This window comes from Rutilus rutilus (genome assembly GCF_951802725.1).
Source record: "Rutilus rutilus genome assembly, chromosome: 22".
NCBI classification, from domain to species: domain Eukaryota; kingdom Metazoa; phylum Chordata; class Actinopteri; order Cypriniformes; family Leuciscidae; genus Rutilus; species Rutilus rutilus.
In genome coordinates this window covers 8,681,309-8,811,062 of record NC_140227.1, presented here as the reverse complement: position 1 = coordinate 8,811,062, position 129,754 = coordinate 8,681,309, and the positions used below count along the sequence as shown (strand labels likewise).

The following is a 129,754-nucleotide window of genomic DNA, read 5'->3' as shown; positions in this document are numbered from 1 at the left end:
GACTATAATCTAGATGTGCTGTGTTTGACAGAAACCTGGCTAAAACCAAACGATTACATGACTTTAAATGAGTCCACCCCGCAAGATTACTGTTATAAACATGAACCTTGTCTGAAAGGCAAAGGGGGAGGTATTGCTGTAATTTATAGTAATATTTTTAGAATTACTAAGAAGTCTAGTTTCAAATATAATTCTTTTGAAGTGTTGGTGCTTAATATAGCAATATATAGTGTAAATGATAAATCACGTTTGAGATTTGTGCTGGCTACTGTATACAGGCCACCAGGGCACCATACAGACTTTATCAAAGAATTTGCTGACTTTCTATCAGAGTTAGTACGGTTGCAGATGAAGTCATAATTGTTGGTGATTTTAATATACACATTGTAAAACCTAACAGTAATATGTACTAAATAAAAGTTCACAGCACTCAAATATTACCGAAACTTGAATGACTGAAACAGAACTCAAACTGAATGAATTATTGAACATTTCTAGATCCCAGAATGATAACTGTATAATTAAGTGATTAATTAAGTGATGATTGAGCATTAGTGATGAGCACCTGCTGTTAACAAGCAGAATCACTGAAGGAAAGAGAAACACAAGAACTACAACTGACTTCCAGCCACAGCAAAATCAACTGGAGATAAAAGAAGACATTAAATATCTCAAGATCTCAGCAGAGGAGGATTAAACAACTCCACAGCATTACAAGCTTCACTTATTATTAACCACTTTGCCTTTATTACTGCCATTCGTCTACAGAAGTTCCTATTAGAATTAACAAAGGTTTAGAAGTTGATGATTTGATTTTCATTTAAGGTCACCATGATGGAGATCAGCGTTTGCTTTAGTTGGGCTCTTGACCCTTGACTTTTGCACTTAAGATTTTCTTTGGCTGCTATAATTGAGTGTTTATAAAACATATTTGTTATGACACAAAAGCCAAGGAAAAGTCTGATCGGGTGTTGATGGTGAAGGACTGATGATGACAATCATCATTTAGTGACTTGATTCACTGATTTCATTCAGAGTCTGATCTCTGATTAAAAGGGCAACATATTAGTTTTACTCAAAACTGTGATTCTACAGCATAAGCGCTAGCCATGTTGTGACCATCAGATAATATGAAGGATTTTACAAATAGTTGTGCACAAAAAGTTTCACAGAAAAGATATTGCATTTCTAAGACTCACACAGACATCAAGAATCAGCATATGAATCTCAACAATGGTGACCATTAAAAAATTATTCATGCTGCAATATGCATGCTGGGTTCTAGCATAATACAAAACTTATCCATGGCTCCCAGCATGCATTGCGGCATAAATCATTTTTTAATGGTCACCATTGTTGAGATTCATATGCTGATTCTTGATTACTGTGTAAAGGCCCGTTCACACCAAGGACGATAACTATAAAGATAACGATAAAGATATAATTCTATTCCATATTAAAGAATAACAGAGTTCACACCACAACTATAACGATAAAGATATGAGGAACGATATCGTTGGGATCACTTTCAGAACGATTTTTTTCCAGCTGTCAAACGATAAAACACTGACAGTCAATCAGAATCCATTCTAATTTAAAGGTCTCGTGCATTTAAAATGGGGCGGGCGCGCGCGTGCTTAGAATAAAAAGACCGTTATCGTTTGTTGGTGTGGACGCATATATAGTTATCTTTATCGTTATCTTTATAGTTATCGTGCTTGGTGTGAACGGGCCTTAAGTCAGCATGATACCATAGAGGTTTTAAAAATCTGATTGTCACAACAATGGGCCTTACAGCAGGATCAGTTCTATTATAATGAATAATACAAGTAATACATCACCTGTCTAATCAGAGATTAGGCTCTGGAAAAGATCAGAGAATCAAGTCACTAAATGATGATTTTGATCATCTAAACACAACCACATGCTCATATTTTCTTTTGGTGTATGTGCCATAACAAATGTGTTTTATAAACACTCAGTTACAGCAGCCAGAGGAAAAACTGGTGTTTTAAAGTCAAGGGTCAAGAGCCCAACTAAAGCAAACACTGATCACTATCATGGTGTCTTTAAATGAAACTCAATAAATCATTAGCATCTAACCCTCTGTTCATTCTCAGTCACAACTTCTGTAGACGCATGACAAAAGTCAAACTGTTTAGTAATAAGTGAAGCTGGTAATGCTGTTTATGTAGTGGATTAATCCTCCTCTGCTGAGATCTTTAGAGATTTAAACATTTTATCTTGAGTTGATTTCATCTAAGGCTGTGGTTGGAAGTCAGTTGTAGTTCTTTTGTTTCTCTTTCCTTCATTGATTATGCTTGTTAACAGCAGGTGTTAATCACTAATGCTCAATAATCACTTAATTAATTGCTTAATTTCTTGACTGCAATGTATATCTACTTTTAGTAAACTCAACTGAAATAATTGCAGAGTACTCATAACTATTGGTTTTTAAAATTAAAAGAATTAAGGCAATCAGTGTCCTCAAATGTAATAAGTTAGCTTAACTTATTGAATTTGACTTTGTGTGTGACATTGTGAGCTAACAGTAACTGCAAGTGCTCTGAGTTCATTTAAAGTTTGTCATTTCACTGTTTTTACTCAAAGTGAAGTTTCAGCTATATAAAGTATTTAAATGCAGTGTAAAGTGTAATTGTGTATTAAGAAATATTATTGTTTTAGTGGACTCGATTAAAATAAGTTCAGAGTACTCATAACTATTGTTTTTATAAACTTAATTGAATTGAGGCAATCGGTTTCCTCAAATGAAATGAGTTAGCTTAACTTGTTGGGTTTTACAGTGCATGTAGATAACGAAAAAGATGCATTGGGACTGGCATTTAAAGACATTCTTAACTCTATTGGAGTTAGACAACATGTGTCAGGACCTACTCATTGTCGTAATCATACTCTAGATCTAATATTTTCACACGGAATCAATGTTGATGCTGTTGAAATTCTGCAGCAGAGCGATGACATCTCAGATCATTATCTAGTCTCATGTAAACTTAATTTAGCCAAGGCTGCAAAGCCGACTCCATGTTACAAATATGTTAGACCTATCACTTCTGCCACTAAAGATTTCTTTATTAATAAACTTCCTGATCAGTTTCATCATCTCAGCATCTCAGATAGCTTAGAAGAACTCAATATTGCGACAGAAACTTTTATCCGTTGCGCTTAAAGGGATAGTTCACTTTGAAATTAAATGTTGGTATGTTTTAGCTTACGTCAAGGGCATCCGAGATGTAGGTGTCTTTGTTTCCGCAGTAGTTTCAATTTTGATATTTTTAGGTCAAACCGTACTTGTCTGTCAGTCATATAATGCAGGTCTATGGTCACCACCTCAAAGAGCATGCACAGAGTAGTCCAAATTAAACAATTCCCCATCGTAAGTACACATTGATGGCCTAAGACACGAAACGAGCGGTTTGTGTGAGAAAACGAACAGTATTTATATCGTTTTTACCTCTTGTACACAACCACGTCCAAGTGATCTGAGGGCGCGCGCGCTTCCTGGTGTGTGACGTGTGCGCACGTTCTGGCTTAGTCTGCGCAAGCGCCGGAAAGATATGAGTGACGTACACGCTTTCCGTACAAGAGGTAAAAACGATATAAATACTGTTCGTTTTCTCACACAAACCGCTCGTTTCGTGTCTTAGGCCATCAATGTGTACTTACGATGGGGAATTGTTTAATTTGGACTTCTCTGTGCATGCTCTTTGAGGTGGTGACCATAGACCTGCATTATATGACTGACAGACAAGAACGGTTTGACCTAAAAATATCAAAATTGAAACTACTGCGGAAACAAAGACACCTACATCTTGGATGCCCTTGAGGTAAGCTAAAACATACCAACATTTTATTTCAAAGTGAACTATCCCTTTAAAGAAGATTAAAGAAAATAGTCCAGCGCCGTGGTACAACGAGCACACTCGGGCCCTTAAGAGAGCAGCCAGAAAAATGGAGCGCAACTGCGTTTACGCGCGCCAGCGTTTACGACGGAGAGGCAGCAGGCCTCCTCTACCTTCAATGATATTATGCAACGCAAGATCACTTCGAGCTAAAATAGACGAACTTCGGATTAATACCAGGACATGCTTTGAGTATCGCACCTCAAGTTTAATAATGATCACAGAAACGTGGTTACACAGGGATATCCAAAACTCTCTGGTTGACATCGATGGATTTTCACTTGTCAGGGCAGACAGGACTGAACAATCCGGAAAAACAAGAGGTGGCGGCATGGCTGTGTATGTAAGTAACAACTGGTGCAAACAGTACACAGTTAGGGAAACACTTTGCTGTCCGGATGTCGAGATTTTGCATTTGACTATGAGACCGTTTTACCTCCCAAGGGAGTTCGGAAGTGTGGCCGTGTGCGTTGTGTACATTCCCCCCAGCGGGAATGCAGCTAGGGCCGCAGCTCGCATTGCTGACTGTGTACACCAAGAACTGCAGCGCGCTCCGGGTGCCCCCGTGTTTGTAATGGGCGACTTCAACCACTGTAAACTTGAATTAGCACTCCCTGGGTTTGAACAATATATTAAGTGCAGCACACGGGAAAACAAGACTCTTGACAAATGTTATGGCAACGTCAAAAATGCCTATGTAGCCAAACCAAAAGCCCCATTGGCCAATTCAGACCACAATGTGATTCACTTAATTTCCACCTACAAAACCATGCTGAAACGCAGTAAGCCACTAGTGAAAACAGTTACTGTGTGGTCTGATGAGGGGATAGAAACACTAAAAGGATGCTTCCTGTGTACAGATTGGAGTGTGTTCCACGATACAGATATTGATGTTACAACAGACACAATCACAGACTATATAAATTATTGTATAGACAGCGTCCTTATAAAGAAAGAGGTTGTGGTTTATCCAAACAATAAGCCTTACGTAACTAAGGACATAAAAGACTGCATAAATCGAAAAAAGGCAGCTTTTAGAAATAAAGACAGAACTGAGCTAAAAGTGGTACAAAAGGAACTGAACCAACTGCTTAATAAAGCCAGAAAACAGAAAACAGAAGTAATTGAGAGCCACTTCACAACCATGAATTCGAAAAAAACTCTGGGACTCAATGAAAGCCATCACTAATATGGCACCAAGCAAGGTACATATAATCATTACAGACGACCGGATGAAAGCTAATGAATTTAATGATTTTTACCTCAGATTTCAAACTCAGGATTTTAACAATGAATGCATTAGTATCCTAAACTCCATCACCACGGATTTGAACATAGGGCATGAGATAGACTGGTTACAGATACAGTCACTGTTCCAGCATCAGTGTACTAGGAAGGCTAAGGGTCCAGATGGAATCTCTGCCCGCTTATTGAAAACATGTGCGGAGGAGCTTGTTCCAGCCTGGTGCCCTATCTTTCAGCGATCACTTGACTCCCACATCATCCCAGCCCTATGGAAAAAGACTGTTATCATTCCAGTCCCAAAGAAACCCTGTCCCAAGGAGAATAATGATTTTAGACCAGTAGCACTGACATCCATTGTAATGAAATGTTTTGAGAAATATATGGTGTCTCTTCTAAAAACTGAGGTCAACAAAAAGTTAGATCCCTGGCAGTTTGCCTATAAACGGGGTAGGAGTACAGATGACGCTATAAGTAGCATCACCCACCTAGTCCTAAAGCACTTGGAGGACCCGAAGGCCTACGCACGCTTACTTTTTATAGATTTTAGTTCGGCCTTCAACACGATTCAGCCAGTTATTTTACTTGAGACTCTTAAAAATATGGGTGTAAGCTCTTTTATTGTTAAATGGTATTACTCCTTTTTAACTAATAGGACACAATGTGTTAAAGTACATAAGGCAGTCTCAGACCCCAAATCCATCAGCACAGGGGCACCACAGGGTTGTGTGAGCTCCCCTGTTCTTTTTACTATCTCTATACCAACGAATGTGTGAGTAAACATCCACACAATTACATTGTTAAATTCTCTGATGACACTGCTATCCTTAGCTTATTGTATCGAGAACAAGACACAGTCTCCTACCATTCAGAAATAAAACAGTTTGTGGACTGGTGTGATGCTCACCATCTGATGGTTAACGTCACTAAAACAGAGGAGATGATATTTGACCCAAGATCAATCTGTGAACCTAATCCTGTACTTATTCACAACACACCATTACGTCAGGTTACGTCATATAAGTATCTGGGTGTTTTTATTGATTGTTCCCTTACCTGGCACATTCATGTTGAAAATCTTTGCACCAGGTTGCAACAAAGGATGTACTTTTTAAGAAGGCTAAGACTGTATGGTGTTAATAGGAAACTCCTGTTTCTGTTTTTCAAAATGATTTTAGAGAGTGTGATGGTATGGTAATCTTTCAGTTCAGTTTAAATCTAAGTTGGGGCGTCTGATCAATACAGCTTTTAGAATTGTAGGCTACCAAGAACAGTGCTACCTACAGTCACTGTACGGAAAATCTGTGCTCAGGGAGGCTCATAAGATTCTGGATGACCCAACCCACATTCTCAATAAGGAACTAGAGTTGTTACCCTCAGGTAAACGATTTAGAATGCCGAACTGCAGGTTAAAGAGGTATAAAAACTCATTCATCCCAGCTGCCATTAAGATGCTAAACAGTAATAAATGACTGTTACCTACTTGTACACTTTTTTATCCCCATTGTATTGTGCATAATTTATTTTATTATTATTATTTTTTTTTTTGGTGAGGCATGTTTGTATTGTCTATATTCGGTGTATATTTTATGTGGTACGTTGTAAGTGTGTGTCGCAGTGACTGCAGCCCAAGACAAATTTCCCCCCTGGGGGACATTAAAGTATATTTTATCTTATCTTTATTTATCTTAACTGGAAGAAAACAAAACTAGACGTTTTTAGAATTTCGTGGAGAGAGATTGCGTACAGAAAGACCTTACAAATTGCTAGATCTGCTTATTTTTCAACTCTCTTAGAAGAAAACAAACACAACCCTAAGTATTTATATGATACAGTGGCTAAATTAACAAGAAATAAAGCTTCTACTTCTTAAGTTTCCAAAGAGCATAGCAGTAATGACTTTATGAACTTCTTTACTTAAAAGATTGATAATTTTGGAGAGAAAATTATAACAATGCAACCGTCTACTACAGTATCGCATTAGGCAGTGCATTGTAGTGTCCCTGAGGAAAAATTCCATTCATTCATTGCAATAGGAGAGCAAGAGAATTGTCTAAACTCGTTAAATCATCGAAATCAACAACATGTATGTTAGACCCTACCGACTAAGCTACTGAAAGAGATGCTTCCAGAGGTCATAGATCCTCTCCTTAAAGGGGTGGTTTACTGCCTTTTTTCTTTGCTTGATTGTGTTTATGGGCTGCAATATAACATGTCTTCGTGTTTCGTTTGTTAAAAAACGCCTTATTTTTCATAAATTTCACCTTTATTGTAAGCCGCTTCCTCCTCTGTCATTTGAACGACCGGTTGACTTCCTGAGTCTATGAAACCACTCCCTCAGAAAGAGGCAATGAGCTCAGATTGGTTAGTTCGGCCGGTGTGTTGTAATTGGCTAAACTGCGTCCGGAATCTTCACGCCCATTACCTTTATGGGCGACAGTTACATGTGCTCCTGGCCCGGTCAAATGTAATGGTGTCAATATTGCCTCATCAGTTTGAGCCAGAATCAGACCCAGAGAGCGGTGATGAAGAGAGTCAAGCAGAACCTCCGCAAACACGGCTCTTACTAAACGTTTCTGAATGGTAATTTTTTTTAAATTATTATTATTTTCTCAAAGAATTTCCACACGCTGATACTTGAAAATGCTACTGCTGTTTGTTAGCTTTTGAGATACGCTTTCCCCCTGATTAAACATTTAATATAACTGAATACAGGACTGAGTAATACCGTTTTTTAAACATATTGTTTTATTGATAGAATGAACAACCGTTTAACTATTCACAAAACTTACCGGTAGTTTACTCAGTTTGTCGTTTTCTTTAGGTGTACATGTGATGATAACAGCAGCTGAAGTTCGCTGTTGCGATAATTTTTTTAAGTTTGCACACGTTTCTTATACACACAAAATAACATCGAACTAACTAGCTACTATAACCAAACAGCTTTGGCATTGGTTTGCGTTCTTGATCAAATAAAACAATTACGTCATAAAGTAGCTATACATGGAAAATACGTTTACAAAATTTGTACATATTACAAATTCGGGTCCAAAATGTTTATACGCATCTGTCATATACTAAAGCCAGCGCTGGCATTTTTTTACATCCTTGATAAAACTAAAACATTACGTCTTAAATTATACAGGCAAATACATTTAAAATGATTAAATCTTACTTGCAGGTTGTGGCCTCTGGTTTTAAAGCTGTAACTGCTTCATGTTGGAGTAATAGTTTCTTGTTGAATCCGACATTGAACTCGTGTAGATTCTGGAAGCTGTCTTCCGTAAAATGCGCAGCACAGAGAGCTAAACTACGATTGTAATTGTCAGGAACATAATCAAACTTAAATTTTAACCATTGTTGACGAACTACAGCGTCTGTAGGAAGCCTGAACACAGAAGACCTGACAGCTACAGCTCTCTCCACTAAAACTCCTCCTCTTCGACAGCAGAACATGTTCCGGAGGAAGGGTTGATGTAAATGTATGGGTTAGTTACGTATAAAACCCGGGAAGTATCTCGTTGTAGTCCCATTCGAGTCGTTTTTGTAGGCATTAAACTTCCTGATTTTTAAAAGACGATATCTCCGCTTACGTTGAACTTTCAGCGCAGCAACTTTGCAGATACTGTTCATGCACCAACAGCAACATTACACAGTATTTAAAATGAAAAAAGTGAAATAGCAATCACCCACCCCTTTAATATCATTAATTCATCTTTGTCATTAGGATACGTACCAAAAACTTTTAAGCTGGCTATGATTGAACCGCTTGTTAAAAAACCGCAACTTGATCGTACAGAATTAGTCAATTACAGGCCGATCTCGAATCTACCTTTTCTGTCAAAGATACTAGAAAAGGCGATATCCTCACAACTATGTTCCTTTTTTAGAAAGAAATGATATCTGCGAGGATTTTCAGTCAGTATTTAGACCGTACCATAGTACTGAGACTGCTCTCAGAGTTACAAATGATTTGCTCTTATCATCCGATCGTGGTTGTATCTCGATCTTAGTGCTGCATTTGATACTATTGACCACAGCATTCTTTTAAATAGACTTGAAAATTATGTTGGCATTAGTGGAATTGCATTAGCATGGTTTAAATCATACTTATCTGACCGTTATCAGTTTGTAGCAGTAAATTAAGAGATGTCTCATCGATCACAAGTTCAGTATGGTGTACCACAAGGCTCAGTACTAGGACCGTTGCTTTTCACTCTGTACATGCTACCCTTGGGAGATATCATTAGGAAGCATGGAATTAGTTTTCACTGTTATGCTTATGATACTCAGCTCTATATTTCTTCACGCCCTGACGAAACTTACCAGTTTACAAAATTAACGGAATGCATAGGTGATATAAAGAATTGGATGACTAGTAATTTCCTACTACTTAATTCTGAAAAAACAGAGATTCTAATTATGCACAAAAAACTTCCTCATGTAATAACCTAGAATACTGTCTAACACTTGATGGCTGCTCTGTCAAGTCTTCGTCGACAACCTGGGTGTGCTCTTTGATACCAATCTTTCATTTGAAAGTCATGTGTCTAGTATCTGTAAAACCGCATTTTCCATCTTAACAATATATCTAAATTACGTCATATGCTCTCATTGACAAATGTGGAACAATTAGTCCATACGTTCATGACATCAAGGCTAGATTATTGTAATGCTATTATGGGTGGTTGCCCTGCACGCTTAATAAACAAATTACAGCTGGTCCAAAACGCAGCAGCAACAGTTCTTACTAGAACCAGGAAGTATGAACATATTAGCCCAGTTCTGTCAACACTGCATTGGCTCCCTATTAAACATCGTATAAATTTTAAAATATTGCTGATTACTTACAAAGCACTAAATGGTTTAGCTCTGCAGTACTTGAGCGAGCTCTTAACGCATTATAGTCCTTCACGTCTATTGTGATCTCAAAATTCCGGCCAGTTGATAATACCTAGAATATCAAAATCGACTGCTGGCGGTATATTCTTTTCATATTTAGCACCAAAACTTTGGAACAGTCTTCCTAACATTGTCTGGGAAGCAGACACACTCTGTCAGTTCAAAGTTAGACTAAAAACACATCTCTTTGACCTAGCATACACATAACACATTATAGACTTTTATAATTCAATGTTAGGCTGCATAGATTAGGTCAGCTGGAACCGGGAACACTCTCCCATAAATCCTGATGTACTCGTTACATCATGAGAAGAATGGCATCTACGCTAATATTAGTCTCTCTGTTTATCCCGAGGTTTACTGCATACCGCCGGATCCTGGCTGTATCCAGATCTGATGAAGGACCTGCAGCTGGACACGACGATAGCGCAGTCCTGAAGTATCAACTAGTCTCTCCCCTCTGAAGGCCTCCCTCCCCTCCCTTTACCTCTCTACAGATAAAGCATTGTCGGTATAATTCCGGTTCGCGTGGCTACGGAAGACATTCATAGCGGAAGCGCTAAAAATTCTGTATTATAAATTTTAAGGCCAGACAAGTAGTTTGTTGAGGGTTGATTTGTAGGGAAGGACAACACGCCTGTGCACATATATTCAAACGCACATACCTATAGACTGAACTCGTAATGTGCAAGTGCACGCCATCAGCATTGTCACTGTTTCGCGTTTTTGAAGTTTGCGCAGAAAGAACTTAAGAGTTTTCTGTTAAAACGGTGTCGTGTTAGCGGCCCTAATGATCGTTGCAACGGAAGTGAATCAATCAAAACTAACTTTAGCTGGACAATAACTTTATTCTAGAGATGCTATAAAGCCAAAACAATCTCTGTTATTTTAATTTCCTATTATCAATGTAATTGTAGAATAGTACAATCTACATTGTTAAAAGCGCTATATAAATGAAGATGACTTGACTTGACTTGACTTGACTTGAGGGTAACTAAACCCCTGGTCAGAGCCTGACTCCACCCACTGGCAATATTTGAAAAATCCTAGAAAAGTGGGTAGACCCCAGCGGAGATAGAGGGGACGAACTGAGGGCAGGGCTGAGCGGGGGGGGGGCGTGCACCTGAGACCCGCTGTCAGACTCTAAAATGGAGAGTGACTCACAGGGTTGCAAGACGACGTAAAGTACATGCATCTGATGAGTTTTATCGAGTTGATGTCAATAGCACGCACTCTCTGTAGGCATATTCATAGTGATGGGGACGAGACCACCTATGCCGAGTCCGAGTCAAGACCGAGTCTTTGAAGGGTCGAGACTGAGTCGAGACCGAGTCCGTTGGTTTTCAAATACAGTCGAGTCCGAGTCAAGACCGAGTCTTTGAGGAAGCAAGTCCGAGTCGAGACCGAGTCTTTAGGAGTTGAGACCAAGACCATAAAAACATGTCAGTTTTCATATTCATGATTTAATATCACCCCAGTTAATAATCAACAGTTAGGGCTACAGACTAAGCTAGATTGGGAATTGTTTAGAGGAGCAGTCATAACGTCTTAATATGGACTATGCTGAAGTGAAGTCACTGACACTGACCTACTGACACTCACCGGGGCGGTTCAGCGCAAAGAGGAGGCATGTTCCGGCGCAAACGTTCCCTCATGCTATTTTACAGGTTTAGAAAACAATTGCGCCACTGACCGAAAAAAAACAGTTTAAAGTCAGTGGCGCGTTGCGCATGTTATTCATATGCTATTTTAAGGGCGCATGCTTGGCCTTAATCAATGTAGCGTGTGCACAACGCGCATACACTTTGATTCTCTCATCTACACACAGACGCAGCAGTTATAATTTTTGCAAATCATACATTATTACAATAGATAGATAGATAGATAGATAGATAGACATTTTATTATAAAAGCTTACATCTAGCTTACACATTTACCCAAATTAACATACGCCTGTTTAACCGAAGTTAATTTGGGTGTGTTTCTCCATCCCCAATGTCCCTGACGAGAACGTCGGTCTCCTCGGCTGTGAACCGCTCCTCGCGTGCGCCTGGCAAATCCACCGTTATAATAGGAATCCGCTTTAGGACAAGCGCGCCTGCTCTTAAAGGGAATGTGAGATGTCGCTCAGATTGGTTTATTTCACGTTACGCCCAAACCACACCTATGAATAATGAAGCTACTTCAGACCAACCCCTTTTAGATTTGCGCCGGGTGCAAGAGTCATTTATCCCGCCGGGAAAATAGCAACAGCGCCCAAGACCCGCCCACAAAGTTACTTGCGTTTTGCGCTTGACACTTGCGTTTCAGATCGTTAAAATAGGGCCCTACATGTCACGTCTGTCACGTGTCTTTACGGGATTTTTACGGGTTGTGTGTGAACGCACTCTCTGATTCCGGAAAATCACTGGCAGTGTGAATGAACCAAAATCAAACGAACCCGGGTCAAATCCTGTGTCACTTTATCGGTGTATTTTCCGGAATCTCTGTGTGAAAGGGGCTTATGAGTGTACACACACCGGCAGCGCCTTTCGGCAATATACATTTAGTTTTACATTAATTTACAGAAATCAGCTGCTTGAATGAAAATTGCTGATGTTATCGGATTTTCAGGTGATATTCTCAATTCATTCAGTTAAGGGACGCTCTGAGGTAAAGTGAATTCAGACTGCAGACTTAGCAACGATTGTATTTAATTGTACTGTACAATCATAACATAGTACAGGCATTATCTTAATTTCATAATGTCCTTAAACATAACAATATTGCTGGCCATAAACTGAGAAAGTGCGCGTCCGGTGTGCAATACCTCGAGTTCATGTCCTAGACGGTGTGCGACCCCCTATAGATATAAATAAACGGCTCTGACGGCAGTATCTTTGCATTGCACCATGGGATGTCATTTTCAAATAATGCCTGTCAACATTGCATTTTATTATTATTGTTGTTATGTGTTGTGTTTTTTTTTTTATATGAACATAAAAAAATGCGTTGGAAAAAAAAAATCTCGAGGACTCGGTCTGAAATTACGAGTCCTTCTCCCTCCTACTGTGGTCCGAGACCGAGTCTTTGAAGGAACAAGTCCAAGACGAGTCCGAGAAAGCAGAAATCGGTCTTGAGTCCGGTCTCGGACTACTACATATTCATATTTTGCCTTTATGTGAAAAATCAAGCAAAATGCACCGGCACATTTGTCGACCCCAGAGGATTAACTTTAGCCTAACCATAAATTGTGATTAAAATATATATGATCACTCACATCAAGACGCCGCTGCGGTGGTGGAGTCCATGCAGGAGGAGTAGCATTTGGCACTGCGTAGCCTTTCAGCGCGAGCTGTGTGGAGAAGCCCATTTCCACCTCTATTGCGTTGGAGAAGCAATCCCGCGTAAAATGCAGGTTGCACACTTGAGCTCTAGGCAGGAACTCACGGTCTTCCAGGCCAAGTGCATGCAACCACTGGCGCCTAAATTCCAAGTCTGCTGGAAAGCTATGCAGTGCTGTTGCAACCAGCAACACTACACCTATGTACCCTCCTGACCACTGTACTAAATACAGATAAATCTACGCTAGCTCGTACCAAGGGTGTGGTGAGCTCGTACCAAGAGCGTGGTGAGCTGGAACCTGCTTACGGCACGTAGTACCGCTTACGTCACGTAGTACCGCAAACATCCAATAGGAAAATTCAACTGCAGTAGCCACCATTCAACCTGAAGAGGGCAGCACTCAGACGTTTTTACACCAAATATTGTAGAATTAAAACACTTTATACCCAAATGTCAAAAAAAGTTACTTGAATCAATGAACAGCACTAACAAAGCCACATTCTTACAGATCATTAACTAAAAAAAGTTGGTTTAGTTACCCTTTAAAAAATATGCTAAACACAAGCATACTTTTAATACATTTCTAAAAAGTATACTTATAAGTACTTTGGTAATAAATATATGCTTAGTTACACTTTTAAGAAATATGCTAAACGCAAGCATACTTTTAACATATTTCTAAAAAGAACACTACAAGTACTTTGGTAATAAATATATGCTTAGTGTTGGAAACTTCTCCTTCGTCAAAGCAGAGAACAGGAGACGTTGGGATATCTTTCAACAGAAGTTACTCTTTATTGAAAACTCGCTGTGCGTTGCTGTAGTCATCCAACTCAAGTCTGACTAAGGAACGTTGCCTTGCAATTTATATACATTTAGGGGGAGGGATTTACATTGAGGTTGAACATAGCATGTAAATGAAGTAGCCTACATGAGTCAGCTCGTTTACAGAGATTTCCTGATCTCATCAGCATAACAGTGTCATTCACATGCATAAATGCTAATCCAATCAGCCTGACAGTATCACCCATGCTTTCACATTATCATAGCTTAACTTGGGACAATGACACTGTTCAGGAGGTGCATAAAGACAAAAGACAAAAGGTTAATGTCAGACACCTGGATTGCTTGACTTAATCTTCTTTGAATATCATCATCTATGCCTCAAATGCTAAATTCAATCTACTAAACTTTCTCAGTTTATATACTATTGTATTGGAAACCTAAATTAAACATTTAATAAATTTGTAATACAACAGTTCCCCCTTTGAGAGTACTAATAACTCTCACAAAATACAAATTTAGACACTTAAAAGTTCATTCTTGTAACTTGTGATCGTTACAGGCACATAGCACATGTTCTGTGTTGCTTATCCGTAATTGCATGCTGACACAGAAACAAACATGCAATTAGGGTCCGTGAAGTTCTTACGGGTAATAGTCTTTTCTGGTTGGAACTGTCATTTTCTCGTGAGAGACGTGAGTCCTTTGTTGAATGAAACACTTGATACTGTGGACGCATAGATAGTACACCAGTAGGAGAAACAACAGCAAAATTGCTGTTTCCTTGATCCACAGCCAGGGTTTACCTAACAAGTTTCCGAACCATGAAGAATTATCTTCAGTCATCTTTTGTAATTTTTTTGAAAGATCAAGAATGTCTTGTTGGATTTTGTTCAAGTTCTCTGTTGGATCAATTAACCCGGTGCAGCACTCAGGGCCGACAATGGTGCAGGCTCCCCCTTGCGTTGCAAAAATATAATCCAAGGCCGCTCTGTTCTGTAAGATCATCAGGGCCAAAGCCGTATCATTGGCCAATTTCTGTACAGAATTCGATAAGCTTCTGACTTGATCAAGGGCCTGCATGACACCATAAGACGGGATTAATGCTCCAAGAGTTCTTGATCACCATGTTTGTGCACAAGTGAGTCCTAGAATGCAGCCATCTTCTTTGTTCGTGGTAGAAGCTGAATTTTGTAGATGTGGAGAGCTTGGAGTGGAGTGTGTATTTTCTCTGATAGCCGGCAGAACATAAACCAGGGTGCACCTGCCGTTGAATTGGCTGGGCAGGATGTTGTAGACAGAAGTTCCACATAACCAAAAAGTGCCAGTCGGTGGAGGAATCATACACCACTGATTTATTGCAAAGAGTTTCAGGAGGGATGGTGTCCTGCGGAGACACTCTTCTAAGTCCTTTTCCTCTTTTCCTGCTGATGGAGTAATGTCCACATGGGATTCTGTTCTCATTTCGACCACAAAGCTGCAACGTTCACAAGGAATTTCACCCAAGGGAGTCGAGGCTGGAGCATAATTTTCCATGCACCAAGGAAAAGTCATTGGCAAGAGTAGATCTGTCATGATGGGAGTAGCTGAAGTTAGGTTGCAGGATGGTAATCCAGGAATGCAACACGGAGAAGCTGGGGGAGTTGTGATGTTGAGACATGTATTCTTGTTGGAGATGGGGTGTGCCACCCATGGGATTCCTGCTCATACTGAAGGCGGGTGTGGCATGCAAACGTTCTTTCCAGCAAACAAGGCGTTTCTTGACATATTCATCAGCTCTAAGAATATGTTGTTTCTGGAGACTACACTTTGTGTGATGTCCATGATGGTTAGTAGTACGACAATCTTGATCATGTTGATGGATGACTGAAGTTCCCGTATGTGAGTCTCTGCGTTGTGTATTTTTTTCTTTTTCTTTTGTGATAGTTGGCTTGGCAGTGGGTCTAGTTGTTTTCTTGAGGTTGTGGCTTCATTATGCAGGTGTGGAGGTCGGTGCATATGGGTCTCGGGACAGCCATCAAGTGGTATCTGCACAGAGGAAGAAAGAAAACAAAAGACAGATAGAGCAGTATTTGTTCAAACACTAGGGTTGTATCCTTTTCTGAGTCTGCTATTGTTGTTCCTTATTTCCCTATTTCTTAATTCCAGGGACACCTAAAGAACAGTGAGGTAAGGATGGACTAGTGGATGGGGAAGGCCTATGAGGGAGTCTTCACCACAGGGTTGGATTCGGTTGCATTCGGTTCTTCCCTGGGCTCCTCACTGGTCCGTGTCCTATCCTATCCCTGCAGGTGGGGGAACAACTTTACAGTGTGACACATGAGTCCAGGTTTTCTTTCCTTGTGCCACTTAGGCTCTAATGGCTTGTTTCTGAATGACTTTATCATGACCCATTGACCTGGGATGATTGTGTGTCCACCTTCTGGTGGAGTCTGCCAACCAGACTCAACTCTCTCTTTGGCACTCTGTACTGCCTTTGTGAGGTTTTCACAGTAAGCAATCAGGGCATCTGAGGCAATGTGTACATCAGCATTTCTAAGATCAATCACACCTGGCATCTGCATCGGGCGTCCAGTAATAATCTCATGAGGGCTCAGTCCTACTGATCTGTTAGGTGACGCTCTCATACTACACAGTACTGCTGGCAGCGCTTCGACCCATGATACTCCTTCCTGATGCATTTTGCTTAGCCTGGTTTTGATTGTTCTGTTCGATCGTTCAACCTGTCCTGATGCTTGTGGCCTATATGGGCAGTGAAGATTCCACTTAATCTTCAACATTCTAGACACTTCCTTGACTACCTGTCCTGCGAAGTGTGTACCTTGATCTGAGTCAATGCAATCTGGTAATCCCCATCTGGGAATGAAATCAGTGACAAGACATTTAGCAGTATGTGCAGCTGTAGCACGCCCTGTTGGATAAGCTTCTATCCATCTTGAGAACTTGTCTATTACTACCAAAACGTCAGTTTTTCCCTTACAACGAGGCAACGATATGTAATCAACTTGCAGGTGACGAAATGGTCCTGGTGGAGCTGGGATATGTGTTGCTGTTGTGGTTGCTGCTGGCACATCATTATTTTTCTTACATGTAACACATCTCTTGACTGTTTCGGTGTCTAACTTTCTGAATTTTGGATTCCACCATTGATTTGAGAACCTGTGATTCATTGTTGCTGGACCACTGTGACCCAAATTGTGTATTTGTTGAGCCAAATATGGCAGCAGTGATTCGGGAGCAACATACTTTCCCCCTTTGGTCCAGCAACCGGATGAATCCACAGTGGCTCCTTTGTTTAACCATGTCCATGCTTCATATAGAGGAACGTCTTTGTACAGATCAATGATTGATTCAGGAGGCAGAATTGTCTTCTGTGCTGTACTTCCTGAACACACTTGTACAGTTGCATAGGAACAAGCCTGTTTAGCCGCTACATCAGCAAGAGCATTACCTTTAGCTTCCGTAGTATTAGTTGTGAGATGTGCTTTCACTTTGATCACCGCTAATTTCTTTAGAAGTTTCATGGCAAACATTAGATCTTTCACTAATCCAGCATGCTTAATGGGGGATCCAGCAGAAGTTAAAAACTGTCTGCTTTGCCAAATGACACCAAAATCATGAATTACCCCAAAAGCATACCTGGAATCTGTGTAGATATTTGCAACTGATCCTGAAGCTAGCGTGCATTCTCTAGTTAAGGCTACTAGTTCTGTAGCTTGAGCTGAAAAATGATCTGGAAGACGACCTGAAGCTACCACTTCAGTGGTGGAAGTTACTACATAACCTGCTCGTCTGTTACCTTCAATGACTTGAGCTGAACCATCAACAAACAACTCAAATTCAGATTTCTCTAAGGGAGTTTCTTTTACTTCACTCGTAGGTGTGTATGTAAGCGTAACACAATCGTGAGTCATTTCTCCTTCATCCTCTAACACAACTTCAGTCATTGCAGACATCATACATGAGGATGGGTTTGTGACTGGTGCACGCTGTAAAACAATGTTCGGGGCTGTGAGGGTAGTTACATTTAGAGTGCATTTTACATTTACATTCTGACCTAACACCATTACTGATGTACCTGTACTGATACACCTGTACTGTAGCATAACATTTAAGGCTGTGAGTCTACTTAAGGCGAGACACGGCAGGCAAAAAGTTTATTTTTTTTTTTACTGGTCAATTTTGAGATTTTTGGATATTTGTCTTCAATAACATGTCTTCTTTCAGACTGTGGTAAAAAAAAGTCAGAAATACACATTTAGGTCTTTATTTTATTACACTTTGTCTGTTTGCGTCTGTAGATTTCGTGTGAATTCAACAAAAGTTGTCGTTGTAAATCATCCCGCCGATCCGCGATCTCTGTCTGCTCTCTGTCATCACAGGCACGGCTGGAAAGCTCTCTCTTCACTGTACAATGCTGTCGGATCCAAATATGGTCATTTCCTTTTTATCAGCAACCAATCGCGAAAGTAAAAGGGCTGAATGCGCAATCTCATTGGCTGATGATAAATCTTTAAAGCCTGTTTTCTCAAAATGACCTTTCTCTCATACTCCAAGTCCGAAATCTCCACTTCAGTAGCACCGATACACACCAAACCTTCCAGTCTTGTACCTAGTTATATTATGAAGACATTTACAGAGGGATTTGTAAATATATTATTCCTAGCCTGATTTATATAACATTTTATTACAAAACACATAGCGAAAAAAATTTTTTTAAGGCTATTGACAGTATATTCTGATTTACAGGATAACAAAAGTAGATATCCATAAATCCCTCTGTAATTTTTTCCCCATCTAATATGTGAACACAATGAAAAAATAATTTTTAATCTGGCTTTATCCAATACTCAGATTTCGTTTTTTAAAATATATACAAATTAGCACATATTTAATTAGATATTGCCTAATTTGCATATTTAAACATTAAATTACAGAAAACTTGTAATACATTTTTTTCTCATCTTAATGTAGGTAATCAACTGGGAAAGTTTCATGGTGATATCTGCTAGTTAAAATTTTTACCCTATTCACCTGTAGTGTCTCGCCTTAACCAGTGTCTCCCAAAGGAAGGCTGAAACAGTCACTTTCCTTTTGTTCTATTAAACAAAAATAAGTCTTTTATCTTTGTTGTAAGTTCCTAGGGAAATAAAGCACTCACAGCCTAAATGGTTAACACCTTATCAAGTTGCCCCACAAGTGTAATGACGAGGGGAGGGGCTGCTTCAGAGTAGCAAGCAGGCTGAGTAGAAGCTGAGTAACATTGTTAACTTCTCTAAAGTTCTTTTTGTTTTTCCTACACTCTTTTCTCCAATGTCCATGCTTACCACAGTAATAACAACTGCCCTCTCTCCCAACTTCCGGTGTGAGAACGCTAGGCGCGCTTGTGCTGCCGCTTCACGCTGGTACCTGTTTGTCTGCTGTTGTTACGTCTGTTTTTTGGATATGTTTTTTTCTTGGAATCGATCTTCTTGGATTATTCACCGGACTATTTTACACTCCTGAAACACGTTTTGGATTGTTCTCTGGACTATTTACACGCTCAAAAGTTCTTGGATAACTGACCTGGCTGTTTCCGTGATCCTGTCACACTGATCGGCTACGAGCCCTCTCCATTCCTATCCTCATATCCCTCGCGACATCTGATACTGTGAGTCTCCCCTCTCTTTATCATTTTGTGGTGTCAATCCTTGGTATGGTTGGGTAGCCTTCCCTTCTGTGGATTGTGTGGATTGTGGGTCTGATACGGACCGGTTCTGGCTAACGTAGTTAAACCGATAAATTGTTGTGTAGGTCGCGTTGGTCATCACTGGTCATGTCGTCACGTATCCACTTGCCGGTTTTGTTCTTTGGTCTTTTTTGGTTTTTGCTGTTTTTGAATGACATTAGTTTCCCTGAGGTGGCTCTACAATTTTCTGCAGCCCATCTCAGAACATTTAAAGGATCGTTCTGATTGGCTCCGGAAACTTATAAATGGTGTGAACAACTTGGAGTTTTACGCCGACAGCGCTACATTCACCAGTCGCGGAAGAAACTTCGGAATTATCATTACTCCTCTTCTAATAACATTCCAGTTGTCCGTACCAACACCCGTGCGTCGGATACAACACGGCTGGAAAATCGTTCCATTAACCTTGGAAATCTAAGATCATTGCGTTTTGATCCTGACCTCGGAACCTGCAGACGCGCATCTTCAGACCTGCAGTGTGCGCTGTTGAACACACGCTCTCTAACTGATAAAGCATCAGTGCTGAATGACATAATCACTGACATAAACCTGGACATGCTACTTCTGACGGAAACCTGGCAGGTTCCTAATGACCTTTTCAACCTAAACCTCTTAACTCCACCTGGGTACATCTATTTCTCTCAACCGCGTCTTCATCGTAGAGGTGGAGGGCTGGCTGTAGTTTGCCGTGAGACCATTAAAATTTCAAAGATCGAGTTTCATGATGTTTCAGCATTTGAATACCTTGCGCTGAAAATGACTGGCCAAACGCAACTGGCTGTAATCTTAATTTACAGACCTCCAAAATGTCCATCTGACTTTTTCTCTGAGATTAGTGCATTGCTTACTCTTGTCTGTGGTAATTATTCATCTGTAATTCTGCTTGGTGATTTTAATATACATGAAAACACTGCACAATGCAATGAATTGATGTCTGTACTGGACTGTTTCAACCTAACTCAACATGTAACTTTTGCTACTCACTCCAGGGGTCATATACTGGATCTCATATGTACATCTGGCTTAAATAATATCCTTGTAAATGGTTCTGACTTTGCTTTCTCAGATCATAAGCTCATTAGCTTCAGTTGTAGCTTTCCAATACCTATATCACCACTGAAGAAAATGCTGACTTATCGTAAAATTAACTCTGTGAATCCATCTTCCTTCTCTGCTTCAATAAGGGCTTCCACCTTGTCAGAATGTCTACTATCTAACTGTCCGTCAGAAATCTGCTGTATATACAATAACGCTTTGTGTCAAATACTTGAGAGCCATGCTCCTGTTAAAACGAGACTGGTTCCATCTACTCGTGCCTCACCCTGGTTCACTCCTGAACTACGAACAATAAAAACTGAGGGTCGCCGCCTAGAAAGACTATACAGGAAAACTGGACTTATCGTGCACTCTTTGGCTTTTAAAGAACACTTGCTTAAGTACCGTACAGCCCTTAACGATGCTAGATCCTCTTATTTCACCTCTACCATTAGGAATTCCAAGTGCAGGCCCAAATCACTCTTTGCAATGGTTAACAAACTCACAAACCCACCACAACATGTTATTGCGGGCTCTGTAAGGCTTGTAAATAGCTTTTCTCAATTCTTCTCCGATAAATTGAAGTCAATCACTGCATCCATTATCAAAAACACTCCTCATATAAGTGACTCAAATGTTCATTTAAAGTTAGCTGCTTCCGCTCACTCAACAAACTATCTCTCTGCTTTCACTCTAACTACTCCTGCTGCCATAAGTGACCTAATTGTGACATCAAATTCCACATCCTGCCAGCTTGATCCTACACCTACTGTTTTGCTTAAGTTGTGGGTGCCCGAGGTTGCACCCTTCTTAACACACATGATAAACTGTAGTTTGGCGTCTGGCATTGTTCCAGCAGAATTAAAAATGTCTGGGGTGACCCCCATTCTTAAAAAAACAGGCCTAGACCACCTAAATATGGACAATTACAGACCAATATCCAACTTAACATTTTTAAGCAAAGTCCTTGAAAGGGTTGTTGCTTCACAATTGCGATCACATTTGGATGGTAATGGTCTTTTTGAACCTTTTCAGTCTGGTTTTCGCCCATCACATAGCACTGAAACTGCCCTTCTTCAGGTGGTTAACGACATTCTTTTGTCCATGGATTCAGGGCTGATAAGCATCTTGATGCTCCTTGATTTAAGCGCTGCTTTTGACACAGTCTGCCATGAAATAATGATCTCTAGGCTTTCTGATATTGGCATCACTGGCTCTGCTCTTTCCTGGCTCATTTCCTACATTAGCGACAGAAAGTATTACATCACTATAGAGCAAGCAAGCGTTGTGTTGTTCCCTGCCCACGTTATATCACGGGTGGGGACACACACTTCAGCTTTAAGTTGCTTGTTTGGGAGTGGAGCATGCCAACAGTCAGTTCTCGAGGGGGCTGACTGAGCATTGCGAGAAGCTGTCCGTGAGGACGCTCCGCTCCCGCCGGCCGTTCTTCGAGGAGGACGGTTCGGTGCGCGCCCCTCGAGGCGCGGGTCCCGCTGCTGCCGAGGCACGGCATCGACGCGCATCTTGGGGATCGCAAAGGGTTCTAACAAACACCTGTTAGATCCAGTGCCTTATCTCGGGGAGAAGCACGATCTGCGGTTTCTCCTCCCCGGGATGAGGCACCAATGCTGCGATTTTCCAGTTCCGAGGAATTGGTATCGTTAGTGTTTTTGTTTAAAAAATAAATAAATAAATAAAAGAAAAATATCAAAATAAGGCAGATGTTTGTGAGTTTTCAATAAATAAATAAAGTCAGCTCATAACTCTGTTGAATAAAGAGGAGCTTATAAAAGGAGGTTTTATCTAGTGCTGTTGCTAAATTAAATATTACTGGCCAGCCGAACATATATGAGAGTGAAAATATAAGGAAAAACTCTATATCTCAGCCTCCTTGTCGGGGAGTGCCGTTTTTTCCCTATCTCCACACTGAGGTGTCGAGATCGTGGAATAAACCGGTTTCTATTTATGTGTTTTATCCCTAAACTTCTACTATAGTAATGTTATGGGTATTAAGTATCATGGTATGACAGTGCCTCGGGTTAAAGAGACGCTTGCGAGCTATCTCTCTCCCGGGTCGAGGACCATCATAACCCCGACGTTACCCACCAGCCATCATAAATAATAGATAAATATTATTAGGCAGCACTGGTAGGTAAAGTATATAAGGACATGGATGAATGTGAGGATGTAACAGCACTGACGCTATTCGAGAATTGCGTCGCGCAACAGATAAACTATACCGGGGAGTGACGGTTTCGAGAAATCGTTTCTCCTCGGCGTCCTCTGGGTGGCGACTCTCTGAGGAGGGTCACAGCGCTGCCAGTTCGGTTGTTTCCTGCTGGTGGCCACAGAGTGATATATATTTACATATATATGTATATATATATAGTTTTTCTGATGTAAAGAAAAATTAAGATAAAATATGTCTGTTCTTCTGGACGCTCCGCTTTCAAAAATTGAAGAAATAAACTCTTCAGCGGCGTTCCAGAGATTTCTTCCTCACCGATCTAATGTTCCTGAGACTGCTGGGCGGGAGCAGTCTCAGCCTACTTAAGCTCCTCGCAGCATAGAGTGCGGCTAAACAGAGATTCGCAATTCAGGCTCATCCACAATCGAGGGGGACCTGGGTGGCAGTCGCAGTCTAGCCAGTTAGAGATATGCAAGATCTGAGGACTGTTTTATCTCTAAAATAGCTTGGAAGAAGAAGCCCTGAGGCCGAGGCTGCAGGCTTCTGAGGGTGATCCCCTCCGGGGTAGGGACGGTTTTGAGAAATCGTTTCTCCTCGGCGCCCTCTGGGGTGTGACTCTCTGAGGAGGGTCGCAACGCTGGCAGTTCGGTTTTCCTGCCGGTTTGCCGTTTCAGGACACCGAGGTGTCAGCGTCCCCAAACGATCCTCCGAGGAGGGTCGTAGGAACAAAGCTAGTTAGAGGTAGGCAAGATCTGAGGACTGTCGTTATCTCTAATAAAACTTAGACAAGAAGTCCTGATGCTGAGGCTATCAGGCTTCTGAAGGTTCCTCTGGGGCAGGGACGGTTTTGAGAAATCGTTTCTCCTCGGCAACCTCTGGGGTGCGACTCTCTGAGGAGGGTCACAGCGCTGCCAGTTCGGTTGTTCCCTGCCGGTTCTCTGTTCAGGGCACCGAGGTGTCAGCGTCCCCATACGATCCTCCGAGGAGGGGCGTAGAACGGTCAGTTCGGTTGTTCCCTGCCGGTTCGCCGCTTCAGGGCACCAAAGTGACTGTTCAACCAAATCCAGAGGCCAGTCTCGAGAGACTGGTTCCCCTAGTAGAATTTCTGGCAGCGTGGAAACTACTGCCACATATTTCTCAGTGGGTCCTGCACACTATAGAAAAGGGTTTCAGAATTCAGTTCGCTTCTCGTCAGCCCAGATTTCTAGAGGTCCTCCCCACAGTGGTGGACCCCGAGCAGGCTCTGGTTATGGAGCAGGAAGTACTGACACTTCTACAAAAGGAGCTATAGAAGGGGTTCCTCCTCCCAGCAGACAGTCAGGGTTTTACAGCCGTTACTTCATTGTTCCGAAAGAGGATGAGGGGTTGCGTCCTATTCTAGACCTGCATCAATTAAACAGCAGGTTTCAGAATCTCAAGTTCAAAGTATGCTTACGCTAAAATGATTGTGTCACAGATTCAGTCCGAGGACTGGTTTGTCACAATAGACTTGAAGGACGCTTACTTATCTATCCATCCTCATCACAGGAGGTTCCTGAGGTTTGCTTTCAGAGGCGAAGCATACCAGTATCGGGTTCTTCCATTCTGCCTTTTTTATCACCCCGCACCTTTACAATATGCGTGGATGCAGCTCTGGCTCCTCTGAGACTCCAGGGCATTCGCATATTATACTTTATCGATGATCGGTTGATCCTAGCTCAATCTGAGCAGATGGCAGTTCGGCATCGAGATGTCGTTCTGTCTCATTTAAAGATGTTGGGGTAGCGGGTCTTTGGCAGGACCATCTTCCTTTTGGCACATAATTGGCTAGAAGTGATGGCGGTATTCCGAGAATCTCAATACTTCCTGTCAGACCCGAGAGGTCACCATGTGCTTGTCCTTCCGGACAACACACTGATGGTCTCGTATATCAGAGCATATATCCTGTTGAGGCAGGGGCTGAGGCCCGGGGAATGGAGACTTCATCCCGAGGTGGGGGAGCACCTTTGGGGGAACTTCGGTCAAAACTCAAGTCTACCTTTCGCATCATTTATACAATGCATTGCCCTATGTGGTTCTCCCTGACGCATCCAGCTCTGCTTGAAATGGATGCAACGTATTAGGTGTGGTTGCGGCTACACCTGTACGCATTTCCCGATATCTTTGCTTCCGGGAGTTACTCTCATCCGGAGTTATGGATACTGTGGGCTCGGTCTCTGAGGGGGCCCAGCTCATAGATTCAGGTCTCTCGACTGAGGTCATGGAGACCATACTCCAGTCTAGAGCTCCCTCCACGAGAAGACTGAATATGCATTGAAATGGACACTGTTCTCTGCCTGGTGCGGAGAACGCCTTCTGAATCTTGCTATCTACCCTATGGTACAGTTCTTGATTTCTGCAATGAATGTTTCTTTGCTGGGTTATCTCTGAGGAGAGATCCTTATTTCATCTTCTCCGTGGTACATGAGGCTGAGGCCTGCACGTACTTGGATTTGCACCTGGTATGGTGATAGTCTTTCTTCACCCCTTGCCGGTTTGTATTTCTAGGTCCCTACTAAATTTGTGGGTCATTTGTGCTGCAGGCCTTCTGTCCTCCACCTTAATACCCCAGATCAGGAAAAACTGAATCTGTTTTTGCCCTGTCCGGGCTTTGGATGCTTATGTCCACAGAGCTGCCCTGTGGCATATATATAAGAGCAGTTATTTGTCTGCTTCGGGTTACCTAAGATAGGTTGCCCTGCATCTAAACAGATAATGAGCAAGTGAGTAGTTGAGGCTATCTCACTTGCTTATGAAGCGTCCGGACAGCCTTCACCTTTGGCTGTCCCGGCCCATTCTACCAGGAGTATGGCTGCCTCTAAGGCTTTATTATCAGGAGTTTCACTCTATGACATCTGTAATGCGGCAGGCTGGTCCTCACCGCTTACATTTGTTAGATTTTATGACTTGGACCTAGGCTCCACTCCAGGGTCTAGGGTGCTTGTTTCCTAGTGTGCGCATGGTCTTCATACAGAACAGGCATTTGTCATATGGCGTCGTGGGTATAGGGTTCCCACCGCGTCTCGACGCAGCTCGAGTTCCCTTGAAAGGGAACGTCTCAGGTTACGTATGTAACCCTGGTTCCCTGAGAGGGAACGAGACGCTGCGTCGCCTTGCCATACTCCCTGCATGCCTGTGATCGACTTGCTTCGGCTTTTCAGAAGCTGTCGCGGTCTGTTTTCAGGGGTGCTTTATAGTTTCCTGGTCGATGACGTCACCCGCCTATGACGTCTCGTCTTTCCATTGGACTGATTATACATGTGCTTCACGACGCAATCACGCAGGGCGTTCCCACCGCGTCTCGACGCAGCGTCTCGACGCAGCGTCTCGTTCCCTCTCAGGGAACCAGGGTTACATACGTAACCTGAGACGTTTTTGATATGCGACGCGCCGATGCACGCAATACTATGCGTTGTCGGCGGGGGCGACATTGCAAGTATTGTACATTAATTCAAGTATATTATGTTTACAGAAGAAGGTTTGAATACAATGGCGGGCGAAGAGAAAAAAATATGCGAGCTTATGCGCATACATCTTGTCTACAATATGTGTGTGTGATTTTGGTAGGGTGACAGTTGTAGGTTACAGTTTGACAAAAGCACAATGTTGTGTTTTACATAAATATAAGTAGGCTAAACACTTTGCAGTTTTAATGATGTCCTATATGAACAAAATGCACACACACACACACACACACACACATTCCAGCATTGCAATCTTGACATCGGAGCCTGTTATTAAGCTGCGTCCAAAACGCGAATAGAGCGTCAAATTCGTGTCTATCGCGTCTAGTTCGACGCTTGAACATTTTGAATCCATTCGCGCGTCCAAAGCGAAAGCGAGCGTTTGAAGCGAAATAGACGTGCGTTCAGAACATAGGTTCAGAACTATGATTCTACTATGACTCTACTACCCCCTGTTGCGTGAGCGGTGTATTGCATTTCATATGGCAAGCCAAAGTATTCATAAACGCCTGGTCGGGCGTCTGATTGCACACTGACACGTCAAAAGCGTGCGTTTCGACCGGCAAACGCGCGTGCGATTTGCCATAAAAGCGCACGTTCTTAACGCGCGCTTTGTGGTCGCGGAAAACGCGCGTCACAAACGCGCGGTTTTTGCATCAAAACGCGCGTCCTCGACGTGTGATTTGCCATTTAAAACGCACGTTTGCAACGTGCGCTTTGGGGTCACCGAAAACGCGTTTTTTTGACGCGCGTTTATAATAACAAAAATGGCCGTTGAAAACGTGTGTTTTGACTAGGACAAAACGCATGCTTTTGAGTGTAAACAGTTAACCCAAACAGGCAGTACAAAGTGTGTGAAGTTTCCAACCAGGCGAAAAGGACGTGTGAAATACGAGTTAAAATCAGTTTGAACGGGTCAGTGTCATTGGCTGCTGAAGGCTTGGGTCTAACCATTTCTGTGGGCTTAGGGGGGTTTAGCTACTGTACATAGACTAGGCTACCACCATTTTACAATGCCATAGATCAGGTTATTCAGCCTATCTATTTTGTCCTTTTTTGTAGAACTTATAGAAATAATATATTTAAATTGCAGTTTTATAAAAATTGCCTTGTTTTTCTTCGCTCATGCCTTTTTGTAAATAAACACATTAGTGGTCATTCTAGCTCTAACATGAAATAATTAACATTTGTGTGGGAAAATCAGTTACGGTGGAGGTAAGCAATCAATGCAGGTTAATCAATATCTGTCTTTAGAGAACAACGTGGACTTTTGTTGTGCTTACATTTGAAGGTATCAAAGGTATGGAAACCTTTTTGTTCAAATATTGTGCGCTCAAAACAGTAATTAAGTACAGAGGTGATATTATCCATTTGATTTTTAATTTTTAAAGACTTAGTGTTTAAATAGGGTATTTTATACTTTATAGAAGTATTTAAGACTTACAGGATTAGAATGAGAGCTTGTGCTCAAGGCAGGACATATAAGAACTTAATTTGTCCCTATATTTTTTCCATTTTCTTTTTCTTGTGTAGGCCAAAGAAAATATCTAGATTGCAATTTTATGAAAACATTTTTTTTTTTACCAAGATAAGATTGCCTTCTTTTGCACATTAATACTATTCTAGCTGTTTATCTATATCTCAAGTTTTCAAACTTTAAAAGTTAACATTAGGGGAAAGTGTACAGATGTGGTTCTTGATCGATGCAGTTGTAATGAAAATTTGTTAAGCCACATAACCTTTTTTATATATATATATATATATATATGTAGTGATACATTTTATAGTCATTTTATATATATATATAAAATGTATCACTATTGCGAGCAGGGTCCTACTAAGATGCTTTACAGGGACCAAATTACAGAAACATCCGATAGTTCACTCAAAATTCAAAACATTCTGTCTACATTTATTCACCCTCATGTTATTTCAAACATGCACAAGTCATCCTAATTTTTTAGATTTAACATACTGTATGCTTTTTATTTCTTTTCTTAAATGTGAGCAATGGTAATTGCAACAACTCATGCAAACAACAACTCGTACAAGTTAAAAATAAAAAATAAAAGTTACAATATAAAAAATCATGATGAAGATAAATATACTTAAATACATCAAGTTAACTCCTTTGTTGTTGTCACTTAATTTGATTAAGGATACTAATGGCATTCGGAATAAAGGATTTTTTAAAAGTACTTTTAGCCAGAGGCACTCTGAAGCGCCTCCCGGACTTCAAAAGTTCAAACTCACTAGAGAGGGGGTGAGTACTATCTATTGTGATCTTTCTTGCTTTTTTACTCATTCTGTCAATGTATATTTGAGTCAATTGTTTTTGTGGTTTTCCTACTATCTTACTAGCCATTAACACTGTCCTGTTAAGCTTTTTCTTAAGCTTACAGTTTAAATGGCCAAACCAAGCAGAAAGATGAAAAGTTAAAACACTTTCAATGTGTGTGATATACACAAGCTCAATAATCTTAGTACTGACACCCAAACAGTTCAGTTTTCTTAGCAGACTTAGACGTTGTGTGCATTTCTCGTAAATAAAATCTGTATTTTCTATAAAACTCAGGTGATTATCAAGAAACCGTACCTAAGTACTTAAAAGTTCCCACTGTTTCAACTACTTGACCATTAAGTAACACTGGCTCTGTTATTATGTCTTGTTTTTTACAGAAAATTAGCTCATTTGTCTCATTTGTGACCCGTTCAAACTGATGATTACATGCAAGCATGTTTGATTTATGGACCAAGTTTTCGGACCCCGTTCCAGGGGGCGCTGTCGAGCCCCCCTGCCACGCCCGGGTACCAGCTTCAGCCCAGCCCTGATGGCCGCGGGTTCTGACCCGTGTGCAAAGTTTCAAGAGTTTTCGAGCATGTTAAGGGCCCCAAAAGTGCCTGAATAGTCGTAAGAAAAATAATAATAATAATAATAATAATAAATAATCCTAAGGAAAGGCTTTAGGGCTTGGGCCCTAAAAACATGGCACATAAAGTTAAACTAATGATTTTTGGGTGTGTGTATTGTAAGTTGTATACCATTTCAATTCGTTGGGTTCGTCTGCAGCATGCTGCAAAGCACACAGTACTCCTCTGCATTACCTATACATTTGTTAACATTAAAAAGTTAAATGTGAATTCTTTGGGCAATCATAGTGTGGCCTACTAAATGTCAACATACACGACATGAAAAATACTATCTCAGAACGGTTCTGAAATTACATTAAATCATTCTTGCATTACTTTTTGCAACCTTCAAGTTATTTTGATGTATATCTGGATTGTATTTCTGTATATTTGAATATTCTTACTTGATTAAATACATTTTTAGACTGAAGATAGCATCTAAAGAGGTGTAATATGACATACTGTACATTGAAATACTGTACATACATTACCATTACAGAATTAAAATTAAATTAAATTAAAAATGGAGAACCCCAAACAAGTAATTATCAAAATAAATGACAGCAGTAGATAAATACCAATAGATTCTTCATTTGTGATGTGGAGGCAAACTATAACTCGGGCTTTGATTCTTTCTGTACATTTTTATATGTGTTTTAGAGATTGAATTCAAATCAAATATTAACATTACTGCCCTAACTATTTCTGAATAGGATGTCTACTTCATACATATTTGGAATAGTATGGAAGGTTCAGATCACTAAAAACCATACATGGAAGTCGAAGATCTCATCGGTGGAGTCTGGATGTCATCTAGTGGAACATTTTGGTACTGCGCACAATACAATCTTTCCTAAAGCTCATTTATTGAGACATCAACCTAAAATCTGGCCCAGAACTTGTCCAGATATTTAACATTGATTTTCTTGAAGTTTTAGGGTTGAAAATGTTTTGTAAAAAAATAAAAATAAAAAACGTTATGTATTGTATACATTTAAAATGTTCATAAACTTAAACTACTTTAACAACTTTGTTTTACTTTACTAATCTGAGAAGTGTACCCTTTTAGTACCCTGTTAGTTCGCAGTGCATTAAGTAATGTTAACAACAACTTTTGATTTGAATAAATATTAGTAAAGGTTGAAATTAAATTTTAAATTAACATGTAGAAGTGCAGTTCATTATTAATTCATGTGAACTAATGTACTTAAATAATGTATGAAACCTTTTTGTAAAATGTTACCAAAATTACAATTGGAAAATAAAAAAACGGTGTTTTTTCTCTCTTTCTTTTTTTTTACTTCAATGATGACTATTGGATTATAATAACTCACCAATTATAATCCCCTCCTCTGTAAAATTTGCCATCGATAATTCCATGCTGTTTTGTTTGGGTTTAATGATAATACAAGAGACCTAAACCACATAGGGACAAAGGCATGAGCGAAGAAAAACAAGGCAATTTTATTTTTATCAAAATTTTGATAAAACTGCAATTTAAATATATTATTTCTATAAGTTCTACAAAAAAGGACAAAATAGATAGGCTGAATAACCTGGGGTCTCATTTATAAAACTGTGCGTAGGAACCTTACTAAAAGTGTACGTGCGCCCGAAAGCCAAAAATGGCGTACGCAAAATAATATTCGGATTTATAAAACCGTTCGTACGCCAGAACCTGCGCAGAATTCACTTTATAAATCCCACTCAGCGGAAGATTGTGCGCACATGCGTCTCCTCCCCGAAATAACCATATATGGAGCTTACAACGCCTAGTTTTACTATGCAGATCCTCATCTGCATATCATTTGCATATGATTATTCATCCACGTGATAACGTTTAAAGGTACAAGACACATTACATGAATAAAAATCAAGTAGTTGCCTATATCTTGCCTTGTTTTTGAATACATAAATCAAATAGTGTAAAACACATTTCAGAGAAAGTTTTTCTCAATCTTTTCCAGTGGCCGAACTGTATTTTTAATACTTTTAATGGAAACAGATAGTCCTTGGGCATTATTTGCACGAAACTATTTTCTCAGACAATCTGGTATTATCATGATAAGCAGTTATCTCTGTGGTTAATACATTAAAACAAAGCATGCCAGAGGAAAAGTGTTCAAAAACACCGCATTAACAACAAATATTTCTATTGACTGAATTTGAATATAAAAATGTTGTAACTTCTCAGTAATGATTTCATGTTTAAGTGCTTAACTCCATTAGTTTAAATCATTATTTTATTTATTTAAACTGTTATTTGCGTCAGTTTCACTAAACGGCCCAACGCGCTCGCTGGCGCGGACATTTAAGAAGGGATGGATATTTGCTTCAAGTGGCAGGCTTGGTGAGTGAAATTATATCTGTATTATCTTTCTGTATATGTTAAATTTTCTTTAGATTGTCTGTCTAAAAGTGACCAAAAAGACACTTAACTCCAGCTCACCATCGGTGTCGCCAATTCCCTTTGTCTCCAGAATGTGCGTACGCACGGCTCAAAGTTTGCTTAAAGGTGCGCACATTCTCCCGTCAAGTTTGTTTTTTATAGATCACAACCTTTGCGTGGGAACTGGCGTACGTATGTTTCCAGCCCCGTTTTGTGCGTACGCATGCTTTATAAATGAGACCCCTGATCTGGTAGCCTAGTCTATGAACAGTAGCTAAACCCCCCTAAGCCCACAGAAATGGTTAGACCCAAGCCTTCAGCAGCCAATGACACTGACCCGTTCAAACTGATTTTAAATCGTATTTCACGCGTCCTTGGGTGCTTCTCAATATCCCTCCTCTCCTCTCTCCTCCGTCCTCCATCCTATGACCCGGAAACCAATCGAGCACAGCCATCTTGAAGGACATCTCAATTCTCTAATTGCACCGAGGAGTCGAGGAGTGAGGAGGCTTCCAGAGGAGTCATGAGCGAGGATACACAGGTGTATCCTATGCTGAAGAGTTTTATCGACTAAAACGTGACGCACGTATAAATTCTCCTCCCCCTTCACATCGGTCACAATAATTTTGATTTATACTTTACTTTTGCAGTTTATATAAACCACACACCTCACATATTTCAACAGGGTATCTTTCTTTATTATTATTTATTATGAATTTCTTAAATAAACAAATTTCAACAACATGAGGGCAGATCCTCTGAGCGCTGCTGATGACGCGAGGAAGTGACGCTCGAGTGATCAAGGATTCCAATGTATAAAAAAAGCTTTCATTCGATCCCTCCGTCCTCGCGTCTTTTCCTTGCAGCCTTCCCTCGCATCCTACAGGATGGAAAGGAAGCGAGGAGAGGAAACGAGGATGCACAAATAAGAATTGAGAAGCACCCCTTTTCGCCTGGTTGGAAACTTCACACACGTTTGTACTGCCTGTTTGGGTTAACTGTTTACACGTCAAAAGCGTGCGTTTTGTCCTAGTCAAAACACACGTTTTCAACGCCCATTTTTGTTATTAGAAACGCGCGTAAAAAACGCGCGTTTTCGGTGACCCCAAAGCGCACGTTGCAAACGTGCGTTTTAAATGGCAGATCACACGTCGAGGACGCGCGTTTTGATGCAAAAACCGCGCGTTTGTGACGCGCGTTTTCCGTGACCACAAAGTGCGCGTTAAGAACGTGCGCTTTTATGGCAAATCGCGCGTCAGGGACGCCCGTTTGGCGGTCGAAACGCACGCTTTTGACGTGTCAGTGTGCAATCAGACGCCCGACCAGGCGTTTATGAATACTTTGGCTTGCCATAATTTCATGCATTGCCCGTGACGCTTGCGTCTGCTTGCGTCCACTGTTTTGACTATGAAAGGGAGCGCGTCGCTCGCGTTGACTATATTAACGGCCTGTTAAACTGTGCAGCTTTTTTGTTACTTCAACAACTGAATCCGTCCACAGCCTAAGCAAATGCTCCACTCTTCTCCACAATGGTAACCCACACTGTAATATAAATGGTTCTAATAATTCCAACGTAATTGACCATTAAACACTATCAAGTCTTCCCCTTTTCTCATTTTCTCAAAAACACATAAAATAACAGTTCATTTAAACATTCATTTTCTCTTGATTCGGCCATATGCAAAGGCCCAGCAATGGATGGATGTTTGGTTGTTTGAATGGATCACAGGGGACTGTTAGACCATTTACTGTACTAACATAACTAGCCCTAATTTTCCACTGCATATGCACTGTATGCACTGTATAAATTAAAGCAATTATTTACAGTGACGTCAATACACACATACATACACAGGAAATTACCCACTTCTGCTCTCACATGGAATAATGACCATAAGTGGGAGGTGTAGTCACATGGCTCTGATCAGGCTAGTATCACATGGTTTGTGTTTGCAGTGACTTCAGAGCACTGGACTAACTTCTGTTACACACAGTTATGATGAAAGTGTTTTATGCTTCCTTTGTGAAATACTGGAAACTACAGAGGCACTTTTAATCGAAAAGAGCCAGTGAAACAATGGAAATACCAGCCATAAGTCTCAAGGTAATTTATTCGTTTTTTATTTATGTGTGTTGTATAGTTTGTACATTGATTGTTAAATGATCCATCAAAAGCTGAAAGATCAAAAGGAAGAGGTTGTTGTTGTTTTATGTAAAAAGTATTTATACACTGAAAAAGTGTACTGAAGTTTTTATTTGATCTTTCCAATTTCAGGAAAGATCAAATAAAAACATCAATAAAATTGTTTTTACATAATTCATCATTCTAAAGCAACTTTTTGTCAGTTTTGTGTCTTACATTAATTATTTCCTCAGATGTGCTTCCCTGATTCTAGTTGCACATTTTACTATTTCTCTGTCAATGACTGTGTTTCAAAAACTAAACCGTTTACCTAAACCACATTTTCTGTGCATTCATCATATAGAGGCCTTCGTAAGTTTATCACAGTCAGGCCGGGCAACCAGGAACCCTTAAAATTATTAATTACAATTATTAATTACACTGCACTTTTGCTGATATACAGGTAATGTTAAAGACGGATGGTTAGGTTTAAATGCTGGTTAAGAGGTGGATGTAAAGGGTCAACAGTAATTATAGATGTAATTACATAAATTAATTACAGATGTAATTATATACAGGTTAAAATATAAGTACAATGTGAATATATGTGCTGTATTAATATTAATGTATCAAATTATTTATTTAAACCCTTAAGTCTTAAAGGCACATAAAGTGGGACACAGAATTGTCCATTTGTATTGGTTCATATCTTGATTCTTTTAGAAAAGCATTGCCTGTAACAAATTTTGTATTTTAGAGATACCCAAGATCATAGGTGCAGCATTTAGCCCAAAAATGCCCATGACTGAATGCTCACTAGGTTTTGAGCCACGGCCTGTTTCTAGGGAATAGATCTGTACATTTATGTGCTACACTGTGCGTGTGTTTTCTCTGCAGGCAATCGTGTTGGTTCACTGGATACTGACAGTCTGGTGAGAGTTATGGCGCATTTGCCTTTCTCCTTTCTGTTTTTTTATCACTAACCTGAGGAATTTCACCATTAGTGAAAGTTTATCATCCAGTTCTCAGTTCAGCAGAATTGGAAATACATTTCTTCTTCAAACTAAAGAAAAATGAAGCCTCCTAAGTGTGTGTGTATATATAACATTTGAAGCCATAGCTATAAAATTTAAAGCCCCTTTATATTTGTTATTAGTTTTTTTTATTTTTTTATTGGGATATATATATCATATATATATAATTGTGACTAGTCTGATTACGGGTAATTTACACACACGCGCACACACACACGCACACACACACACACACACACACACACACACATAGTGTCCCTGAAAATGTTTACAAATACAGCACATACACGCACACACACACACACACACACACACACATATATATATATGCGATATATATTTATCACCTGCACAGATCAAAGACCAATTAATTAATCGGTCAAAATCACTGCATATAACCGTATGCGCACACACATACGCTCAAATTGCTGTACACAGCAATAAAACTATTAAATCCAGTCCATCCATGCGTAAAACACTTCTAAGCATATTTCTAACACTCTTAACATAAATATATTTGAATATTATGTACTCAATCCAACTTCGGCCAACTTTTACACTTTATATTGAAAGAGAACCGCTAGCTGCTTACCTCTCCTTAGCGCGCTCAAAAAGCAGACTGAGGACGCAGCATGGGCTGAACAGAAATGACATCACAATGCCAGGAGTGAAGGTATGACGTCACTTTGTAGGTCAACCGGCAGTTAGCATCACACTGGTTGGTTACCTCGACAAAAAAAAACGATAGGATTTTCCCATAGGCTTTTGGATTCCCAGCATTTACGTTGTGGCAACGTCTGTGGCACGTTGCACTTCTGCTATGGCAACGTCGCTGTCTACGTGCTCGCAACATTGTAACAACGTAGAATTGTAAGACGCGACAGGGCTGTAGCAACGTTGTTGCGCGACATTCAGCAACTGAGAGACGACGTTCTGACAATTTTTTTTTTATGCTAGATAGGCCTATAGCATTTAGCATTTTATGTTTTGAGGTTTATTTTGAATTAGTCAGCTGTTAGAAATGTATATACTTTTTAAATATTGTTTATCCTTATTATTTAATGGGGCTATCAGTAAATTAGCCTAATTATAATATACACCTGCAAGTGTACACTTTGAAGAGTAAAAATGACAGAAGGTTATGTTAATTCAACTTTATTATATGGTAATCAAATTGCACTTCCAAAAGTCATACATTTGTGAATAAAGAAAAAAACTGAATAAACAAATATACAAATTTCTTTTAAGTATAATAAATAAACCATAAAAAGCAAAGATCAGAATATTTAATGAACACAACCGGGTTCTGTACATGGCAGACAGGGGAGTATAGTCGAAAGCCGTGCGATAAAGGTCGGTAACCGGAATCAGTCCAGGAAACATCCACAAATCCAGAGAAGCAAAGAAACGAATGAGACTAAATAGTAGACAAATCAAATGAAAAACTAAACAGTGCGAGCGAGGCTATTAGTCACATACGAAAATTAAGTTGTAGGTTGTGTGTTTGAATAATTACGTAACTTATTTAGCTGAGGTAAATTTGCAAAAAATGCAATACTCACGTATCCTTGCACGATGAAGAATGAGACAACACAATAAGCCCAATGGGTGGTAGAAATTTAAAAGGCTGATTTTCGCGCTTCAGGGCAGTGATGAGTACATATGTAGTCCACTGGTTGTCAAGACACCATAGGCACAACCTCAAGCTATGGCCCTGAATGGTGAATTAATATCAACATTGTGACAACGCTGTTACAACCTTCACTACACAACGTAATTATAGCAAACTTTTGGCCATGCTTTTAAAACGTTGTTAGAAGGTTGGCTACGTAGTGCCAACGTTCTGTGTTTGCTGGGTTATCACTAAAAACAAGCTCTGTGATCAACAAAAGTTCATGATACTTGCATGTTTTGACCATCAAGATAATTATCACTGATGATCACAACTTTTATGAATTTTGAAGCCTAAATGTAGTCGCCAGAAGTAAAAAGCTAAAGGTAGGCTATAAACAAACTACACCACGTTCCCACGAACTCAACGTCACCATCACTAAGCTTCCAACAGCTCTTTCAGTTTTATCTAAAACATTTTCCCAGAACGTTTAAGTTAGAATAGTTTGTAAGAGCACAACTGTAAGCATAACGAGGCTGTAAAGAGAACTGAGTTTATCTATTCAGCGTGATGACGTTTAATCTCCTCGAAAGCTTCTGTAGTCCCATTTAGCCACTTGTAAGCAACCGCCTTTTTCAAGACAGGTAACAGCTTAAAAAAATCACGAGTGGGGTAATATTGATGTACTTTATGTCGTAGAATAAAACGTGAAAGTGTCTTGAGCTTGTGTTCACCACATACCTTATTTCAGCCATTTAACCAAAACCCTTTTGAAAAAAACCATTGACTTCAGGACAATGGAACCAGAAGTGTTAAAACGCTAACTCACTTCTGCTTTTTGGCCTACAAAGTGATGTCATACCTACACCACTCTATATTAATCATAAAACTATTTTTCTCAAAATGACACTGATTAAGTTCAAAACATAATTATAATCTTTTCTTAATAAATACTATAAAAGTAAACAAATTAAAACTGACAGAAAGGATTATTAGTGAAACATTTTGAATATACACTGTGAATATAAACATCTGTCACACTAGGAAGATGGCAGTGAATAAATCAAAATGTATCGATTCTCACTAATTCTTCTTTTTTGTCTTTTAAATAGTCATTTCTAAAATAGCCTATTGCTTATGTATGTTCAGAAAGTCTTCCAGTTTTGAAGCCACACTGCATAACAAATAAAATATTTCATCTTTAATTGTTTTTTATTTTTATTTCATTTTGTTGATGACAAATTTTCAACTCACTTTTTTTTCTCTGCACTGTTATATTACTATTATACAGGACTTAAAGTAAGCTCAAAAGAAAAAAAGAAAATAGTCAGATTATATTACCTAAAGCGTGTAATGTAACAGATTGTTACAATTTTCAAAATGTAATTGTATTCAGTAATTTACAAAAAAATTAAGTAATTTACCTAGCAATGAACCATACTAAATTAAGTTAAATTGACAGCCCTAATGAAAATATTAGTCTTAACATTTAAATGTGTGTTTATGTGCAGGGCATGCTTGTATCCCTGGCTTCCTACTTCTTATGTGTTGGGGAACGTGAGTGTTCTTGCAGTGGGAGTGTGGGCCATAGCACAGAGAGACTCCATAGATGCTGTATTATTGGTAAGTGTGATTTTTATTTATTTTTTCATTCATGAAGAGCATGATTTTCAGATCATGAAGGCCTAGACATTCATTTTATTCAGTATTGATTACAGATGAGAAATCCACACTTTTATGACATTTGAGTATTTCATAGCCATACTTTTGACTGGCCAAAAGGTCTGGTTCACATTAGCCGCTTTTCAAATGCCGTGCCAGTGTGAGCCAGAGCTAACAACGTGCCGGGCAGGGCAAATACGGGATCTCGAGCACAGAGGCCAAAATCGAGTTGTGTTTCCACTGTGAGGCCAGTAGCCCTGCAGCGCAGCCCTAAAACCTTTAAAACTAGATCACAAAATGAGCATGACAGAAGCGAACGTTTGGCCTTTACTTAAAGACTTAAGATTCCAGCATCGATATTTGACCAATGTTTTACAATAAAAAATGTTTCAGTGACAGTTATGTGTCAGGAGTGCACATTAATCATGCTGAATCAAACTGGTACCATTTCACATACTGCTGCTTCGATTCATTTACGATGACAGGAATGCACAACACAACTCTTTTAAAGGCTTTTTCACCATTTCAACTTTAGTTAGTGTGTAATGTTGCTGTTTGAGCATAAAAAAAGATTTGCAAGGTTACAAAGGTCGACGTCCACTCCAAAGGGAGATATTTTATTTAACAGAATCCACTTTCCAAGAACTACAATGAACTAGTTCCTCGTTTAAATAATTCCCGCCCATGGAATGCGCATTCCAAAACTAATTTGTTTGACCTTCCTAAAGCTGACGAACTTAGAATGGGTCAAATTTATTTTAAACACTGTTCCTGAACAATATTCTCCCGATGTTTATCTGTGCGGTGTACATTTTATGAAGAACAGCTTCCAGAACCACGATGCAGGCTACGCACAAAAGCTTCTCCTGAAATGGAGCAGTTTCCACTTTGTCGAGACAATCTGTTGTTTGTGGATCACAACTTGTAAGTATGTCTTATTATTTGTAGTTGCGTTTTCTAATTATAAGTTTATGTTGTTGCTACGCTCGCCTGCTAGCCAACGTTAATGTTGATATAGTGTTGTTTACTATAGCTTTTTTTAAGGCTGTTCACTGCTCCTTAGGAAAATTAACCATGTTTTTGTGATCGATTACAGTTTGTATAACCATAGTTTTCCGACAAATACCATAAATATAAATGGTGGATAACATCGTACCTATAATATACAAGAAAAGCATACCACTCTGAAACATCCTGTGAAATCCGTGCTTGAAAGTCTGTGCATGAAATCCGTTCTGGATGCTCCTCTTGTTTGTTAACATTGTCAGGGTCTGAATCAGGTTTGAAATTGCCGCCATCCTTTATATTTACACTAGAGCAGAACTTTAGAGGTTTTGGAGGGGCCGGACATTTCCCGAAACACATGCTAAGCGCTGCCAATCACAACACACTGGGCCAGCTAACCAATCACAGCAGATTTCGGAAGGAGGGGCTTCATAGAAACCGGTACTAAACAACGCGCTTGGGCCAGACTGGGGAGAATGGAGCTGTAATAATGTAAAATATGTGAAAAATAATGTGTTTTTTTGAACAATCAAGCATGAAAGCGTATTCTAGTACACCCCAAAATCAAGACTTCTTAAAAGGGCATAATAGGACCCCTCGTTGAGCATGCTGAGACTTTCTTGTGTTTGTATATATTATATTTGTCATGCTAATGTTTGATCTCTGCTCTTCTTCATTCAGTTCTTGATCGGGTTGGCAGTGACCATCTTGACTGACATTGTTCATTTTGGTCTTTGCTATGAGGCGACTGCAAACATATCGGACTTGTTCCGTTTTAGTGCAGGCATGGCCATCCTGAGCCTGGTGCTAAAACCGGTTTCCTGTTTCTTCGTCTACCAGATGTACCGTGAGCGGGGTGGCGAATACAACATCAGCTTTGGTAAGTTGGTGACTGAAGAAAGGAAAAAGATGGGTGACTGATTGTAATGTAATGGGTGACTGATTCATTTTGGCGCTTTGTGATGCATGTGAAAGTCTTTCCATGAAGTTAAAATACCAGCATTGTTTGCTCTGGTTTGTTTAAAGCAGTATCTAGCCTATTTTTAAGCATTATAATTATGTGGACAAGCAGAGTATTTCCCTGAAAATGGCAAAATGAGTAAAAAGAGGAGTGGGTAATTGAGTTTTAGAGCTAGTCACAAGACACATGCCTGACAGAGTGGCCCACATAAAAGAAAAGAGACATACATCTTGGCTGATCTCTGTTTTTTGAGGAACAGTGCGTGGACCTAAATTGATTCGGCCAGTTATTATTATTAAGACCTTTATGATCCTTGATCTTAGCTGTTTTGTGAAGGTCTGAATCAACTTAAATGTGTTTTTTCACTAGGTCTATTCACCCTGTAAATCTTGATATAACAGTCAGAAATATATTTTTTTAATGGAAGAGGTCAAGAAAATTTTAGACAAAACCTTTGAACCTTGAAACCTTGAATCTGAAAAATATCTTGTAGATGTTTTTTTTTTTTTTTTTTTTTGAGTATCTGATACATCAGGCTTTTATAGGTAATGTAGTATGAAATAATAGGATAATATGGAGCTCATACTTGAGGAAAATAATTTAGTAAAAATGCTTATATTTATGGACAAAAGGTAAGATCACATTCTTATATTGTAAATCAGTGAGATCTTTGTAACAGTATAGCAGACTACTTGCATAAAATGATATACATATCATTTGTCACTGATATTGTCACACTATATTTCCAACTGATATAACTTAGATGATATTTAAACACTGTAAAAAATAATCTGTGAAATTTAAGGTAAAAAAACAAACAAAAAATGGCCAGCTGTGGTTGCCAGAAATTGACTGTAAAAATATGGTAGCAACATTTTAGGTATTAAAGATTTAACTTAAATTTACAGTATAAAATTTAATCAATTTCATTAACTGATAATATTAATATAGCAACCTATACTAATATCTGTTTTGTACCTTTGTTAAACACTGACAACCACCAAAAGCAGGTGATGATAAGATATGTCACATGATGAATAAAAGCTCATCATAAGCAGCTTTTCCACAAAATGAGAAGGAAAATTCTATTAAGAGGTGCACAGTGTCATTCACACAAATACTAAACACAATCATGGTAACACACATTACATTCCACTACGTGGAAGCGATAAAATTCTGTATTATTATTAATTTTAAGGCCAGACAAGTAGTATGTTGAGGGTTGATTTGTAGGGAAGGACTACACGCCTGCGCACATATATTCAAACGCACATACCTATAGACTGAACTCGTAATACGCATGTGCACACCATCGGCGTTCTCACTGGTTCGCGTTTTTGAAGTTTGCGCAGAAAGAACTTAAGAGTTTTCTGTTAAAACGGTGTCGTGTTAGCGGCCCCTAAGTTAATAACTAATGATCGTCGTTGCGACGGAAGTGAATCAATCAAACTAACTTTAGCTGGACAATAACTTTATTCTAGCTGCTATAAAGCCAAAACACTTTACTTAAATTTCCTATTATCAATGTAAAGCTGCTTTGGAACAATCTACATTGTTAAAAGCGCTATATAAATGAAGATGACTTGACTTGACATAAAAAAAATGCAGCAAACATTAATTTAACTTCAACTTCAACTTCAACTTTTATTTATTTATATAGCACGTTTACCCGCAACGTTGTTGCCCAAAGTGCTTCACAGTTACAGTAAAAAGACATACATATATAAAACAGAACATATCAAGCCTAGCGGATGAAGGCATATTTCACACTCTTAAACATCTCCCTCACCCACCAGCATAATGAGATCAGTGTGTATGAAGAAATAAAACTAAATAAAAGTGTATACCTACAGTGTACACCACCCTTAACTAAAGGCTAAATTAAAAAGGTAAGTTTTTAGCTGCGACTTAAATATTTCTATTGATTGAGCTAACCGGATATGAAGGGGGAGGCTGTTCCACAACTTAGGAGCCACAACTGAAAAAGCTCGGTCACCCTTTGACTTCTTTTTAGAAAAGGGGACCGCCAGCAAAGATTGGTTCGTGGATCTTAGTGTCCTGCCTGTTGTGTAAGAGTCTAAAAGATCCACAATGTATTTTGGGGACCTGTTGTGCAATGCTTTAAAAACCATTAATAAAATCTTATATTCAATCCTGTACTGAACCGGCAGCCAGTGAAGATAAGATAGTACTGGAGTAATGTGGTCCCTTTTTTTAGTGCCAGTCAGAAATCTTGCTGCGGCATTTTGTACCAACTGCAGACGACATAGTTGACGCTGGGGAATCCCTGCATAAAGAGAATTGCAGTAGTCCAGTCTGGAAGTAATAAAAGCATGAATAACAATCTCCAAGTCTTTATAACTGAGAAGGGGTTTTATCTTAGAAATCAATCTAAGCTGATAAAAACTGTTCTTTACAACAGAATTTATCTGTTTATCAAAGCTTAGAGATGAGTCAATTATTACCCCAAGGTTCCTCACGCTATCTTTCACCGTCATTTCTAATGGAGCCAGGGTGTCGGCTATCTTCTCTTTGAATTTTGGTGGGCCAAATATTGTAATTTCAGACTTTGTTTCATTAAGTTGAAGAAAACTGTTCGATAGCCAAACCTAACAATTTAACAATATACATGTAACATAAAACCCCATTGTACATAAATTATTTGAAAATACTAGAAAGAAACTTATATATCGTCACCTTCCCAAAATAAATGGCTAAGTCATTTTTTGACAAATTTCTTTTGCATAAGTCATCTCCTCATGATGCTGGCCACCTCTGGTAAAATCGCCCACATCCTCATTTGAACAGATTATGCAATTCTACCCCTGTAGTATAATGGCCTATGTCAATAGGCCTATTTCGGTTAAAAAAACTCTAAAATTACATTAAATGTAAGGTTAGATCTATCACAGTAATTCACCATAGGAAGGACACTGTCCTGAACCTTTTCATAGTTTCTAGGCAGTTCTCCTCTGACCAACGAACGAAGAGTGTATGATTATGATTCATGCAGCATTACAGGTCAGAAGTCAGATTGGATCAGAACATTCAGAATATTATCCAGTTCCATCTGGTTCAAGATCGGATTCATCATATCGGTATGAAGACGGGTTTGTTGAGGATCAGTGCCGATGGCTGTCGTGTCGATGAGGCCTTCACAGGGGAGAGTCTAATTGACACAATCTCTGCTGACACATCAGGGATGCGTTGTGGTCGTGTCTAGATGCAGGTCCTCCATCTGATCTGGATACGGCCTGGATCCGGCTGACTACATCATGCGTTGTGGTTGTGTCTAGGCACAGGTCCACCATCTGATCTGGATACGGCCCAGATCCGGCTGACTACAGTAATCCTCAGGATAAACAGAGAGACTAATATTAGCTTTAGTTGGGTTATTGACTCTTGACTCTTTATTATTAGTTTTCTATGGCTGCTGTAGCTGTGTGTTTATAAGAAAAATTTGTTATGGCAAGGATACGCCCAGAAGACATGGATCAGGTGTTTTTGGCATGATGTGATCATGCCATAATCTTAATGGACTCATCTGTTACACTGTCTTCATCTAGTGTCCAATCTTTGATTATGTGGTGCTTTATGAATTTGATATTTATCCAGCAATATCTCAGTAATCAATCATTTTGAAGGGTATTAAAATATATAGTGCAAGAAAACATTTTGAGCTCATGCATCACTTAGACACACATATGCATCATCAATCAGCATATGAATCTCAAGAATGGCGACAATCAAAAGTTTCATGTCGCAATGCATGCTGGGTGCCAAACTCCCAACAAGCACTGCAGCATGAATAAATTATCCAGCTGAATGGACTTACTAGATTCATTATTATATAGCATAAATGCTGCCTGAATCATAATCATACACTGTTCGTTCATTGGCCAGATAACCTTTTTTTTATTGCCACCATTGTTGAGATTATTATGCTGATTTTTGATGTGTGTGTTTCTAAATGATACTGTAGCTCTTTTCTCTGTTTTTTTATTTTATTTTTTAGCCATAACAAATGTTTCTTGCAAAAACATAGTTGAAGCAGCCAGAGAAAAACTTGATGTTAAAAAGTCAAGGATCAACTAAAGCAAACACTAATCTGAGTGGTGGGAAACTTGAACAAAGAAAACACAGGAAACAGGACGAATACAAACTAAAAGTCCATGAAAATGAACTAACTTAACATAATAGTGACAAAGGTATTACAGTAAAGTTTTTTACAGTTATGTAAAGCGGGATTTTGGACCAGTGAGATTTCAGTGTGGGCAAAATGTATACTCTAAAAAAAGCTGGGTTGTTTTAATCCATATTTGGGTCAAAATTTGGGTTTAATTTTTTAAATAAAAATGTTACACCTAATGTTGGGTTTGTCCATTTTTGACCCAAACATGGGTTGAAACAACCTAGTGTTTTTTTAGGATTAAGGATTAATGGCTTGTTAACATTAACATTCACAGTATAACATTCACAATGAAATTCCCAGTCCTTCTTAGTCCACCCAAATCTAGGCCATTCAGAAATCATCATGCCCATTACGTCTCAATCATAATCATAACAGAGGTCATTGTCATATTTAAGACTTAAGAGTGCAGTGACAAAAACATCCTGTTTAATTCTGAAGGTCATGAGAAGGCAGAAATGGAAAATGGAAAACTAGCTGTTTTTGGTGTGAGATAACTTGACTAACATTGTAGTCATAATCATAAGTGGACTAGCCTGGGTTTCCCCATGCTGCCTTGCGCACAGCGCAATTTTATTCACAAGCAAAGTCTTCGGCTCTATGGATTTATTAACGTGAAAAATATCGGCACTAACAATATTAGTAGATCTCATTGAAAGTGTTCTAAGTAGTTTAGAACGCAAGTTTATTTTGAAAAAAGAGCAACTTTTGGCGTTAAACCATTTCATAATGTTTTTTTCGATAAAAACATGTCTGTAGAGTGTCCATATATACCTTCTACCCTCATGTTTGTCTTGCACAAACGGCAATAGTCGCTGAACGCCATCGGGTACACATAAATCTCTGACCCATCATCTTCTTCCTCGTCGAATTTCTGTCGCTCTACATACGTCATCTGGTATAATTGAAACGATTGGCTATGAGCTACGTACAGGCGCATTTGATAGACATTCGTAGCGCCCAATAAACGGCTCTGGGCATTCGTAAACCACGCCTCAAATACGAGAAAATGAACATGTGGTTCCCAGACCACGTCTCAATGAGACGAGGTCTGACGTTAGCCAGGCTGTAAGTGGACTTTACAATGAGACAATAAAATGTAACAAAACATTGGAATATTGCCCCTTTAAAGACCTCAGAATAACAAAGTTGGACATTTGCCCATGTTTTTTAATAAAATATATATTTTTTTCTTCATACATGTATCATTTAGTGTGTGTTCCTTGGTAATCAAACCCAAAATAAACTTTTAGCAGATATATTCATTTACATCTTATCCTCAGGATTTTTTTTTTGGTAAGTCTGGTAAAATCCTCTTTAGAACTGTAATTTTCCCTCTTCCTAAATTATTAATTCCACCTGCCCCCTTGTCAGTTTGCCTAGGTAGGTTGTATTTATTTGTTGCAAAGAAAGAATGGAAGAACTTCTCTCTGTCTCTAATCACTTCACACTAACATAATCAAATAATTTCAACTCAAATCAATATTTAATCTACATTTATTTATGTGTAAGTAGCCATACTGTATAATAAACAGAATAATGTACAGTCAACTGGTGATTATTGAACACTGTATATACTGTAAATTATTTCTTGCATAATTCTTTTACTTTTTTGACTCAATGTTTTACTGACACTGATTATTTCAGTTCTAGATTCAGGCTTGTTTTTCATGTTCATTATTCATCTTTCTTCATTATTTTTGTTGTTCTAAATGCTCTGTCTGTGACTTCCTGTCTTTATTCACTGTCCTGCTTGCTGTCTCGTTGTATTCTGTATCTGTCTCTTAGACCTGGAAACATCTGTGGATAGTCGTTGCACCACAGACAGTGCTGACAGCACATTCCTCAGTCGTCGCTACTGAACCTTCCCTCCATTTCCTCCTGCAGTCCAGCTTTCTTTAAAACCGGAAATTTTCATGTCTGAGCTGTTGTGGTGATTTGTTTATGTGGACTTTTTCCTTGCTCTTCTTCAAACTATGTCTTGGTATTTATGTTTTGCAACACCTTATATTACTTTTTCTTGTTAATATTCATGCATTTGAATATCTAAGTCGACTTTCATTCTTTGTGCATTCCTTCTGCTTGATGTTTGTGAAATTCTTTTACTCTGTGTGTATGTACATGAGGTTTTAGAAAAATAATCAATTCTGTGTCAAGATTTTATTACACAATACTCAGAATACAACTTTTTCATGATAGTACTGTGCCATGAAGATACTACAAGTAAAAAAAAAATATATATATATATAGTATTTTCAGTTTTCAGAAAAATGCATGTCTACATTACAATTTAGAGTGATCTAATACAATCAGAGATGACTGTGTCCAAGTTATGCATTTCAGAAATATGCATAATAATTAGCATAGCTGCTGTTTATAACAATAAAGCAAAAACAATAAATAATAATAATACATTTTATTTGTAGGCGCCTTTAAAGACACTCAAGGTCACCTTACAAATCTTTCTAAAAATATCAGTATAACAACAACAGACAAAGCATATTATAATAATATCCATTAGACACTGAAGAATAAGATATTGCTCAATACATGTACAATCATAAATAAGCCTGTTTAATTAAATTAGTTTTAAGACAAGATTTATAAGTGTGAAGACTGTCGGTGTTATGAATTTCCAGGGGAAGGGAGTTCCACAAATGATGGCCAGCACAACTAAAAGCCCTAGACCCATACTGTTCAGGAGAATGCATGGCAAGACAAAATTAAAATGATGAAGAAGATCTGAGGGTACAGGCAGGAATTTAAATTTGAAGAAGATCAAACAGAAGAGAATTGCAATAATGGTTGCAATTAATAATACCGTTTATGTTTCATACCTGAAAATATGCAGAACTAATAATATTATTACGACACTCAGACTTTTAACCTGCATTGATGGAAAAACTATGGACTTGTCAATAGTGACAGAGAAGCTATCAGATTTAGTCAGATTAGATTTTGTACCTACTAAGAGAATTTCAGTTTTTACCACTATTGAGTTTAAGGAAATTTGATGAAAACCAGTTTTTTATTTCAGCTTAGCAGCTGGACAGAAAAAGTGTAGGAAAAACAGAAGTAAGCATGGAAGACTGTCACAACGATGTGTTGTAGAACATGATGATGAAGGCAAAGGTTAACTTTAATACATTCACAGTAAGATAAATCACACAAAGAGAACTGCTTATAACACCTACATCACAGAAGAGATCAGACAGCAAATGAATAGACACAGAGGACTTAAGTATAAAAGCAAATGAGGAAAATGAACTACACACACCTGAACTAAATGACAACTAATCAGAGACTATGACAACTAACGCAGTGGAAACTGTGCAAACTGAAAACCAAGTCAAGTCACCTTCATTTAAATAGCACTGTTTAACAATAGATTGTTTCAAAGCAGCTTTATAGTTATAATAGGAAATTAAAGTAACAGAGATTGTTTTGGCTTTACAGCAGCTCTAGAATAAAGTTATTGTCCAGCTAAAGTTAGTTTTTGATTGTTTATTTTATTTTATTATTATCCTTTATTTTTCCAGGAAGGTCCCACTGAGATTAAAAGAAATCTCTTCCTCCAGGGAGTCCTGGCCAAGATGGCCATACTACAAGTCACACACAAACATATAACACATATAAGACATTCTAGACAGTCAAAGCACAATATTCATCATAAATCAATAAATTAAGTAAAACAGCAACATGATTCATTCATTTTAGACTGCAGTAAATTTTTAAATATATTCAAAGGAGGAATTGTTTCTAGTGGAACAATAGCTTGAAATTCATTCCACAGCCATGGAGCATAGTAAGAGAAAGATGATTTTCCATGCTCTGAATGTACCCTATAGGTAGGCTACTACTAATTTAATCCCATTAGATCAGGGATGGGCAACTTCGGTCCTGGAGGGCCAGTGTCCTGCAGAGTTTAGCTCCAACCCTCCAACCCTGATAAAAACACATCTGCCTGTAGCTTTCTAGTAATCCCGAAGACCTTGATTAGCTTGTTCAGGTGTGTTTGATTAGGGCTGAAGCTAAACTCTGCAGGACAGTGGCCCTCCAGGACCGAAGTTGCCCATCCCAGCATTAGATGATCTGGTGCTATAGTTCTTTCTACATAAACATAGAAGACTTGTAATGTAATTTGGAAGCATACCCATCAATGTCTTTACAATAAATACTAACATATGTGATTTCCTTCTTTGATATAAAGAGGACCAACCCAAACAGTTGTACAGCAAACAATGATGAGTACGTGAACAAGAATTTGTTATAAAACGCAGTGCAGCATGATAAACACCATCCAGTCTTTTCAATAAATATGTAGAAGCATGCATATAAACAACATCACCATAATCTAAAATAGGTAAAAAAGTACTCTGTATAATTCTCTTTCTAGCTGTAAAGGAAAAAAAAAAGAATTTCCCGAAAAAGAAAACCCAATCTTGGTTTAAGCCTTTTCACCAAGTAATTAATATGAACATCAAAGGCTAACTTCTCATCAAGCCATATTCCTAAATATTTATAAGTTAGTACTCTTTCTATATGTAGGTCCTCAATAGTCAGAATAGGCGGGACAGTGGACATAGAACGGCTGCGTGTAAAAATAATATACTTATTTTTTCTTCTGTATACTGATTCACTTCCATTGCAGAGATCATTAGTTATTAACTTAACTTAACAAAGTCCAAACTAAGTGAGAGTGTGACAAAGACAGGTGAAGCTGGGTATCATCAGCATAGCAATGGAAATCAATACCATACTTTCTGAAAATGTGCCAAGGGGCAGTAAATAAATAATAAATAGAAGAGGGCCCAAGAATTTCATGAGTGAAATTATAAAATAACAGAATACTAATGTTAGAATAAGCAAGTAGTGTTTGGTTGGTCATGTTACACTAAAAAAATGGTAACCTAAAAATGTACTTTATGTGGTGATATCTAAATGTATTGGTTTTATTCAAATAAAATAAACATTTTATTTAACATTACTGAATCAAAATGAGTGCTGTCAATAGATTAAAAGAAAAAACATTAAAGTTTTAAATATATTTTCATAATGTGATACTTTTTACATTGAATCTCCAAAATAATGTACAAACAACATATAGTGTATATTTTGTATCGGGTTGGTTGAGGGTCTGGGTCTGTCTCTGTATATGTTGAAACCCTCCAAGAAGATCATTATAAACCACACCATGTGTAACACAAGGCTTTATTCTCTAGCTGTTGTATTTTCTGCCTGAGTGGTCGCAGAAGTGCTGATTTACTGCACTGTCTCAAGCAGTCAATATTTGCCTCTGTTTTTATTGCACAATATAAGAGAATTGTGTTATCTTAAATTATTTATTGACATTCTCAGGTTGTGTTTTAATAAATGGATGCAATAGCAAATTGATCCTTTTTTTTCTTAAATTATGTTTTTGTTTTTACAAAGTAGTTTCTCATGCCTAGGATATAATGCCTATAATGTAATTGAGAATAATTACCTCTGTGCCTGAATTGCCCACAGTGCATTAAAATAGTGAGAGGCCGCCTCCTCATTGGAATTCTGTTGATGTGCAATGGGATTTTTTCAGATAATCTGTCATAAGGGAATCTTCAGGCTGAATAAAGATATAGCATATTGCTCCAGTGCTCCCGGTGTAAATCACATATGTTGCAGTTTTACACTTTATTTCGATGGTCCACTTTATAATGGTCCATTCTACTAAGTAACTTTGCAACCTCGGTATGCAAGTTTACTGCAACAGTGGCCCTGTGAACTACACCTACTTTTGAAAATACAGCATGTAGTTGATCCTGGTAAGCTTGCAATGTCACAGTTGTAAACACGGTGGCTTTCCGCTTCCATGAGGGGGTTTGGAGTCACAATGGCTTTGTATCTCCCGGAAATCCAGTAGAATTCAACCAATCAGATGACGAGTTGAAAACTCCTGAAGTGTTTCCCATTTTGTGTGCCATATGCATCAGACGCTCAGCCAACGGTCCGTGGGCGTGACGTCTGCGGCTGAGACTAGTTGACATGTAGTTGAAAAGTTACTTATGGTTAATAGAATGTCTAAATTGGACCATTGAAATAAAGCAGACATCACACCCTGCAAAAACTCATTTTCAGGAGGAAGCCGTGTAACATGAGTTACTTCATTCAATAGTATTTGTGCGCTTAAAGTAAAAGTTACGAAATCAGAATGCAAGTGGTCATAGGAGACGCATAGGAGACACATTTGAAACGCATGCTAGTAACGTGTTAATGCTAATGTGTCTTGGCTGACCACTTTTGATCAAATCACTTCTCTCTCGCTCGCTCAAATTCTGGGATATTTTGAATAATTTGAGGGCATCAGGGAGCCGCTATCATAATGCAGGGAACCTGCAAGAACTTCCGGGAGAGTTGGGATATCTTATACCCAATTAACTCTTGTTTTTGTCTGAATATTTAACTTGATCTCACAGAAACAAGAATTTTACAAGGTGGCGATATCATATGAATTTGTATAATGTGAATGTATGATTTTTAGAAAATTTTAGAGACTGCTATTGAGTATACACAATTCCAGTAATTCCGAGTTTTTCTGATCTTATCTTTTACTTTCAGGGATCCCAACAATAGCTCGAAACAGAGATGCCTACCAGTCCATTGACCATCAGAATCAGTCTGCCAGCATTGCCAGCACCCCAGGACAAGCAGAAGATGGCAAAAATGGGCCACGTTCCTACTAAATAATAACCAAACACAAAATATAACCAACCAGCTTTCTTTGTAGTCAAGACCATGATGTATATGGAGTTTTTGTTTTAGAATATTATTTTGTAGGTCATGAATATACAGTGACACGCTCCAAAAGAATGAATGAACTTTTCAAAAGTTTTACATTTGGTTCTGCAGAGGATTTTTAGATGTTGTGGTCTAGTAATTTAGAGGTCCATTAAACATCCTAGTGTTTTTCAACCCGAGGTCCATGTTTTACTAACAGCATACTATCTCTTTGTGCAAGACGTTAACTGTTTCCAAAGGTTTGTAGTCTCCTGAAGCTGTGATTTTGGGGTGTTAAGAAGCTCCATCTGTTACTGTTGGTCCAAGATAGTTAGTTATACTCAACATAAAATAGTGTGGTTTTCTATGTATTCATCTTCATTTAATATTTTTGCAGCAGGACTCCAACATAATTTTGTGAGTCCTTCAAAGATTCAAAATATTCGTATTAATCCAAATGCTATGAAATCGGTTCTGTATTTATGTAGTACAATTTATTAGATTGGTCATGCACGCTGGATTATTTATTTGCTAAGTATGGTAATGCTTAGAGTGACTAATTTGATTTGGGGATGACAGAATTGTATTTAGATACAAATAATTATTTAAATTGGTGCACTTGCCAAACATTGAGATGAGTGTATTTTGAAGAATATTCTGATACCAGTATACACTCAACAGATTTGTAACAGAATTAATCAATCTTTTATGTATGTTTATGTATTATGGTTACTCTGGAAAATGAAGATTAGCACACCCCCAAAAATTTGAATTCTGTCAGTATGCATTTTGTGTTTCATGGCACAGTGAAAGTCATCCGAATTTGGAACGACACAATCATTTTATGTATGGGTGAACTATTTCTTAGCACAACCATGAGTGTTATTTTGACAGTGAAGAGAATATAAAATTTTAGGTCTGTGTATTCAGTATGTTTATATGAATAAACTGGATAACTAAATGGTCATATGTTCTGTGTGCATTGTAACAACTAAATACTTTTAAAATGTGATAGCTCTCCTATCCACCTTTTTCCTGAACGTGGAAGTTTTTTTTTTTTTAATGCTTAAAACAATACACAAGTAATAACAGATAACAACAGAATACAAAAAACAAACAAACAAACAAAAAAAACAATGGGGGAAATAATATAAATTAAACATTAACAAATTATGAGAATTACTTGACACTGAAAAAAGGAAAAGAGTTACAAACAGATAATGTTTTTAAGGCTTTTTTGTTCTCAGACAACTTAATTGAGAAGAAGTATTTTTCAAGTTCTTTCACAAATATAAGAAAGAGAGGTTTAGTATTAAGATATTTAGATTTATGAATATTGAATTTTGCTAGCAACAAGATCAGATTAATCACATAAAAATGACATTTTTTAGATTGGTCAAAATCAACAAAGCCTAGGACCATATTCTTCCAATACAACACACATTCATGATAGATTTCAGACCTAATAAATCCTAAAACATCGTGCCAAAACATTTTCGTAAATGGACATTGCCAAAAAAGATGAACTACAGTTTCGTCAGAGATGTCACAGAAAGAGCAACTGGAGGAAATATCCTTTTTAAACTTTTTCATGTATTGATTTGCAGGGTAGCATTTATGAATTATTTTAAAAGAGATCTCTTTTACTTTATTGGTTAAAAAAAAGAGATGTGGAAGCATCCACACTTTTTTCCAACAAATATTATCAACTATTATTCCAGTAAGCGGTCACAGGCGGTAAAGTAACAATGTCTTGCTGAAATAGTGAACGAACTGATCTATTATTGTTTTTATAAGGAAAAGCAAAGCACAATTTGCCAACATTAACCAAACTCAAAGAGATTGGAAGTAGAGATTGAGTTCCTCTCAGTAAAGCAAGAGCACCTGATGGGATTGAACCCATAACTATTGAAAATTCTTTGGGAGAAACAGGAAATTGAAAATGATCTAGAAATTCCTTATATGAAAACAACAATCCTTGAGAATTAATTAATTGACTAACTAACAAGATATTTTTATCAAACCAATTCTGAAAAAATATAGATTTATTCTTGCACAAAATATTACAGTTATTCCAAATAAAATATCTATGAGGTGAAAAGTTGTGCTTAAATATCAAAGACCAAGCCAAAAGAGACTGCCTATGAAAAGCAGATAAAATTGCTGGTAATTTTTCAATTTTGTAGTTACATAACAGAAGAAAATCCAGACCACCAAACTGAGAAAAAATATAATTAGGAATAAAGTTCCACAAAGACCCTGGGTTCTTTCTAAACTGTTTCAACCAATTAAATTTAAAGGTATAGTTTAAAGTACTAAAATCCAAAATATTAAGACCACCCTTTTCACTAATATTCATTACAACGGATTTTCTAATATAATGAATTGAGTTTTTCCACAAAAACTTAAAGAGTATCTGGTCAATATTTTTACCGAGCTTTGACTCCAAATGAACAGATTGAGCAGCATAAATAAGTCTTGAGAGGCCTTCAGCCTTCATAAGAAGTACCCTGCCTCTCAAAGAGAGATTTCTTTGTAGCCACTGGTTAAATCTCTTCTGAATTTTATCCGTAAGGGGTTGAAAATTAAAAATGCATCTTTCTTTTTGGTCCTTCACTATATAAACTCCTAAATAACAAACCTTTTCTTTCACAGGAATACCGTGAATAAAGGAGTCATTGCAGTTTTTTATGGCCAAAAGCTCACATTTTTGAACATTTAAACGCAGGCCAGAGGCTTTAGAGAAAGATTCAATAACACTTATTGCCAAAGGGATCTGCATAGCATCCCTAAGAAAGAGGGTCGTGTCATCAGCAAGCTGACTGATAATCACCTCTCGTTCAGCTATAGTTACTCCTTTCAGATTGCTGTTTTTTATGTGAGCACAGAGAAGCTGAGCAGCGAGAAGAAAAAGATAAGGTGAAATGGGGCAGCCCTGCCTAATTCCCCTTGAAATGTCAAAACGGTGGGTTGCACCATGATTTAGAATAACAGAACTACTGCCATTTGTGTATAAAGTTTTTATAGAAGAAATCTCCAAATCCAAATTTCTCAAGACACTGAAAAATAAAGCTATGCTCTAGAGTGTCGAAAGCTTTATAAAAGTCCAAAAGAAGAACAAAACTATCATCAGAAACTAGACTAGAATAATCTAAGATATCTAAAACTAAACGTATATTATTTGATATGTGTCTATTATTAATGAAACCAGATTGAGCCTCATCTATTATAGAATCGAGCACATATTTTATTCTTTTGGAAAGTATGTGAGCCAAAATCTTATAATCATTACTTAATAAACTTATTGGGCGCCAATTGCCAATAAAAAGCAAATCTTTGTTCTGTTTAGGAATGAGGGAAATTACTCCTTGAGTCATACTGGGAGGAAGTTTGTGGTTTTTAATACTTTCAATAAATACTTTCAAAAGAAAAGGGGAAAGAATATCTGAGAATAGTTGGTAGAATTCTGCTGTAATGGCTTCATTGCCAGGTGATTTGTTACATTTGAGATGTTTTATGGCACCAGCTACCTCTTCTAATAATATATCCTGATCACAAAAATCTTTTTCTATAGCACTAATTGAATTTACACTTTCTAAAGAGTCTAAGAAGGAAGTGGCAGTATCAGTACAATAGCTGGATTTGTAAAGATTGGCAAAAAAGTCATGACAGAAGTGAGAAATAGTTTGACAATCATCAGTAACATGACCATTGACGCTCAAGTGGTGAATTGTGTTATGCTTACCCCGCTGTCTCTCAAGATTGAAAAAATATGATGAGTTTTGTTCACCTTTTTCTAACCACTTAACTCTCGACCTGACAAAGGCCCCTTCTGCTTTGCGTTCATAGATCTCATCTAATTTATATTGTAGACTAGTCAATCGCAATCTCTCATCAGGTGAGATCCTATCAGGAGACACCATAGAAAGAGAGGTGATTTCAGACACAATTTTCTCCTCTGAAATTCTGTTTAGTTTGAAAAGCAAAGCACCATAGGACCTTAGATATTTACCAACTTCATATTTTAAAAGTTCCCAATATCTACCAAAGGCTCTTTCCTTTTGTGCCAAATCCCAATGTACAGAAATAAGTTTTATTCTTTTTTATTCTTTATTCTTTATTCTAAAGTTCTAATTTAACTGAATCATGCCTTAAGTGAGAAATGTTCATTTTCCAAAAGGAACTACAATGTGGCGCTACAAAAGAGGAAAATCTAATATTTATAAAAATTGCCTTGTGGTCTGTTAGGGGAGTAACAAGAATATTAACTAAAACATTCTCCTTTGGTATGTTACTCGTGACTAACCAAAAATCTATGCGAGACTGCCTTGTACCATTCTTATTACTCCAGGTATAAGTATTTTGATTTGGGTGCATCTCCTTCCAAACATCAACCAAATTGTGTTTTTGCATAAAAGGTTTTCAAAGCATTACTAGAAGATCCCGACTGCTTAGGAGGCCATCTGTCGACCAAGTCATTTAAAGTGATATTAAAATCACCACCCACCAGTAAGAACGCCTGTGGATACTTCTGAAACCAGAATGAAAATGTATCATCTAAAGACTCAAAAAGTTTGTCATTTTCTGTATTAAGGTTGTATCCATAAATATTAACCAATATAAAAAAATAAATTGTTCCAAGAAATAAGTAAACATAAAAAATTACCAAAAGGGTCTGGAAATGCCTCCAGAACATTTCCAGAAAAAGTGTTCTTTAACGATGTTACCCCTGCAGATCTCTCAGAACCGTGAGCAAACCACAAATCATTATTCCACTGTGATCTCCAGAATTTTGTGTCATTAGCAACAGAATGTGACTCTTGAAAAAAAACGAAATCAGTTTTAAGTTGTTTTGTGAATAAAAATAAAGCCTTCCTTTTAACAATGTCTCTCAACCCCCTAGTATTAAGAGAAACGAGTGATAAAGACATAAAAGAAGAACAAAACAAATAGTACAGAAGAATAAATTATCGTCCAGTAACTAGAAGAAAGTATATCACTTGTCCGAGCAACATCACTTGTAACGATAACTAAAAAAAGCCTTTGAAAAGTCCGTAACAGACTGTGCGCTGCAACCAGCAACTTCAAGTAAACAGCAACTTAAAACATTACTGTCAACAGTCTTTCTGTTTAAAGGGAAAAAACTCGAGAACCATCACTTGACTGAAAAAAAGGATGTTAAAAACAAACAGATTCATATCTTAATTTATCCTTCTCCGTGAATAAATGCACGAGCTCCCGCGAAGAAAGCCGTTTTCCCCGCATCCCGAGGCTGTTTCACCAATGGCCACAGCTTCGAGCGCCTCTCACGATCACCTTTTGAGAAATCTTCCTTGAAGAGAAGTCCATTAGCTTGGAGAAAGGTAGAAGTCTTAGCCTGCTTCCAGATTTCATTTCTTATCATTCGCAATGTAAACTGAAGAATAATGGGTCGGGGACGGGAGTCAGCTGCGCTCTTCTTGCCCAATCGATGTGCAATGTCAATCGTTTCCGAGAGCCGCCCTGAATGTTCAGGTAAAACAGCTTTGCAGATCTTGATGGCCTGCAGACGCACATTCTCATCCTTACCTTCTGAAACACCATATAGCCTTAGATTCCATCGTCTGGAGTAAGACTCCATCTCATCCATTCGCTGTTCAAACATTTTGACTGGCTTTTCCAAGGCAAGCATGCGACCCTCCATCTTGCACATCTTATTCTCCATCTCTTTAATTTCAGCAAAAGCAGTGTCAACTTTCTTACTCAGCTCATCAATTCTTTCAGTGTTGCCACTCACCAACTTTTCAATGCAATCGGACCTTTCGTTGATAAGTTGGGACAGTGTGCCGATGACATCAGCATTGGAGGAAACAGTCTTAACGGACTTCATTGTTTTCTTCTTCGCAGCAGGTGATTCGCTCGGGGTCACCGGTAACTTCGGAAATTCCTTCTCATCCATGATCATCTCTTCTAGCACTTTCCTTCAGTACTTTCAGCACTTTCCCTGTAGTCGTGATCACAGCCAAGCTGCATGCTGTCGCTAGTGCTGTCGCTAGTGCTGTCTTTTGAAGAATTATTTAAATGTCGGTTTCTTTTCTTCCCACCCATCCAAAGTGATGTTAAAATTCACTTAAGATGGAAAGCTAGCAAGACGATACTATAAATCAGAAAGTGTAGTCTCTAAAACCAAATTAGGCTAACATATAACTTTTGTGATGAAGAGCTCGACAAAAAGCGTCAGTTCAGGTGGCCATCTTGGTCACGCCCCAAACCTGAACGTGGAAGTCTCGCCCTTAAAGGATTAGTTCACCCCAAAATGAAAATTTCCTAATAATTTACTCACCCCAATGTCATCCAAGATATCCATGTCTTTCTTTCCTCAGTGGGAGAGAAATTATGTTTTTTGAGGAAAACATTTCTGGATTTTTCCTCTAACAACGGACTTCATTGGTTACCATCGTTTTTAAGTCCAAATCAATGCAGTTTCAAAAGTCTTTGAAGTGTTTAAACGGGCTGTATGCGATCACAGCTGAAGAAGAGGTTGTTATCTAGCGAAACGATAGGTCATTTTAAATTTTTTTAAATAATTTATAGACTTCTTACCTTCAATAGTTCAGATTGAGCTGATCAACAAACGGACAGGGAACTACGTCATCACGTTGAAAGGTCACGCCGGCGCCGGCAGAAGTACCGCCCCACTGTTTACAATGCGACCGTACATAGGAGGATAGTTCAAATAGTATTGTTTGCTATTATGTATATAGTAATAGTATTCAGTGAATATGAATATGAATAGTATATGAATAACATTCTGATGAATATGAATAGTAGTTCAAATAGTATTGCCGGCGCCGGCGTGACCTTTCAACGTGATGACGTAGTTCCCTGTCCGTTTGTAAAAAAAAGGTAAAAAGTCTATACTTTTTTTTTTTTTTTTTAAATGACCTATCGTTTCGCTAGATAACCTCTTCTTCAGCTGTGATCGCGTACAGCCCATTTAAACACTTCAAAGACTTTTGAAACTGCATTGATTTGGACATAAAAACGATGGTAACCAATGAAGTCCATTGTTAGAAGAAAAATCCAGAAATGTTTTCCTCAAAAAACATAATTTCTCTCCCACTGAGGAAAGAAAGACATGGATATCTTGGATGGCATTGGGGTGAGTAAATTATTAGGAAATTTTCATTTTGGGGTGAACTAATCCTTTAATAGCATAATTACCCTACATTTCCAGTCTCCAGTGTTTCTAGTAAAATTAGCATATTACCAAGTATACCAAGTTGATAATGTAATGTTAAACCAATGAAAATGGTTTAAAATGCACGTTTCCATAGTACCATTACTTTACATTGTCGCAATGACAGTGCTTCGCCCGTCAAAGTTTAATGAGTGTGTTGATAACATGAAGTTGCCTTAAAGGGGTGGTTCGGGATTTTTGACATTGGACCTCATTTTTAAGTCAGCCTGGTTGTTATTCATCAGTGGAGACATTTTTTTAAAAAAATGATCCAGTCCTTATATTTGGATAGTTAGCCGATGCTAGGCTAGCGCGAGTCAATGGTATATGCTAGCCAGCCATTAAAAACCGTTTTACCCACTCCACAGTGCATCAAACGCAAATCAATTATAACACTAGACTATCGATGTATATGTCCGTTGAGAGAATAATGTTAGAAATCAAACTTACCTTTCATCACATTGCATTAGTTATAATTTGTTCCCTGTAATCATAAGCCTTGTCTACAGCAGCAGCGGAGTGATATTGATTACCTAGGCAACCGAGTGAGCCGGTACACACATGACACAAGTGTATTTACCTGTGTTTACTTTTTGCCGCATTACTAACCGGAGCAAAGTAAAATTCCGCAGCTGTTGAGAAACTAGTTCCTTTGGGATCATTGAGATGAAAGGTAAGTTTGATTTCTAACATTATTCTCTCAACGGACATTTGCATCGATAGTCTAGTGTTATAATTGATTTGTGTTTGGTGCACTGTGGAGTGGGTAAAACGGTTTTTAATGGCTGGCTAACATATACCATTGACTCGCGCTAGCCTAGCATCGGCTAACTATCCAAATATAAGGACTGGATATTTTTTTTTTTAAAATGTCTCCACTGATGAATAACAACCAGGCTGACTTAAAAATGAGGTCCAATGTCAAAAATCCCGAACCACCCCTTTAAGTTAGCCTTCTATAATTTTCATTATAGAAGATGGCGCCGCTATGTTTGGCTTGCCACTTGCTTCTCTGTTTTTTCATGTTTGTTTTGGCTACCGTCTCGCCGATTATTGTTTATGATCGCACTACGCTGCTGGAATTGCGTTTTACAACTAATCGCCTTCTAAATGCCCAGTCCTTCAAACCACCACCGCCACTGTTGACATCAATTCCTTCTTACCTGAGACGCCCTGTCTGTCTGCTACCAGGCAGTAAGCGTCGCAGAAGACGCGGTCGGAGAAGGGGGTTACATGTCAGGCTGAGGACTCACCTGGATTCTCTGTCGCCGAGGACTGGAAATCAATCAGGACTAGGCAGTGCTAGAAGATCGTGGGAATGCTACCGATGGCTTCGGCCGGTTAATTCCAACACTGCCGTTCCACTTCCGTGTCCCCGCCGCGTCAAAACATCTACCCGGGGTTGCGTCCAAGGAAACCTCCGTCCAATTCCTCGTGTGACATCGCCGCCTGTCAACTTGACCACGTTTCGCATGGCATTATGTAACACCAGATCGCTCAAGATCGCTTACAATCTGGATTTGTTTTTCCTCACCGAAACCTGGCTTCCCCCAGGTGACGTCAGTGCCTTTTCGGAACTCGTCCCCTCTGGCTATCTTTTCCTAAACACCCCGCGGCAAACGGGTAGGGGCGGGGGGATAGCTACTACACACAGACAGTCCTTGATATGCCGCCAGCTGTCCACTAGAGGGTATTCCAGCTTTGAGTTACAAGCATTTGTGCTCACACTACCCTGTCCTATCTTATGTGCAGTAATCTACCGGCCACCAAAGCTAAACAAGGATTTTTTAAATGAGTTTTCAGAGTTTCTGACAGAGTTTCTGGTAAAGTTTGATAATATTCTAATCTGTGGTGATTTTAACATTCACGTTTGCTGCCCCTCTGATAAACCTGCTAATGATTTTAAGGCACTTTTAGATTCATTGGACCTTATCCAGTCCATATCCCGTCCCACTCATAGGTTAGGTCACACCCTTGACCTTATTATCTCTCGTGGGGTGATAGTGTCAACCTGTGAGGTCCTGGATTTTCCCATCTCTGACCACTCTCTCATACGGTTTGACATCTGTGCTGTTCCTCCTGCTCCCTCGTCCACTGCCCCCCATCGTCGTCGCATTATTACTCCATCTACAGTTGATAACTTTGTTGCTGCCTTCTCTGTTTCTGACATCGTCTCCACTGCTGAATTGGCAGTGTCTCTATGTCCTGACTTTCTCCTCTCCTCCTTCCACACCATCTGCTCCCAGATTATGGACTCCGTTGCGCCCTACAAGGTAAAGACGACCAAAGGTCCATTGAACCCCTGGCTCAATGATTCAACTTGGGCCCTCAGGCGCCAGTGTAGACAGGCTGAGCGAAAATGGAAGAAGGATAGGCTGCAGGTGTCACTGGAGGTGTTTAGAGACAGTCTTGCCACCTATCAGAGAGCAGTGAAGGAAGCTAAAGGACAGTACCTTTCTAATCTCATCAATAGCAATAGCCACCGTCCTGGAATCCTGTTCAGCACTATTAATTCTGTCATAAATCCGGTGTCTGTTGTTTTGAATGATGTATCAGAAAATACATGCAATGCATTCAAACAATACTTTTTGGACAAGGTTTCGTCTGTTAGGCAAACTATCACACAAGCTTCTGCTGTTGCCTTTTCCTCCCGAGCGACGCAATGTGTGCTGGAGAACTTTGATGCAGTTACTCTGGAGGACCTCAAAAAAGCTGTCCATGAGCTGAAGCCTACCACCTGCCCTCTAGACGCTGTTCCTGCCAGGATTTTGAAAGAGGCTATTGACATCGTAGGTCATTTTCTTGTCTCCTTCATAAACAGCTGTCTTAGTTTGGGGACTGTTCCCACTGCTCTCAAACACGCTATTGTTAGACCGCTGCTCAAGAAACCCAACCTAGATCCCACCATACTGTCCAATTTTCGACCAATATCTCACCTGTCACTTCTGTCTAAGTTGATGGAGAAGCTTGTTTCCTCCCAGCTACAGTCTCACCTACAACTGCACGTCATTAGTGATACATTTCAGTCCGGTTTCAGGTCTAGACATAGCACTGAATCAGCGTTACTGAGGGTCCATCATGACATTCTTGGAGCTCTGGATAGTAAAAGCTCTGTGGTTTTGGTACTACTGGACCTGACCGCTGCATTTGACACTGTGGATCATGCCATCCTCATCTCCCGTCTTCAACATTTTGTTGGTTTGCAGGGCGCAGTGCTCAATTGGTTCTCCTCATATCTCACTAACAGAACTTTTTCAGTAATGCTCGACGACTTTTCCTCCTCATCTGCCCCTCTGTCATCCGGTGTGCCTCAAGGATCCATTCTCGGTCCTGTTCTGTTCTCTCTCTATATGCTGCCACTTGGACAACTCATTTCCAATCATAACGTTCATTTTCATTTCTATGCAGACGACCTTCAGATCTACCTTCCTGTGATTCTGAACAATCGTTCTGCGCTTGACCCCCTTTATAACTGCCTTAAGGACATCAAGCAGTGGCTTTCCAAGAATTTCCTTCATTTGAATGAAGGAAAGACTGAGTACATCCTGTTCAGCCCTGATTCACCCAACAGTTCTTTCAGTTTTGGTCCTCTAACACCTCAGTTTGCCCCCACTGTGCGTAACTTGGGTGTTATTTTTGACAAAAATTTGCAGTATGACAAACAGATTAGTGCAGTTGTTAAGGCGAGCTTTTACCAGCTAAGGCTTCTCAGTAAGGTCAAACCATTCTTGTCCCAAGCTGACCTTGAAAAAGCCATTCATGCCTTTATCAGCTCGAGGATAGACTACTGCAATGCCCTCTACACTGGACTTAATCAATCACTCCTTAATCGGCTTCAACTGGTTCAAAATGCGGCAGCACGTCTCCTCACCAACACCTCCAAACGCTCACACATCACCCCAGTCCTCCGCTCGCTCCACTGGCTCCCGGTGCGGTGTAGAGTGGAGTATAAGGTCCTGCTGTTCGTGTTTAAGGCGAGACACGGCAGGCAAAAACATAGTTTTTTTTTTACTGGTCAATTTTGAGATTTGGGGATATTTGTCTTCAATAACATGTCTTCTTTCAGACTTGTGTTGAAAAAAAGTCCGAAATACACATTTAGGTCTTTATTTTATTACACTTTGTCTGTTTGCGTCTGTAGATTTCTCATAAATTCAACAAAAGTTCGCGTTCTTAATCAACGTGCTGCTCCGCGATCTCTGCCGTCAGCCTGTCATCAGAAGCACCGTTAGGAAGCTCTCTCTCTTGTGTACAATCCTGTCGGATCCAAATATGGTCATTTCCTTTTTATCAGCAACCAATCGTGAAAGTAAAAGGGCTGAATGCGCAATCTCATTGGCTGATGAAAAATCTTTAAAGCCCGTTTTCTCAAAATGACTTTTCTCTCATACTCCAAGTCCGAAATCTCCACTTCAGTAGCACATATATACACCAAACTTTCCAGTCTTGTACCTAGTTATATTATGAAGACATTTACAGAGGGATTTGTAAATATATTATTCCTAGCCTGATTTATATAATATTTTATTCCAAAAAACATGGCGAAAATCATTTTTTTAAGGCTATTGACAGTATTTTCTGATTTACAGGATAACAAAAGTAGATATCCATAAATCCCTCTGTAATTTTTTTCCCGTCTAATATGTGAACACAATGAAAAAATAATTTTTAACCTGGCTTTATCCAATACTTATTAGTGCATATTTGATTAGATATTGCCTGATTTGCATATTTAAACATTAAATTACTGAAAACTTGTAATACATTTTTTTCTCATCTTAATGTAGGTAATCAACTGGGAAAGTTTCATGGTGATATCTGCTAGTTAAAATTTTTACCCTATTCACCTGTAGTGTCTCGCCTTAAGGCCATCAATGGTCTGGCCCCGGCCTACCTCGCCGATTTAGTAACGGTTTATCAACCACCCAGAACTCTCCGCTCCTCTGAACACACCTCTCTGGTCACCCCCAAATTCAAATATAAAAAGTTTGGAGGCCGGTCATTTGCCGTCCAGGGCCCTAATCTGTGGAACGCTTTACCAACACTCCTACGAAGCATTACCGTGTTGAGTGTTTTTAAATCGCAGTTGATAACACATCTGTTCAGACAAGCTTTTAACACGTAACCTCTGACTCTGACTGATATTTGTGTTTTATTTTCTGTTGTCTATTGATGCTTTTACTGGAAAGCGCCTTGTGCACCTTTTGGCTGCTGTAAGGCGCTATAAAAATAAAATTTTATTGATTGATTGATTGATTAGCCACATTGAAAACAGATGGACGCTCATATCCTACATACAGCTCTCGATTGGGTGAAGATCAGGGGGTTTTGTGCTTAAAATGAAAAGAGCGCACATTTAGCTTTTGTGGGGAGTATTTTAACTTAAGTGTGGCAAGCCATGCTCATTTTCTCTTGTCAGTCTTCTTTGGCTTAAAATGCGAGACATCTGGCGCTGTATACGGACATTCTTCAGATTTGATGGTGCTCAAAACACATACTTTCCAGGAATTCCGTTTAGTTTGTTGCTGTTGTTGACTGCTAAGTAGAGTGGGTGATTTTTGCAACTGGGTGAAAGTGACCTTTCCAACGTGATGACGCAATGCGTGTCACATCTCAGAGATGGTACACGACGAGCATTTGTGGTTAAAAAGTATATATATATAGCGAAGCTAGATATATATATATATATATATATATATATATATATCTGGCTTCGCTAGATAAGACCCTTATTTCTCGACTGGGATCGTGTAGAGACTTTGAAGCTGCATTGAGACGGACATTTGAACCTTCTTTGAACATTGGTATAGTTGGTTGCCATTGAAGTCCATTCTGTGTAGAAAAATCCTGGAATGTTTTCCTCAAAAACCTTAATTTCTTTTCGACCGAAGAAAGAAAGACATGGATATCTTGGTTGACATCGGGGTGAGTAAATTATCAGCAAAAGTTTTTTTGAAAGTGAACTAATCCTTTAAGGGTGCTGAATGAACTGAAACCAGTAGAATGACTGATACAGCTGGAAGAGTGTTTCTCCTGCAGAGGGCGCACAGTGGCTTGTAATGCCCCATTCACACTATACTGAAGAGGGCTCCTGAGGGCCTGCAGGGTATGACATTCCCCCTCCTGTCCGTTGCAACTTCTTTAGGTGCTTCTCCATCCGGATCAGATTCTGGGTCAAACTGGAAAGCTTGAAGGACTGCATGTCTATGAGCCATTGCCATACATCCGCTGTAAACACTAGCGCATGGTACCGTGGCTGCAAGCTGGTCAAGGCCACACCCCCACCCTCCACCTTGCCCCGCCTCTCTCCTCCGCATTAGCATTTCAAGCTACAGATACAGAAATGGCAGGTCCTAAGGAAAGCTCATTGTGGGACTGGCTCGTAGTGGCTGTAATTCTGCACCAAGGCTGAATTTCGAGAAAGAGACTTCAGATACAGTATTATGGGACCACTAAGGCCTATATAAAAGCAGTGGCAGTTCTAGACAAATTTTACTAGGGGGGCCAAGGAGGGGCCAGTGTTTAACCAGAGGGGCACATTAAAAAATGGCAACAAATAATATTTAAAGATTATAAACTTTATTTTACTTTAAAATCATATAAACATTTATTTTGTACAAGAGTGAGTGCAGGTGCAAAAGAGGCAGGGCCATAAAAAATGAAAAATACAGTACAGGGTACAAATACAGGGTGTCAATTCAATGTGAACAAAGCGATACTCGGTTACTAACGTAACCTCGGTTCTCTCTAGAAGAGGGAACGAGTATTGCGTAAGTTAGCTTACGCTACGGGTAAAGTCATCTTTTCTCGAGATATGAAGCCAAAAAATGATCCTTAATTTTTATATATATTGTCAACGCAGTGCAGCAGCTAGCAGACCTAGAGCGGGCCATCTAGCGCGCTCATTGGCTGCTCCGCTGCAACTGCAGCAGCCTACCACTGAGCCTGGCGTGAAGTCACGCCCAATGAGGGCGCGCGCACGCGTCACAGCCCGCCAAAACGGGAGTGGCTTAGCGTATATAAGGAAGGGCTCGGGGGCTGCTAACCTGGTTTTTGTCGACTGAAGCGAAGTGATCTCGTGGCGCGAGCATGGCGGGTTACGCAATACTCGTTCCCTCTTCTAGAGAGAACCGAGGTTACGTTAGTAACCGAGTATCGTTCTCTTACGAGAGGTTCTCTCGTATTGCGTAAGTTAGCTTACGCTACGGGAACCCCTTGTCAACGCTGTGCGCGCCTAGCATCCACTACATGAGTCCCAGGGGAACCCCGGGGAACACAGAAAAGTGGGAATCAGGCGGCCAACAGAGTGGGCCAGCACATGTTCATAAGCACACAGTAGGGAGTGTAGAGCGGCTCGGCCGGTCTATACTGACTTAACACAACCCTTTTATAGTGCAGCTCAACCAGGAGATTTAAATCGAGTAAAGTGGCCCGCGCACGATGAATCTGGGCAGGGCACACACACGACTTAGACTGATAGAAGTTTAGCCTGCAGGGCGGGAACTTCCAGGTTGTAAAACCTAACAAATGTAGAGGGGGAGGCACAACCTGCCGCTGTACAAATGTCATGAATGGAAATCCCGCTGGACCAAGCCCACGATGAGGCCATGCCTCTGGTGGAATAAGCCCTGATGCCCAAAGGGCACTGCAGGTTTTTAGACGCATAAGCTGCCGCACTAGCGTCCACTATCCATCTGGACAGGCTGTGTTTCGAGGCGGCGAGACCTTTGGTGCGCCCTCCAAACGAAACGAAAAGCTGCTCCGAGCGAATGACTTTAGAGTCATTAAGTCTGAACTCGAGACACGGAGCGTTAACTGATGACTGTAAGTCACCCACACGTTTGACTGATGACAGGGCTGTCAGAAAAACGGTTTTGAGCGTGAGGTATTTCAAATCCACAGTTTCTAGAGGTTCGAAGGGATGAGCTTTCAGGGCCTCCAGGACCAGAGAAAGATCCCAAACAGGAATCGATGGGGGCCGTGGGAGATTCATCCTCCTGGCTCCTCTGAAGAAGCGGATGATGAACTCGTTCTTTCCTATTGCGCGGCCGCGCGCCGATTCGGCGAACGCTGCGATGGCCGCAACATATACTTTGAGCGTGGAGGGGGACCTGCCCATGTCCAGCAGCTCTTGAAGGAAGCAAAGCACCCACGAAACCCCACACGTTTGTGGGTCTCGATTTTTGACAGTGCACCATTTGTTAAACAAAGACCATTTAAACGCGTAGAGCCGTCTCGTAGAGGGAGCTCTAGACTGCGTGATCTTGTCCACGGCCCCTTCTGGCAAATCAACGGGTATCCGTTGATTATCCATGCATGCAGAGACCAACGCTCTGGATGAGGATGCCAGATCGAACCGCGGGCTTGAGAGAGGAGGTCTCTTCTCACCGGGATCGGCCATGGGGCTGAGTCTGCCAGCCGCATCAACTCTGGGAACCACGTTTGGTTCTCCCAGCGCGGGGCTATAAGGAGCACAGAGTGGCGTGTCTCCTTGATTCTCCCGATGACCTGTGGCAACAGTGAGATCAGGGGGAAGGCGTACAGCGGGTTGCTGGGCCAGGCTTGGGCCAGCGCATCCTCGCTCTTTGAAAAGAACCTTGGGCAGTGAGCGTTGTCTTTTGACGCAAAGAGGTCGACTTTCGCTTTGCCGAAAAGGCGCTACAGAAGCTGGACTGTCTGGGGATGCAGAGGCCACTCCCCCGGGGGAACATTGTCTCTGGACAGTCTGTCTGGACCATCGTTCAGGTGACCGGGCATGTGCGCTGCTCTCAGCGAGCGCAGTGAGTGCTGAGCCCAAACGAGGAGGCGTCCCGCCAGGGCGCAGAGAGTCTTGGATTTGACACCGCCCTGACGGTTCACATAGGACACCACTGACATATTGTCCGTGCGGACTAGTACATGGTGACCCCGCGGGTACGGGAGAAAGTGCTTCAACGCGTTCTCGACTGCCATCATCTCTAGACAGTTTATGTGAAGGCATTTCTCCCGGTCTGACCAGAGGCCATAGACCGGTCTGCCCTCAAAAAGAGCCCCCCAACCTAGGTTGGAGGCGTCTGTCGAGATCATTTTTCAGTGCGAGATCACTCCCATTGTCACTCCGCGTTGGTACCATTCGGCCGCCAGCCAGGGCTGCAGGGCTGAAACACTGCCCTGATCCACACTGACTCGCGAGCCGCCGGCAGTCCATGGTCTGTGAGGCACTCGCGCTTTCAGCCAGCGTTGAAGCGGGCGCATGCGCAGTAAGCCCAGCTGAGGCCATGTGACCCAGAATTTTCTAAAACGTTTTCAGAGGAACCCGACTGCCGTTCTGAAAAGACGCGGCGAGATGTCAAATACAGCGCGCACGCTGTTTCGACAATCTGGCCGTCATAGCCACCGAGTCCAGCTCTATTCCCAGGAAAGAGATTGACTGGCTGGGCATTAATGAGCTCTTGGTCCAGTTGACCGAGAGACCCAGGCTTTCCAGATGGCTGAGAAGCGCTGTTCTACGAGATATGAGCTCTATCTCTGACTGCGCCAGTATCAGCCAGTCGTCCAAATAGTTCAAAATTCGCATACCCTGTGTTCTCAGGGGAGCGAGGGCCGCGTCCATGCACTTCGTAAATGTACGGGGTGCTAACGAATGGCCTGTGACGGGGTATAATCTGAATCTGAAAGTATGCGTCTTTCAGATCGAGAGAAATAAACCAGTCCCTCGGGCGGATTTGCGCAAGGATTTGTCTGGTTATGAGCATTTTGAACAGTTGCCTCATGAGAGCTTTGTTCAAATATCTCAGATCTAAGATAGGTCTGAGAGCTCCCTCCTTCTTGGGCACGAGGAAGTAACGGCTGTAAAAGCCTGACTCACTCAGAGAAGGGTGTACCGGTTCTAGGCCCCTTTGCACAGCAGCTTTGCTATTTCTGCACGAAGTAGGTGTGCTACTTCCAAATTCACTCCCGTCTCGGCCCGTGCTCGAAAGCGCGGGGGACGGCGAGCGAACTATAGTGAATAGCCCTGCTTTACAGTATTCAGCACCCATTCTGACACGCCCGGAATCGCTTCCCATGCTTTTGCATGTATAGCTAGGGGTAGAATGGCCTCTGGGTTCCGATCGCCGCACTGCGTGGGGTCGAGAACCTGTATCAGAGGTATTGGTGTGGCGCGTGCGCTCTCGATGCCTGAATACGGCGGCTCGCTGACAGCGATGGCTGGCCGGTTTACACTCAATGACTCGATCACTTTGGACGGAGAACATTCTGTGGCGAGAAAAGCGTCCGCTTCTGACATCCCTTGTGAGCGGCGCAGTTTGCGCGGCTCGAACAGAGGGAGTGCGAGGAAGCTAGCCCTGTGACCGTCCGCTTCTGACACCCCTTCAGAACGGCGCAGTTTGCGCGGCTCGAACAGAGGGAGAGAGAGCGGGAAGTGAGTGGTGCGAGGCATTTGAAACAACGCCTCGTCCGCTTCTGACATCCCTTGTGAATGGCGCAGTTTGCGCGGCTCAAACAGAGGGAGAGAGAGAGCGGGAAGTGAGAGGTGCGAGGCATTTGAAACAACGCCTCGTAGGAAATTTCTCTTTTAGAAGAAGAGAGAGTGTGTGTCGCAGCGGCGAACACACACAGCAGAAAAAGGATATGACGCCGAATAGCGTAGCAGGCACGGATGGCTGAAGGCGGCGAAGACGACCGGCTTCCTCAGACGCTTTCCTCGGCTTGCTTGTCGCTTGCTTTGACGGCTTCTCTCAGAGTCCAGCGATGCGAAGAGCTTCGCTGAAGAGACGAAAAATCAGGTTAGCAGCCCCCGAGCCCTTCCTTATATACGCTAAGCCACTCCCGTTTTGGCGGGCTGTGACTCATTGGGCGTGACGTCACGCCAGGCTCAGTGGTAGGTTGCTGCAGTTGCCGCGGAGCAGCCAATGAGCGCGCTAGATGGCCCGCTCTAGGTCTGCTAGCTGCTGCACTGCGTTGACAATATATAAAAATTAAGGATCATTTTTTGGCTTCACATCTCGAGAAAAGATGACTTTACCCGTAGCGCAAGCTAACTTACGCAATACGAGAGAACCTCTTGTAAGAGAACTCCAGGGTACAACAAAGGGTACAACAATGTGCCATTTCCTATATATGTTTTTTGTGTTCTTTGTCAAGAAGATCTGCTAGTGTTGCATCAGTTTTAACAGCTCTTTGATAATCCCTCCATGCTATCATTGCACACTTGCGTCGTTCAGTCTTTGCATGTACTGAAACCCCTGCATCTCTCATAATTGCTTTTTTCCCAGTTTTTCAACCAGGTTTTGAAACAAAAACAGTGTCTGGGGCATTTGGTGTGCTAAAATGTCTACATGCATAGCAATATGTAGAGTCCATCATGACAGAATACTCAAGCCATGGATGAAGATTATACCAGTTTGGCCTGAAGCTCCGTCTTCTGTCACCCATCAAAGTGGTTGGGAATATATTCAAGTTGGGCTGTACTGGTACAACATTCTTGGACTTGCTGATATCTGTATAAAGATGTACAGTAAACATAGGTTACAATAACTACAATATTTATTTACTTGTGCATGTATATCTGCATGTATTTCAAAATGTATAGGCCAAGTAGGCTATTTACTAAAAAAAAAAAACACGAGAGCCATATTGACACAAAAAATAATTTACAGCTGAAAGCACCATTTTAAAGGACACACAGTAGGCCTACAATGAAATTATAATTGCACTGCTTTGAAAATATTAAGAACCTTCTTCATCACAAACCTGATGGTGCAGTAGCCTACTTCATCTACAGGGGTAAGTAATAACCACTGGTCTGTATAATGTATAGCCTAGATCAATGGTAGTAGCCTAACTATTTTATTAAAATGTCTTTATTTAATAATACTAATTTAACATTATGATTTAATGATATCATCAGCTTTGCATAGCGGTGTAATCACTGATCTATATAGAATGTGGGTGTAACAGATAAAACACAATATTTAAAAATTCATAACCAGAATTATCTATAAAACGATAAAAATCCTATCTTTATTAACCACGTAGCATTTCATGTCATGTGAATCGTGTTATCGAATCAGACCAATTAAATCCGTTTGAGACAGTTTACCCCACCCCCTTTGTGACTCGCTTTCTTATGTATTTCTCATACCGCTTTCATTTCCTTTTTGGTGTCACGTGTTAGTATTGTCTCGGTCTGTTTAGATTTGTAGACAAGTGATGTTTTTTATTTCTGTGTTTTAACCATAGACTGTAAAAAAATATGGACGTAGTGTCCGTGACGTCACCCGTAGGTTTCTGAAGAGCATTTTTGAAGCCTAAAGTGGGCGGAGCCGGCCGTCGCCATCTTGGCCTTGCGTCACTCCCGGATAACAGAAAATAGGCAAACAGGCGGGGCATGAGCGTTTATATACTGTCTATGGGCATGACATGAGTGGAGCTGAGGAGCCTGGCTATCTGAAATCACCTAGCTCGACGTGATCGAGTTAGCTGATGATGTAAAGCCAATTAAACGTTCCTATTTTTGCCCTTCGAAATATTATAATAGTTAAAAGACATGGCTACAAGTGAGACTGTGTATTACTTCGAGAGTGTTTGTGTGTGACAGTGATTTATGTGCATACATGTCCGTCACTCTTTCATGGTCCGTCAGCGCGGCATTGCTCAAGTTCGTAGAGAGCTTAACGTTATTCAGTCCATTTTAAATTCAGATTTTGGCCGTCTCTCAAATGGGTTAAACCATAGATATATTGCCTTTGAAGTGCAAGTAAATGCGCTAGAAAATCCGCGCTCATTCTTGTGCATTTATTGCATGAACGGAGAAAGCGCCGACGCCTGCAGGATTTCATCTGACGGTACATAAGCATATTATAATCCATCTGTTCCGTGAGCAGAACGAACAAGTATTTATTACGTTTTAAATTTGAAAACCCCAAAAAGCAACGAAATTGTCAGACATCCATTAGTGCAGGTTCACGGAGGAAAACAACTGAAATACAGCGCTGGTTGGTTGTTCTCTCGAACGATAACGACGGAATCCAAAGACGTGGGCTTTGTACCCAAGTATTAAATTGTATGAAATAATCCCGTAAAAAAGCACAAACACTGCAGAGATGGCAAGTTCAGCAGCAACATTTGCTGAGGTGAAGTGACGGCTAGTAACAGCAGACAAACGGCTAGCACTGACAGCGGCAATCCATCTGTCACTCAAGTGGCCACTGGCCACACCCTTAAATTTAAATATTAATCAACTAAACGGACGAGTTATAAAATAATTCACCCCCCTCACAGTTGTTATGAAGGGCAAAATTAGCTGTATAGACCAAAGCCACATAGAGATCCAGGCTGTAAACATTTTTTTCTGCTGTAAAGTTGGTAATTTTAACATGAGGGAGATATAGATTTGACTCACTTCTGCAGCCAGGCCAAGCGGCCAGTCAATGAATTGCAGTTTAACTCACTTCCGTGTTGGTTTCAAGAGAGAGACGGGGAGGTTGCCGCTCGGTTTTAACATATATTTTAGCATACAATGCAGATCTCTGTGTTTCTCCTCGCGCTGACTTTGTCCGCACAGGCGTGGTCCAACTTTTGTCCATGTGCACGAGAGGAACTCTGTCAACCCATTCGATCCCAACCGGCGTTTGAGGTGAGTGACAGTTCACTGGACCCATCCAGCGATCAGCTGATGGCGTTAAATACGGACACAAAATAGCAAACCAAGTGGCATTTGCAAACATATTATGCTAGATCATTAGTACGTTCATTTTGTGACATTCAGTGTCTAAATCTGTCCTTTGTTGAGGGTCACTGTTAGTAGAGCTTCTCTGTGGCAGTTCCAAGAAAGAAACTTAACTGCTTTATATCTTAACTTGTCCATATTTTTTTAGCTTATTCACTCACTATAATTCATCATCACCAATTACTGCTGCTGCATGCTGTTTTATGTATATATATATACAGTATATATGTAATGTAATGTAAAATATATGTGTGTGTGTGTGTGTGTGTATGGCAAGCCGTTTTAACATTTAATCATTTATACCGACTAGTCTCTATTTTCATGCTACTAGTACTTATTTTTTAGATACTAGTATCTATTCCATTAAGTACTAGTACTTATTCATTAGCTACTAGTGCTTATTCTTTAGGTACTAGTGCCTATTCTTTAGATACTAGTGCTTATTCTTTAGGTACTAGTACCTTTTTAAAGATACTAGTACTTATTCATTAGATACTAGTTCTTATTTACTAGTACTTATTCATTAGTTACTAGTACTTATTATTAGATACTAGTACTTATTCATTAGATACTAGTACCTATTAAATAGATACTAGTACTTATTCATTAGATACTAGTACTTATTCCAATAGTAACTAGTAATTATTCTTTTGTTACTAGTAACAAATATATTTTTTTTTTGCCATTGACTTCTATGGGGATCTGTCATTCAGATATCAACTATTCAGTTCTGACTAGTATGTATTCCAATTGTGACTAGTACGTATTTATTAGATACTAGTAGTTATTCATTAGGTACTAGTACTTATTTTTTAGAATCTAGTACCTATTACTAGATACTAGTATGTATTCAATAAATACTAGTACTAAGTCATTAGATACTAGTACCTATTAAATAGATACTAGTACCTATTAAATAGATACTAGTACTTATTCATTAGCTACTAGTACTTATTCAATAGATACTAGTACTTATTCTTTAGTACTTATTAGATACTAGTACCTATTAATTAGATACTAGTACTTATTAATTAGCTACTAGTACTTATTCAATAGATACTAGTACCTATTTATTAGACACTAGTATCTTTTGTAATTGCTACTAGTAACTATTCTTATTTTACTAGTCACAACTGCTTTTTTACTCGTCTTATGTTATGACTAGTCAGAACGGCCACTGGAGAGTTAAATTAAAAGTCTTACTAGTAAAATAAAAAATCTTACTAGTAACATTTGGAATAAATACTAGTATGTAATAAATAGGTACTAGTATCTATTGAATAAGTACTAGTAGCTAATTAATAAGTACTAGTAGCTAATTAATAGGTACTAGCATCAAATGAATAAGTACTAGTATCTAATGAATAAGTACTAGTATCTATTGAATAAGTACTAGTAGCTAATGAATAAGTACTAGTATCTATTTAATAGGTACTAGTATCTATTTAATAGGTACTACTATTTAATGACTTAGTACTAGTATTTATTGAATACATACTAGTATCTAGTAATAGGTACTAGTATCTAAAAAATAAGTACTAGTACCTAATGAATAACTACTAGTATCTAATAAATACGTACTAGTCACAATTGGAATACATACTAGTCAGAACTGAATAGTTGATATCTGAATGACAGATCCCCATAGAAGTCAATGGCAAAAAAATTAAATAATTGTTACTAGTAACAAAAGAATAATTACTAGTCACTATTGGAATAAGTACTAGTATCTAATGAATAAGTACTAGTCTCTAATAATAAGTACTAGTAACTAATGAATAAGTACTAGTATCTAATAAATAAGAACTAGTATCTAATGAATAAGTACTAGTACCTAATAAATAAGAACTAGTCGCTATTGGAATAAGTACTAGTATCTAATAAATAAGAACTAGTATCTAATGAATAAGTACTATCTTTAAAAAGGTACTAGTACCTAAAGAATAAGCACTAGTATCTAAAGAATAGGCACTAGTACCTAAAGAATAAGCACTAGTAGCTAATGAATAAGTACTAGTACTTAATGGAATAGATACTAGTATCTAAAAAATAAGTACTAGTAGCATGAAAATAGAGACTAGTCGGTTTAAATGATTAAATGTTAAAACGGCTTGCCATAGTGTGTGTGTGTTGGGGATATCTCATTCATTAGGTTCTCAGATATTTCTTTCTTTATTAAAAACACTTTTGAAAATTACACATCCTGTCCATGTCCTTGTCCTCAGCCAAATTGGAGCTACAGCTTTCATAGTTTTGTTATGCTAAAAACTGTTATTTAGAAAAAAACTCCACCAATAACAAGTTTAAGCTGTTATCATTCACATCAATTGATCAAAAACATGAAATTCTATATAAATTCTACAAATAAATATTATTTTACAACTGTCTCCATGTTTTCGGTCAGTCCTGTCATGTTTACATAAAACTAAATAAAATGTGTGAAATACGCCTTTAAGGGTGTGACTCAGAGAAAGTGACATAATTTGACCCAGGTGAAGCTGACATTGATCAAGGCTGAATTCTATGGAAGCCCTGAACCGCAATGTAAAAAAAAAAAAAAAATCTGAAAAAAAAAAGCTATAATTTCGAGATTAAAGTCGAAACGTTTCGAGATTAAAGTCGAACCGCAACGTAAAAAAAAAAAAAATCTGTAAAAAAAAAAAAAAAAAGTTCTGTAAAAAAAAAAAATGCTATCATTTCGAGATTAAAGTCGAAATGTTTCGAGAATAAAGTCGAAATGTTTCGAGATTAAAGTCGAAACGTGTCGAGATTAAAGTCGAAATGTTTCGAGAATAAAGTCGTAATATTTTTAAAGGTGCTAATCTAACATGGCATTACCATTTGTTTTAGGACGTTACAAAATATACTGCGCCGGAATAGACTTTACAGGCGAAAACACTTTTCAGACTGGATGGAGGTAGCCAGCTTTATATCTGAGGAAATAACGGGATCCGGCCAAATGATTGGATACAGAATGATGCACCTAAAATGTATCCAGAACGGTGAAGAGGGAATCAGCGCGGATACTGTTAAGTGTTCTCGACCCAGATAGTGTTGCCTATTATAGACGAGCACGAAAACACGTCAAAAACACTGCCACATACAGTTGCGATCAGATTGTGAACCTACTCCGGCGGAGTCTGTGCTCGTCTCTATAGGCGACGCCATGATAATGCATGTTGGTAGATTGGCACCTCGAATTTTCTTTTTGTTGAAAGCCCAGATAAAAGTAAAAAGCTACTATTTTCTGTAGATCCATGTCCGAGGCAGTTCGACTTCACAAGTGCATTTATTTACACAGACACACACACACAAAATTCAGAATTGGAAACACGCCCTATCCACCAGTGGACGCGCGCCGTTATGAATGCACACACACGCAACTTCTATAGAAGACTGTATTCTCTAAACGTTTCGACTTTATTCTCGAAACGTTTCGACTTTAATCTCGAAATACTATAATTTTTTTTTTTTTTTTTACGGATTTTTTTTTTTTTTTACGTAGGCCTACTAGAATTGTTTTTTTTTTGACGTTTTTTTGTAATTAAGTTTTTATCGTGAAAACGTGATAATTTAAGTTGAGAAAACTTAATTTCTTTAGGTGTTACCAATTGAAGTAATTCTTTTAAGTTGATCCAACTGTTCACTTTTTACAGTGTAGCCTATTTAATGCATGCCATAGTAAAACGTTATTTGAAAATAGACATTACACTTTAAATGTATTCTAATGAATTAAGTCCTTATTATACTCTATATTGACAAAAGTTTTGGGACGTTTGCCTTTACATGCACATTAACTTTAAAAAAGATAAGAGTTTTTTTTTAGTTTTTTTTTTTTAAAGATATTGTCTTTATCACGATATATTATTATAATCAGTGTATTTTACTCAGACAAAAAAAAAAAAAAAAAACTTAAATAAATGTAAAGGGGTCCTATTATGCCCTTTCACAAAGTTTTGATTTTGCTTTTGGAGTGTACTAGGATATGTTTTCATGATTGATTGGTCAAAAAATTAATTATTTTTTACATATTTTACATTATTACATTATTGGCCCAGTGTGTTGTGATTGGCAGTGCTTAGCACGTGTTCGGGGAATGTCCCGCCCTCCATAATTGCGAATTCTTATCCAGTGTAAATATTGAGGATGGCCTCAATTTCAAACCAATTCGAGCCTGATTCAGACCCCGACAATGTTAGAGGATCATGCAGAATGGATTTCATGCACAGACTTTGCAAGCACGGATTTCACAGAACATATCAGAGTGGTAGCCTATTTTATTTTATTTTTTTAAATATACATTATAGATACAATGTTATATCCACCATTTAATCATGACATTTGCTGGAAACTAAGGTAATACAAGGGACATTCTACCAGAAACATACATTTCCAAAAAAAAAAAAAAAAAATCGTATTCTTAAATCTGAATGTTGAGTCATATGGAGGATATGTTAAACTATGAGAAACACATATCATGCCATCTCAGCATGTTTTTATGATTGAATAAAATACATTTTTATATGCATTTCACCCCTAAAATGTCAGGCCCTGTCACAGACAAATTTGTATATGCTAGAATTGTTTCCTAATTAATTTCTTTGATACAAATAAATAGCATTTTCTTATTGATCACATGTCCCTGATTGTATCTAACATGGTTTTCTAATTCCTTTAAAAAATATAAGTAACTTTTCGGTCAACAAAATCACAGAATACCCGCCAGGCACTCATATAGTTGTAAAATAACTACCTTTACATAGGAGATTTTTACAAAACATAGAAGTGGATATATACCCCCACCTTCATCTACACAGTTAAATAGATTAATTCATCAATATTTCCTCAATTAGTACATTTTTGTGTCATAATTTCCTGCGAGACAGGACTGACCTTGCTGTGACAGGACTGAATTTATGGATTTTGATGATGCAGAAAAAGTTATGTTTTGTGTTCTTTATTTAAGTTTTGATAAGCATTCCTAATTTAAAATTATTATTATAATGTTAATGTAATATTGGACTATGGTAAAGTTCAGCCAAGGACATACACAATAAACAGCCCTCCAAATAATTGAATTCAGGTATTCCAATGACTTCCATGGCCACAGTTGTATAAAATCAAGCACCTGTGCCTCCATACTGCTTCTACACACATTTGTGAAAGAATGGGTCGCTTTCAGGAGCTCAGTGAATTTGGTACCGTGATAGGTTGCCGCCTGTGCAATAAGTTCATTCGTGAAATTTTCTCACTACTAAATATTCCATGGTCAACTCCCAACTTTGTGGGAACAGTTTGGGGATGTTCCTGTTTCAACATGACTGCACACCAGTGCACAAAGCAAGGTCCGTAAAGACATAGATGAGCGAGTTTGGTGTGGAGGAACTTGACTGGACTGCACAGTCCTGACCTCAACCCGATAGATTTTTTTTCATCATATGTTAAAAAATTATATACTTTTTAAATATTGTTTATCCCTGTTATTATTTATGGGCCTAACAAGTGTACACTTTGAAGAGTAAAAATGACATAGAAGGTTACCTAATTCAACTTTATTAAAACTGCATATGGTAATCAAATTGCACTTCCAAAAGTCATACATTTGTGAGAAAACAAAACAGGGAGTGGATTAACGTTAACTAGCATGAGCAGACATGAGAAAATTTTGCAAAGAAATGAATGAGATGACAAATGAAAGGAAAAAATAAACAGTTACAAAAATATTTTTTCTCTGTGCATTTCCAAAAAAAAAAAGGAAAAAGCATTAACGTGCAACAAGTAGGCTAGGCTATGTGCTGAAATCAATTACTCCTCATTAAAGTCATTTTGGCTTCATACTTTTGGCATAAAGTTATTAAATATTTACCTGACCAGAAGATGTTCAAATAAATGTCACATTAGACAAGGAAGTTGTAGGTTGTGTTTGAATTATTACGTATCTTATTTAGCTGAGGTAAATTAAACGCAATTCTCACGTATGGATTGCTCGATGAAGAATGAGAGACGGCCCAATGGTCAGTTGAAATTTAAAAGTTTTTTTTGCGCTTCAGGGCAGTGACAAGTACATATGTCGTCCAGTGGTTGTCCAGACACCCTAGGCACAACCTTAAGCGATGGCCCTGAACGGTGGTTCAATGTCAACATTGTGACAACGCTGTAACAACCTTCACCACACAACGTAGTTATAGAAACCTTTTGGCCATGTTGTTAAAAAGTTGTTAGAAGGTTGGGTACGTTGTGCCAACGTTCTGTGTTTGCTGGGAAGCCTTCCTAGAAGAGTTGGAGATGTTATAGCTGCAAAGGGTGGGCCAACTCCATATTAAACCTTACAGATTAAGAATGGGATGAATTAAGGAGGGGCGGGACATTCCCCGATCACGTGCTAAGCACTGCCAATCACAACACACTGGGCCAGCTAACCTATCGCAGCACATTTTGTATTTCGGAAGGAGGGGCTTCATTTTTTTTTTTTTTGGTTAGTAAAATACACTGATTATAATAATGTATCGTGATAAAGACAATAATCTCTTATAAAAAAACAAACAAAAAAACTCTTATCTTTATTCTAGAAAGCTGTCTAACACAAACAGTTAATGCATCTTTTCCAGGTTTTTGTATTTGATGTTGGGAAAAAGGCTTGGAGGTTTTATGACTGGACGAAAGTTACAACAGTTGCAGCTTTTGGGCAATATGATGCTGAACTCATGTGTTATGCTCACTCTAAAGGAGCTCGATTGGTCCTGAAAGGTAGGGTTTGACTGGACATAATAGCAAAGTCTTTTATAAGCATTTTGTAGCCTACACTGTAAAACCTTGCTGTAAAAAACGGCCAAATTCTGACAGTAACATACCATTTTCAATTAATACAGTAATATACCGTAGAAAATAATGCATTCTGGGCAATCTTTGTCATTTTCGAGAAAATAGCCTACAGGAATATACTGGGAATTAACAGCACTCAAAGTCGACACTCAGAGGCTGTTCCAAACCACACCCCTCATTCACCATTCCCTACAATAGATTACTAATATAGTCCACTTGACAGAGTGAATGAAAAGAAGTGAGTGAATTCAGACACTGATGAAACATCTGATAAGCAGAATCACTTAAGGAAATAGAAACAAGAGGAGAAAAAAGAGAAACACAAGAACTACAACTGACTTCCAGTTTACCATTAGGCTAAGTTCCTGTTGAGAATTAACAGGGATTTAGTTGTTGATGTTTTATTGAAAATAATAAAGTTTGTTTATTATTATGGTGATAAGTGTTTGCTTTAGTTGGGCTCATTTGTTTTTCTCTGGCTGCTGTAGTACAGTGAGTTTATTAAGCACATTTTTTTCAAAAGCCAAGAGGAAGTTGATCAGGTGTTTTTGGCTGTTGTGACGATGCCATAATCGTCTTGGACTTTCTGATTCACCGATCTCCTCCTGTGTCTAATCTTTGATTTTATGTGTATTTTAATTTTATATTTATTGATTATAGCATCTCTGTGATTCTACAGCATGAGATCCAGTAATGTTTCAATAATAGGTCATTTTGAAGAACAGTGAAATCAAAAATCAACTCACACAGACATCAACAATCAGCATAGGAATCTCAACAATGGTGACAATCAAGTTTCATGTCGCAATGCATGCCGGTTGCCAGCATAGAACAAAACTCTGAACATGCACTGCAGCATGATTAAATTATGCAGCTGAATGTTCTTTTTTATTGCCACCATTGTTGAGTTTCATGTGCTGATTTTGATATTTGTGTGTCTAAATTATACTGTAGCTAGTTATTTTTTTTATGATGTGTTTTAGAAAATTATTTTTTTTAAATTATAACTGATTGCTGTTGGAACTTATGCTGTAGTTTCACAGTGGTGGTAATGTAAAATTTACATGAGTTAATAATGTAATCCTTTTGATAAGGGATGAGATCTCTGGATGAGATCGTGAATCAAGAGACTATATGATGGTTATGTCATCATCAATACATAAATATCAGCATTCAATGATCATCATAATTTTGTTTTGCCATAAAAAATGTGCTTCGCAAAAACACAGTTTAAAGGAGAATTTTTACGGTCAATTTTAACATTGAGCTCATTTTTTTTGTAAATTTGGAGTGATGTCAGTACAGAGAACAACGACAAAAATCGGTGTTACCTACACCGTGTTATCCTCTTTTTAAAATTTGCACCCTGTTGACTTCAATGGGGCAACTTTTAAACCTGCTTTTAGTCTCTTAACATCCTTGATGTGTCATTACAAGTGCCCAGCCATGTGAGTGATACAAAAATACAAAAAAATGAGCTCAATGTTAAAATTGAACGGAGTTCTCCTTTAAGCAACCAAAAAAAAAAGAGAAAAGAAACCTGATGTTAAAAAGTCAAGGGTCAAGAGCCCAACTAAAGCAAACACTGTTACCCATAAAGGTCACATCAAAACAAACCTTTTCAATTAAACATCAACATCTAAACCTCTGTTAATTCTCAATAAGAGCTTCTGTATACATATGACAGAAATTAAGTCAAACTGGTTATTAATAAGTGTAATAATAGGTAATGGCTGGAAGTCAGTTGTAGTTCTTGTTTCTGTTCATCTCTTCTCTTTTTTTTCTGTTTTTGTTGTTCTTCTACTTCAGTGATTCTACTTATTAACAGCAGATGTTCATCACTAATGCTCAACAATCACTTACATATTCACTTAATTATCTCACTACAATACTACGTCAATGTTACTTTTTCTTTTTGTAGTGTAAGATAAAAAGACACACCCATGAAATGTATTTAACAGTAATACAATGTAAGTTAAAAAACATTATATATGCCAGTAGTTTACCGTAAAATTGAGTTTTGTGGGTTACCATTGTGCTGAAGAGTAGAGTCTGTGCTTCAGTCCAGGACAAGATCAAGAAACTGATAATATGCTGCATGTTGCTTTATTTAAAAGGCAGTGACCGTGTTGTTGCTGATCCAGTGACAATCACTTTATTTAAAGGAGTCATGACCTCGTGTTACCTTGGATACCCAACGCTCTATTATAGTCTTTCAGGCACTTCTAAAAAAAAAAAGTGGAAAAAAAATAAACACAGAGCTCCTCAGACCCTTATTTCTAAAGGCATTATTGTCTCGCGAGATCTGATGCGATGTTTTGGCTGTCGTGGACGGTCATTATAATAATGCAAATGAGGGGCGCGTTGATTGGTTGCAGGAAGGAGGGGGGTTGACAGCGCTTTAGCATATCATTACAAACTGACATCATGGCTCAAGTTGTCAATGAACCAGACCCTGCCGCGACCTATGGGATTCAACCGTACATGTTTGAGCCGGACTCCGAACCAGAGCTAGAAAGTAAAGATGTTGAGTTGTTGGATGGACGTCTACATCAAGATGTCTCTGAATGGCAAAGACAATAATTTTGACTGAGACGTACATTAACATCAGTAACGAGCTAAAACATTTGTTGCTATTTTCTCCCGCATAGGTTTACCTTTTATTTAAATGTAACGGAGATGTAGTGTAATTTTTTTATCAGCTTAACAGCGGTTATTGAGATAAACGTTTACTATCATGTGGTGTTTTTGCCTTGTTTCACGTTGTGGTTATTTAGACATTCAATATTTTCTTCTTTAGACATGTAACGAGATGTTTTTCTTTATGTTTATTATTACTTGACTGTTTGTTTTATTTATCTATCCTTATCTATTCTATAAAAAAAATATAATAATGATATGTTGTCATAGTTATTTAATATACAATTCTATGAAAATATAGCTGTATCATTTTCTTGTCTGTTTATCGTTGAGGGCAAACTTCATAATAACAATGCATCATATGTAAAACTATGTTTATGTACTTTTCAGTGAGTCACAGTGTATTAGATGACTCACTAATGTCCAGTGAAGTGGCTTATTTGCTAAAGTACCATCCTGACTCTGACACTGTAGTGGACATTATGCATCAAAGTGTCAATGTCACAATCTCCCTCTTGTCTACTCCTAGCAGTGTTTGTAATTTGACAGATATATCAAAATCATCTAGTCATTCGTTTGCATACAAGCATTGTTACCTACTTTTTTGTACACTTGTACACTTTTTGCTTCCTGCTGCGCTGTCCATATATGGCATATCCTCCACCGTCGTGACGTCAAGCCAGGGTAGAAATCAAAATCTCGTATTTGAGTGCGCGTGCACGTGGGATATTTTACAAACCCTGAGGTAAACAAACGCTTCACTTTTAAATATCAGCTTCCCGGCCAGTGTATAATCGTTAGGCAATCATAACATACATTGATTCTCGTGGAAAAATGCAAAATGTGGGTCATGACACCTTTAAAACATTTATTTTTATTTTTATGTGGACTCAAATGAAATAAGTTCACAGTAATAATATGCTCACAATATTAGCGCATTATAAATATTAATTTATAAAATGAATGGCAGTTGGCCAATTAAAGGCAGTTAGTTTTTGCAAATGAAATGAGTTAACTCGAGTTTTAATTTGGTAACATACTGTAAAGTAGATTACAGTAAAGAACTGTACAATTAAAAGTAAATTACTGGCAACATTTTAATTTACAGGTCAAAGTTTTACGGTGTACATTTCAAATCATACAATGTTTTTAAATTTTTTTTAACAACATGTGTTGCGCTTACCCTCGCAAAACCCACTACCATGTTGCTGGAGTATTGTGTGTTATAGCCAGGGATTTTCTATGTAGTTGTTATAGTGTAATAGGCTATTCCGTTTGATTGCTTATTGCCCCAATTCAAAACAGCCACCCACTATTATCTGTAATATTCTAGTCTTTAGATATGGCCTGGGTCCTTCCTCTATGGGATAAGTCTATGGGATAATTTTTTTTACTTGTTTTGTTGTTTTATGCCAAAATCAAACCCTTAGAAAGAATAACACACCTATTCTCAAGAAGCCACATTGGGGTATCATTCTTGCCTTTAGCAGAAAGGGTACTAGGGGAATAAATGTGCCAAAGTTCAATACTTAAGGTTGGGGGTTTCTTCAAATCACTAACCCAAAGTATGAGCCATAGTAAAAGTGACTTGATCACTGATCAAATTGACATGATTGATGAAATGTTCTTCACAGGAGATGTACCACTCACAGATATTGTGGATCCAGTAAATAGGACAGCTTGGATCCAGGCAAAGGTCAAGCTGGCAAAGAGTCAGTTTATGAATGGAATAAACCTAGACGTTGAGCAGGCAGTGCAGACCGGTTCCCCTGAATACTATGCTTTGACAGCCCTCGTCAAGGAAACCACTGAAAGTTTTCACACAGAGATCCCAGGCTCTCAGGTAAAACAGCACATCTGACAATGATGTCATATAAGCACTTTCAAAGCCCCTGACATACTGTCTTCTCATCTTGAATCATAGGTATCATTTGATGTGGCTTGGTCGCCCAAATGCATCGATAAGCGTTGCTATGATTACCTTGCCATTGCCGATTCATGTGATCTCTTGTTTGTTATGTCCTATGATGAGCAAAGCCAGATCTGGGGTGATTGTATAGCCATGGCCAATAGCCCCTTCAATCAGACATTGGCAGGTAAGTGATTTAAAAATAAAAAAATGAGTCTATTTGGTTTTTGAAAATTTGATCTCATGCAAATGTCTAGTTCCCTCCATCCGGGAATGGAGGTTATAATAGTAACCAAGATGTTGGTTTGACCATAACATTATAAATTATGTTTTATGTTTCCATTTCAAAATGCACACCTGAAGTTAAGACATATGTCTTTCAGCCTATGATCAATACATCAGCATGAACATAGAGTCAAAGAAACTTGTGATGGGTGTTCCATGGTATGGTTATGACTACAGCTGCCTACATTTTTCAGTGGTAAGCAATTTATTTTCATTATTTTCAGTACTTTATTGAAAATGACATGCAGTACTAGGGCTTTTCGATATAGCCAATGCGATGTAATGCAATAAACTAATAAACATGTCAAATCAATTGGTAGGTAAACACCAATCTGAAAAAGTCAGCTTTCTCAACAAAGTTGGCAAAGGACTTGCTTTGGGAAAAGGGTGAAATTATAATTCCTTTTTGAGTAGCCACTGTGATTTGCTTATCACTTCTCATTGAATGTAGCATTCATTTCTAAATACTCGTAAACAACCCTCCTTGTTTTGGCACCATATCATCTTCTGCACCTGCAGCGATTGTGATTTCTTTCACCACTGATGTCGAAATTGTACGAAACTTAGGTTGTACAAAAGTGTATGACTTTTATGTTTTTTTTTATGGTGAGGTTTAGATTGTAAGTTTTTTACAACCTAGATCATATGACAATTGTGCCATTTCGCAGGACTGATTAGGACTTCTGTTGAGACTGGATTGGGCCTAACATACAAACACATATAAGTATATTCTGAATTGTGATGAATAGTTGTGGTTGACCAATATTGTTTTTTTGATGCCAATGCCGATATCTTAGAGAGCAGGGTGGCTGATGGTCGATATAATGCCTATGTATAAATATTAATATATATCCAAATAAAGAAAGTGTATGAAAAAATATGAATAAAAAGGAAGTAAACACTGTAACCAACAGGATTTGTGTGCACTAGGAATTATTATTATGTTTTATTTTTTTTTCATATAAAGGTAACACTAATTTGACATATAGCACACACAGTGAAAATGACATGATTGTATGACAGAGTGGGTAATTGAGGGTAACCGTGCGTCTCCAGTGAAACTGAACTCTCCTGTCCGTATTTAATTAACATGGACCAACCATCACGCAACGAACACGTTCTTGCAGGCTACAAATGCGCACTTCAGAATATCTGACAGCTGGGTTCGACTAAGTCTGCAAGATTTGTGAAATTAAATGTTTATTACATATTCAAAAATGTATTTAAATAATATAAATGTGCATTTGCTGATGGTAAATGAGAAAGTATTATAGTGTTTGTCTTTCTGTTACTAATAATATAATAATGAATTAACACTTATAACTAATGAAGACGGAGAATGGGATCGCTGTACGCTCAAGTGCTGCTGTTCTCTGATCTCTGATAAAAGGCCACTCTTTAATGTGCAGTTTTATCACACAGCACAATGCCACAGATGTCGCAAGATTTGAGGGAGCGTGCAATTCACTGTACAGGGCAGATGGCAGACAGTGTGTAAGGCGTCGTGTAGGTGAGCGGTTTGCTGATGTCAACGTTGTGGATCGAGTGGCCCATGGTGGCGGTGGGGTTATGGTATGGGCAGGCACATGTTATGGACAACGAACACAGGTGCATTTTATTGATGGCATTTTGAATGCACAGAAATACCGTGATGAGATCCTGAGGCCCATTGTTGTGCCATTCATCCACAACCATCACCTCCTGTTGCAGCATAATAATGCACGGCCCCATGTTGCAAGGATCTGTACACAATTACTGGAAGCTGAAAACATCCCAGTTCTTGCATGGTCAGCATACTCACCGGACATGTCACTCATTGAGCATGTTTGGGATGCTCTGGATCGACGTATATGACAGCGTGTTCCAGGTCCTGCCAATATCCAGCAACTTCGCACAGCCATTGAAGAGGAGTGGACCAACATTCCACAAGCCACAATCAACAACCTGATATACTCTATGCAAAGGAGATGTGTTGCACTGCATGAGGCAAATGGTGGTCACACCAGATACTGACTGGTTTTCGGACCCCCCAATACAGTAAAACTGCACATTTTAGAGTGGCCTTTTATTGTGGCCAGCCTAAGGCACACCTGTGCGATAATCATGCTGTCTAATCAACATCTTGATATGCCACACCTGTGAGGTGGATGGATTATCTCGGTAAAGGAGAAGTGCTCACTAACACAGATTCAGACAGATTTGATAACAATATTTGAGAGAAATAGGCCTTTTGTGTACATAGAAAAAGTCTTAGATCTGTGTGTTGCGTTTATAATTTTGTTCAGTGTGTGTGTGTGTGTGTATGTATGTATGTATGTATATACAGTGCAATGCATAAGTGAATACACCCATGCTAAAGTTGACTAAAAAGAGGAATAAAAAATCATATTTTGGAAATTGAACTTAATGCCTTAATTTAAAAAATTAGGAAAAATCCAACCTTTAGGGACACCAATTTTCTTTGTGAATGAATAATGTATCGTAAATAAATAAATGTTCTTCCTTAAAATACATGGTGCATAAGTGAGTACACCCCTATGTTAAATTCCCATAGAGGCAGGCAGATTTTTATTTTTAAGTATTTAAAAAAATAAAATTTTAGGATACTATGCATCCTGAGAAAGTTCCCTTGGCCTTTGGAATTAAAATAGCCCCACATCATCACATAGCCTTCACCATACCTAGAGATTGGCATGGGGTACTTTCCATAAGATCATCTCTCAATGCAAATCAAACTAGCTTTTAGGCTAACTGAAATAAAATCATGCCAATCTCTAGGTATGGTGAAGGCTATGTGATGATGTGGGGCTATTTTAATTCCAAAGGCCAAGGGAACTTTATCAGGATGCATAGTATCCTAAAATTTTGTTTAAAAAAATACTTAAAAATAAAAATCTGCCTGCCTCTATGGGAATTTAACATAGGGGTGTACTCACTTATGCACCATGTATTTTAAGGAAGAACATTTATTTATTTACGATACATTATCGTATGTATAATGTGTATCGTATGGTGTCCTTAAAGGTTGGATTTTTCCTAATTTTTTAAATTAAGGCATTAAGTTCAATTTCCAAAATATGATTTTTTATTCCTCTTTTTAGTCAACTTTAGCATGGGTGTATTCACTTATGCATTGCACTGTATATATATATATATATATATATATATATATATAGATAGATAGATAGATAGATAGATAGATAGATAGATAGAAATTGTTAATAATTTAATGTTATGTAGATTAGATGATAGATAGATAGATAGATAGATAGATAGATAGATAGATAGATAGATAGATAGATAGATAGATAGATAGAAATTGTTATAGAAAAGTTATTACAACAATAATTTAATGTTATGTAGATTAGACAATAGAACAGAGAAGTCATAATTGTTTTAACTAATATTCAGTTTGACACTCTCTTTGTTATTCTAACAGGATGGAATATGTACAATTCCAAAAGTGCCATTCAGAGGGGCTCCATGTAGTGATGCATCTGGGAAACAAATTCCCTACAGCATCATGATGAAACAGATCAACAGCTCAATATCAGGAAGACTGTGGGATGAGAACCAGCGAGCTCCATATTATAATTACAAGGTACAGTATTAATTCTAAATGTTTTATCACAATATTTACTACAGTATAAATTAACCTTTTCAAACATAATGCAATATCAGTGATCAATGTTTATTCATCTTTATACGAGGGATATTGAGTTTATATGAGTCAATGTATTTTAGACAGACATGTTATATTTTCCCTAAAATGCATACGATTTTTATTTACAGGACACAGAAGGCAAGGTCCATCAGGTGTGGTATGATGACCCAGAAAGTATTGCTCTAAAAGCTGCCTATGTGTCTCAACATGGTCTGAAAGGAATCGGAATGTGGAACGGAAATCTCCTGGACTACAGCAGTGATCCAACCGCCAAGCAACAGACTGTGGACATGTGGAACGCCCTAATACCCAAAGTACACAGGGAGTCTGCTGCTGCCTTATAGGATTCTGCTGTCTCTTGTTGTCAATATTCACACAAGGTCTGAGTGACTGAAGAAGTGCTTACCATAAATATTTGTCATATTTATGATTAATTTGATTGTTGTATCATAAACCGAATAAATAACACATTCCTTGTCAGCAAGCCTACTAAAACTTTATATTTAATTGAATTTTAATGGACATCGACACATTTATTACATGTAATCATTTGCATGAACATAATTTCCCAAACGTAATACTGCAAATGATCCTAAATCAGCATAATGATCCTAAAGCACTATGTTTGCTTTTCTTGACAGCTCAATTCTCTGAGACTTTTTTTTTAATTTGAGGTAATTTTTACAAATTATGAAAATAATGATTTGTGTAGTTAATATGTTAAAGGTGAAGTATGTAATTTTTTGGATGTTAAAACCCATTTTAACATGCAATTAATGATAAGTCAGTCATTCAAAGGTTGTTTTCCCCAAAATGTATAAACACTGTGATGCTTTCAAACCATTGCTCTACATCCTAGGCTTAACCATCTCAGAGGACAGAGGAAGTGTTTGAGAAACTCATTCTTTTTCAGAAACTCATTAAGGTCATTTGGTGTCATGAATGGTGCAGGAATTACATAATTCATTTTTAAACAGCCAGACTAAACCCAGGAAGCAGATATAGCATTTACACATTACTCAAACTGCAAAACAATATCTGTCAAATCTCTTAAATACTATCTTTTGTGCTTTATGTAAATGTTAAAAGTCTTTTATACACAATTTCATTATTTCATTGAAGGTTGAATCACAACAAATCTAATTTCTAAGAAATCTAATGTTAAGCACATATATGTGTATTCTGTGTTTCTTTAAAGCTGAGCTCTCTTTTGCATCAGTTCTGCTCTCAGGGCCGGTAGTTCTGTGGCAGCTTGCTTTCTCAACTAGACAAATAAAGAAACATAAAGAAATAAAGTGCTGAAACTAACAATAGAATTAACCAGGACATGTCTCTTTAGTACCTTGATCTCTGTAGCCAGTTTCATTTTAGCATCATCCACTTGTTTCCTCAGATTATCAATTTCACTGCACTCCGTCATAATCTGGATTATCAGATCATTCTGTAAATACAAAGCACAATGTTTTTGCTTTAATTGATCAAAATATTAACCCTCTATGAGACTAATTATGAAATCACAGCTGCTAATATATATATATATATATATAATATAATTAATCTACAGTTGACCTTTGACCTTTTTTTAGGATGCTGTCATCTATAACTGACATTGTCCGGGTAAAATGTTTTTGCAAATTGTCTGAAACTTCACAAACATTCAAATGCATTTTCTTTGGGCTTCCACAGTAATCTATGACTTATTGTATATTCTTCATCTCTGCCATCAATCTCACTGCTTCTATCCTGCTTGATCTTCAACTCTTTCCTTTCTTACTACGATGACCATATTTTCTGATGCACTGCCGTCACTATCACCAATACTTTCTGGAAAAGGTACAGCTTTTTCTCTCTGTCTTCTATAAAACTTACTAACATCAACCTAAAACAAAGGCAAGGCAAGGCAAGGCAAGTTTATTTATATAGCACATTTCATACACAATGGCAATTCAAAGTGCTTTACATAGAAGAAATTAAAATAATAAAAAGAAATAAGAATAGTTAAAACAGTTTAGAAGAATACAAAATAAAATACAGTACAAACAGTCGGACGAACATTGGCACAGTGCTCATTCAGTAAATGCATAGCTAAACAGATGTGTTTTGAGTCTGGATTTGAATGTGACTACAGTAGGAGCACATCTGATCTCCTCTGGAAGCTGGTTCCAGCAAAGGCAAAAAGGCTATTATACTGCCTGCCAGTAATGAACAATTAAGATGGAAAATATTTATCCCATAAAAGTACTTTTTTACAAAATGTGCATTAAAAATTTCCCAACACTTTAGAACAGACATTTAGACATTTGGATGTAACATTAAAAAAAAAAAAAAAAAGGATATGTATTTCCAATAAAATGAACTCACTGACAGCATGTCACCTTCCTTGTTGCCAAAAATGTCAAGCACATGGCACAAATATTAAAATGTTATTGGCTGAAGGGGATGTCATATGATAATACTAAAATATAATTTCATTGGTGGAATATTACTGTATTTTAAATGCAATTTATTTTCTCTGCATCATTTATAAATGACGATACACCATCGAGGGTTAAAATAAGAAAGAAATTGTCAATTTCTTCCCTGTTGAGGAGTTTTACAAATGAAGAATGATTTAGTCAGTATAAGAGTAAGAAAATGTTTAATCTACCTTCAACTTTGTGCTTGATTGTTTCTTTGCTTGCATTTGTCGTTTTGCACCATCTCTGGCTTGGAGTTGTTGTAGCATTTTACTGTAGAAGGTGTGAAGTTCCAGTTGTAGACTCTTTAGCGTGTCCTCCAGAAGTGTTGTTGCCTTCTTAGTGTCAAAATATTGCCTCTTCCACCTGTCACGTGCTTTAGAGGCAAACAAAAAATAATAATTTATACACCCTAACCTAACTTAACACTCATTTCACAAACATGAAATCTGTCAGATTTAAGAGAGACTGCAATTCTAAAATACCTTCTATGAAGACAGAAAGATCATTGAATATATAACACATTTTGGTTACACTTTATTTTGATGGTTCCCTTTAGACATTTTGTTGACTATAAGAAAATTACCACCTATATGTTAACTAACTCTCAGAGTATTAGTTGAGTATTGTTTCAAGTTGAGTAGACTGTGTTTAAAATTGGCTAATATTTTATTTTGATGGTCCCCCAACATTCTACTGACTATAATGAGAGTTAGTTGACATGTAGGTGGAATGTTTCTTATAGGCAACAGAATGTCTAAAGGGGACCATCAAAATAAAGTGTTACCCATATTTTTTATAACATACAGTATATTCTATTCATATAACTTCAGCAATAAAATTTTACAGTAAACTTTTCAGTTACACATTATTCGTTCCACTTTAGACATTTAGGAACTTTGCAACTACATGTCAAGTAACTCATTAGTATTTTTAGACTGTTAGGTTAGGGTTAGAGAAAAATAAAGTTGACATACTTGCAAAGTTACTTGTAGTTAGTAGAATGTCTGTTGTTCGGGGGACCAATACAATTATTTGTTAGCAGTAACAGACTAACAATTAGTTGTTAGTCAACTAATACTCTGACCGGTAGTTGACATGAAGTTGCAAAGTTACTTCTAGTAAGTAGAATGTCTAAAGTGAACTATCAAAATAAAGTGTTATTGACTGTCCAGCTCTCAGACTCAAAGTTTTAGTTGTTCAAGATTATATTCCTTGCATAATTTTGACACGTGCAATTATAATGCCACAAAATTCCCAAATCTATTGCTGCTCAAAAGCCTTCTAGTGATGATCATGACAATGTAACCAAGATAATTTCCCCCACCTTCATGATGGTGAGTGGTTCCCGTTCGATACGGTTCACTCGCATTGTGTCAGATTTTATCTGATCCTTGTGGGGAAAACCCCTCTTTTCTCGGTATCCTGAAGCCTGACTGGTTCATGTCACAGACAAATGGCATTTCAGCCTGCCAGAAAGGGAGGGGTTCACTTCCTATATTAGTCACACAGAAACGCCGTTGGTCAGAATCTTTCTCCTTCAGTGCGAAGATCATCTCGCTGCTCTGAAGACTGAAACCGCTCTTCTCAACTCGTCTCCCCGTGGAAACTAGCAGCGGAACAACAGCGCTGACAGCTCTGCAGCTGAAGGGCCACGCCAAGCCAAGAACCAGCCTTGGTTACCAAAATGTATTCAGTTGCTGTCAGCACCTCCATGGCCCTTACTGCTGAGGAGAGACCTCCACTCTCAAACGGGGGGAACAGTTTGGCACCCTCGGCCGGAGTTGAGACCTGCATGCATGGCCCCTCGATGGGAGCTGTCAGGCTTGTTTGAATGTTTATTTGTATGCTTTTCCTCACTCAATCCCCATGTATGCGGATGAGTGTGACATTAATTCATTTTATTAAACCAGGGGAAAATACGCAATCTCATGTCTCTCGTGCATCTTTTCCTCCAACACCACATATTGTTTTTCTATTTGGGCAACAACATTTCAACTTTGCGTTATAACCTTCAGTCAGTCTTGCTTAAGACTGCTCTCTAGGCCCTCCTTGCTTCGAGGTCCTCCTTTTGAGCCACTCGAATCAGCTGACCTTTGGTCACTCTCGCTTAAGACTACTCTCCTATTGGCTTTAGCATCAGTCAAGTGAGTAGGAGATCTGCAGGCCCTATCTGTGGAACCTTCCTGCCTTGGGTTCGTTCCTAATGACAGTAAAGTGGTCCTTATGCCAAGGAAAAGTTAGATGCCAAAAGTGCTTTCTACCCCGTCCATAACGCAGGTGATAGCGTTGTTGGCTCTTCCGTTGCAGAAAACGAACAGGCACCTCATAAACTCTATCCCTTAAGGGTCCTCAGAGTGTATAATGAGTGCTCTGGCCAGTTTCGGCAATCAGAGCAGCTATTTGTCAGCATTGGGGGCCGCACTAAAGGGCTGCTGGTTTCAAAGCAAAGACTTAACAGATGGATTGTGGATGCAATATCACTGACTTACAAGTCTGTGGACTTGTTTTGCCCCTTAGGAGTGAGGCCCAACTCCACTAGAAGTATGGTCTCTTCTTGTGTGTGGTCCAGCGGAGTCTATATCGCAGATATCTGTGCGGCGGCTGGCTGGTCCTCACTGTCTACTTTCATCAGATTTTACAACCTAAACAACCTTCAAACATGAGTGTTATCAGTCTGAAATACTTATTTATTATGTAGCAGGCTCCGACTGTGGTCTGAGCCTCTCTTTATACAGCTGATCGTGGGGGCCCTCAGTTTGAGCGCCTCTAAACTGTCGGCTCGCAGAGCGACTTCCGTTCTGCGCTTGTAGCAAGGCACTATTGTATTAAGTTCCCCATAAGTGCGAATGAACCGTATCGAAAGGGAATGTTATGGTTACTCACGTAACCCTGGTTTCCCTGAGATAGCGGGAATGAGCATTGCTCAAGTTGCCGTGCTACTAATACTAGAAGACCTTTTAATTATTATTGTTAGAGTACATGACTGAAATCCATGGCAGAGTAGCAAGGGAGAAACCAAGAAAGACACAATCAAAGGTTGTCATCATGCTTTTCCAGGTGCTGAGGCCAAACAAGTTTCACAAGACTAAAAAGATAAAAAAGGTCTGCACTCTAATAATATACAAACATTTCATAAGAAGAACTTTACAGTAACAGACAAGAACATTGATGGTAGTATGATAGTTTGGGGATGTTTTAAAACAATCCTAGGACAATTTGTAACTATTTTATGCTTGGCGAATCTCATTTGTACCACACTGACAGTTAGTTTTAGGGATGGGGTTAGAGGTGTGCCTTCACGTTTTTTTTCTTTCTAAAAATCTTGTTTTGTTACGCATCTCAGAGTACAAATTCATTTGAAATCACCACCTCATAAAAGTAAAATGTTTTGCTGCATTAGGACCTGGATGCCTTTTCATCTTTGAAAGAACTATGAATTTAGGGATGAGAGAATTATGAATGTGTCAGAGAATTATCTGGAGAATATTAGCAATTTGTCTGTGAACCGAAGCTAAGCAGAAAGACAATGACAACGTTAAAGATACAGTTCTTGAACATTTCATATGATAGTTGAGAAGTGTACATGCCTAATTGTAGAGGGCATTATACCTTGGTTCCTTCGATGTCTGTTAAAAGCTAAAAGCTCTCTGCCCTTTTTCAAAAGTTCTTGCCTTGTTTGTTCAAGCTCCTTCCTTTGCTCTTTGAGTAGCTTGATTTCCTTTATCAGCTCATTGTCTGAAAGCATAAAATTTTTGAATACGGTATTCAAGAACAAGAATGACACCATTTGTTAGTAACTGCTCATGTCTTACTAGTGGTAGTATGTTGTGTATAAAATTCCATGGAATAGACAGACAGTGCAGAACTGCTCTCTGGGAGTGGAGAGGTTGGTCTACTCATAAGAACCTGTGAAAACACATAAAATCCACACTGAAAGCTTCTTACAACAATGTCCAGAACACACTGTTCAACCGCCAGCTGCGTGAGGAATTTTACTCAGCCTATAAACCTCATGGTGTCTAAATGAGGGTACGTTACTTCCTGTTTTGTCTAAAAGACCTCTACTAAACCTTCAGAAACTCTCTACATGAATAGTGGTCTGGATGAAATTCTGAAACTACAACACTGCATTCTGTACAACACTTGAATGACTAGAACGATGCTCTATTGGTTTTATCAGATGTAATATGAGAAAAAATAAAGATCATCTCTTACCACATCATATGTTTTTTCTTCACTTGATTTCAGTGTCAGAGACCTATTCAATTTCCTAAATGTAAAACATAGGGTAAAGGCAACTAAATATTTGATTATAGAGCTAATCCTTTTAATATTTATTACCAATAAATAGTTAACTATTAAACGTATTTAACAATGACAGAAGCTAAAAGAATCAGGTTACCTTGCCAGTCCATGAGAATCCACAAATGGCTCTGGAGCTCCAGAGTTCCTGTTTTTTTTTTTTTTTAAATGTTTCTTTTGTGCAGGTGTATCCATTTCTACTTAAAAAAAACAACAACCCTGTTTGGCAAGATGTCTGTCTGCATTGAACAGAAATGAATAACTTGACATACACTCACCTAAAGGATTATTAGGAACACCATACTAATACTGTGTTTGACCCCCTTTCGCCTTCAGAACTGCCTTAATTCTACGTGGCATTGATTCAACAAGGTGCTGAAAGCATTCTTTAGAAATGTTGCCCCATATTGATAGGATAGCATCTTGCAGTTGATGGAGATTTGTGGGATGCACATCCAGGGCACGAAGCTCCCGTTCCACCACATCCCAAAGATGCTCTATTGGGTTGAGATCTGGTGACTGTGGGGGCCATTTTAGTACAGTGAACTCATTGTCATGTTCAAGAAACCAATTTGAAATGATTCGAGCTTTGTGACATGATGCATTATCCTGCTGGAAGTAGCCATCAGAGGATGGGTACATGGTGGTCATAAAGGGATGGACATGGTCAGAAACAATGCTCAGGTAGGCCGTGGCATTTAAACGATGCCCAATTGGCACTAAGGGGCCTAAAGTGTGCCAAGAAAACATCCCCCACACCATTACACCACCACCACCAGCCTGCACAGTGGTAACAAGGCATGATGGATCCATGTTCTCATTCTGTTTACGCCAAATTCTGACTCTACCATCTGAATGTCTCAACAGAAATCGAGACTCATCAGACCAGGCAACATTTTTCCAGTCTTCAACTGTCCAATTTTGGTGAGCTCGTGCAAATTGTAGCCTCTTTTTCCTATTTGTAGTGGAGATGAGTGGTACCCGGTGGGGTCTTCTGCTGTTGTAGCCCATCCGCCTCAAGGTTGTGCGTGTTGTGGCTTCACAAATGCTTTGCTGCATACCTCGGTTGTAACGAGTGGTTATTTCAGTCAAAGTTGCTCTCTATCAGCTTGAATCAGTCGGCCCATTCTCCTCTGACCTCTAGCATCAACAAGGCATTTTCACCCACAGGACTGCCGCATACTGGATGTTTTTCCCTTTTCACACCATTCTTTGTAAACCCTAGAAATGGTTGTGCGTGAAAATCCCAGTAACTGAGCAGATTGTGAAATACTCAGACCGGCCCATCTGGCACCAACAACCATGCCACGCTCAAAATTGCTTAAATCACCTTTCTTTCCCATTCTGACATTCAGTTTGGAGTTCAGGAGATTGTCTTGACCAGGACCACACCCCTAAATGCATTGAAGCAACTGCCATGTGATTGGTTGATTAGATAATTGTATTAATGAGAAATTGAACAGGTGTTCCTAATAATCCTTTAGGTGAGTGTAAGTACCCAATAATGTTTAAGTAAAAATGTAAGTATTGTGTACATTATATAAAATGTTTTGTCACAATCTTATCGCAATTTGTACCTATTTTCCGTTTTGATTAATTGTTGGCTAATTCATATGAATTTAAACAATCTCATTTGTACGTTTTCATACAGTCTGCTTATGCCCCATGTGACGGGTATATGTAGGGTTCACAATCATAATAATCATAACGATTTTTACGACTCACATCATACAAAATCACCACCTCGTTACATAGTTTAGTTTTTACGTGAGATCAGGTTGGTTTCGTCAGGAAACTTGCACTACACATGAATGAACATTAATACAATTATTTGTATTAAATGATTATTATTCTCCCTTACTGGACACACCAGTTCAGCTCAGGCCATAGAGTAACTACTACAATAACTACTAGCTAGTTTGTAACTAACTACTTTTTCCAGCAGTACCATTTGTTCTTAAGGCAGAAATCTAAAATAAAGGTCTCTGTAAGGTAATGCCTAGTCACATTATATGACATTTATCCAATCTGCATAATGCAAAGTACATCTGTTATGCTCATCTTTGGTAGCTCCTTTAAAGATATCTTTAGTGAAACAGCTTTATTATTGATGCAATTCACTCAATCTGCTATTTTATTCAAACAGTTAACTCCTGATTTACTTCCGTAAATATTTAGTTATAAATAGAGTTGCGTTTCAAGTTTTATGGTGTAATCCAAAAATATTTAGTAGTGCATAAATATATGTGCATTTTACAAAATGGAACAAAAACGAAATATTTTTTTAATGCATTTTTGCAGTTCATTTATATGGCAATGGTGTTTTGGGGGCCTGAAAACACAAAGTGCGGGTTTCAAAGTACAAGTTTTATTTTTATTTTTTTACAACAATACCGTTATCATCTCTGTGGAAACTACAAAAATGCAAATTTGTGATAACTGTGATGTCATGCACGTGTATTATGTGTTCAGTCTATAGGCGCATAGTGTTTCTTTACTATTACTGGCCTGGCATGCATAATACAGTATTTTTAGTCATTTTTGTGGATTCGTGTGAACGGGGACTGTTTTGACAATGTTTTTATCTTTTCAAAAATGCAAAGGAAAAACTCTTCCGTTTTTAGTACATCGTTGCCATGTAAACACCCTTATTGTTCCTTAAAAAATGAGGCTTGTAACTTAGTAGTTAATTATCAAGAGTGCACCTGTGCTTATATTCTTAGTGTTTTCATACCGGGGTGTTTGTTTACAGGTTCCATCTGATCTTGTGAACGATATGTTAGATGAGGAGTGTCAGTGGATTCTGCATCTTCATCATTCTCGTTCTCCTCTGCATCCTGCATTAGGACAGATTGCTGAGGTCCTTTATTGATTGAGGGGAATTTAATAGGCTCTTTTATCATGCCAGGTGCACATGTTGGTCTTGGCAAATCGTGACTGTAATGGTCACTGTTGCTTATTAAAGTATCAGAGGTCAGAGAGCTGGAGCAAAGGCCACTGTCATTCTCTACCACAGGTAAAAGGTAGAGCTCAGGAAAAGGAGCCTAATGGGGTCATGGAAAGAAGACAGAAATCATGCATAAATCGGCTGATTACCACAAATAAAATAAACTTTATATCACAAATACTTACAAATGGTGGAGTAAATGATTTTACTGTCAGTTCTCCCTCTTGTCTGAATTTAACCTGAGATCAAATTACAGGAGTTGTGACAGTTTATTTTAACTTTATTCTGCTTCACAATGGAAACTATGCATCTGTCTACATAGCATATTCACATTTTGCAATTGTTGATTGTCTGTATTGAGAGTGAAGTATTTTCATTTTGTCCTGTGTCCTATGTACTTTGTACTCAAACTTTTAACCACCATCATCATTACACTTTGTGCTTAATGTGGTGTACTGTAAATAACTCCAACATGCTTACAGTAATTTGAGCTACTTTCATCTAAATAAAAAAATACGGAAATTATAGCTACTCACCAGCGCCAAACTTCTGCCAACACATTTTAAAAAAACATATCTCTCTGTGATCCTGTCCAGGCCAAGAAATAATCCAAGATCAGATCTAAGATCAGACAGACTCACATCTGAATCCACTCTGAAACAAAAAGCTTACAATATGTATTACAATATGTATAAACTGAGTAGGGGAGATCAGCATGGAGTTAGAATTATTATTATGTCTTTATTTGTGGATCAAAATCTATTTATTCGTAAATATTTAATAACTCTAACCTATAGTTTAGAACTTAGTTGTCATATATATATTGGCCTATCAGGAACTAGGAACTTTTTTTTACATTACTTTTAAACACAAGTTCAACACTTTCTTTAATTAGACCATTAGTGAATTTGGTTCTGCAATTAAAAATACACTAGATAGTAGGCTACAGACAAGAATCAAAATGATGGTGGGAGATTTTAACAGAAGCTGAACTGTGTTCTAAGGACAAGGGTATTTTTCATAAATATCAGGTCAAGGTAGGTTGTCACAAATATGGTTTGTTATTCTTAAAATGTTCTGCTGTTTAAAACAATGATTTGGTATGTTGCCTTTTACATTTTTGCTGTGTAATGACTGATTTATAGGCAAGATAAATAACACATAATTATTAGGGCCTATAATATATAAATTAAATTAAATTCACAAATGTAAAAGGTGACACATAGCCGCAGACTCTAGACAAAATAACTGACCTGATAAATCCAGCAGAGATGAAAGTGTCCACAGCTTCAGCTGAAACTTTATTCAACCTCCGATCAAACTGATCATCGGGTACAAAAAACACATGCAGCTCCACACGCTTCATTAGAAATAAAACAAAAATAAAAAAAATCACACACTACAAAAATCCCAATACATGCAAGTGGAATTAGTTGCTGAAATGACATAAATCATAGTCTAATCTAGTTTTATTTATAGAACATACCTCTGTGATTTCAGTCCTCTTGCCAGTAAACCCGCTCATAGTCACATTTATTTATCTCATGATTTCATTGAGAATGTACTGCGTGTGTGGGTGTGTGAAGTGCTAAGTAACGGTATCTTGAGTACCAGGTACCAGGGTGAACGTAACACTCACAAACCCCCCAGAGCTTCAGTGTACAGGACATTGTGTGAACGCTACAGTATATTAACACGTGTAGCCTACTGTTATATAGCCCATATTATATCCATCCGAAAAACAAAATAATAATGATAGTAAATTAAACCGTTTTATAATATATTAATATTAAAGTATAAAGAACGTTATTTCGCTTTTACATCACTCTGCTTGCGTGTTTGCAGCCTTTTCAGACTGACTGTCAGTCTGCAGTTACACTTTTACGCCACTAGTTGGCGACAAGTGACTGCCAAAATGTATTGGTGTGATTGGTATATTTACCAAGATGGGAACAGTTTTTTTCTAGAAACTAGATGTGAAAAATATTGGTATAAGTGCCCTGAAATGCTAATTGCTTAAAAATAGGAGGGGAAAAATAAAAATAAAGACGTATATCTGGCCCATTGTTCATGACAGTATCATATTATGTAAGGTCAGTTGCATAAACAGCCATTATGTTAAGACTGTGTTTTAAGAACTAGTATGACCAACTAGCAGGTAGGTAGGGGAAATCAATCTTACTTTTCGGTATCAAATTAGACCAATCTACGTGTTTTTTTTTTTTGGTAACTAACTTATAACAGTTATGAAATTTTTTAAAGAAAACAATTGATGACTAACCTGACATGAGACTATTCTTAGCAGTTTATACATCAGGCCCCAGATTTGTTAATTCACTCATACACTTTCCTTAATATCTTTATATTTGTTATTCTTATGTAGATCTGTGAATCAAGGTCTATGTTTGTTTCTACAAAATTGCTTTGTGTGTTCTGTATGTTTGTGTTTTTGTGTGTATAGATTATGATTTATTTTTTGGTTTGTGTGCATGCATGACATCATACTTATTTTAATTTACAATATATTAAGATTTTGTATAGATTTAACAGAAAATATTACTTGAATGAATAAATTAATGAATGAATGAATAAATACACTTTGCAAAATAATATTTTAAGATTACTTATGTGGCATAAAAAAACTTTTTCAAAACCGGCAAGTGTGTAACACTTAATTTTTTGTTCATTTACATAACTTTATAACTATAACACCAAATTGCCCAACCACTGTCTCTGAAGACTTGCATTCAATCTTTCTTTATAAAAAGTTTACTTTGTGCAAAACCTTGAAAACTCAGTGACCACTGTAAGAAAGCATTTATTTATTTCAAATTGAGTAGTCCACAATGACAGCTTATTTTTAAAATTGTCCAAGTTAATTTTATCATATCTGAAAGTATTGTGTGTATGCCAAATTAAGTTTAGCAAAATTAAGACAGAGCAAGATAACGGTCTTAATTACCTGAAATTTCACATAAACACCACAAATCACCTGTCTTTATAACCCACCTTTATATATATATATATATATATAAAAAAAGTTTTAAACAGGCCTTAATTTGTCATGCCTCGACCAAAAATCAAGTATCTTTCTGTCCAGTCAGGTTATAATATTCGAATGCAAAAAATACAAGTCAATATAATACAGAAAATACACAGCTTGTGTTTCAATAACACTTTATATTTCGTTTCATAATGTAAGGGTGTTTTTTTATAGATATTTATGGAACGTCAACAGTTATCCTGCGTTTCTAGTCTGTCCCTCAAAGATGGAATTTTCTTCTGCAGGAGTCCATTTCATGGCGCTGAAACATAGTAAGAAAGAGTTAATACTGCATGACAGCCACAAATAATGGACAAATTACACCACATTTAAACAACCTTCTTCATAAATGAGATGTTAGATTTTGAACTTACTTTGTGAACCCATTCATATTCCCCGAACTTTGAATCAAAGGTTCCTTTCTGTAAGGAGCGAAGTTTAAGAGTGAAGCGAGGTCCTAGTTCTTGTATGCCCACTCTTTTTTCATTCTTGAAGATGTACCTGAATGATACACATGAGTTTATTCAGTCATGTAGAAAATATTTTTTTTACCAGTTAATGAATGTAAAATATAAGCACTCTAAATAGCAGTCTATATATTCTGTCGGTCTCTATTTTTACTAGAATGTGTTCATATGTCTCTATTCTGTAGATCAACTTTGTATTTGAAATACATTTGATCATAACAGGCAACATAAATCTGTCTCCCCTCGTGAAAATCCTTGCACTATCAAACCCTGGTTGAGAGCATTTTTCACTGAACTAAATGGAAAATATTACACTTTGTAAATACAGCCATGGCCAAAAGTATTTGTAGATTTAGTCTATTTATAGTTTGTTTTTTTCACGTGCTATGGTATACTGGAAATAGTATACCATATATATAGTATATATATCTGAGTCCATTTCGTCCAATACCTTTATGTCTGATGCCTTTTTGTCTGAGGCTGTTTCGTCTGATGCCTAATTGTATGAGACCTGACACCTGACATTGTTTTTCCTGAGACGCGATGCCGTTTTGTCCAATGACTGAAGCCTTTTAGTCTGAGGCATGATGACTTTTCTTCATATGGCTGAGGTCTGAGGGTGTCCTAAAATGTACACCGTACTCCTGCTGCCACTATTGAGCAAGCTCTGCACCGGTGTCGACACGATTCTGTAGCTGCATGGTCCTGGCGCTTGCTGGGCACTCTGGGGCATCCTGAAGCCACCTTCACTGCAGTTGAACCTCTCTCCTAGTGAGGCTGTTTCCTTCCTAGTCCAGTCCTTTGAAGGATTTGCAGGCTAGAAACCTTCTTCGCATTGAACACTAGAATAAGACGGTCTAGTAAGCATGCATGACTACGTCATAGAGGTATCCACCCCCGCGGTAACGACTGGAAAATAACCTTAAAATTATGGACAAGGTCAGTGCTGATTTACTTTCTGCTTTTTTTTCGTGAATTACAATGTCTACAAAGCTTTGCGGGGAAGGATACACTTTAGGGCTACACGATAATCGAAATGAAACCGCACGCGATTAGGCTAAGGCTGCGATTATTTTATGCGCAGCTTGTCAGTGCGGTGTGGCTGATCGGTAGAAAATGCTGCTCCATCTGAAAGCCAGAGGGCGCTCTCACGCGAACACTCCAAATATGCCCCGCAGAATGGGCATCATACTATCTCTATAGCTCAATAAACAAAAGATTGAGTCACTTTGATGGATTAAACATGACTAATAAATACACGACTGCCTAATTCTGTGTAAGAAGCCACATCATCTCATCGAAGGATGCTCAACTGTCGTTATGAAGTGAGTTTGGAGTAAAAACATGTTATTAAATTAGTAGACTTTTGTTGGACAAGAGGATCATAAATGCTTCTCATGTTTGAAAAGATGTTTGATGCCTTTTGCCTTTTCAAATGCACGTTATAAGCGACTCAAACTAGCAGTGCTTTCAGATTGAGCAGTGTTTACTACTGATCACAGAGTCGCACTTCACTGACAAGATGCGCATACATTTTTTTATTGCATCCTTTGCAATTTCATAATCGCAATAAGTTTAAGCGCGATTTCATGTTAATTGCAATTAATCGTGCAGCCCAAATACACTTGAAACATACTTCAAAACAGGCCGAATGAAGGGTCTGGCCGAGATATACAGCCTTACTAGGATGCAGCCTTCAGTTTGAGAAGCACTCGATAGCTGCACGTCTTTCTTTGGAGGTAACCATTGCTAACAAGAACACAACGACAGGAAGCATTTCTTCTCTCCTTTTATAGCAATCAGTCTGCTCTTATACTCCAATCAGAATGATAGTGTTTTTAAATGACTAATACTTGTTCACATTTTCCCAGGTGCTGATGATATGATTAATGAAATGATGTTAGCTGGTAATTTTGTGCCAGGGCCAACAATTTGGGTTTTTGTGGGGGTTTTTTGGCCAAGGAAGCTTTTTGCAATTATTTAAAATACCTCTGATCACGCTGCACAATAATCTAGAAACAATTTATATCAAATACCACAACAACTGAAGCTGCAAATTTGGGAAAAACACAACATTTATGTTGTAACATTTATATATAATACTTTTGGCCATGACTGTAAGCTTTATGGATTACACAGCATAATTTTCATTTACCTTCAAACTATTCAAATGAGAGAACATTTACCTGTGAAACCTGAAAAAGATGAAGTCTCTCTGATTGTGAAATGTGGCGACCTGACGGCCCACAAACTGTGGATCATGAGGAAATAGAGCAGCAAACAACCGGCCGATGGAGTGACCGAGTCTAGTAGTAAAGTTGTTGAGGATGACTTCTGGGACGTGTTCTGTTGGGCTCTTACCTTTTCTCTAGTGAGGAAAAACAGAAAAGGTTAAGGATAGTGCTGTGCGCCTTTCAGAACTGATAAAAATGCATATTAAACTAACTAATTTCCTGAATTTGATTTGATTTAGCAAATAGGTCAAATTATTATTTTTGTAAAAATGAAAACGGAAGGAAATTCGAAGTAGTTTACAGAGCTACTGAGCAGTTTTTATTAATACACTTCATATTTTAGTATTAATTACCCATAAAATCTTATTATACACACACAACACATTAACTATAACCAGAAACAAATTTTGGGGGATTTTTTTATACTCACTGATTGTATTAGCAACTACAGAAATATTGGATATTAGAACACCACCTCATTTACCAGAATGCTGAATTACCTTTCAAAATTAATTCAATCTTACATTTTGTGATGCTCTATGGCAAAATTTCTAATGGCTTTTAATCAGTTTGATACAACTGAACTTTAACTATATTAACTAAGAAATAAAGTCTAACCAAACAAGTGTTCAATAGATAGTGTCACAGGAATGAGTCCTATAACCCAGAAAAGAGTTTTTCTGGTCCCATGTTCCAAAAGTCAATGGGTTTTTTGAATAGGTTTTGGTTAAAATGCTTGAAATAAGGTCTGTGGTTAACACACAAGCTCACAATATTTTATTCCATGACATAAAACACAACCAGTAATACAGAGGACCAAATTACTCAAATGAAAATTCAATAATGAATTCAATAAAATAACAAATTAAATGTACCAGTTTATTCTGAAATAATCAAATACTTAATTATAATAATAATAAATTATTTATTTTGTAAAATTCCACGAACATTTATTGTTCAATATTTCACAATATCCTCTTTCACACACTATTAACTGTTTAATATATTTTTTATTATCTTTAATTGTTTTAATATCTTATTTTTTCATAATAAAATGTGCTTTCAAAAAGCCGTTTTTCATAATAATAAGCTTAATTTACGAATGACGCCTATTTGAAGAATCATGTATTTTACTGGGTACCGTTAAACACCATCATGCCGAACAGGAAAACTCATCTACTCACTAAATCCATTTTACAGCCGGGTGTGTGTAAATTCATGTTAATGAAAACTATTCTCCTCAAACTTTCTAAATTGTATATTATAAAAATAGATTAAAAGATTTTTACTTCTGTCAATTGCAGATATGCTTTGAAATTCATAATAGTTGTTTATTTGTGAAGGTATCATGAAGAAATTGTGTAAAAATCTAACTTTTGTTAGTCACAAAGCTTCTTTTCTGCAATTTTCCAAAAGTCAATGGAAAAATCCTAACCAGAGTGATGCCAACTTCCAAGTTGAACTACATAAATGTCATCCCTGCAACACTCTAAACATATTAGTGGAATCATAAAAAAATGGACCAGCAAAATTCCTTGTGTGACTATTGAATTTCTTAGAATTAAAAGTAATAAACAGCACAATTCCAAGAGAGTCCTCACTCCATCAGTGCACAGGCCCTAAAAAAGAAAATCACTCACCTTCATTTCCTTGCGAAGACGAACACTACTGAGTTTGAAATGTGCAGTTGGCCCGTCAGGAAGGTGACAGAGAACCAAACCGTCTGTGACACTTTAAGTAAGGGAAAATCTTTGTGTAGAATCCAGCGAGCGTTTCTCATTACCTCATTAAGCAGACAATACAACCAAATCTCACAGATTTAAGTGATCATATAAAGAAGTCTGAACAAAGGATACTTGGCACCTTTCTGTCCTCATTGATCACTATCAGATAAGTGAAACCTCTAGATACACACTGTGGAATGACTCTCTTCAATGCCAGACCTCTTCTGTAGTAGACATGGGCATGTGGGATTACTGTTGCCAGATGATCACAAAACCTCACTGTCCTCTGAAATCAGGCATACACAAACACATAAGAACAAAACGTTTGAAGGACATTCACTAACATTACTAACATTTTAGTGTATGACGTGACGTGAGCAAAATGGCGCCAGTGTGTTTGTCGGCTTGCCGTCAGCTCTGTCAACTTCTACCTGTCTGATTTGTGCTATGTTTGTTTGTGTTGGCACTCATACTATGCTGGTGCTGTTCTGTTGCTGCTACATGGTCATATGATCAGCAGACTTTGCTGGATCTTAGAAACGCACTGGTGACCCATATTAGTTGGTCTCCTGTTCCTTACGACAGATGTCACCCTCCGTTTATCTACCCCACCGCGGAGTGTGTCCTTTGGCTACCTTGCTGCATCTCTAACCGGAGGAAGCGTCGGAGGCGTTGAGGCGTGAGGCAAACGCGGCTGTCCAGACAGAACTGTGATTAGCAAATTCTGTGGTGTAATAGATGCCCTTGGCCTTACGCAACATATAGATAAAGCTACTCATAAACTGGGACATACACTTGACCTTCTTTTATCTTATGGTTTTACTGTTGATAATATTGTGATTGAGGAGGCCCTGATCATAAGCCCATTATATTTGACATCACCCTCTTCAGTCCCCTGCGAACTGCCAGAGCTCAGGACCGTTATTCTCGCCATATACACTCAGTTCAGTTTTCTGATAGTTTTCTGAGTAAAACTGTTGCATCTACTATTGCAACAGCGGCATCATCCTCTTCTAGCCCGGATTAATTAGTTACCCTTTTCCACTCATCTTGCTCTTCCATACTTGACTCTGTAGCTCCTTTCACACCCCCACCCCTAAAATCTCATTACTGGTTAGATGAGGCCACGCACCCTCTCAGGCAGGCTTGTCGAAAAGCTGAAAGGAAATGGAAAAAGGATCATCTCACTGTCTCCTTTCAAACTTTAAATCTGCATTAGCTTCCTTCCAGGCAGCAGCAAAAAAAGCCAGAGCAAAGCACCTCTCTGATTTGATCAGTAAACACTCAAACAAACCCAACATTTTTCTAATCTTTCTAAGCTTCCTCTTATTTCTAAAGTTCTGGAAAAAGCTGTTCTGCCACAGCCGATTCACTTTCTGACCACTCACAACACACTAGAACCTTTTCAGTCAGGTTTCAGACCCCTTCATAGCACTGAAACAGCCCTGCTCAAAGTAACCAATTATCTTCTCACACTAGATTCTAGGGCTGTAATCTCCCAGTCGATTAGTCGAATAATTGGTCGATACGTTCTGGCTCGACCAAAATTCTGATTTTTTGCCGCGTTCATTTCATCAGTTTTGCCGCGTTCATTTCATCAGGTGGAAAGCACTAATTGCTAATGGGGGTGTTTTCAGAGCACCCCTGTTTCACAGGTAACAGTCTGTCTTCAGAACACCCCCCTTGTTTTCACTTCTTTTGGATTAGCCCAACCCACTGGAGAAGAGAGACAGACTGAAGAAAGTAGGCTACTAGAAGGTTTGCTGAATATGATTTATTTAATTGTGAGAGCGTTTAATTCATAGTAACTCAGTCCTCTTCTACAACGTCAACAAAGACATCGGCAGTGTGGCAGCATTTTAAAAAAAATAGAAAACGGGAAAAAAGTCAAATGCAAATTTTGCAAGCAACAGTTTGCATATCAAAGCTCGACGACAAACATCATATCACCTAAAAATGGTAAGCTAACTTGTCTGCGTTAGGTTGGCCCGTCTGTTTTGAGTAGGCTATATGAACATATCAGAATTGCCTTATTTCAATGTTTTAGTGTAATAATATTTCTAGTATTATTTATTGGATTTGGGCACTTTATTATTATTTTTTTTATTTGGAGCCTAATGCGCAATGTGCTGTGCCCACTGTTTGTATTAGTTTTGAGCCTATACTTTATTTTTCAGTTATGCACTTTATTTCGTTTCTGCTCTTGATCTCGTTTATTTAATAAATATTATTTTTTATTAAAGTTAGTCTATTCGTGTCTCAGCCGCGAAGCTGACCTCCTGTGTTCAGCCTCGCTCTGTGCATGTCTGTCAGTTATTATATGACAAAAACAACTGTCTAAATTATGTTGCATATTCCTCAAAAGTTCTTGTGATTATCACTAGTTGACAACATAGTACTATTTTCGGAAATCATAGGCTATAACGTTATATTGCGCAGGTGCACGTGATGCAACGCTGTCAGAGCCGACAAACTCGTGTGTCAGACTCATTTCCGTGCAAAATAATTAGGTAAAAAACGATTTAATATACTGCAAATAGCCTACTAGTTTTTTTTTATTTTTTATTATTTATAATTCATTTAGGTGGACAACAAGTCTACCAAGTACTGCGCACAGTGCTCAGCTAATTAATTTAACGTTTTTTTTTCCTAACGTCATTTTTAGTCGAAAATTTCAGGACTTCAGTCGACCAAGATTTTCTTTGGTTGATTACAGCCCGATTCAGGTGATAATGCCATCCTGATATTGTTGGATCTTAGTGCCGCCTTCAACACCGTTGATCACAACATCCTCCTCACCCGCCTTGATCAGCATGTGGGCTTTGGGGAGACTGCACTACTTTGGTTCCGCTCCTATCTCAAACATAGGACTTTCTCAGTGTCCATTGGCCAGTTCTCCTCATCATCTGCTCCCGTTTCATATGGGGTCCATCTTGGCTCCTATGCTCTTCAGTCTGTATATGCTCCCACTGGGTGACATCATAAGAAAGCATAACATCTCTTTTGACCTCTATGTGGATGACTCACAGCTGTACTTGCCTCTAAAATCTAGGGACTCCATACAATCTCTCCTGGTCTGTCTCGAAGACATCAAAATTTGGATGGTTAACTACTTTCTCCAGTTAAATAGCGACAAGACAGAAGTCTTGTTTTTTGTATTATTTGTCTTTTTAGTTATTCACTGTACAGCACTTTGGTCAGTTTTATGCTATGTGCTTTATAAATTAAATTTACTTACTTACATTACTATTCTTAAATAGTTATTTACAACAAGAGTGAATTAGAAAACAGTACAGTATACAGAAAGTTGAACTCACTCCTCTGGGCCTATCTGAAGTGGTGATGAGAACTTTGGGATTTGTCAGCCGATTGAAGTAAGCAGCAAACTCATCAGTTCCTTCATCAAAAGCCACCTGGATTTAACAAATTGCTACAAGTTACTTTCAAAATTGTAAATGATGTCTACAGAAGAAGACAGTAGGTGGAATAGGGATCACAAATCACCTCCTCATCCTCGGGGTTGACTGTAGTTTCATCATATATTCTCTGGTTTTCTATTGTCTTGGGAACTTCTTTGGGTGGAGCCTGAAATGAGAAAATACATGAAAACACCAATAAAGAAAACATAAAAAAACAAATGGAATATTCTGACAATGACTTGCAAAAAACAGTTTCATTTGCCACATATTAACTGCAAATTTAATGCATTTGATGTGAGCAATATACCTGTTAAATATAATATATTGATAGAAATGAGATAAAAGCCAAGCAAGAATCAACCGGTTCCTTTAATGAATCATTTAAAACAAAAAAAAGGTACTGTTTGAATCAGTCAGATGAACATTCAATAAACTCACAGAATCCTTCAGAGCAGTTCCTGATTATTTCTAGTGATGTCCAACTCGAATTGAAGGCAGTTGCGTACTTGAGGTTTGTGAAAACTTATTTCAGGATCATTATTGTGTGGTTATTCATATGAGAATATTAAGTATCTCAGAAAGTATTGAGCAATGTAGGCATTAACCATTAAGAATGATTGTTTTCCATTCCCTATTGAATTGTTTTGCCCATACCACAACTAAATTATCTAAAGTATCATATTAATATTTAAATATTAGCTTTTAAAGTATGGTTTGAAATTAAAATACACATTTCATAAAACATTTAATTCATAGAAGAGGTATAAATCTACACAGGAATTATAATGAAACAGTGAAAGTTTTTTTTTTCTTCATACAATTTTGCAGATAGCCTAAATTATGTGGTAACATCTACATTAACTGGTTTCACGCAAGTCAATTTAATTTGACAATATACTGACCTCACAAATGATATCAATGTAAGAAATTTTGCAAGAATACAAAAAATAGAAAAGTCTCACTGCATGCAATGAAAATTAATGCCACTTGAGGTAAAATAGAAATAAAATAATTTGTACATAACTTTTATAAAATAATTGTTTCAAAAGTTTTTTTTAATCACCCTTTCTTTAAAAAATGTTAGTGTCAATTATATCATTATTAGTGGTCGACCGATATATCGCCAAGGCCGATATATCGGCCGATATATCGGCCGATATTTGGCATTTTTGAAATATCGGCATCGGCTGATAAGTTTTTCTGATTTGCCGATGTGTTGGAAGCGGGACTTTTATTTTGACGGCGCTCCGGACTTTTATTTTGACGGGCGGCGCTGAGAACACCAGCGCCGAGAACACCAGCGCCAGAAGAGAACGGCAACGGCAGCTCCTCAGATCAAACAGCGCTCACTCACATTCTCCGTCTTCATTAATTTATGATCTCTGTCAGTCATATCTAATACTTTGTTAGACAAAACTGGTAAGCAAAGAAAGTAAATGGTATGCGAAGTAAGTAAAGTAAGTGTTTGCTTTTATTTGTAACAGAAAAGGCAAACAATCAGGCTAAAATACTTTCTCATTGGCCGTCAACATTCAGCAAATGCGCATCTACGTCATTTAAATAAATCTCTGAATATCTAATAAACATTTAATTTCACAAACCTTGCAGATTTAATTGAATCCAGCTGTGATATCTTGTGAAGTGTGCATTACTGTCAGCAAGTGACGGTCGGTACGTGCGAAGTGAGTGAATGCGAACAGTTCAGCTTCACAGGAGACACGATCGAAAAACTTTAAATCCTTCATTTTAAAATATGCTGCTGATATATAACCAGTTGCCAACTGTGTCATATTCATATCTGTGATATATCCAGTTGCCAACTGTGTCATATTCATATCTGTGATATATCCAGTTGCCAACTGTGTCATATTCATATATGTGATATATCCAGTTGCCAACTGTGTCATATTCATATCGTTTTCACTGTGCTGTATGTAAAATTAGCGTTACCTTGTCTTTATTTGAAAAAATATGATTACCAGATTACTGAGTGGCCTGTTACAGTGTTTACATTCTTTTTATTCACATATTCATATATTCCTAAACAATTACTTTGTGAAAAATACTGTAATAGGATTGCAAATTTAAGAACTTGACATCTAAAGTATAAAAGTGTTTATTTTAAAAATTAGTTTTATAATGTATTAAATATTGATTAAAATAAATATATATAAAAATATCGGCTTTATATCGGCCACCCTGCTCTCTGAGATATCGGCATCGGCCATCAAAAAAACCACTAATCATTATAGTCCATAAGATCATCGTAACAGCATTGTAACAACTTTAATTGCCCATCCCCAAGTGCAAAGAAACCGTTTTTGCAAGGAAGTGAGAATTGCTTGATCATTTAATGTATGAATGAAAGAATGACTGAGAACATCAAGATTTAAGAAAGCTTGTCTGATGATAGATGCTGTGAAATGCAGTCCATCAAACATACCTTATCACCAAGAGCTTTTCTCTCTTTCTTCCTTTTCTTTTTCAGTTCCAACTTTTGCTGAAAGACATAAATGATAGCTTTAATATATAAGATAAGAAATAAGAAATTTGGGAAATTATTGACATGTTCCAGAGCTGGCTGTGTCTCAGGCCTTATTGAGCAACATACGTTAAAGTGGTGTTTTGGTCAAGTTTAATTATTCTTTCAAGAAAACGAATCGTTCTTGTTTACTTTTTAGTGCACCAAATGCACGTTTGTCTTTTTGGCCATCTTAAACTCTTCATGTTTTTGATGCCCAAATGGCTGTCTGTCCTGGCAGCTCTCTAGGGCTTGAAACACAGCCAATTTGTGCGATCAATTCAATAAGAGTGTATGTCTGTGAGATGTCACCCTTCTTTTCTGCTCCTTGAGTTTAAGGAACATCGAATGTCTGCGCTGCTTGTTTTTGATATCAGACATGCTGAATGTTGGAGGAAAACACGCTCCTGACACTGGTTTCTCGTCTGTTACTTCACCCTCCGCCTGATCCATCTTCTCCACTGGAGCTTTGTCGGGTTTCGGCTTTCGCTTTAGTTTCTTCGTTTTCCCTTTTTTCTTAAAAACACTTTCTGAAGTTGTTAATTCGGTAGAATCCATTTTCTGTTGCTTGTGTCTTCTCTTCACGTGTGTGAGAAACTCTACTTCCGGTTCAAATGGACGTTCCTGCTGCCACGTGAGGTGAGGTGGTGTTGTGTTTAGCGCCTTCTAGCGGATAGTCAGATGATTGTTGAAAAAAATACAAATTCTTCTTCTTTTTTTTATTGGCAACCGCAATAGACTTCTTCTTCTTCTTCTGTTCCTTTCCGGCAGACTAGGCACTACTAGTGCATTGCTGCCTCCCACTGGTGATAAAGATAATCTACATTAAAGCTCCCCCTAACCTATATTTTCCAATATATGCCCGCGGCCTTTAGGAAGTGAAATAGTTCCAATGCTCTTTCTATTTGATTAGGACTATCACCCATCAGAGTTTTAACAGAGAATAAATCAACTCCCAGAACGTTTAGACCAATGAATAACAATCTCCTTTCCTCAGCATATCTCGGACAGAACATGATGACATGCTTGACAGACTCCTGTACTCCACAGGCTTGACACTTGCCGTCCCTGTGCTTTCCCACCAGAAACAGCCCACTTGCCAATCCACGATGACCCAGTCTTAGTCGGGCCAACTTAATCTGATCCATCCGAGGCAGGATAATTGAATTCCCAGGGTTGACTAATGGTTTTATGTCATAGAGCTTCCTCCCGCTAATGTCTTTACTTCACTCGTGCTGCCATTGTTGTGTCAGTCTTTCCTTAATGATGCTACGGCACTCCAGTCTGTCAAATGGGACCTCCACCTCCACATTTTCCCTAACTAAACTTGCCCTAGCAGCCTCATCAGCAGCCTCATTCCCCTCAACCCCCACATGTGCTGGAACCCACAAGAAACCCACACTACACCCCCGCCTCTCTAATCTATAAACACTTAAGATCTCCCAGACTAAATCTAACCTAGCCCCTCCTCTTTCTCCCCCTATCGCCATCAAGCCAGATAGCGAGTCAGAACAAATTATGGCTTTCTCCACCCCACCTTCTTCCACCCACCTCAGAGCCCATATGATTGCTACAAGTTCAGCTGTAAAGATTGAAAGACCATCAGGCAATCTATGACACTGTCTAACATGGAAATGCGGAACATATAAACCAAAGCCCACTTTCTTACTCTCAGAGTCTCTAGATCCATCAACCGCAATAGACAGTGCATTACTGCCATCATCAGGTAGCGCTGCGTGTTCAGCTCCTCCAGTTGCCACCCCAATTCCCTTTACCTCCCAATAACTCACTATAGGCCTACTTAGACTATTTAACCTTAAGATATTCTTGTTTCCCTTCTACCCACACACTATATCATCATCTTACCCGCACCCTTCATATCTCTTATATACTTCTCCCACAATTCTCTTTATTAAACCTGTGTTATTCAGAAACTGAAACAACACATTTACTGTACTATTTCCTATATCTGAGTCTAATATATTCTTTAATGTTAACTCTTTTCCTTCATTCTTTCATGCTTCTTCTCTTAACACTTCTCTCTCTTTATCAATTCTTACTAATCATGTTTTACAGTTTCACTCTAACCCATTCTTAATCTTGTAATTATACTGTCCTCGCTTCTATGTCTCCCACTCTTCCTACCTTTTCACACTTTCTTTTGTTTTGCATATAAATGTCTCCCTTTAGTCTCATTATTCCTATACTACTTTTGCCACTTTTTCACTTTCTCTTTTATTAATAATTTTATTTCTCTTAATCTTGCTTATAATTTATCCGCTTCTTCATTCCCTTTAATTCCCACATGGGCTGGAACCAACATAAACTGTATTTTTATTCTACTTTTTTTAACTCAAACCCAAAGTCTGGCCTCGATTCTAACTTTTGATTATCAATACTGCTGAATATGAATTGAACATATGACCGCATTTTGTATTTCTCTTTACTTAATTAGTTGTAGGCTACTGTTAGCAGAATAGCCAATAATTCACCTGTTGACAGTTGATCACTTATTCTAGCTTTTTTCTTTATCAGTAACTTTGGAACATTGACTGCCACTCCTGCTCCCTCCTTTTTTGGAAGCACCTGTATATATCTGTATATTATTTCTTATTACTTAACCTATTATTTCTTTACTTAAGCCCTAAATATTACTTTGTTCTTATTACTTTCATCTCACTACTTCCTTCTTTTTGTCTTAATTGTCTGAATTCTGTCCAATTTCTCTAATTGAGATTTTGCAGCCATCCCATATGCTATACATCCATAGCACAGATCTTATCATTACTATATAAACTGTTTGTAGTGCCCCTCTATCTGCTCCCCACTCTTGTCCTGCCATACATTTCATTACATTTAAAACTCAAATAATTTATAATTGCTTAATAGACTTTATATTGTGCTGAAGCATTCTTTAGTATTGTCTTAAGTGTTACATTTTCAATATTCAACAAACATAATTCTTCTAGTCTCATTTGTTCTCTTTCATATACAATTTAATAGCATATTTTCCACTGTCTATGGTAAACCACATTTATAGCAATTACCTGACTCATGTTTTCCAATAATAAATAGTGAATGATTAAGAGATGTGTGCGCAATACGGAATCTAGCCCTCAGGTTGTGTTTAAAACCCAATAACACTTTTTTTGTTCCTGGTCAAAAATGACCGGCATATAAAAAATAGCTTATAAATCACTTGTTACCAATACTGGATTAAATCTTTTTGTCAACTTGTTCTCTTTCAATTAAGACTGGTTTTATATTTCTATTTGCATCTGATTAATTGTAGACCTCATTTATCTGAGAGTAGGCATCTCATTTTTTTGAGTAAAAAAAGCATTATTTTTGTATATTTTTGAATAATTTTGGAAATATTAAATAAAATATGAAATAAATTGGCACTGTTGATCACACTAGTCTACTTTAATTTTTCACAAGGAAGTTTGTTTTGAAAAACTTTTATTTTGTACAAAATGGCACATAGTCACACTTGTGGTGTTCCCAGTCAAAAATGACCAGCCTACAAAAAATAGCTTATAAATCACTTGTTATGCTATATTATCACCCAATATTGGATTCAATCTTTTTGTCAACTTGTTCTCTTTCAATTAGGACTGGTTTTATATTTCTATTTGCATCTGATTAATTGTAGGCCTCATTTATCTGAGAGTAGGCATCTCATTTTTTTGAGTAAAAAACATTATTTTTGAATAATCTTGGAAATATTAAATAAAATATGAAATAAATTGGCAATGTTGATCACACTAGTCTACGTAAATTTTTCACAAGGAAGTTTGTTTTGAAAAACGTTTATTTTGTACAAAATGGCACATAGTCACACTTGTGGTGTTCCCAGTCAAAAATGACCAGCCTACAAAAAATTAGCTTATAAATCACTTGTTATGCTATATTATCACCCAATATTGGATTCAATCTTTTTGTCAAGTTGTTCTCTTTCAATTAGGACTGGTTTTATATTTCTATTTGCTTCTGATCAATTGTAGGCCTCATTTATCTGAGAGTAGGCATCTATTTTTTTTTGTAAAAAAAACTTTATTTATGAATAATTTTCACAATATTAAATAAAATATGAAGAAAAATTGCTCTGTTTATCACACTAGTGTGCTTTAATGTTTAAGTAGGGTGTTTGTTTTGAAATGCTTTTATTTTGTACAAAATGGCACATAGTCACACTTGTGGTGTTCCCGGTCAAAAATGACCGGCCTACAAAAAATAGCTTATAAATCACTTGTTGTGCTATATTGTTATGCTATATTTTGATACCAATCTTTCATTTGAAAGTCACGTGTCTAGTATCTGTAAAACCGCATTTTTCCATCTTAAAAATATATCTAAAAAACGTCATATGCTCTCATTGACAAATGCGGAACAATTAGTTCATGCGTTCATGACATCAAGGCTAGATTATTGTAATGCTATTGTGGGTGGTTGCCCTGTACGCTTAATAAACAAATTGCAGCTGGTCCAAAACGCAGAAGCTCGAGTTCTTACCAGAACCAGGAAGTATGACCATATTAGCCCAGTTCTGTCAACACTGCATTGGCTCCCTATTAAACATCATTTAAATTTTTAAATATTGCTGATTACTTACGAAGCACTAAATGGTTTAGGTCCCCAGTACTTGAGCGAGCTCTTAACACATTATAGTCCTTCAAGTCTATTGCGATCTCAATATTCCGGCCAGTTGATAATACCTAGAATATCAAAATCGACTGCTGGTGGTAGATCCTTTTCCTATTTAGCACCAAAACTTTGGAACAGTCTTCCTAACATTGTCCGGGAAGCAGACACACTCTGTCAGTTCAAAGCTAGACTAAAAACACATCTCTTTGACCTAGCATACACATAACACATTATAATTCAATATTAGGCTGCATAGTTTAGGACAGCCGGAACCGGGAACACTTCCCATAAATCCTGATACTCGTTACATCATAAGAAGAATGGCGTCTACGCTAATATTAGTCTCTCTGTTTATCCAAGTTTACCGCAATCCGCCGGATCCAGGCCGTATCCAGATCCGATGAAGGACCTGTGCCTGGACATGATGACAACGCAGTCCTGAAGTCCCAACCAGTCTCTCTCTGTTTATCAGCTGGACCCCGGCCGTATCCAGATCAGATGGTGGACCTGCACCTGGACCCATCCATGACGCATCCCTGAAGTGCCAGCCTCATCAGCCCTGTGAAGGCCTCATCGACACGACCAATCTGACTTCTGACCTGAAATGCTGCCTGGATCATAATCATACATTGTTCGCTCGTTGGTCAGAGGAGCATGGCCCCCGACTGAGCCTTGGTTCTCCCAAGGTTTTTTTCTCCATTCTGTCACCTGATGGACTTTTGGTTCCTTGCCACTGTTGCCTTGGCTTTTGGCTTGCTTAGTTGGGGACATTTAATATTCAACAATATTTTTGATCTGCCTTACTTAGGGTGGACGATGACGCAATTTTCTTCTAGAAACAAACTTTGTTGTATTATTTTCATGTTATCAATGTGAAGCTGCTTTGATACAATCTGTATTGTAAAAAGCGCTACATAAATAAAGGTGACTTGACTTGACTTGACTATATTATCACCCAGTATTGGATTCAATCTTTTTGTCAACTTGTTCTCTTTCAATTAGGACTGGTTTTATATTTCTATTTGCATCCTATTAATCGTAGGCCTCATTTATCTGAGAGTAAGCATCTCAATTCGGTCAAAAATGGCCGGCCATTGAAAGTGAATGGGAGAGACTGAAAATAAGAGAAAAATTTAGTTTTCAGGAGCATGTTCATTATGTTATATGTACATGTGTGCATGCAAACATCGAGCCCTTGGACCTGTGCATGTGTGGATACATGCATTTTTTCAAACATTTGAGAAGTAGTTATACCCTTTGTGATCAAAGTCACTAAGTTTCAGTCCAGTGGGATGACATTAACTAGTATTTTCGGGAAAAAGAAAATCTTCTCTGGGTCAAAATGACCCTAACACAACCTGAGGGCTAGATATTATTCCTACTTCCAAAGTTTTTCCTTCCATTTCCATCTTGATTTTGAATGTTGTATAGATGACGACCTTTTACCTCATCTCTTGCCATTTCGTAATCATAGCCCCTCTAATTATTCCTTTCACTTCTGCTTTACTTAGTGATATATTACTTCTGCTTTGTGTTTGTTCTGGTGCCTTCTTGGCCATTTTATCAGCTTCCCAACATGTGCCGGTACCCATAGGAATGATATACTTATTCTACATTGACGGATTTTGAACATGCTTTGTAGAATATCATATAATTATCTTGTCTAGATGTAGACTTACCACTTAATAAACTTGATAAAACACAGTATGAGTCAAATGACTGTTCTTAATGACTGACTTTTTTTTAATTTTTTTTTTAATTTTTTTTTTATTAAACGTCGGTTATTTTAATACACATGCACATACAAATACAGTCTCAGCTATACAGTAAGAAATAATGGGAAATATACAAACAAGTAAACAAATTAACATAATCGGGCTAGGGACTAAATATGCGCCATAAAATAGAGAGTCAAGAGAAATTATTAATGTAGCACCAAAAAGGTGTCCATAACAGCCAAAAATCATCAGACTTTTGATGTATATCATAGGTGAGTTTCTCGAGAGGAAATAATGTACATGCTTGAGACAACCACATTTTAAAAGATGGTACCTGAGGAGATGACCACAATAAAAGTATGCATTTCTTTGCCAGATAAACCAAAATTAGAAACAAGTGTTTGGTGTGGAAGTCCAACGCATTCTCTACTCCTCCATATAATAAATAAAATTCCAGAGAAAAACACAATTTTAACTTAAAAAGCCTTTGTAGAAAATGATGTACTTTCTTCCAAAAAGAAATGATTTTGTCGCAATACCAAAAACAGTGAAGGAATGGTCCTTTGCATTTTTTACAGTTAAAACAAAGATCAGAGGAGTTTTTGTAAATCTTTTTCAGACGTAAAGGTGTGAGATAAACTCTGTTAATGAATTTATAATTGAGTTCATGAATACCCAATGAAGTACATTTAGAGTACAAATTGTTACATATTTCAGACCAATCTGTATCTTCAATTTCGTGACCTAAATCTTTTTCCCACACATTCTTTAAACTCTCGAAAGAAGATGTACATGAGTAAGATAGAGCTTTGTATATTTTGGATATTAACCCCTTGGAAAAACTGCTCGTTACAATTTGCTCTATGGCAGCAAGTTCAAATCTCAATTTACCCTTATCAAACAAGGATTTTATGAAATGACACAGCTGAAGGTATTTAAAAAAATTGGATTGCGGTATGTTATACTGGTTGGAAATTTCTTGGAAAGATTTTAGTGTACTGCCTGTAAAGAGGCACGATAACTTTAAAATCCCTAATTTAGACCAATCTGAAAGGCCAATATTTTGTAAAGATACAGGGAAATCAGGATCAAAAGCAATAGGCGAAAACAAAGTGATATTAGCTGGAATTTTAAAATACTTTGTTATGTCTCCCCAAGTCAAAAGAGTGTTTGAGATGATGAAATTTGTTGAAACGCATTCAAGTTTTTTAATATTTATAATAAAAGGCAAGAATCCTGTGTACGTTTAGCGTCATGTCTATGTAGACTGGAGCATGATCGGACAAAACAATTGAGCCAATCTGGCATGCAGATATTGAATGGGGATCAAAATGTAATCTAATCTAGAATACGAGCCATGAGGATTAGAGTAAAAAGTGTATTCTTTACTTCCCCCATTAAATTCTCTCCAAACATCAGAGATTCCAGACTCGTTACAAAGTTCCTTGAGGACTAGGGATGCTCTAGGGTGGGTGAGTGTTTCTGAAGTGGATTTATCCATTTTTTGATCCATGACGCAGTTAAAGTCACCAGCACACAGTCCCAAGCCCTTGCAGTACTGATTAAACAAAAGTATAACTTTAGATATAAATTCAGGGGAATCCTCGTTTGGAGCGTAAACATTAAGTATAGTGATAGGTTGCCCATATACTGTGCCTGTAATTAACACATATCTTCCATCTGGGTCGTTAATCTGATGTTCTAGAATTAAAGGGAAATGCCTACTGATTAAAATAATTGTACCTCTCTTCCTGGTGTTTGCTTTACACGATGAGAAGAATACCTGTTCAGTGTCCAACCCAATCCCGTTTTAATTTTAAGTGTTCTGAATCAGATAAACGAGTCTCTTGTAGCATAGCGATAGTAGTTCTTTGTTTTTTCAGATAGGTTAATATTTTTTTCCTCTTAATCACATGTCCCAGCCCTTTAACGTTCCATGTAATAACCCTGGTCGTATTGTACGTAGTCATGAAACAGAGAAAAGTAAAAACAAAAAAAGCTGTAAGTTCAAGACTGCATCAAACCTAAGACATATATAAAACCGACGAGAAAGATTTTTGTATTTTGGAACACGAAACATAACATATTGAACCCAAAACCCCCTCCCCCTGCCCTCCGGCCTCGTCCCCAAACGACGAGGCACACCCCAAGAGACAAAACTTAGGTTACTGTACCCGACCGGTACCGAGCATAAGATAGTAACAGCCCATACCAAGTAGTAATACAGAGTTATACCCATAGGGGGCGCGCAAGCGCTACAGACCAGTTCCCTTCTCATAAACCCAATATCTGAGGATTCGATGTTTGACCAGCGATCGTTCCACAAAAAAAAATAATAAAAAAATAAAATAATAATATATATATATCTTTTCTTTCACAACGATTATAATATAAAAAACAAAAAGAAGGAAAGAGAGAAGAAAAAATAAAAAGATAATAAAAATGATCTATATCCTGGCCACGTATCCATTTTTCAAATAAATTGTCCTCAGATTATTGTTAAAAGTCAACACCATAAACAAAGTCTATAAAAGAACCAACAACTTTCAGTTTGATATACTTGTCTCTATTATACCCTTCTGGCATTACTTATCTTCCAATGTTTTCATAAACTCCATGACTTCGGCTGGGGAGGAAAACAGATGTATCCGAGTTCCGTGGAGGCAACGAAGTTTGGCAGGATAAGCAAAGCCTCTGAACATGTCACAAGCAGACAGTTTTTTTCTGACATCGTCGAACTCCCGGCGTTTCTTTAGCACCTCGGCGGATACGTCTTGGAAGAATCGCAAATGAATCCCTTCATGGCTGATGTTCCGTTTTTTCCGCGCTGCTTGCAGTATCAACTCCTTGTCCACATAACGTAAGAAACGCACTAAAACACTTCGTAGAGCATGGTTTGCTCCCGGCACCGGGCCAAGAGACCTGTGAGCTCTTTCAATCTCAAAGCGTGTTTCAGGAGTAAGGTCCAGCCATTTCGGCAACATCCTTGTTAGATATTGCGCGATAGGGTCAGATCCTTCGGCTTTCTCAGGGAGGCCGACTATCCTCAGATTTTTCCGCCTGCCTCGGTTCTCCAAGTCGTCTATTTTGGCTCGAAGTAATGATAGTTCTTTGTCCCGAGACGTGATTCTTCTTTCCTGCGTTAGCATGCCATCTTCAGCGGCGGAAATTCTTGCTTCTGCCTCGGTTAGTCGTGACTCGTTCGACGCCACTCTACCAGTTAAATTAGAAAGGGATTCCTGTATTGCGACAACTGATGTAGAAATATTGTCCAAGCGGCTGTCGATTGCACTCAGTCTGCCATCGATATTGCCCAGGCTGGCTCCCAACGAGCGAATTTCTGTCAGCATGGCGTCAGATTGATCTGACGAGGCCTCCTCCGCCTCAGCCTGTTTTTTCTTTGCAGCTCTGGAAAGCCGAGAGGGCGCGAAGAGCGGAAAATCTCGTGATTCTTTAATCTCGGACATTGATGTTTAATGTAAGAGCGATAGACTTTAAGTTTGCGTCGAATTAGCTGAAAGATAACTTAGAAAAAAAGGGAACTGGCTCGGAGCTAACAGATTATGTGGCCATCATCGGCGAGGTCCCTCTAGCGCCCCCATGACTGACTTTTTAAAAAGGGGAATGCATTTCGTCTAAATTTTTATGGTCTACTAAAGGCATTGGAAATAGCCATGGAGGGGAAATAGCCATGCCACTGTAGGACTTACATCTATTCTTGTCAGTTTTATATCCTCAGTCTCTTTTTGTACAGTCCATCCAAAACTTGTATTATTTGACTATCAATGTCTTTTTAGCTGGATCGGTGTAAGTGTGTTCTTTTAAAGAGGTCCAATATGCCAAAGCCAACTTAAGCCTGCGAATTTTCATTGGTGTCTCTCCCATTTCCACCTGAATTGCTGATGCTGGAGAAGTTTTGAATGCACCACAACATACTAGGCTTGCTCTTAAATAATCTTTTTCAACAACACTGCAGAAGCAGATCTATACACAATGCACCCATAATCTATTGTTGATCTTAACATACAATACTGTACTTTTCAAAAAATGTAACAAATTTTTTCAACTGTTAATCCTTTTAAAACATTTAAACCAGACAGGGTTAACCTTGCAGTAGTACTCAAGACTGATTACTGTCAGACTTTCAAAATCCTTCATCACTTGAATTAAGATAATAATAATTTCATTTTAAAGCATAGCCATCACAAAAGCAGACTTTAGCACCTCTTTTTACTTTAAGATATTTCTGAGGTTAAATACAGATTTCAAATCATAACTAGAAATAGTTTAATAGCTATGATACTGTCTTAATTTTTTTTTTTGCAGATCTATGACAGGAAACACTGGCATCTAACAATGCCTTGGAAAAAAACTGTTGGGGTGGTATAATGCCCCTTTTTACAAGATGTAAAATAAGTCTCTTATGTCCCCAGAGTGTGTATGTGAAGTTTTAGCTTAAAATACCCCACAGATAATTTTTAATAGCATGTTAAATTTTTTGTTTTTGTGTTCCCTTTAAATGCAAATGAGCTTCTGCTCCCGGCACAGAGGGCGGAGCTTCAACAGCTCATGTGTTAGCAGCTCCTGTTAGCAGGAGGTAATCCTCTCAAGCATGAGACCTGATCATGCGTGTGCTGTGAGACATGTCCTAGTGCACAAGGGCTTGTATTGCATGCAGAGGAAATGTCATGCACGCGCGTAGGGTTTGAAATGAGCTCGCGAGTTCTCGTTTTGCTCGTGTGGGAACTGTTGTAAGATGCCTACAGAGTGACATGCTATTGCTTTTGTGTTACGTACTGTATTGCAATAAATGTGAAAAGACGGATGTGACAGCTTGAGCAGACACTCAAATGTGCTCTCCTACAACATGGACTCACCCCCTTTGTTGCGTGTTCCCAGGGACAGGGTTTATGTAAATGTTAGGGTTAGTGACAGTGTTGTAGTCGAGACCAGCTCACTCGAGTCCGAGTCGAGACCGAGACCAGAGAGGGTCGAGTCCGAGTCGAGACCGAGACCAGAGAGAGTCGAGTCCGAGTCGAGTCGAGACCGAGACCGAGAGGTTGGATAACCTAAGGTTGGGTCTAAAAAACCAGACCTAAAGATATCTTCAAGAATATGTAAAATATTTGGTGGTAACAATAAAATTGGCACCATACTCAAACAGTAAATCAAATATACCATGGAATCATGTACACTGTAATGGTAAAAAGGCCACATAGTAGGTGGTGTAAAGGTAATTTTATTACAATTATTACTTACAATTATTACAATCAGTGAGTGCTCTTGTCCACATTACAATACAAATAATAGAGAGAAATATGTAAGGGATAATGTATAGCGAGGCGGTTGTTATAGCGAATACAACCCCGACAGGCTGATCGGGACTTGAATCAGCCTGTCAGGGGTTGTATTCACTATAACAACCGCCTCGCGATACATTATCCCGCTTATTACATGGCTACCTACCAAATAAATCAATAATTTCACACAAAATATTGATTTAAAAAGGAGCTTATTGATTTAAAAACTATTATATTGCTTCCAACTGCATCTGCGTCCATAGCAACGCTCTGTTTTTCATGGCAACGGTGTGTTATTATACTTCGCAGCGGACTGTTATCAAGAAATATCAAGAAATAACAGACCGCATTCTACATTGGAATTCAATCAAGCCATGTAATAAGTAGGCTAAGTAGGCTATATTAGTATGGTCCTGCCTGTTGTTAATGTTTAGTGTTAAGAGTTCTGTGTTCATCCGCTTTGTGTTTTAGCGCCACCATCTCATAACATTGTGTAACAGCAGCGGATCATTTAATGCTTGTTTCATCTCACTGCATGTTGCATTTTGATGCAGGGTAAAAATAAAATCTACACACTAGTCGAAAACCTTTTTACTGTAGTAAACCAGTGTATACGATAATAAGACCATATGATCCAATAGAACTGTGGAAAATCCATAAACAACATTATCTCAATCTGATTAACGTTTAGTTATGGAGGGCACATGCACATGATCATCGTATCTGTATTCATTTTATTATTTAATTAAACGAGATTTGTTTTTCTCTGTGACACTTTTGTCCTACGTTGTAAATATTAAAATAAAATAACACAGTTGAGACGAATAGCATGTGACTTTCTGGAAAGCGGGATCAACACAGGCGGATGGCAGTTGGACAAAAAAAGTAGTCCCTTTCAAACGCGAATAGCGCGTCAGGCGCGAGTGATTTCAATGTTAAGTCAATGTAAAGACGCGTTTACGCGCGACCGGGGCGTTTAGCGCGGCGCGGTGGACGCAAATTCGACTCATTCGCGCGTCCTACTGCACACGAAGTCTGTGTGGCTCTTATATGCAAACTGAATTATGGATGATAAGGCAGACATTTTCAATACATAGTTGAGCTAGAGGCTCCACATCACATCTGACCAGGCTCCTGCTGCATTTGCGTGGCGCGAACGTTAGTCTCAAGTCATGCGCAGTTGCGCACAAGAAAGTCAGCAATCATTGGACGTTTCAATCAAACAACAATTTAAAGAAATATTAACATACAGTAACAATCATGAAATATTTTGAATGGGACTCGAGTGGACTCGGGAATAAGTCCGAGTACTAATATGTTCGAGTACGAGTCAATTCCGAGTCAAAATGCACACGAGTCCATGACAAGACCGAGACCATTAAAATATGGTCTCGAGACCGAGACCGAGTCCGAGTCTCGAGTACACAACACTGGTTAGTGATGTCACTAACCCGGGAGGAAGCTTGTGTAGTCCCTATCAGTCGTTTGTTGTAGTTCCTAAAAAATGATTTCTTTAAAAGTAAATACCTCCCTTTGCTTTGAACTTCGAGTGTTGTGATGTAAAACCATTCAAAAGCATCAGAATAGCATTGCTTTACTAAACTGCCTTTAAATGGCAGGAGGCATAGTGCACATCAAAAACAGGCAAAGCAACAAATTAATATTATTCAACATATCTTAGCTTTTTACAGAAAATATTCAGATGTAACTCCCTTTGTAATTGTTATCATTTTTGTAAGTAACTGTAATTTAATTACACGTTTTTCTCAGTGACTGTAACTGATTACAGTTACATTTATCTTGTTCAAGATTTGTTCATGGTTTGTTTCATGTTTTGGATTTTGTTTATACTTTATGGTTCATGTTTTTGGATCTTAAACTAACTGCACTTGGGTTCTCAACAACTTGCCTCAGTGGACTACGTTACAATAGGCCTATACAATTGCAACACATAGATGTTAATAATCCAACATAACAAAAGTAAATCCAGGCACAGGGAGATGAAGGTAAAACAAAGTCCAAACATGGAGCAAGGCAGGCAAAACAGAACTGAAAACATCACATTCATAACATCCACCAAGGACAACACCAAGCACTGAACAAGGGAAACATTGAGGTATAAATACACAGGATAACCTGGGGCTAACATGAGACAGGTGAGGGTAATGAATTGCTATGGAAACTAAAAAAGGTAACTATGGAAACAAACTAAACACAGGAAGTGAACACTGGAAAAATAGGAATATAAAAGTAGCTAGGTAACTTTGTGGAGGAGTTGGATATGTCACTATCAGCCTTGCCTGAGGATGGTACTCCTCTGGTAGTACTTGGAGACTACTTTAGCATCCACCTAGAAAGACCTCAGGTTGCTGACTTCCACACTCTGCTTGCCCCATTTGAAGTGAGTGTCTTCTGTGCTACTCACAAATCAGGTAACCAATTGGACCTTTTTTAAACATGCTACTGTTCCACTGATCATACACTGGTTACTCCATTGCACATATTCATTAATAAAACAACCATCAGCCGCCAATTGTCCACACCACAAACTGATACACACATCCTAACAGCAAACACACACATTCTCCCCTCCTTCTCTTCAATCTCAGCGGCAGAAGTCTCCAAACTCATCCTTTCCAATCACCATACTACCTGTCCGCTTGATCCTGTCTAGCACAACAGATCAGTTTTCCATTCTTCAAACAAGTCGGAATGCTGAATCCCTGACAACATTCAAAAAACAGCTGAAAACCCATCTCTTCCATGAGCACCTAAACTCATAAAAAATAAAAAATAAAATAAAAAATAAAATAAAAAAAAAACCTTTCCCTTAAAATCCCACTTATCATGCTTATGCTACTCTGAATAATGCCTGAACTTCGTATTCTGAACACTTCTTGCGTTGTTGTCTTTTGCCTCTTCATGATGACTCGCTTAATTTAGTCCTGATTTGTAAGTCGCTTTGGATAAAAGCGTCTGCTAAATGACTAAATGTAAATGTAAATGTAAGTCTCTACCTTTCTTACACAGAACAGCCTTCTGGACAACAACCAGTCAGGTTTCAAAGCCAGCCACTCAACTGAAGGGGGTCGCACACCGGACGCGCAGCTCAGCGCCGCGCAGCTCAGCGCCGCGCCGCGCAGCGCCACGTCTTTTAAATTCAAACACATTATTCTCTATGAGAGTACACACACCGGCGGCGCCTTTCGGCGTCTGTCCGCGGCACACAGCAACGGCTCAGGACTGTGTTCAAAATCCTGCCACGCCACAGAGCGCCATTTACATTTATGTGTCTCAAATCGTAGTTAATGTATATACGGACTTCACCCTGTGCTGCAATATACGTTTAGTTTTATATTTATTTACAGAAATCAGAAAATTGCTGATGTTATCGGATTTTCAGGTGAGAGTTGTCCTAGACGTGGCGTGGCACGGCGCTGAGCTGCGCGTCCAGTGTGCGACCCCCTTGAGACTCCCCTGCAGGCTGCCTCTGAGACTGGCAAGAACAACTTCCAAATCATCAGTTCTCATCTTGCTGGATCTGTCTGCTGCTGTTGACAGTTAACCACCAGATCCTCCTATCAACCCTCATGATGAAGGGCATCTCAGGAACCGCACTCCAATGGTTCAAGTCTTACCTCTCAGGTAGGTCCTTCAGGATGTAATGGAGGAGTGAGGCCTCTGGGATCAGTGCTTGGACCACTTCTCTTCCCCATTTACAGTACATGTCATCACCAGGATCTGTCATTCAGAAACATGTTTTTTCTTATCACTGCTATGCTGGTGACACACAACTCTACCTCTCATTTCAGCCAGATGATCCGACGGTAGCTGCTCGCATCTCAGCCTGCCTGACAGACATTTCTTGCTGGATGAAGGACCTCCACCTTCAACTCAACCTTGCAAAGACAGAACTGCTTGTGGTCTCAACACTTAATCACAAATTCTCCATTCAGCTAGGTTTGTTAACTACAACTCCATCCAGGACAGCCAGGAACCTTGGAGTTGTAATTAATTATCAGTTAAACTTCACAGACCACATTGCTAGAACTGCCCAGTCCTGTAGATTTGCCTTATACAACAGTAGGAAGATCAGGCCCTTCCTTTTGGAGCAGGCTACACAACTCCTTGTCTAAGCTTTTGTTCTATCTAGACTCGACTATTGTAATGCTCTCTTGACAGACCTTTCAGCATGCACTGTCAAACCTCTGCCTAAACTCACTACTTCAGAAAACCCTCCAGAAGCTTGCATTCTGCAAGTGAACGGTGCCTTGTGGTGCCATCCTAAAGAGGCACAAAATCACTTTCACAGACCTTTAATCTGACTGTTCAATGCTGGAAGAATGACCTTCCTTTTTTATGTATTCATTTTTTATTTATTTATTAAAAAAACTTGCTATGTCTTCTGTGCTAGACTAACTGGGACTGGTCACTGCACTTACATACAGTTGCAATTAAAATTATTCAACCCCCTGGAGACTGTAATCATTTACAAATAGGCTTTTCTAAAGATTATGAGTTTTTAAAATGGTATTTATAACAGTTTAGTGTCAAATTAAAAGTTGTCAATATATAATGTTATGCTGAGTTTTTGTTATGGTTGTAATACAGCTATGTCATAATTATTTGAATGTTAAAACACAATTAAGTCTTTGGAAACTCTATAACAAAACTGAATTAGCTTTTGCTGTTACACATACGTACATGTAGCCCATATATGTGTTTAAGTTGAGTAGCAAATATGGCCAACTCAACAGAGCTCTCACATAAGCTATAGAGAACAAATTGTTTTATTACATGAATTACAAGAAAATTCATAAGAAAAGTACATGAGAAAAGTCTATGGCTACAAGAAGATTTCCAAAACACTAAACGTTTCTAGAGACACAGCTGGCAGCCTTATTCACAAGTTGAAAATGTATTGTACCAGAAAACCATTGAGGGTTTTAAAGAAAAAAAGCACAATATCATTTAGGGGAATAAAATGTTTGATTAGAGCAACTGAGAAAAACCCTCAATTTACTGCCAAAGACATGCAAGATGACCCGATGAAAGGAGGAAAAAACATTTCAATGCAAAGTATAAGAAGAACACTAGACAAGCATGGCCTTCATGTTGGGACATCTTGCCGAATGCCACTCTTGACCAAGAAGAACATAAAAGGCTGACTTGAATATGCCAACATTCATTTGGACAGACCTGTGAAGTACTTGAAGAATGCAAAAAAGGCAAAGCTTATGAGCAGAAGAACACTATTTCCATGGTCAAACATGGAGGTGGTCTAGTCTTGTTATGAGGGTGCTTTGCTGTTGCAGGAAGTGGAAATCGTGACTGTATGAAGGACATTGTGAATTCTTTGAAGTATCAAGCCATTTTGGCAAAGATGGTTGATGCCTTGTGTGCAGAGACTGAAACTCGATGATCAATGGACTTTCCTACAGGACAGCGATCCCAAAGTATACATCCAAATCTACTTAAACTTGGTTCAGGGATCAGTCGTAGAATGTTCTTGTTGGAAGAGGTTCAAGAGGCTTCATGAGGCCAGTAGGGGGTGCTCACCCTGTGGTCTGTGTGGGTCCTAACATCCCAGTGTAGTGATGGGGACACTATAGCTGTGTCCCAATGTAAAGGCTGCATCCTTCGAAGGCCGCGGACTTCAAATGATGCAGCCTATGCGTCCTCCGAACGACGCACCATGTAGCCTTCGTAGGATTTCCTAATTGCGCAGCCAGGTGTCCCCGATTACCGCTCCAGGCGCCATGCAACGGTGCGAGAGTATGCTGCTATCCTGATAATTCATTTGATATAATTGAGTAAACAGCTATGGAGCCAGAATTGGCTATTGTCATTTTTATGTTTTATATTTTACTGGAGGACATATGGTACGGGTGTTTCAGGTCATACTTTCGGCTTAGCCGAAGATTCAAATGTTAATTTATATCTTACCGTGATGTGATTTTGTAGGCTAGTGTATTATTTTTATTATGCACATAAATAAACCATGGTAAATATATTTACACAGGTTTTCAACCCTATTTGAATATAAAACCCAGTTGAATATAAAAAGTCCAGTACGAATGTTACTCTTGCTCGTCATCGGCAGCTGTCAGTCACTGTTGCTAGGCGACAAGAACAATCCTCCGTAGGCTAGACCGGTCCGAGCGCTTCAGATGCGCCCTTTGAAATGGGACGGAGCTGTAGTTAGCAACAATTTGTTAATATTGTGACAATAGGCCTACATTTTGTTACTTTAATTTTCAAAATAACCAGTGGTGATATGTAAGGAACTACATACTTCGTTAATACTCGAAGTAATTTTCCCACACAGGACAGCAACACTACAAAATTGTTATTTTACAATATGATGCATTGTTTTACATTAAACTACACAAAAGTATATAGTTTAAATGTATCAACCTTGAAAATATTCAGAAGTAAAATGCAACATATGCAGTAATATAAAAGCAGAACCATCATAAAAACCCTGACAAGTTTTTTTTTTCCTGCAGAATTCCTTTACTTTTACTCTTGATACCTTAAGTACATTAGAGTATGCAAGATAATTTTGCTTAACTAAGGTTTGAAATATATGACTAGTAGTTTTTCCCCAATGTGGTATTAGTGGTTATTAAAAGTACTTTAGTGTAATAAAGTATCTCAATATTTATTCTATGAGTTAGCCCTGCAAACCTGTTGGTAGACAACTTAGTGGATAGTGGAAATATGCAGTCAAACACTCTGGAGACCGTCCCAGATCATGTCCCACCAGCAGGAGGCTTTACCAGGGTCTCTATTGTGGAGCCCATTCCGGTCCAGCAGCACACCAGGGTCTCCCACTCAGCTGAATAAAAGTCTACATCATTTTTTCTTATTTTATGTACTGTAAATTTAAATGTTTATGTTGATTTTGATATGTTTAATGTATGTTGTTAATAGTTGGGGGAAAAAAGGTAAGAATTTGTTTCATGTAGAAATTATGACTGTCATTACAAAAATAAACAATGTCCAGAGCAATGAATTCTCTTTTATTTACACATTTAAAGTTGCATAAAAATAAATAAATGTACAGATTTTTTTTTTCCTTTTAAAAAATATAAGTGAAAAAGAGTTAAACAAGAATATATACTGTATATATATTTCTCAATCATTCTTTCAAGAAGAAAACAGCCTGTCCATTCTCTCCCTACTCTCCTGTACTCTCCTCGCCTCTGCAGTCCCATGTCTTCTCTAATCAAGTCCAAAAACTCGTCCTCTCTGTCTCGCCTTCTTCGTGGTGCTGATGCTGATGCTGATGCTGGTGCTGGTGCTGATGCTGATGCTGGTGCTGGTGCTGCCCCTGGCTCTTCCTCTTCTTGGTCACACACTGCTGAACTCGGCCCTGGTCTGTCCTCAGGGATTGAGGCAATGACGACAGGGGGGTTGGTGCAATGCCTCTGTCCCAACACCTCATCCATGAGGACGAACCAGGGCCAAGTTTCAGCA

At 38.5% G+C, this 129,754-nt stretch overlaps 4 protein-coding genes across 4 annotated transcripts; 2 read left to right on the top strand and 2 right to left on the bottom strand.

The window, feature by feature from the left end:
- Positions 1–33,842: 33,842 nt before the first annotated feature.
- agtrap (angiotensin II receptor-associated protein) lies at positions 33,843–52,208 on the top strand. Its single transcript, XM_084394956.1, has 5 exons — positions 33,843–34,007; positions 34,923–34,957; positions 38,183–38,294; positions 40,020–40,218; positions 51,083–52,208. Exons 1-5 carry the CDS (start codon positions 33,981–33,983, stop codon positions 51,205–51,207), a joined length of 498 nt encoding a protein of 165 aa, XP_084251082.1. The 5' UTR covers positions 33,843–33,980; the 3' UTR covers positions 51,208–52,208.
- Positions 52,209–71,823: 19,615 nt separating this feature from the next.
- ctbs (chitobiase, di-N-acetyl) lies at positions 71,824–88,797 on the top strand. The gene is made up of 7 exons (XM_084395011.1): positions 71,824–72,078; positions 78,780–78,918; positions 83,268–83,476; positions 83,558–83,729; positions 83,926–84,023; positions 87,267–87,428; positions 87,620–88,797. The coding sequence occupies exons 1-7, from the start codon at positions 71,962–71,964 to the stop codon at positions 87,833–87,835; spliced, it is 1,113 nt and encodes a 370-aa protein (XP_084251137.1). The 5' UTR covers positions 71,824–71,961; the 3' UTR covers positions 87,836–88,797.
- On the bottom strand, positions 88,635–98,878 carry spata1 (spermatogenesis associated 1). The gene is made up of 12 exons (XM_084395012.1): positions 98,686–98,878; positions 98,453–98,559; positions 97,736–97,853; positions 97,385–97,438; positions 96,987–97,296; positions 94,353–94,449; positions 94,166–94,220; positions 93,763–93,856; positions 93,560–93,685; positions 90,139–90,323; positions 88,834–88,932; positions 88,635–88,755 (listed from the first exon to the last, which is right to left on the bottom strand). The coding sequence occupies exons 1-12, from the start codon at positions 98,722–98,724 to the stop codon at positions 88,684–88,686; spliced, it is 1,356 nt and encodes a 451-aa protein (XP_084251138.1). The 5' UTR covers positions 98,725–98,878; the 3' UTR covers positions 88,635–88,683.
- Positions 98,879–100,001: 1,123 nt separating this feature from the next.
- rpf1 (ribosome production factor 1 homolog) lies at positions 100,002–111,271 on the bottom strand. The gene is made up of 9 exons (XM_084395991.1): positions 110,920–111,271; positions 110,530–110,586; positions 108,172–108,252; positions 107,985–108,080; positions 104,800–104,953; positions 104,584–104,666; positions 102,896–103,077; positions 100,617–100,743; positions 100,002–100,504 (listed from the first exon to the last, which is right to left on the bottom strand). The coding sequence occupies exons 1-9, from the start codon at positions 111,163–111,165 to the stop codon at positions 100,463–100,465; spliced, it is 1,068 nt and encodes a 355-aa protein (XP_084252117.1). The 5' UTR covers positions 111,166–111,271; the 3' UTR covers positions 100,002–100,462.
- Between the last annotated feature and the right edge of the window lie 18,483 nt (positions 111,272–129,754).

Excerpts from the sequence above, each read along its gene's own strand:
- agtrap (XM_084394956.1), top strand. The coding sequence starts at position 33,981 with ATGGAAATACCAGCCATAAGTCTCAAG. Across the intron at positions 34,958-38,182 it reads CACTGGATACTGACAGTCTG|GGCATGCTTGTATCCCTGGC; the intron begins GTGAGAGTTATG and ends GTTTATGTGCAG. Across the intron at positions 40,219-51,082 it reads CGAATACAACATCAGCTTTG|GGATCCCAACAATAGCTCGA; the intron begins GTAAGTTGGTGA and ends TTTTACTTTCAG.
- ctbs (XM_084395011.1), top strand. The coding sequence starts at position 71,962 with ATGCAGATCTCTGTGTTTCTCCTCGCGCTGACTTTGTCCGCACAGGCG. Across the intron at positions 83,477-83,557 it reads CAGAGATCCCAGGCTCTCAG|GTATCATTTGATGTGGCTTG; the intron begins GTAAAACAGCAC and ends CTTGAATCATAG. Across the intron at positions 87,429-87,619 it reads CTCCATATTATAATTACAAG|GACACAGAAGGCAAGGTCCA; the intron begins GTACAGTATTAA and ends TTTTATTTACAG.
- spata1 (XM_084395012.1), bottom strand. The coding sequence starts at position 98,724 with ATGAGCGGGTTTACTGGCAAGAGGACTGAAATCACAGAG. Across the intron at positions 97,297-97,384 it reads AATCATTTACTCCACCATTT|GCTCCTTTTCCTGAGCTCTA; the intron begins GTAAGTATTTGT and ends TGACCCCATTAG. Across the intron at positions 93,686-93,762 it reads TACACAACATACTACCACTA|ACAATGAGCTGATAAAGGAA; the intron begins GTAAGACATGAG and ends TTATGCTTTCAG.
- rpf1 (XM_084395991.1), bottom strand. The coding sequence starts at position 111,165 with ATGGATTCTACCGAATTAACAACTTCAGAAAGTGTTTTTAAGAAAAAA. Across the intron at positions 108,253-110,529 it reads GAAAAGCTCTTGGTGATAAG|GCTCCACCCAAAGAAGTTCC; the intron begins GTATGTTTGATG and ends TTCTCATTTCAG. Across the intron at positions 108,081-108,171 it reads TCAACCCCGAGGATGAGGAG|GTGGCTTTTGATGAAGGAAC; the intron begins GTGATTTGTGAT and ends TGTTAAATCCAG.